Here is a 144,179-nt window from a genome sequence, read left to right as displayed (position 1 = left end):
TTAAATTGTGAGTTTGAAGACCCCAAACTCCAGATTTCCATCTGCTCTCAAAGGGAAACTGCACTTAAAGGATATTTAAAGGCAGCCCCCATGTTAACCTATGAGAGAGATAGGCCTTGCAAAACTGAAAAATGAATTTGGCAGTATTTCACTGTTAGGACATGTAAAACACATCAGTACATGTCCCACCTTTAACGTACACTGCACCCTGCCCATGGGGCTACCTAGGGCCTACCTTAGGGGTGCCTCACAGGTATAAAAAGGGAAGGTTTGGGCCTGGAATGTGGGTACACTTGCCAGGTCGAATTGGCAGTTTAAAACTGCACACACAGACACTGCAGTGGCAGGACTGAGGCATGTACACAGGGCTACTTATGTGAGTGACACAATCAGTGCTGCAGGCCCACTAGTAGCATATGATTTAAAGGCCCTGGGCACCTCTGGGCACTTTACTAGGGACCAGTAAAGCAAATATGTCAAAAGTGAATAAACCAATCACCAATACAATTTACATACGAAACACTTGTACTTTAGAAGTGATGTGCAGTGGTAAAGTGCACAGAGACAATAAATCAGCAAAAACACATCTGAAAAAAATAGGAGGAAGAAGGCAAAATGTTTGGCGATGACCCTGCAAAAAGGGCCATTTCCAACAACCATGCACACTTTCATTTTAGAGTTGCCAAACCCTGTGCTAACCCAGCCCCACCTAGGAGGTATTAATTCTGCAGTAAATAGAAACAATTCTGCTCACCACAAGGCACCTGAACTACATCAAGCGAATACATCAGTTGTGTAACAGAAATATATATAAGACACCTGCCCTAACACACATGCGCACTTAGGTGCAATCTCTCCTCTCCCCCTCCTCCCATGGACAAGCCATCTGCTCCGTTCACATGGTGCTGGCTGAGCCAGCAGCTGAAAGATAAAACGATAAAGAAATATTGTTTTATTTTTCAGCTCCCGGCTTAGCCAGGAGGACAATGTTCGTTCGCCATTGCGAAGGAGCCTCCCCCTGCGGCCAAAGACAGTGCAAGTGCGGCGTTGGGTGCCTGCAGCCATGCACTGCTACTACATCAGTCCTGACTCTTCTATGACATCATTGATAATATCAATGTAACATTTGCAATAAAATTATTAATGAGAAAGCTATGCATGGCAGGGGCAAATATTCAATTGTATGCGGGGGGTCTGCACCCCCTTCCCAACAACTCCTCCTCCCTTGCCTGCAGCCCCAGGGACCACCACCTCTCTGGGGCAAAGTTGCAATTGTATATAAGCCTTGCCCTAAGGTAACTATAACTTGCCCCTTTGCCATGCACTGCTAATTACCCCACAAATTGCAGCACTCATGACATCTTTGATAACATCATTGATAAAATCACTGTAACATCTGCAGTAAAATTATTGATCAGACAACTGTGCATGACGGGGGAGCGAGTTATAGTTACCTTAGGGAGTAGGTTATAGTTTCTTTTAATAACTCTAACTATAACTGTTGAATTTCTCTGGTTTTGTGCACGTTAATTCAGAACCTAATTATAGCATCTCTGTAACCTTAATTTTTTTAAGTGAATTTTATATATATAATTATCTATGAAACTGATTTTAACCAGTCATGGTAATGCGATATCTACAGCCACAAAAACATATTGTGTGGAGACGTATGATCCTTTATGGGCCCATTTAGTGGCGGGTCCATGAGTATTCTGCAGTGAGCAGTGGACTTTTTTTTATATTTAAAAGGCACCTAGTGCCTGCAGGGAGGCGGTAGATACATCAGTTTGTAAGGACTGGGGCAAGGCAGTGTTTTCAGAGTGGCGCTGAATGTATAATGTAGTGTGATGTTGTGCCTGATGGATGATGTTATCTGTGGGTTCCTTATGTGAGGTTTGTTTATGGGTGATGTGATATGGTGTGATGATTTTCAGCAATTGTACAGAGCAATAAGGCATAGTGTGATGTAGAGTAGCATGGTGATATTGAGTATTAGCTGGTGTGTTGTCGGTTAGTTTGATGAGGTATGGTGATATTTTGTGGCATAAGTAATTTGGCATGGTGAGTTATTGTATGATACAGGGTGATGTGGTATGTTGTTATAATATTTGTGAAAGAGTGGTGTAATGTTTTTCTATGGAGTAACAGGCTATGCTGTTATATTATGTGTTCTAGTGTGCATTAGTTTGATGTGGCGAGGTGTGAGAGGTCTGGTGTGATTCAGTGTTGTATACAGTGAAATAGGATGTGTTATATCCTTCAGAAACAGAATCCCAGCAAACGCCAGTAAAGGCTTTCTTTCTGGATTAACTTGCTGCTGATTCACTTGACAAGGCAGATACTTACATGCGAAGTAAGTTATTTGCATAAGTTTCTGAAGAACTGAAATGCGAACCTTCATTTTCTAGATTTACATCTGCTCTAAAGCCCAACTCTTTGCTCAATGTGTTATTGGCCTGGTGTACTTTTTCTGAGCATGAACTTCCGTGGCTTGAGATGTTATTGAGGGTTATTCGTGCAATGCATAAAGGGCACGAATCCATTCATGCAGGCTGTGTTGAAACAGTGATATAGTGAGCTAGTTTTTGATGTTTATGTGGTTGGTATGACGGTGCTGTGTTTGGTTTGGTGTTATGTTGGGTTTGTTATGTTGGGTTTTGTGGTTTGATGGGGTTCTGTGAATGTGAAGATATGGCACATAGGCCCTCATTACGAGTGTGGCATTTTTAAGACCACCAAACTCGTGGTGGCGGTCGGACCGCCGCTATAGTGGCGTCTGACTGCCACATTACGACCGTGGCGGAGCCGCCATGGGCCAACCGCTGGCACTGCCAGGTTGCCGCCAGTCAACAGCCTGGCTGTCTCGGCTGTTGTAATCTGCCAGGGCAGTGCTGCAAGCAGCGCTCCCCTCCGGATTACGAGTCCCCTTTCCACCAGCCTTTGCATGGGGTCGGACTGTCATGCAAAGGCTGGCGGAAAGGGGCTATTGGGGGCCCCTGCATTGCCCATGTACTTGGCATGGGCAGTGCAGGGGCCCCCATGTACAGCCCCATCATGCTTTTCACTGCCTGAATTACGGGCCTTAAAAAGCGCGACGGGTGCTGTTGCACCCAATGCACTGCAACATTGCCGCCGGCTTGATTACGAGCCGGCGTCAATGTTGTGGTGAGTTGCCCGCTGGCCCAGCGGGAAACTCATAATAGGGCCCGCAGAGAGACAGCGGCATAGGCGGTCATCCTGGCGCAGGACTTTGGCGGGTGGCGGCAAGTCGTAATGAGCCACTGAGTGTGTCTGGTGTTGGGTGGTATGATGTGCAGATGCAGTGTGGTATTGAATGATTTGGGTATTCGACTGAATGGTGAACTATGGTGCATGTATTTAATTGGAGTGCAATCTGTTAGTAGTATGTGTGGTGTGGCGTGTTATGGTATGGAGAATTTCCCATCTTTATAGCCTCTAGATATGGGTCTAGATATGTAAAGCAACATAATTGCAGCACAAACATTGTTATAATTGCAACTTACAAACAGCAATTAGCAAACTTGTATATATGCATATAAGCTGATCCTGGTAAGTCTCTCAAACACAAAAGTGGTGCACTTAAATAGAAACTTGCAATTAGTGAATAAGTGAATTGCCAAAAGTCACAAATATTTAATTAATGTAGCAGAAATGTCCTCATCATACACATACTCAGTTGCATTTGTAGCACTTGAGAGAAACAGGCACTGGAATGTGGGCTCAGATAACCGAGGATAACAATCAACTGAGCAAAGAGAAGCCTGGCAAGGCAGCACAATCCAAAAGGAAACAGAGACTTAGCCGAAGAACAGGAAGTTCTCTGATCCAGGAGCTGGTCATCCTCGTAGGGGAATGTTCCTCTTGCGATACCTTAGGATGGCAATACAGAAGTAAGGTGACACACTTTTTTAGACCTACACATCGTCAGCATATGGATTCCCATGTTATATTTTGAGCCAATCCTCCAATTAGTGCATACAAAATACAGGACGTAGGCCCTCACCCACATTTAGATTAGCATGCTTCATAAACCAGCTATTCATGTACCACTATGCATCTGTGTAACATTCTGTTAATGGTCTCTTGTTATGTTACCCAGTTCTAGCACTCTAACAGATAGTTAATAAAGTTGAAATGTAAATTAAAAATATGTAATGGAGGACTAAACGAATCATAACATTTACCTCTAACTATTTGGTTAAAACTTGACAAGGAGCCGCATTTAGAGCCTTCGATTTACAACATGTTTCTGCACTTTTTGCTGCTACACATAGCCACAGACACTCATCAGCACATTGACTCACATGATCCTGTCAATGCCTTCTACTAATAAAGGGCCAATTGTACGGATCGGAGTCATGTGAATCCTTAAGGATGAGTTCTCTAGGCAAATTAAGGAAAATCCAAACAGGAAAACTCACTCAGGACAAGATTCAAAGTCCAAACAATGAATGCTTATTCAAATTTAAGAATCATTACAGAATACAAAGGGGCAAATGGTTAGTCAATTAAAATCAACATGAATATCATATCTGAAGAGATAAGTCTACATGATTTCTGCTTCTGAAGAGAGTAAGGAAAAGTCAGGCAAATATTCTAAATACAAAGTCAACGAGTCGTCTGTCATAGGGACATGCTTGATAAAAGTCTCACAAACATACGGCATACATCCCAAAAACAGCACACTATATAAGTTCACGGGAGTAAAGAATCATGCATGCCCTTTCCATTATGTGACGTTGCACCATCAATTGTACTAATAAAAATACATTGACAGAAACCAATCAACATTTCTGAAATTATGGTATGTAAAACAGGCTCACTCTAGAAACTCTTCCAGAGTTAATAGTCAATGTGTACCTCTAACCTACATACAATGGGAAACTGCATTGTTTACAAAATTAAAAAGTACTGGAAAAACAGGAATGGAGCACATTTTGAACAGCAAGCATCCCTAGCCTTGAACATTGAAAAGTTGTCTGAAGGCTTCCTCTAAAGCACATAATGCAAAGATTATTGTCTGCACAGTTTCCTTTAAAGTACAAGTTAAGTTTATTGTATAACCCCTTCGCTGCCAGGCCTTTTCCCCCTCCTGTGACGAGCCTTTTTTTTGGCTATTTGGGGCAGTTCGCTCTTAGGCCCTCATAACTTTTTGTTCACATAAGCTACCCACGCCAAATTTGCGTCCTTTTTTTCCAACATCCTAGGGATTCTAGAGGTACCCAGACTTTGTGGGTTCCCCAGAAGGAGGCCAAGAAATTAGCCAAAATACAGTGAAAATTTAGTTTTTTTCAAAACAAATGGGAAAAAGGGGCTGCAGAAGAAGGCATGTGTTTTTCCCCCTGAAAATGGCATCAACAACGGGTTTGTGGTGCTAAAATCACCAGCTTCCCAGCTTTCAAGAACAGGCAGACTTGAATCAGAAAACCCAATTTTTCAACACAATTTTGGCATTTTACTGAGACATGCCCCATTTTTACGATTTTTTGTGCTTTCAGCCTCCTTCCAGTCAGTGACAGAAATGGGCATGAAACCAAAGCTAGATCCCAGAAACCTAAACATTTCTGAAAAGTAGACAAAATTCTGAATTCAGCAAGGGGTAAGTTGTGTAGATCCTACAAGGGTTGACTACAGAAAATAACAACTGAATAAAAACAATATTGAAATTGAGGTGAAAAAAACAGCAATTTTTCTCTACGTTTTACCCTGTAACTTTTTCCTGCAATGTCAGATTTTTGAAAGCAATATACAGTTACGTCTGCTGGACTCTTCTGGTTGCGGGGAGATATAGGGCTTGTAGGTTCATCAATAACCCTAGGTACCAAGAGCCAATAAATGAGCTGCACCCTGCAGTGGGTTTTCATTATATACAGGGTATACAGCAATTCATTTGCTGAAATATAAAAAGTGAAAAATAGCTATCAAGAAAACATTTGTACTTCCAAAATGGGCACAAGATAAGGTGTTGAGGAGCAGTGGTTATTTGCACATCTCTGAATTCCGGGGTGCCCATACTAGCATGTGAATTACAGGGCATTTCTCAAATCGACGTCTTTTTTACACACTCTCTTATATTTGGAAGGACAAAATGTAGAGAAAGACAAGGGGCAATAACACTTGTTTTGCTATTCTATGTTCCCCTAAGTCTCCCAATAAAAATGATACCTCACTTGTGTGGGTAGGTCTAGCGCCTGTGACAGGAAATGCCCCGAAACACAACGTGGACACATCTCATTTTTTAACAGAAAACAGAGGTGTTTTTTGCAAAGTGCCTACCTGTAGATTTTGGCCTCTAGCTCAGCCTGCACCTAGAGAAACCTACCAAACCTGTGTATTTCTTAAAACTAGAGACCTAGGGGAATCCAAGATGGGGTGACTTGTGGGGCTCTGACCAGGTTCTGTTATCCAGAATCCTTTGCAAACCTGAAAATTTGGCTAAAAAAACACATTGTTCTCACATTTCGGTGACAGTAAGTTCTGGAATCTGAGAGGAGCCACAAATTTCCTTCCACCCAGCGTTTCCCCAAGTCTTCCGATAAAAATGATACCTCACTTGTGTGGGTAGGACTAGCGACCGTGACAGAAATGCCCCAAAACACAACGTGGACACATCCCATTTTTTGACAGAAAACAGAGGTGTTTTGTGCAAAGTGCCTACCTGTAGATTTTGGCCTCTAGCTCAGCCGGCACCTAGGGAAACCTACCAAACCTGTGCATTTGTTAAAACTAGAGACCTAGGGGAATCCAAGATGGGGTGACTTGTAGGGCTCTGACCAAGTTCTGTTACCCAGAATCCTTTGCAAACCTAAAAATTTGGCTAAAAAAACACATTTTCCTCACATTTCGGTGACAGGACGTTCTGGAATCTGAGAGGAGCCACAAAGTTCCTTCCACCCAGCGTTCCCCCAAGTCTTCCGATAAAAATGATACCTCACTTGTGTGGATAGGCCTAGCACCCGCGACAGGAAATGCCCCGAAACACAACGTGGACACATCTCATTTTTTAACAGAAAACAGAGGTGTTTTTTGCAAAGTGCCTACCTGTAGATTTTGGCCTCTAGCTCAGCCTGCACCTAGAGAAACCTACCAAACCTGTGTATTTCTTAAAACTAGAGACCTAGGGGAATCCATGATGGGGTGACTTGTGGGGCTCTGACCAGGTTCTGTTACCCAGAATCCTTTGCAAACCTCAAAATATGGCTAAAAAAACAAATTTTCCTCAAATTTCGGTGACAGAAAGTTCTGGAATCTGAGAGGAGCCACAAATTTCCTTCCACCCAGCGTTCCCCCAAGTCTCCCGATAAAAATGATACCTCACTTGTGTGAGTAGGCCTAGCGCCCGCGACAGAAATGCCCCAAAACACAACGTGGACACATCCCATTTTTTGACAGAAAACAGAAGTGTTTTTTGCAAAGTGCCTACCTGTAGATTTTGGCCTCTAGCTCAGCCGGCACCTAGGGAAACCTACCAAACCTGTGCATTTTTTAAAACTAGAGACCTAGGGGAATCCAAGATGGGGTGACTTGTGGGGCTCTGACCGGGTTCTGTTACCCAGAATCCTTTGCAAACCTGAAAATTTGGCTAAAAAAACACATTTTCCTCACATTTCGGTGACAGAAAGTTCTGGAATCTGAGGGAAGCCACAAATTTCCTTCCACCCAGCGTTCCCCCAAGTCTCCCGATAAAAATGATACCTCACTTGTGTGGGTAGGCCTAGCGCCCGCGACAGGAAATGCCCCAAAACACAACATGGACACATCCCTTTTTTTGACAGAAAACAGAGGTGCTTTTTGCAAAGTGCCTACCTGTAGATTTTGGCCTCTAGCTCAGGCGGCACCTAGGGAAACCTACCAAACCTGTGGATTTTTGAAAACTAGAGACCTTGGAGGAATCCATGATGGGGTGACTTGTGGGGCTCTGATCAGGTTCTGTTACCCAGAATCCTTTGCAAACCTCAAAATTTGGCTAAAAAAACACATTTTCCTCACATTTCGGTGACAGAAAGTTCTGGCATCTGAGAGGAGCCACAAATTTCCTTTCACCCAGCGTTCCCCCAAGTCTGCCGATAAAAATGATAACTCACTTGTGTGTGTGGGCCAGGTGCCTGCAACAGAATAAGGCCAAAAACTTGTAGAGGTAGCGGGGATAACACAGCGAGTTGAAAAGGACATATTCTTCTTTTATACATCTTTAGGCTGACTCTGCTCTGGGGACCCACACAAGTGAGGTGTCGTTTTACTTGGGAGACTGAGGGGAATGCTGGGGAGCAGGAATGTTGTGCTGGTGCGCTGATCGTACAAACGAAAGTCAGGAAAATATGCTTTTTTAAGCATATTTTGAGGTTTGTAGAGGAGTCTGGGTGAGAAAATGTTGGGGGATGCAGGCAAGCCACACCTCCCTGGACTCCTTGGGGTGTCTAGTTTTAAAAAATGTCTGGGTTTGGTAGGTTTCCCTAGATGAAGGCCGCACCCAGGACCAAAAACATAGGAGCCCCCTCCCCCCCAAACACAGGTAGTTTTGTAATATATCATTTTGATGTGTCCACATACGTCTGTGATGTGCCAAACACAAAAATTGTGAAAAGAAACGCACTTAGGTTATGTGAAAAAGATCCCTCACCCACCAACCAAGTTGGTGGCATGCTTCATCATCGGGGTCCCATCTGAGGCACCTAGCGTGTCACAGGTGTGCTGCGACGCCTGATTACAGCGGGGCAGGTTTTGTCATTTTTACCACACATACTGGTTGGATTTGGCACGAGGGTGAGTGATGGTTCAGTGGATCAAATTTTATTAACAAGAGATTTCACAAAAATGAAATGCACTGTTAATAACTGAAAGGCCAAAAAACTGAAACAATGACTCACAGCTCGTGAGCTGTAAAGCCACGGCAAGGCACCAACCGCTTTACAGTCCATTCACACAGCTTTCATACATGACATGCACAAGACCATTCACACCGCCAGCCACGGGCCCAGCAGATTACAACACTTGCATCGACAGACAGCGCCACTCAAAGGCCCATCACTTACATATGCCCACATGCCTGATACAACAATCACACCAGCTGATGGGAGTGTGTGGACTGGTGTTTGGCTGGCAGTGTGTTGCAGTAGCCAACAGCAAGTCAATATGTACACTATGTACACCCTCAGCCAAGCCCCACTCCACACACAATAGCATCACTTTTTTTTTTCAACAAAGAAACAAAACAGACATGAGTTTACACTCATGGTTGTTCCCAGTAATTCTTCTGGGTGTGGTAATCCTTAAAACAACCACCCACACACAGCCCAGGCTTTGAAGGACAATCTGGGCAGTTCATTTGAGTCTACCTCCGGATACCTCTTTGAAAACACACTCTACATTTCTTAGCTGGAAAACCTTTTTTGGGTGTGGGAGGAATGTGCTCAGCAAAGTGGCGATCTTTCAATTTAGCCACAAGCTCGACTACTGCTTCTCTAGGAACTCTGGCCTGTTCCACCACAATAAGCCTCTCTATCACTGACTCCTGAAATTTCACAAACGTCATCTTTGACTCTGGAGACCTATCCTTAAACACAATAAAAGCATTAAAAGTTGCTAAGTGGAAGAGGTGAATTGCTAACTTCTTATACCAAACGGAAGACTTACAAATAGCAGTATAAGGTTCCAACCTTTGATCAACTCTATCTACACCTCCCATGTGCTTATTATAATCTAAAATGCACACAGGTTTGCGCACTTCAGCAACCTGGCCCCAAACAGTCACAGAGGAAGTACTCTCATTATCGATGGTACTTAGCATGTAGACATCCCTCCTGTCTGAAAACTTCAAAGCTAGCAGCTCATCATTACGCAAGGCACTGCACTGTCCCCTCTGAAGTTTTTTACAGAAAAGCTCCCTTGGATAGCCTTTCCGGTTACAACGAATTGTGCCACAAGCAACAGTGTCCACTCTAAACGAATTCCTTGAACAACTGCATTCCAGTGTAAAAGTTATCTACATAAAAATGGTGATCTTTGTTGAACAGTCATCTACCAAGTTCCCACACAATTTTCTCAGTAACTTCAAAAGTGGGATGACAACCAGGGGGGTCAATACTGGAATCCCTACCAGTGTAGACACAGAATTTATACACATATCCTGTACTACTTTCAGACAGCATATACAATTTAATTCCACATCGTGCCCTCTTGCTAGGAATGTACTGCCTAAAACCCAAACGACCATTGAAGGGGACCAAAGACTCGTCCACAGCTATTTCTTTGCCTGGAACATAGACCTCTGAAAAACGATCTACAAAATGATAAAGGACAGGCCTAATCTTAAAAAGACGGTCAGAATCAGGGTGATCTTGTGGCAAGGCTAGTGCATTGTCAATAAAATGCAGCATCCTAAGAAGAAGCAAATACCGATTACGACTCATTGTTGCAGGAAATATAGCTGTTGCCATCAAGGGACTAGTAGACCAATAAGAAGCCAGTGATGGATTCCTTATCAACCCCATCAAAAGAGTCAAACCTAAAAACCTTTTCATCTCCTCCAAATTTGTGGGAATCCACTGGGCAGCTCTAGAGTGCAGCCTAAGTCTAGCAGCGTTGTCCCTCAAATACTGCTCCGCATACAAATTAGTCTGCTCAACAAACTCTTCCAAAAACACATCATCCACAAATAACTCAAAGAAATTGACAGGCAAAAAGTTCTTAGTATTGACTCTACACCCCGGGAGACCAGTAAAGGCAGGCAACTCTGGCTGCTCCATGTTTGGGGCAACCCAGAGTTCAGGTCTTCTAACGGGAAACCTTTCAGCCCCAGGTTGCTGCACTAATGGCACATCAGTGTCCTCCTCTGAAACAGGCCCTTCATCTGCACTGAGTGTGGCTTCCTCATCAAAAGATTCCTCTCCGACAGAAACTTCACTGCCAGAATCTCTCACTTCCTCCTCTGCCTCAGATGCAGAGTCCGTCTCATAATCATGATCAGACAATGACTCAAAAAGCATACCAACCACCTGCTGAGCGGTCATCCTGGGGCTAGCCATGATCTTTCCTACGAAAATTAACTGGACAAATGCACCACCAACAACCAGCACTGTGTAAGATAAGTAATAAAGTGTAGCTTTATTAGTAAGAGTTATAAACTCAAAAACTATACCGCTCACTTGCCTGAAAAAGCTTGAATCACCAGCAACTACTCTTCACAGACACAGCAATCACCAATGATATCCCACTAAAAAGAAAGAAAGAAAAGCAAATTAGAAATAAGACAACACAAATATCATTGTGCACAAATCTAAGGACAATTTCACACAAACCTGCATTTAGTACACCACCTACAAACATGTCATTCATGCATGGAAACAATACTCCTTTGGAGTAAATTGTTTTTACTTACCTAAAACATGCAACTATGCAAACCGCAGGTCAACCACCGCCAAAACTGCAAGGAGCCACAGCAAAGAAAGCAAAAGCTTTGAACTAGAATAAAAAGGAGGAAAGAAATTATCACAAATGCAAATACTTCGTCAGTTAACAAACATCCCACCATCAAGCATTTAGAAATTGGTGCCTAAGTGGATTCTGCCATAGGGGCAGATGGGCCTACTAAAAAATAGGCCTATCTGCCCCAAGGAGGGCAGAAAATACCTTTAGTAGTGTGTCCCCAGGGGGAGCGACCCTTGCCCATGGGCCCACCCCCAAACAAAAAACAAACCACACACACACTATCCCTGGTGCCTATGTGACTTTTGCCCCCCCCCCTTGGGGACAGATGGGCCTAAAAAAAAACGGCCCATCTGCCCCCAAGGGAGGCAGAAATGCCAACAGTTCAATGCCCCCCTTGGGGGGGGGGTGCCCCTTGCCCAAGGGGACCCCTCCCCCACATAAATAAATATATTTAAAAAAAATCCCTGGCATATCAGCCTAAAAATAATAGGCTGATCTGTCCCCAAGGGGGGCAGAAATGGCCTTGGTACACGTGCCCCCAAAGGGGGGGCGACCCTTGCCCAAGGGGTTGCCCCCCTCCACTAACACACACACGCACACTATCCCTGGTGTCTAAGTGTCTTCTGCCCCCAAGAGGGGAAGCAATGGCCAACAGTTCAATGCCCCCCTTGGGAGGGGTGCCCCTTGCCCAAGGGGACACCCCCCACATAAATAAACATATAAAAAAAATCCCTGGCGTTCTAGTGGTTTCTTCCCCCCTTGGGGCAGATGAGCCTAAAAATAATAGGCCGATCTGTCCCCAAGGGGGCAGAAATGGCCTTGGTACACGTGCCCCCCCGCCACTAACACACACCCTGGTGTCTAAGTGGCTTCTGGCCCCCTTGGGGGCAGATGGGCCTAAAACAAATAGGCCCATCTGCCCCCTAGGGGGGCAGAAATGCCCAACAAAAATAAATATGTTAAAAAATCCCTGGCGTTCTAGTGGTTTCTGCCCCCCTTGGGGGGGGGGCAGAAATGGCCACAACAAACATGCCCCAAATGGGAGCGACCCTTTCCCAAGGGGCCGTTCCCCAATGCAAAACATTACAAACATCAAAAAAATAAAAATCCCTGGCGTCTAGTGGAAAATATTAGGCCGATCTGCCCCCAAGGGGGGCAGAAATGGCCACACAAACATGCCCCCCAAATGGGAGCGACCCTTGCCCAAGGGGCCGCTCCCAAACATGAAAACATTTTACAGCAAATACAAATAAAAAATCCCTGGTGCCTAGTGGGCATTCCTGCTGCCTGATCGCAATGTGATCGGGCAGCAGGAATGCTCAAAGAGACACCGGGGGGAAAGGAAAAGCCTTTCCTTTCCCCCGGTGCCTCTTTGTCCCAAACCCCCCACCCGCCGGAGGAGAAACTCACCTGTTCTCCTGTGATCGCACTGGAAGAAAATGGCTTCCAGTGCGACCGGCAGTGGGTAATGATGGCAGCGTGAGATTGCGCGCTGACGTCATTACGGAGGGGTGGGCGGGTGGAAGGGGAAGGCTTCCCCTTCCATCCCCGCCTTGGGGGGGTGGGTGGGAACCCCACGGAGGGAGAGCTAGTGCTCCCTCCGGGCTCCGGACCGAGGACGTAATGGTTACGTCCTCAGCACAGGAGCACTGTGCCGCAGGACTTAACCACTACGTCAGCTGCACAGAAGGGGTTAATATGACCCTGACCCAAAACCTCTGGAGAATAGCCACAAATATATCCTATCCCGAAGGCTTCACCAGCATTCACCCTCAACATTCCTGAATCCTCATCCCACCAGATTCCATCTTACCAGAATGTTGACATCACGGTATGGCGCCCATAGGGAGACACCTCTAGTAGGTGACAACTTCTAGTAGGTGACATCACAACACACCTCCCTCCTTTTAATACACTTTTAATACACAAAATTTAAATTAAACTTTGGCCAGCTGTAGCCTAAATAATCAATACATAAACATGTATAAAACATACGAAAAACTATATTGTAAAATATAAACATGCTGCATAATTAGTACTAATGTCTTATTATTCATAACTCCTGCAATTAGCGTGTGCACCATGCAGTAGATATAACTAGATAGAACTAAAATATCACTACTATTCAAATGTACATATTCATGAACAACATGTAAATTACATTCCACTTTATACCACAAGTAGTAGCACACTGTAGATGTTAAATATTCCTACTAATCACAAATATAATCATGCATTTTTTCGGTCTAAAAACAACTTGACCAAACTTGCTCAATGTATTGTCCAGTCCTAAGCTAACTACTTGTAATTGTTCTTCCCTGCCTGGGGACCCATCTGAGTCTGACCCACCTGCTGATGTTTCTTCATCTATTTCAAGCCCAGCCGGGTTGCACAGCAGGGTGCACATCTATTCACACTCATCACCCTCAGATACCCAATCACATGTTTTCCATGAAAGAACAGGCATGTCAACCGGTTATGGTGGTTTGTTGTGTGTTCTCCTGTTGATTACACAACCTGTCCTCCCCTTTACACAAAGAGAAAGAAGAAAGATGCCAACCTTTTCTATGATTCAACAGTACAGAGTTACAAGGGACTTTTTCAACAATTAATGGTTGTGAAAGGCGACTTTGCCCTTCTTTCAACATTCTACTTGTTTTTACTCTTACTTGGTCACCTACTGCAACGTGCACAGACTTGCATTTATGTTTAGTGTCATAATACTTTTTCAACTTTTGCTTAACATCCTCTGGTGACCAGTTGATTTTTTAGTTGTCAACATCCAACCCACATTGTCCTTGGTAACAGGTGTCCTTCCTCTCATCAAATTAAAACGGCTTCACCTCGTAGAGTCACACCGAGTGATTCTGTAAGCCGAGATTGTGCAAAGCAACTCCTTCCGCCACCCCAACTCATTGTTTTTGGCCAGTTGGATAATCCCTTTAATTACACAGTTAAATCTTTCTACCGCGCCATTTCCAGCAGGATGGTACAGTAAAGTAGTTTTATGTGCGATACCTTACCTGATAACATTTTGTTAACATTTTCTGACATAAACTAGATACCATTGTCACTTAGGATGCATTTGGGCAACCTTCTTTCAGAAATACTTTGTCTAAAGACAAAACATTATTAGTCACATCAGCTTTGTGCATGATCTCTATCTCAGGCCACTTAGTGAAATGATCTACCACCACTATCAGGTATTTCTGTTTACCATTTCCCTACACAGGACCAGTGACATCAATTCCTACTCTCTGGTGGTCTTAGTGTGGTATGGGACTTATCAGAATTCTCATATTGAATGGAATTCCTTACTTTCCTTTAAATTTCTAAAGCTAGCCCTGGTCACCAGTAAACTCTTCACTCAGCTCTTAGGGCCTCATTTATGAGGTTTTGGCGCAGGGCAACATCACAAGGAATCTTTCTGCACTGCCCTGAATCCAAAGAAAAGGGCAGGAATGCACCGTATCTATAAGATACTGCATATTCCCGTCCTTTTCCCCAGCACTGGTGCACAAAGGGCGCAATGCGCCAATGCAGGCACTTTTGCACCATGATGCAAGGATTGCTGCATTGCAGGGATGGTTGTTTTTGTGCAGGAAGGGACACATTCTGCACAAAAACAATCATGAGAGGCATTTTCCTTTTTCTATGTGTGCAGCAGAATGTAGCACACATAGGCAAAGGAAAAAACAAAGAGAAATAAGAGTAGTTCAATGCATTCCCAGGTTTACAAAACCTTGTAAATCTGGGAATGTGTCAAATGCCATGGGTGGTACATGGGAACACCCACCATAACACCTATGGGACACCACCCTGTCGCAGGGTGAGGCCGGGTGAGGCAAAGCAGTGACTTTTTTTTTTAAAAAATCTGTTCATTAAAGTTTTTGATTATTCTCAACGTACATTTTATGTTGTCATTCTATTTTGCAAGTTACATCACTTGGAAGGTACAATGCTTTAGTTGTTTAGTTTAATACTTACACATTTGTGGATGTTTATAACACACGTTGCGCGTCATAGCTCAGTAAAGGAAGAATAAACAATTGTTATAGAGAAGAAGAGACTGGGGAAATACTGGGGAGATGGGGCTTGAGAGGGATATCAGAAAGGAATATAGTAACAGGAGGAAGATGCTCAATTAGAACTTGTGGGTGCACTTTTTTTTTTTTTTTCCTTCAGTGATTGAGGGTGTGAATGTGCGCGCGCGGTTGTCAGCAGTGGGGGGGAGGGAGGAGGACATGTATTATTCGCTGGGGGGTGAGATATGAGAAGTGGGGAAACACTCAGGCTGGACGTCGTATGATTATATCTTTTCTATGAATATTATGTTAACATGCTAAAGTGGTCGGGTGTCATCTTTTTCTTGTATCTGGTCAAGGAAGGTGTACCATGTGTCCGCGTGCTTGACCTCGATTCCAAGGTCGCGGAGTGTATGTAGTACTTGTATCTCTGCTTTGGTCCAGTGTATCAATTCTGCAGTCCACTTACATGTCCCTGGTGCTCCAGGGGATTTCCATTGTGTCGCTACAAGTCGTTTAAGTACAATAAACGCTAAGTCTGCACATCTATGCTTTTGTTTGTCTTTATTACGCCTAGGACGTATTCCTAATATACATGATTCAGGTGTGGGGTTTAGGGGTAGTCCCAGCCACGTGGCTATTTGTTGCATAACTGCGTGCCACACGTGAAGTAGCGGTGGGCAGCTCCAAGTCATGTGGTGGAAGTCCGCATCCAAGTTTCCGCACCTTGGGCATTCGGATGTTGCCTGTGGAAACATGCGTTTTATGCGAGTCGGGGTTAAGTATGTCTAGTGTAAATAGTTAAGTTGGGGATATCTAAAGCGGGCATTGCGTGATATTTCGCGTGTTGTTAAAAGGGCCATAGTCCAGTCTTCTGGTGTTTGTAGGGACCTGTCCCATCTGGATTTAGCTTGTGTTTGTGTTTCTACTGGAGAGGATTGTAACGTATGGTATATCCAGGAGATGCTTGATAGTGTACCGGCGCCTGTTAAAAATTCATGGAGAGTAGGTGAAGTTGGTGGCTCTGAGTCTCCGCAGCCCCATGTCGTGCGTATTAGGTGTTTAAGTGCTCCGTGTATAATTAATCCACCGGGTCCTAACGAATGCATTTCTGCTAATTCCAGGTAGGAGATGAACTGCTCGTTTGCGAATAAGTCGCTGACCAGTTGTACACCCTTGGTGACCCATGGGATGAGGCCTAGTCTACCTTGTAATTTATCTATCCCTGGTATAGCTAATAGCGGGATCTTGGGTGAGTATAATGGTGTGTGAACGCCTCGTATTACAAATCGATTCCATATCCGATCAGCCATTATTATCAGCACATTATTATGGGGAGAAGGGGATTCACGTCCAATGAGCCAACCCAGAATGTCGGTGTATCCCAAATATGACCTTACTTTACGGGCCTCCGGGTTTGAGGGGTCTTGTAGCCAAATCATAATCCAGTGCAACTGTGCTGCTGCATAATATAGTTCAAACTGTGGTACGCCCATGCCGCCTTTTTCTATTGGTTGGCAAATCTTGGTCATAGCTACTCTCCTGCGTCCTTTGGCCCATATCAACTCAGTCAGTAACTTGGTTAATTGTGAAAATAATATTTTAGGGAGTATGAGTGGCAGTGCAGCAAAGTAGTAGAGCAATCGGGGGAGCACGATCATTTTGATCAATGCCACTCTGCCCTTAGGAGAGAGGGGCAGAGAGCACCAGAAGGGCATAGTCCCTTTTACTGATCTGATCGCTCTGTCTAAGTTGCCCTCTTTTAGATCAGAGGCACTGTGGTATATTTGGACCCCCAGGTATTTAAAGGTAGTGTGTTCCCATTTTAAGTCATTGTCAACTGTAATGTTGGCGTGTGGTTCTGGTAGTGGTTGCATAGGGAATATGCATGACTTAGCCCAGTTAACTCGTAGGCCAGACAGGGACCCGTATTTGTTAAGCAGTTGCAATATATGTGGCAATGATTCAGTGTTATTGCGTAAGTATATTAATGCGTCGTCTGCATACAAGGAGACGATGCGGAAGTCTTCTCCATCTGGGATGCCCCATTTCGCTGCCTCCCCCCGCAGTCTTACTGCTAGTGGTTCTATTGCTAATGCAAACAGGAGTGGCAACAGTGGGCATCCCTGGCATGTGCCTCTGTCTATGTCATATTTCTCTGATATGATGGCCCCGATTTTGACCCTTGCTTTGGGACTGGTGTATATTATAGATATCCAGCGCATGAAGCCAGCACCGAATCCCATTTTACCTAAGGTTACCATCAAGAAGGGCCAGCCCAGTGTATCAAAGGCCTTCTCGATGTTCAGTGACACTGCCACGCAGGAGTGATCTGCTTCAGGAGTCTCGGCCATTATTCGTAGCAGGTTCCTAATATTAATGAAAGTGTTATGCCCAGGTATGAAGCCGGACAGGTCTGGGTGTATCAGAGTGGTCAGCAATGGTAGGAGTCGGTTAGCTAATACCTTACCTAGTATTTTATAGTCTGTGTTTAGAAGTGACAGGGGTCGGTAGGAGCGGACATCCAGGGCGTCACAGCCTTTTTTTATGTAGGACAACTATTGTTGCTTCGCGTTGTGATCCTGGAAGCCGCCCTGTTTCATATGTTTCTTGTAGCATTGTTTGGTATGATGAGATTATTTATGGGGTAAAGGTCTGATAGTATTCGATGGATAACCCATCTGTCCCCGGGGTTTTATTGTGGGCAAGTTGCTGTATTGCCTGCTGGATCTCCTCCTTTTCTATGGGTTTATCTAGGTCTGTTACTTGTATCGCATTTAGGGGGTTATTACAACTTTGGAGGAGGTGTTAATCCGTCCCAAAAGTGACGGTAAAGTGACCATTATATCCTATGGAACTCGTAATACGGCTTTTGGTATATCCGTCACTTTACTGTTACTTTTGGGACAGATTAACACCTCCTCCAAAGTTGTAATAACCCCCTTAGTTGTTTTAATGGGATGCTGTTGAGAAACTCTGATAATTGTGATGGGTGTGGGGGAGGTTCAGCTCTGTATAGTGTGCTATAATACTGTTTGAAAGCGTCATTAATTTCTAATTGCGTATTTATTACCATACCCGTGTCTAGTCTAATGTCATTTATAGGGGATGTTCTTTGTGTGCCTTTTGCTAGCCATGTTAGCATCCTGCTAGAGCGATCACCCTCAGCATGCAGTCGTGCTGTATAGTGTCTATAGTCGAATTTGCGTAGGCAAATTTCTGTTGCGTTCCATTGCTTTTGGAGATTGGTTAATTCGATGGTGTTGCTTTTGCCACTAGCCAAATCACGCTCCTTGTCGCGTATTACTCCTTCTATATTGTGTAGCTCTGCTGTTAACATACGACGAACCCCACCTGTCATTGACATACAGATACCCCTTATGACTACCTTGTGTCCATCCCATTCCGTCGCTCGTGTCATCGTTGACTTTGTGTTGATTGTAAAGTAGGATTTTATTTCTTCCGCTTGTTTATCTCAGAAGGGGGGATCACATAGTAGGGTAGGTTGTAGGCGCCATGTGGAGATGCGTGTAAGTTGTGTGCCCCATTTAAGATTTGCGATTAGGGGGTTATGGTCTGATGAGGTTCTGGCCATGTAGGATGCGCTGTGTATCTTGTGGGTTACCGGGTTGAGCATAGTAACAGGTCTATTCTCATATGGAGTTGGTGTAATGGGGAGTAGAAGGAATATTCTGTATCTGTGGGGTGTATACAATGCCATACATCGTGTAGTTCCCTCTCTCGTATCCATTGTCCCAATACTCAAGACAAATTCCTGCTTTGGGCACCTTTTAGTGGGGGATGGGATCTGTCCATTGTCACATCAATCATGCTATTAAAGTCTCCCACCCAGATAGTTGGTATGTGCGGGTCGTATGGGATTTGTGTAGTTGTTATACGAAGAAGCTCTCCTTGTCCCGTGTTTGGTGCGTATATCCCTGTTATTGTTAGCTGTTTCCCATCTAGTTCTCCAACCAGGCAGACGTGTCTACCATTATTATCTATGTGGGTTTCTTGTGTTGTGTAAGGGACACCGGGGGCAATCCAAATCAAGACGCCCTTCGCGAATGTTGATGTTTTAGTTCTGTATACTGTGCCCAGCCAGCTCTTGCCAATTTCACACAATTCGTGTGCTGTTTCATGTGTTTCTTGCAGTATGGCGATATGTATTTTATGGCGTTTAAGGTAGGCATGTATTCTTCGTCTTTTAGTTATATTCGCTAGGCCCCTGACATTCCAGGTTATTAAATTATTTGTCGTCATATTTTCCGTGAGTCGGTGTGTGGCGTGGTATCCGCTCTAGAGGTATTCTCGGACCATCCCGGGATCCTATCTGCCTCGCCTCGAGCCCACCGCCCTCTGAGTGCGTGTTTGGGTGTTGAGCATATTAGAGAAAGGGGGAAAGAAGAAAAAAGAATACAACTTACAGTTATTAATCTAATTGTGAACTGCCAGGCACAACTGGTGCCACAGCGAACTTTGGTTTCTTTTAGGTCCATTCGGCAATCCATTAGGTTTAGGGGGGTGTTGGTGGGTAATCCAGAAGATTGCTCTTGCGTTGTGGCCCTTGCGAGTATTAACGTTTCCCGGTATAGCTTCTTTGTGGAGCTTTAGTGAGTGTCTTGCACATGTTGTTGCAGGTTGTTACTAGGTGTGACTATTATCTGCACATCCTAAGAGGACGTGAGTGGGTCAGACGATCCATCTTTAATTCTTGAGGGAGTTGGGACTGCTTTACTCTTACTGTGTCTTTGGTTTAGTGCAAAAGCTTGGGTTTATATGATTTTAGCTTAAATGTGTCATCTCAGAGGTCATCTGCCGAGCGTGGAGTAAATGCTGGGCCAGAGGTCAGCGGCGATGATAGCGGACCGCGGTGACTGCTTGCCGAATCAGAGCCCAAGTCGTTGTTGTCTTGATTGGGTCGTGATCGTATGCACGAGAATCTGTTTACAGTTCTTAAGACCCGGGCTTGTTCGACTGCTGCTTGTGGTTTGGTTGGGGATGATTCAGCTCTTGGTTTTTGTCTTTTATTGCGGCATGGTTGTTTGGATAGCCATTCTTTTTGTACTTGGGGTTCTGTTGTTGGATCTGCAAGTCCCTTCATGTGAATCCAAGTCCATGCGTCCTCTGAGCTTGGGAATATATGGGATCTGTCTCCGTCTACCATGCGCAGTCTTGCCCGATACATTAGGGAATATGAATAGTTTTTCTCTCGCAGTATTTGCTTTGCTGAGTAGTAAGTGGGGTGCTTGCGTTGAACATCAGCTGTATAGTCTTGGTATGCTGTAATTTTGGCATTTTTGATATCTATTGGGCCTGTCGTGCGGAAGCCTCTCAACACCTGGTCTCTATCCCAGTAGTTTAAAAATCTTGCAATCAGAGGGCGCGGTGGGGCACCCGGGCGGGGAGGGCCTCCTGGCACTCGATGTGCGCGTTCTACTACCAGAAATGGTGAAGTGTCTTGTGTTAATAAAGTTTCTAATAGCCAACTTTCTAAAATTGACTCCGCGTTGGGCAACTCAATCTTCTCTGGGAAACATAGGAATCTCACCTTGTTGCGGCAAGATCGTCCCTCTGCTTCGTCTACGCATTTGTGTAGTCGCTGTATCTCGGATTCCTGATGTTGGAGACGGAGTTTAATTTCTTCGATGTCTGGTTGTGCCGTTTCAAGGGATGTTTTGACTGTGGTGACCCTGCCAGTTTCCGATGTTCCATGCGGATGATGTTAACTTCTGCCACCACTGTGTCTATTTTGCTTTCTAGTGAAGTTCTGGTGTCAAGTACAGCTTGCAGTACTTTCTCGCTTCGGTTTCACCATGTTTGCATCGAGTTGGGGCACGTTGTACATTAATTGCAAGTTGAAATTTATATTTGGATTAGTGTTTTATATGACCCACAGTTCAAATGTATAGCGGCGAGTAAGCGCCCGTCAGTTCTCTGAGTCATATCATTGTTTGTGGTTTGAACATTGCTTGATTGATCTCGGAGAGCCCCGTAGCAAGGAGATCACAGTCACTCACCCCCGCTGGAGCTGGAATAGCTTCGCCATGGTGCCGTTGCGCTAGTTCGTGGTGAGGGCCCAGATTTTTACACAGTTAAGTGTGTTGGAGAGCAACTGGTTGTATTTGCCCTGGATATGTGAACTCACTTAAGTTTTAAGTTTTGTGCCAATAATTTCTGGTGGGGGGTTCACCCTAGGCCGTCAATCACTCTCAGCGGGGTGTGCTGAAAAGGCCCTCCTGCGGCACCCCGCTGGATCAGGTCCAGTTGCTGCTCCCCAATCCTCGATGTCCCCAGAGCGAACTCCCGTTCGCGGGTCGTCACCTCGTTGCCCATGTTCCTCCACTATGCCTTCCGGTGACGGGTGCGTCACGCCTCGCATCCACGAGGCCTCAGTTCCACCCGGTGCAGCACCCACCCGCAAAGTTCTATGTTATTCACGCACCACCGGACACAGTTAGTAGCCCCCAAGCGTAGGCAGTTCTCAAAAATAAGTCAAGGAAGCATCAACTCACACTAGCACCTCTCAGTCTCCACGCAAACACTGCGCATTATCCAAAGTCATAATCCGCTCTGAAATTCACGGTCGATGATCCACTGCGATGATTTTGGCAGTGGAAGCGACAGAGAAAAGCGTCTTTCGTTTCGCCCTACTTACCTTGTCCGATCTTTTTTGGAATTCCCTTGTACCTCTGATCTTGATTTTGTTTAGTTAGCGCTTGTGACGTCCGTTCGTTTTAATATCATCGGGGCTCCACTCACTCCCGTGCCCCCGGGATAGCGGCAGCGCCAGCTCGAGGTAGGGGCTGGTCACCTGCTGTGCCCTCCCGGCACCGATGTTTTATTTTCGCAGGCGCGTCGGCCTCGGCTCATGCGAATGGCCAGCGCCAGGCCCCAGCCGGATTCGGCGAAGGCCCTCTCAGTCCGGCTCCCGCAAGTCAGTGCGCGACACCGTTCGCAGCCTCCAGGAGCAGCGGGATCCCCGGTGCAACTGCCACTGTTTGGCTGCGTCCGGGAGACCAGGAATCAGGTGTTTTCAGGATATTTGTAGAGGGCCACGAGCGGAGCTCTCAGCCGAGCGACTTCTCACGTCACCATCTTGGACACGCCCCTAACGCAGTGACTTAACTGCGTTGCCTCAGTCCATATTTACAAGGCCATGAAAAGCTACGCAGGGTGCCTTCACGTGAACTTGTAAGTATAGCCCTGCAGAGTGGGACAGCAGACCGTTACTAAAAGTGGCATTACAGCAGCGTACTGGGGGTTGTAAATAAGACACTTAGGCCCTCATTCGGACCTTGGCGGGCGGCGGAGGCCGCCCGCCAAAGTCCCGCCGTCAAAATACCGTACCGCGGTCGCAAGACCGCGGTGGGTATTTTGACTTTTCCCCTGGGCTGGCGGGTGGCCGCCGAAAGGCCGCCCGCCAGCCCAGGGGAAAACGACCTTCCCACCATGAAGCCGGCTCGTAATCGAGCCGGCGGAGTGGGAAGGTGCGACGGGTGCTACTGCACCCGTCGCGTATTTCACTGTCTGCTATGCGGACAGTGAAATACTAGCGGGGCCCTCTTACGGGGGCCCCTGCAGTGCCCATGCCATTGGCATGGGCACTGCAGGGGCCCCCAGGGGCCCCGCGACACCCCCTACCGCCATCCTGTTCCTGGCGGGCGAACCGCCCGGAACAGGATGGCGGTAGGAAGTGTCAGAATCCCCAAGGCGGCGCAGCATGCTGCGCCGCCTTGGAGGATTCATTTGGGCAGCGGGAAACTGGCAGGAGACCGCCAGTTGTCCCGGTCCGACCGCGGCATTACCGCCGCGGTCGGAATGCCCAAGGGAGCACCGCCGGCCTGTCGGCGGTACTCCCGCCCCCGTTGACCCTGGCGGTTCTGTACCGCCAGGGTCATAATGAGGACCTTAGTTTCTCCAATGCCTAAATGCCCTCTCTGGCAAATTTCCAAATGTTTAGAATTTCCAAAAGTTTAGGTCTTAGGCTTTGAGCAGTGACTACTCTCTCTTTTCTCATAACTAACGCTCCTTCAAAGGACAACTCCCAAAATGCCACTTAATTTTTCTGTACATGTTTTTTTCCAACCACCCTTCGGTAATACTCTTGTTAACCTCTACAAGATTTTTGTCCAGGTTTTGAGCATTCACCCAATCTTTCTCAGTAATACCTGTAATTTCATCCAAAATGTTAGCAACACAAAATGCATCCAACTCATTCTCACTCACCCCTTTTAAGGGTAATGGCATGCAGCTTAAGAAATCTGCCACCACATTCGGCAAACCAGGCGTATATTGCACACCATAATTGTAATCAAGTAAGTGCACAGGCATGCATTACATAAACCTTCAGTGGTTAAAACCTTTGTGAGTGGTTTATGATGGCTGTGTCATGTGATCTTCTTCTCCCAAATATAGTGCCTGAAATGTTTGAAGCCCCAAACACATGCAAGTGCCTCTCACTCTATCACAGAAAATTGCTCCTGTATCTCGGTTACTAAATTAGAAGCAAATGCAGTGCTTTTTTCCCCTTTGGGTGTATCTTTGTGTGATAGGACAGCCCCAATGCCTCAACCACTAGCATCCATAGTAACTAAAACTGCGTAAAGCCAGATCAAAACCCTGCAAAGGCATGTCATTGCAAATGCCGGGCTTAATGGACAGGAATGCCTTCACACACTGATCGGACCACTCAAATTTGATTCTCAACTTAAGTAATTGTCTTAACTCATCTGTTTTTGTAGAGAAATCCATCGCAAGATTAGAAAACAATTCCACCAGCCCCAAAAATGCTCATACATCATCTTTATTCTTTGATGTCGGTGCTTCCCTGATTGCTTCTAACAAATCATTTTTAGATTTGATTCCTTTCCAGTGATCTCTTGAACAAGATACATGACTTGTTCCTTCACAAACCTACACTCACTGAATTCTGCTGACAAACCCTTTTGTTCAAGGATTCTCAGTACTTGCATGAGTTTACGAACATGTTTTTCTCTGGTTTTACCCATTACTACAATATCATCTTGAAAAAATAACAGGTTTTTGACAGTGTTGAACGTTTTATGCATACGTCTCTGGAACATGGCTGGCACAGAGGCTAGATCAAAAGGTACTCTGTTGAACCTAAAAAAACAAATGGGGTCACGAAAGTAGGGAGGCTTTTGCTATTGAGGTGCAAGGGAACATGATGGTATGCAGCAGTCAAATTCATCAAAGAAAACCATTTCACACCCTAGGCATCTCACTGATCCTAGGGAAAGGGATCTGGATGACCAAAATGTTTTAATAGAAATCTCTGAGGTCTATGCATAATCTCAATTTGCCAATAGCACCTTTAGCCACCACCAAGGGTGACACCCACTCTGAGGATTTGACTTGTTCTATAATACCAACTCCTTATAATTTTTTTTGTTCTTTCTCTACATCATCTTTCACTGAAAATTGAATATTCCTAACCTTATGTATGTATGTGTGATACTGCCTCAGGCTTCAACTATATTTCGTATTGGAAACCCTTGAGTTTCCATATTTTCCCCAAAAAATACCTTAGGAAATTTCTTTGAAATAATCAGACTAAATTTATCCTCCAGTTGTAGTAGCAAAACCGATCCAGGACTGATGGCCCAGTGAAAGAAATGTACAATTTGACATTTGTTTTTCTGTCCTTAAACTTAAATGACAGCTTCCTATACCCAACCATGTCAATGGGCTCACCCATGAATGTCCTAGGTGCAATGCTGGGTTGTTCTAAATTTTCTCCCAGTGTTGAAACAAACCTATCATACCACACTTTCATATTCACTATAGCGTATGGTGAGCCCGAGTTCACCAAGAAGGAAATGTCCACAACCCCAATAGATATTTCACACATAGGTTTCTTTTTCTTTCCATCCACGCACAGAATATCCATATCTATGTTCAAGACACACATACTTAGCTCTAAATCATCAGAAGAACTGGAGTGAAACTCAATATCAGGAACTTCAATCTTAACAGAGCTCCCTACTTTCCTCTGGCAACATTTTTAAAAATGACCCATAATCCCACATGTAGAGCATTTCTGCTTGTTTGCCGGACCTTTTTTATCATTATGTTTGCTACTCCCACATCTATTGCATTTTCTACTAGTTGCAGGTGGGATAGATTATCCTGCATTCTGGAATTAGCCGCATGCATTGCAATTTGGTCACAGGTGGGTTTATTGTGAAAATTACCAAAAATGGCATTGCCAGATTTTTTAAGGAAGACACAAAATCCTCTATGGTCTCCTCCTTTCCTTGATTCCTGTGAAAGAATTCATAACGGCCTACTGCAATGAACACAGTGAGTTTAAAGTAAGTATCTAAACCTTCTGCATTGGAAAATACATCTCTTTGGCCTTCAGGTCTTTCTTTTTTCCCAATGTGATTATAAATCTTTAAACCTCCACGACCCAAACAGTGCAAGAGTATTTTATTTTTATTTTCTGCCGTAAGAGCCTCATCATCCTCAAAAGTAGAGATATAATTCATATTATATCTCTATTTATCCATTTTAATGTTGATTCTCCAGAAGTGGGTAGAAATGGTTGAGGAGGGGAAAGATTCCAAATATTTCTTGAAGCTGGTATATCTGTCAGTACAGTATGGTATAAAAAAGGAAAACTGTGATCTATTGTGCTTTGCACAAGTGGGTTTGGATGCCATCCTCATCGTCAATTTTGTAAAAATTATTGTTTGGATGATGTCCATTAAACCACCAGTTAAGTTTATTGTATTATATGACCCTGACACAAAACATCTGGGGAACAGCCGCAAATACGTCCTAAACCAAAGGCTTCGCTAGCATTTAAACCCAACATTCCAGAATCCTCATACCCCAGATTCCATCTTAACAGGGCACTGACATTACAGTATGGTGCCCCTAGAGGGGCACCTCTAGTAGGTGGCATCTTCTAATAGGTTACATCACAACACATTCTTGTTACAAAAAAATTAACAGTACCATTGAAAGAGGACCATTTTGTTTATTTATGACAAAAAGTAAATCACAGAATGAAAGAGGGAAATCATGCACACTGCACAACTGTTTATTTTTTGTGTGTCATCATTCTTTATTAGATATAACATCTAAACATGAGGTGGGATACATCATAATGAGGAGGAAACAGTCATGATTACATGTAATAACAAGAAACCGTGAGGCCTGTTGAAATTGTAATCCCGGTTTGGGTTTATGCAGGAAATAGCGCAGATGTCGAATGAACCTGGAGGGGCGTATGTAGAATTATCCCCAACGCAATGCAGTATAAAGCATGATCAGAAGAAGAGGGTCCTTGTATGTCCTACAGATGACAAAGTACAGGGTATTTTGGGCCCTTTGGTAGTGTCATGGGCCTATGTAAGGGGGGATATTGGGTAAGGACTAGACCGTTCCTGGTGATTGTTGCAGACTCTCAAGTAATGGGGGAGTGGGTGGAGGGGAAACTAAGAGGGGGGTGTAATAGTGCTGCGCATTAAAGAGTTCCAGCCGTTGGGTATTCAGTCAGACGGCTAACAGAGCAAGAACTTACTGAAACAATGGGGTGAGAGGGTTACTGGGTTGTGAAGTTACTCTGCGGTTGTGTGTCCCAGGGTTGAGGATTAAGCAGGGTATGCAGTGGGGTGAAAGGTGGGGAGATATGTACCTCGTTACAGATGGTGGGAGGGGGTAGAATGTAGATGGGAGTATGCGTGGGCAAGTGTGTGGAGTGTGGATGGTAAAATATGGTCGGGGACATAGTGCAGGGTAGGATGTGTCGGGGTGTGTGGCGGAGTGGGTATGGGAATAAGGGAGGGAAGTGAGGAAGAACGTTAAGGAAGCAGCGGGGGAGGGAGGGAGACGGAAGGTGACCGAGAAAAGGAAGGGAGGCGGTAGGGGATGTGGAGTGGGTGGGGAGTAGGTTGAGGTGGTTATTCCTCCTCTGCCTGGAGGAAGGGGGTTCAAGTTTGTAGAAAAACATCAGTCCCGTCTTTCATAGGTCGCTGTCTGGTACATGGCCGTGAGCCGTGCATCAGGTAGAGGGGGTGGGGGGTGGAGAGTGCCAGGGCCAAAGAATCCAGAGTTTGGCTGTGGTGAGCACTGTGTGAAAGAGTCAAGACTGCAGACTAGTCAGGTCAGAGGAGCCCTTGCAAGAGAATCACCGGGCGGGATAGTGGAACATGAAGGGTTATAGACTCACATAATGTTCTCCCCACCGCTTCCCAATAGGGTGTAATAGAAGACCAGTCCAATATGATGTGCATTAGGTCACAGGGAGTGTGAGGACAGTGCCAGCAGTTGGTGTGGGGCAAGAGGCCCGCTTCTCGCAGTTTAACTGGCATCCAGTACCAATAGAGAAGTGTTTTAAAGAGACAAAATGTCATCTATGCTTCCTGTGTGCCACGGTCTCGGGCTTCTATGAGCTCTGCCTAGTCTTCCATGGTGAATTCCTTTTGCAGTTTCAGTTGCCATGAGGTACGGAGATTTTTCAAAAGGGGGAGAGAGAAGAAGGGATGAATCAAGAAGGCATGGAGTCCAGACATTAGCCCTCGGAATTGGCCCCAGGTTCGCAGATAGGAGTCTATCTGGGAGCAATGTAAGGACCATTGGTGGGGCCTCGTGCATTGATGGAGGCAGTGCTGTAATTGTACGTGTCTCCAGGCTTGCTGTAGGGGGAGGTCGTATTCCTCACACAGTGAGGCGAAAGTTTTGAGGGAGCCATAGGCAATGATCTGGACCAGGTAGGTGACGCCTGCAGCGTGCCATTCCCTCCAGTCCAAAATTCATCCACCGATTCAGAGTCTGGCATTGCTCCATATGGGAGCTTGTTTGTCGAGGTGTGCATCAACTCCCAGCAGGCGGTGAACCCAACGCCAGGACTTCACTATAGCTTGCACCATTGGGTTACGGGGTCATAGCGTAGAGTTCCCAGTGACACAGATTGGACTCAATCCCTGTGAGCTATGCAAAAGTGTGCATTCTCCATGAACCCACCATGGCGGATCTTTCATCCTAGGGAGCATGCATGCCTGCAGTGCTAGATGGAGGGGCAGGACATAGTGCTGTGTGGAGGGGATGCCCAAGCCATCGCATGAGCAATATGTCATCAATTTGGGACTTGTCATGGGGTCGAGGTGATCCCCATATGACGACTCGTATGTTCTTGTTTATGGAATATAATATAGGGAGAGGAGTCAGCAAGGGCAGCATGCCTAGGACATAGGTGAAACAAGGTAACATCACCATGCACAAGGTTTGAACCCTTCCCCATAGGGGAAGGCATAATTGCAAATACTTGGCAAAGTCCTGCTGCGTTCTTGCAAGCAGGGGATCTAAGTTGTCCATTATGATGCGTTCAATACCTTTGTTAATGTAGATATCTAAGTACTTAAGGTGGGATGGCATCCAGCTGACTGGGAGGTTCATTATAGCTGTTTTGGTGGTCATTCGGGAGAGGGGTAATCCCTTACTCTTGACCAGTTTACATTGTAGCCTGTCAGTGTTGCAAAACCAGTGAGTATGTCCCTGAGTTTTGGGAGCGAGAACGGTAGGTCCGTTAGGGTAAGCAGGATGTCATCTGCATACAGATAGTTGGTGGATTTGCCTCCTGGTAGGGTATGCCTGACATGAGTGGTTCATGTCGAATGGTGGCCGCCAGTGGTTCCATGGCAAGGAAGAATAGAAGAGGGGAGAGTGGGCAACCCTGGTGGGTTCCATGTCTGTTAAAAAACCACCACAGTTCACCTGTGCTGTGGATGAATCATATAGCCAGCGAACCTAGGCAATTAAATCTTCAGCTAGGCTGAAGTCTCATGGGACTTCAGAGAGGTACCACCACTTAATCCTGTGAAATGTGTTTTCTACCTCCAGAGACAGGGCAATGGCTTCAATGTCCAGGTCTTTTGCCGACCACAAAGTGTGTGCCAGGGAAGAGAGGTGTTTTCGGGAAGATCAGCCTGGTACAAATCCCACCTGTGTATGATGTATGAGAGATGGAATAACTTTCTATGGGTGGGCTGCAAGCACTCACACCAGTATTTTGATATCGCCATTCAGGAGGGATATTGGCCTATAGGTACCATAAAACAGTGGATTCTTTCCCTTTTTGGGGAGGACTGCAATGGTTGCCTTGTTAGAGATGGGGACAAGAGAGGCAGCTTTCTCTGTGTCCCAAAAGGCCTCTTATAAAGTGTCCAACACGTCCGCTCCAGCCCATTTGTAGAATTCTGCTGGGAATCTCACCTTCCAGTAGGTGCCTGCCTTCATTGTTGAGTTTGGGTAAGTGTATGCCCTTCAAAAATGCAGAGAGTCATACCGGGTCCTCTGTAGTTTCAGGGGTATATAGGGACCTATAGAAATCTGCAAATGCACGTACTATGTCGTGAGGACAAGTGACAATGTCTTCTTTTGGGGAGTGGATGGCTGGTATGGCTAGAGCTGCTTCCTGTTGCCGCAACTGTGCTGCCAGGAAGAGGCTCACCTTTTTCCCATGTTCTTAGTGGTGTTCCTTCATTCTTAGGAGGGCGAACTCTGCTTTGGAGGTTGAAAAGAGCATTTAGATCCATTTTGGCCTGCTCCAGTCTACGGCGGGTGGTGGGGGAGGGATCTGCAGTAAAGAGGCACATAAGGTTTGCTATAATTTCTTCCAGTTCTTTCTGTTGGGAGCGCCTGTGGGTGTTGGCAATGGCTTCATCCCTCATCATTTGGCTGAGAATTTTTCTTTTGCGGCAGCCCACAGGGTACTACGTGATGAAACCGAGCCTCTGTTCTCGTCGAGAAATGTGGAGATGTGGGAACGCACTTGGGCTTTGCCTTGGGGCGTGCAGTAGTGCGAGATATTCAATCACCATGGTTTGCAGCCCGGGGAGGTGAGGCCCTGTTCTATGGCACGGAGGATGGGAGAGTGGTTAGACAGTGCTGCTGCAAGGATTTGAGAGGCCCAGATCAGGGCGACAGTTTTCTGAGAGACCAGGACATAGAATGTTGTGGATTGAGTACCATGGACCAGGGAAATGAATGTGTATTCCTTATCCGTTGGGTGGGCTAGGTGGCAGTGGTCCACTGGGCCATGGTCTGACTTGACATCACTCAGGAGAACCCGGTCGGCCTGGTTACAAAGGCCTAATGGGCCAGTGCAGTCAAGTACGGAGTCCGGGGCTTGGTTCTAGTCCCCTCCCAGGAGGAAGTGTGTTGCCCTGATTTCTGTCAATAGGCAGTTGAGTTAGAGGAGGAAAGAGTGTTTGGTTCCTGTAGGGGTGTAAACTGAGCCAGTGCATAGTATATGTTTGCCCACCTTCAGTTTGGCAAGAGCGTATCTGCTGTGGTGGTCCATATTTTTAGGACAGTGAAGGGCAGCGTCCTTCATAGAAGGATAGCAATGCCGCATTTCCTGTTCAAGCCTGTTTCCTGTGCATAGGCTATTAGGTAGCTACTATATGTTGTCTGGCTCACCCAGTTGCGGCAGAGTTTCTCGGATTCCTGTTGGGAGAAGTGGGTTTCTTATAACAGGACAATTTCTACCCGTTGGAATTGTATACAGGCCAATATTTTTTTTCATTTGATATAGTGTGCAAGGCCATGAACGTTCCAAGAGATTATGTTCAGAGTGGGGAGTGGTGCAGGATTTGTGCAGGACATCGGGACAACAGAAGAAGCAGGCCAGCAGGGAGGGGGTCTTGAGCAAAAGGCAAGGGTATGGGGTGGGGGTTGGTGCAGTGGGGAGAGGGCACACACATGGAATCCCTCGGTCATCTAGGGGGCAGAGGTGTCCACTGCTTCTGGCAGTGTGGGAAAGGGTGTGAGGTACAGTGAAGATGGGGGGTGATATAATAGGCTAAGTGGTTGGGAAGAGGGGAAAGCAGAGGAGGTAGAAAAGCAGTAAAGTGGCTCTGGGGCAAGGAGCTCACCCTGGCTCGGGCCGAGGAACTTTTAACTGCAGGCCTAAACTTGTGCAGCTCACGTGCCAAAGGTCTCCAGCTAGCGGGCAGAGGGAAGGTAGCACAATAAGAAGGGTATATCTAATCTAAAAAGTGACAGTAGAGCTGGTGGGAGTCGGATTTGCCTGGGAATGAGAGAGGTCAGTAGGAATGACAGGTCCCCTGATGGGTGTGTGTTGGGCAGATGCAGGCATTCCACGGTATGGGTGTGGGACAGTGTGTCAGCCGGAGGTGAAGTGTAGGGCTTGCGGGGCATTAGCCAATGAGGTCAGGTGAAGTGCTGCACCGGTGTACACTGGGTGCCTGGTGGTGGGTAGTGATCGGCATTACAGTTGTGTGGAGGTATTAGGACCATAGGTCGGGTGTTGGTCCCCCGGTGGTGGGTATAGGAGCAGGGGTCAAAATATGTCCTCTTGGGGAGGAGGTCATGGGCTGACATGTGCAGTTGCAGCCAGCCATAGAGGGAAGAAGCATGGGGCAAGGGAGGAGGCATGAAGCAAGGGGGGGCAGAGATAAGTTGGATGCCTGCAGTCATGGATGCAGTAGCCCACGGGTATGCAGAGGGTAAGGCCTGACCTCCTGGCTGGGCCCAGAGCATACAGAGCTGGGTCATGAAGGCTGTGCCCCTTAAGACTTTGTTAATAGAGTCAACTGTATAAAAATGTTATTGACATATGCAACCAAACTATATGAACGCCAAAAATCCATGCCCAGTAATGGTACGCCAACAGCTGCCTGAAACAGTGCTTTGGAATGCAGAAACATTGCACACAGAATCAAGTTTACAGTAAAACTTACAGAAAATACAAAACTAGAGCCCAATAGTGAGTCCAAGAGAGGTATCGTGGGTGTCTGTGACCTACCCTATCACACCGTGTGAGGAGGTAAGTATGGGGAGAGGACACGTAGGGCCGTACAGTCAACGGTTTTATGCATGCAGTGATCTTGAACTTAGCTGACCAATAGTGGGAGTCGATAAGGGGGAGGCACCGCCTCATCAACAGTGTGACTCCCATGGTGGTCCGCTCTCAGTCTCCTGCAGACGTGGGCTTCGATGGGGATCTGGATTTGTCCCTACTTTGGTCTTGGGTGAGGGCTGCTACTGCCTGGAGAGCTGCGTCTCTGCCATCTTGCGACCTAGGAGGTCGTTCCATGGGTCTGTCACGCTTGTGGTTGGGTGTCCAACATGTGAGTGGGGAGTGGAAGGGTGTGTCCTGTGAGGGTGGGGTAGTCTGGGCGTCATAAGGTGAGATATCCATGATATCCATCAGGCGGGTTATTAGGTCATCCAGAAGTAGGCATAGTGACTGCAGGTCATAAAAGTCTTTAGATTTACCATCTTTCGTGATCCAGAGGCGTACAGGTTCAAATGGGCCAAATTTGATATTCAACTATCGCAGCTGCGGTCTAAGAGCCAGGAATGATGTCCGTATGTCATTGGTGTCACGGAAGAAGTCGGGAGAAATACATAGTTTGTGGTCCTTATAATCATATGGCCCATGAGTGAGAGCAGCAGTCAGTAGCTGCTGCATTTGTTCATGGCATGGAAAGCAGGCAATAATGGGGCGCTGTCTCTCATCATGGTCTTTGCGATGGGAACACATCCTATGTGCTGGCTGAAGCTCCAGGGGAGGAGAGAACGTGAGGCCAGTGAGGGTAGGGAGAGCATCTCTGAGGAAGGCCCTGATGTCGGTACCTTCCGCTAATTCTGGGAATCCAAAGAAACAGACATTTTCCCTGAGACTCTTGTCTTCAAGGTCCGTTAGCTCATTGCAGAGATATTACAGCTCTTGATCTGTGTCTGGAACCAAATTAAGTTTGTCTTCCATGAGTGTGAGGTGGTGTTCCATTACCACCATCTTGTCATGAAATCCAGCAATATCGTAACAGATGGAACTGGATTCCGTGGCTAACTCAGAGATCATGGTGTCCATGCCCTCTAGTCTACTGCTGACCGATGTGATCTCCTGGAGAATGTGTTCCATTAAGACTACCGATTTGGATGCTGCAGAGGCGCCCGGTGCATCCGAGATAGGAGGTGTGGACTGGGTAGGCGTAGGCCGTTGATGGGAGAGGGCCTCAGATAAGGGCCATTGGTGGGCAGGTTTGTCCCCGGGCTTTGTTTTCCTATGTCTTCGCTACCGCGGAGGGCATACCTTTGAGTGGGGCAGAGAGGGTGGCAGGGACTTGACTCACCACGTTTTATCAGGCGATGTGGCGTGCTGTGTAGGTACTGAGGTCTGAATCCATGAAGTGTCCCATATACTTAGTTGCCCTCAGGTAGAGCCACTAGATAGGTCTTGCAGTTCTTAGGCTTGAGGCTGCACATGGCAGAAGCAGGCAGCATGGTTGGGTGGCCAAATGGGTCCTGCCTGGTAGAAAGTGTGGTCCCGGAGCTGGTAAGGCAGATAAGGGTGAGCTGGGCTTCACCTTTGGCAGAGAGATAGGGAGTTGGTTCGGTATGGGAAGGGAGACTCGGTTAGGTGTATCCCTGAGTTATTACTGCGGCAGGGTGGGGGTGGCTGCAACAATTATAGACCCATTACCTAGCAGGGAGTAATGGTGAGGGTGCTGGTCTCCCTTCTCCCATTTGGTAGAGTTCCAGACGTTGCCATTGGGAGTGGGTGTGGTGCCAGTGGGTTGCGAGAGCAGGCTGCGGCCCGTGCCAGACGGACACGGTTGTCGCTGAGAAAGACTGGAGGCACCCAGTTGTGGCGACGGAGGAAATGGTAATAAAGCAGGCTTCAATTATAATGGGGGATCCTACATGGTCTTCCCCGTTTGATGCATTGTGATCATTGTGGTCATTGAGCTTATTCACTTCATGGATATGGTCAGCCAAGGAGGGTGACCGGTTGTCTACTGTGTCCCTCTATGGCCCTGGACACCGTTACTCCAGGCCCGCTTGGGCGGGTGGATCCCCTTCATCTTCTCCAGGTATTGGTGTCTGGGGGTGAGTGGGGCCTGCGGGGAGACAATATCATGGAGTTTGAGGTGATGCTATGACCTGGGTGCCCCCTTATGCAAATCGTATTGTGTTCGTGAGGATGGAGGTCATGAGGTCAAGTGTTCAAGGCCCTCCCCTTTCCTGACTTTCTCACATGCAGCCACAGGGGGCCGGGTAGGTTGGGGCTCACCTGTCTGGCCTGGTGTTAGGAACCAAGCCGGTGAGGGCTGTCGCTGATCCGGGTCTATCCGGAAGTGCCCTGCGGTCTGTGATGTGATGGCTCAGATGTTCAGGGCACACTGGCGGTGTTCAAGCATGAGAGGAGTGCTTTTCCCGTCCACTGAGTAGTTGATGCCCCTGGATATTCCTCCGGTCCGGGGGTGGGTTTGTCAGTTTGTGCTGACATCGGGCGCCGGCCTTGCCTGGTTCGGCTGCACTCCAAAATTGAGCTAGCAGCTCCGCGCATGGCTCTAGGCCGGGTCCCAGGATGGAGGGCGGCAGGTCTCGGTGAGGGTGCCAGGAGTGCTGCGGGCAAGGGTTTTTTTTAGCCCTTGATGCTGCTGCTGTTTGCAGAGAGTATGGAAGGACCACTTTCTGGACAACATCATTTGATGTTCTTTGCAGGATTAGTGCCAAAAATGCTGGCGCTAATCCTGCAAAGTACATAGAGGCCTATAAAAAATAATTGTGTGCCTCCTTTTAATGCCTGCTCTGTGCAGGCTTTAAAAATGCTGCTATAAATGGCACAGTGAATTAACTTCCACTGCACCATTTTTTGCAGGCCCCCTAATGAGGGAACGCCCCCCTTGCATACATTATGCCTGAAGCAGGCATAGTGTTAAGTGTTTACAAAGTGGCAACGCTGGCCCTATATTTACTGCAGCGGGTGCTCTGGGTAGCATCCCAGCCTAGTCCCTGCCCTACTTCTGCAGCAGTACAAGGGTTGGGAGCAATTCTCCCCCACAAAGGAATAGGCCTGTCTTGACCCCAGAAACCTGACTCCTACCCCTAGCACCTATCCAGGCCCCTCAGAGCAGGCAGAAAATGCCTGTTATTTCTTGCTGAACTTGGTGAAAACCATATGGATGACAATGAGTTATCTTCTTCTTGAGTATTTCTAACAGTTAGCATCAGTGTTGGACTGGGACAAAATAAGGACCTGGCATCTAAATAAAAGTGGCAACCATTAGCAAACTAGATAGCTAAAATGTGGCCCATATTTACAAATCAGGGCACTTTTGAACTTGCAAAGTCATTCTGGATATTTTGCAAGGCATTGGGAAACTGCAAGCACTTGTGTTTGCTGCAGGCATTGTTTCTGGTAATTTCAGGGAAATCAACAGCAAAAATCGGTCTACTTGGCCATAGAACAATCCCACAAACTGCTAAAAGGTGGTCCACACACTCATCTGATCAAACTGTGGGAACCCCCTTAGATGTCTCAACGAATAAAATAGTGTGAATTTCACATCACTTCCTGTCAGGGGTAGTGAGCGTTATAACACTATTTGAGCAGCTTGCAATCTGTGACAGCCTCAGTTTTATTCTTCTTGTGAACGTTAGCACTCTAGACCATCTCTGCCATATTTGATTGTAACATATGTACCACAATGTGCCTCGCCCTGCGGCTTAATTCAATCTACCCTGCTGTATTACTGCATACTACATTTCAACTTAGTCCCAGGGCTCTTGCCATCAATATTAAGTACAGATCATTTTAATTCTTGGACCTATGGTTTTATCAATTTTAAATAATACAAAAGGTTTAAAAGTATAAAAAGGCCAGCAAAAAAATTGAACTGTTACTTACCTACAACACAGTTATCTGACGTATTCTCAATGCTTATTTGCATGTAGTAAAATATACATGCAATATCTAAAATGGTTTTGCTTGAGCGGTAAATAGCAGGTAATTCTAAAATTGCATAATGGGTTAAACTTTTCTAACAAAAATGAAACCAAAACCAAATATGCTATACACTCATGTATGAAGTAATTGAACACTCATTTTCAAGTAATCCTGAAATCATCAGGAACAATCACATCTTGTGAAGTCATTTAATAGTTATTTTCAAGTCATTCTCAAATTTTCATGGAAAGTTTCCAAATCTTGCTGGTGACTTCTGTGAGCACGTCTGGCCTTTTTTGATCTCTAGTAATTTATAAGGGGACGCGTTAAAATTTCGATGGACCTTTTGCCTACACTTAAAGTGATTCCACCATGTACGCAATCTTTACTCAGAAGCTAACCAGCAACAATATAACATGTTCAAGAAATCAATTATCAGGTACCTTGAGTCAGTAAGTTTTACGCACTATGACCCACGGGCTATGAATAACCACACCTTTTTAGTAAAATTAGAACGTTTATTTTCCTATATTAACAATGCTAATATCACTTAAATTAATCTCAGAACCAAGTGGTAAGCATATACAAACAACACAGGCTGACCAAAGCGGCAAAAGAATCTCAATCTAAGCAATGCATTTATCATTAGACATTCTAGACCTATTGCGCAGATTAATAGCAACAATAACTGAACAATAGAGATGGCATACATCTTGATTCAACAGGTGAAAAAAATAAATTATTTGTTCATAACATTTATAAACACGTGACACATTAACAAATCCTCCAATTCGAATGGCATGTTGGGCTTCATGCAAAAATAATTGTAGTCAAAAGTTAATTTGGAAAACATCTAACCAGGACTCTAACAAAATAGCGGTTTGTGCCTAAAAGAGAAGAACCAAAATCTACAACAGAAATATTAGCATTTCGTATACCCCTCCTGAATGGCTCGGCAAGCTGTGATTTCTTCGTCAGTTGGAAATCCGTCTGGTCAGCTTCAGCAAACAACAGTGAAAGGGATTGGTTCAGCCACGGTTGGGCTCTAAGTTAACTGAACCAAATAAGAAAGGGCATTGAGCTAAGAAACAACATCCAAAGCACTTACAATTGAGCTTTAAGGCTAAAGTTAAGAAAAAGAGACGTCAGGAACTGCTGTGCTCCTCACACAGGACTGGAACAAGACAGAATAGAAAACAGACTAACTCTTGTCTGCCAAGTGTAGTCAGGATAAACTAAAATCCAAGAAGTACTTTCTCACTTCACTTTGGTCAGAATATCGTGTGTTCACACCAGAACCAATAAAGATTAATTTCTAAATCTAAGAAATAACTGGACAGTCTTTCACACGTGGATGACTGGCTCCTCTTCTCCCGTTCCCATCACCAGTTTCGTCAGGTAACTTTTTAGTTGCAATCATAATTCCAGTCAGAGCGGCCATTGTCCAGGCCTGGGAACATTCCCATCTCAGGCATCAAGGTAACTTTAATATCAATTCGTAGTACAGTACATTTCAGCCATTTACAAATCGCCTGGTCAGCTCTGTGTGAACAATGGACAATGTTAATTCTCTGCTTTCACAGAATATTTTCAAAAATGTATTTATGCCATGAAACTTAACATGAGGTTCTGTCGACTAGGCCAAAAATCTCACAGTTGAACAATGCTTTTATATATTTAAGCAAATACATAACAATAGTACATTAGTATGATCCACTAATACATTTCATTCTACATGTGCACTTTATTTAATTATAAATGTGAATTCTTTATTAATTGTTGTGCACGTTATGGTGGCCTCTTAGGTGGGCACATTTTCCAAGACACACTATTTTCTCTACATTAACATAATTCATGTAAATTCTTAGCTATTAATCAATGCAAATTTATTAGTAATTCATTCAGCTTTCACATTTTAAGAGCTTGATGATGTCGGATGATCAGAAAAAAACTTCTAGTGTAGTTGGATGATCATCCAATGACCCTGGGATGGTTTCTAAAGTAATCCTGTTTGGCCTGGGTAAACTCTATTCGAGCAGTTTCCAAATTGCAACAGCGTCAATTTTATTCCTCTTTAAAAGTTAGTACTCTAATACTTTACACGATCTCTGTAATAAACAGGAGAGAAATGCATCTGCTTATGCAAATAAAAGATGGACAATTGCTGTAAATCTCCCTTACTATTTAAAAACAAGCATTGGCAAAGCCAATAGGTCTCGCCTATACGAGAGCTATTGGCATCCACAATGTGTTTTGCCATGTTGTACACCAGTGTGGCTGCTGTTCAGCATGGCTAGAAGTTAGTGGCATGGAGTGTCACAGTGGAGTGGGGGAGTAATGTGCTGTGGAGTTGAGTAGAGGGAGTAGAGTTCAATGGTTCAGTTGCAGAGAGTGTTGTGGAGTGGGCTGACATAGGAGGGAGTGGGTTGGAGTGGATTGAGGTAGTGGAGTGGATTGGACTAGAGTAGAGTGGGGTGGATTGGACTGGGGTAGAGTGGGGTGGATTGGTGAGGGGTTAGATGGATTGGATTGAGTGGATTAAAGTGAGGTGGATTAGACTAGATTGCGGGTGGTTTGGTTCGGAGTGATAAGGCTGGGGTGGGGTGGATTGGACTGGATTGGAGTGGGGTGGATTAGATTAGAATGGGTGGGTTGGATTGGAGTGGAAGGGTTGGATCCACTGGATTGGAACGGGGTGGATTGGACTGGAGTTGGGTGGATTTGACTGGAGTGGGGTGGATTGTATTGGAGTGGAGTGGGCTGAATGGCTTGGATTGGAATGGGATTAAATAAACTGGTATGGGGTGGGGTAGATTGGATTGGGATAGAATGGGTTGGTTTGGACCAGAGTGCGGTGGATTGGAGAAAGTGGGGTGGGTTGGAGTGGGGTGTGGCAGGTTAAAGTGGGATGGATTGGATTGGAGTAGGATGGATTGGATTTGGAGTGGAGTGTGGTGTGGTGGATTGGATTGGGTTGGAGTGTGGCATGGGTTGGAAGGATGGATTGGATTGGAGTGGGGTGAACTGAACTGGGATGGGGTGGATTGGATTGGGGTTGGTGGGATGGATTGGAGTGGATTAGATTGGATTGGTGTGGGGTGAATTGGACTGCGGTGCATTGCTTGGAATGGGGTAGCATGGATGGATTGGATTTGAATGCAGTGGTGTGAATGGGATGGAGTGGGGTGGGTTAGATTGGGATCCAGTGGGGTGGATTGGGCTGAAGTGGGGTGGACTGGAGTGAGGTGGGGCAGATTGGAATGGAGAGGGGTGGATTGGAGTTGGGTGGAGTGGATTGAAATGGGGTGCAGTGAATTGAAGTGGGGTGGAGTGGATTGGGGTTGGATTGGGGTGGTTGAGTTGGGTGGATCAGGTTAGGGTGGATCGAATTGGGGTGAGGTACACTGGAGTGGATTGGAGTGGGTTGGATTGGATTGAGGTGAGGTGGATTGGTTTGGCATGGGATTAATTGGATTGGAGTGGGGTGGGGTGAATTGGATTGGAGGGGGTGGATTGGAGTGGGGTGGACTGGATTGGGGTGGGATGGACTGGAGTGGAGTAGCTTGGATTGAGTGGGGTGACTTGGATTGAGTGAGGTAGATTGGATTGAGTGGGGTGGATTAGGGTGGGCTGGAGTGGATTGGATTGAGTGTGGTGGATTGGATTGGGATGGATTGTACTGGAGTGGGTGGGGTGAGGGGGGGTGGATTGGAGTGAGTTTTGGAGTGGGGTATACTGGATTGGTGTGGAGTGGATCGGATTGTGTTGGGTGGATTGATTGGAGAGGACTGGATTGGAATGCGGTAGATTAATGTGGTTTGGAGTGGGGTGGATTGGACTGGAGTAGGGTGGATTAATGTGGACTGGAGTGGGGTGGAGTAAAGTGGATTGTATTGGAGTGGGATGGATTGGGGTTGTGTGGGTTGATCAGATTGGAGTGAAGTGGATTGGGTGGCAGTGGATGTGATTGAAGCGGGGTGGATTACAGTGGGTGGGCTGGACTGCAGTGGGATGGGTTGGAGTGGTGTGGAATGGATAAAAGTGAGGTGGGTTGGATTTGAGTGGGGTGAATTGAACTGGGGTGGGGTTGATTGGAGTGAGGTGGATTGGACTGGAGTGAGGTGGATTGGACTGGAGAGGGGTGGATTGGACTGGAGTGAGGTGGATTGGACTGGAGTGAGGTGGATTGCACTGGAGTGGGACAGATTGGACTACAGTGGATTGGGGTGGGGTGGGGTGAATTTGATTGGGGTGAGGTGTATTGGATTGGAGTGGGGTAGATTGACTGGGGTAGATTGGATTAGTATGGGGTGGATTGTGGCAAATTGGAGTGGGATGAATTTGGATGGAGTAGGGTGGATTGGGGCAGGGTGGACTGGATTGGAGTGGAGTGGGGTGAATTGGAGTGGGCGGATTATTTTGGATTGGAGTGAATTGTTTGGGATTGGAGTAGAGCAGGATGGAGTGGGGCTGGTTGGAGTGGGCCAGATTGGTTTGGATTAAAGTGGGGCAGATTGTTTTGGATTGAATGGCGCAGATTAAAGTGGGACAGTTTGTTGTGGATTGGAGTGGGGTAGACTTGAGCACTGATTGTTCTGGATTAGAATTGAGCAGACTGGAGTTTGAAAGACTAGAGTGGGGCAGATTGCATTAGGGTGGATTGGAGTGGAGTGGGTTAGATCGGGTGGGTTGGATTGGAGTGGGATGAACTGGGTTGGTGTGGGGTGGTCTGGATGAGAGTGGAGTGGATTGGAGTAGGGTGAATTAGGATCGAGTGGGGTGGATTGGATTGGGGTGAGGTGGATTGGATTTGAGTGGGGCATATTGTTTTGGAATGGAGTAGGGCACATTGGAGTGGGGCGGATTAGAGTGGGACAAATTGTTTTGGATTGGAGTGGGGAAGACTGGAGCGGGACAGATTGTTTTGTATTGGAGTGGGGCAGATTGTTTTGGATTGGGGTGGGGCAGATTCGAGTGGGACAGATTGTTTTGAATTGAAGTGGGGCAGGTTGGGGTGAGGCGGATTGGAGTGGGGTGGATTGTTTTCGATTGGAGTGGGATAGATTGCACTGGGGTGGATTGTGGTGGACTGGAGTTGGGTGAATTGAGCTGGAGTGGGGTGGATTGGATTGGGGTGAGGTGGACTGGATTGGAGTGGGGCAGCATATTTTTGATTGGAGTGAATTGTTTGGGATTGGAGTGGGGCAGGGTGGAGTGGGGACAGATTGAAGTGGGGCAGATTATTTTGGATTAAAGTGGGGCAGATTGTTTTGGATTAGAGTTGGGCAGATTGTTTTTGATTGGAGTGGTGCAGATTGGAGAGATACAGATTACTTTGGATTGAAGTTGGGCAGATTGTGTTAGGCTGTATTGGAGTGGGGTGGATTGGATTGGAGTGGGGTGGATTGGGTTGGTATGGGGTGGTTTAGAATAGAGTGGGATGGATTGGAGTAGGGTGAATTGGGATGAAATGGGTTGGATTGGATTGGGGTGAGGTGAGGTGGATTGGGTTGGAGTGGGGTGTATTGTTTTGGACTAGAGTGGGGCAGATTGGAGTGGGACAAATTGTTTTGGATTGGAGATAGGAGGACGGGAGTGGGCCAGATTGTTTTGGACTGGAGCGGGCCACACTGGAGTGGGGCAGATTGTTTTGGATTGGAGTGGGGCAGATTGGAGTGGGACAGATTGTTTGGGTTTGGAGTAGTGGCAGGTTGTTTTGGATTAAAGTGGGGCAGATTGGGGTGAGGTGGATTGGAGTGGTGTAGATTGTTTTGGATGGGAGTGGAGTAGATTGTTTTAGTTTCAGTGGGGCAGATTGGAGTGGGGCAGATGGTTTTGGATTGGAGTGGGGCAGATCTTTTGGGATTGGAGTGGGGTAGATGGGAGTGGGGCATATTGTTTTGGATGGGAGCATATTGTTTTTGATTGGAGCAGGGCAGATTGGAGTGGGGCAGGTTGTTTTGGATTAGGGTGGGTTGAATTGGAGTGGGGCAGATATGATTGAGGTGGGTTGGAAAGATTAGAGTGGGGTGAGTTGCAGTGGATTGGATAGGGGTGAGGGGTCTGGAGAGCGGTGGATTGGTGTGGGGTGGATTGGAGTGGGGCGGGTTGGAGTAGGGTAGATTGGGGTGTACTGCACGATTATGTGTTAAAGTATTGTCTCAGAAATTACACATAATAAAGAAACAATGGGGGTCATTACAACCTCGGCGGTCTTTTCACAAGACCGCCGAGAGACCGCCGTGCTGAAGACCGCCAGTGGCGGCGGTTTTCCGCTCGGCGTATTATGACTGTTGGCAGCTCTACGTCGTTTTTCCGACGGAGAGCCACCAACAGCCATAGTGACGGGCGGCGGGGATGTGGAGGTTGCTCCACCGCCACGCCAACAGAACACCGCCCAGCGAATCACATCCTGTGATTCGCCACAGCGGTGTTCTGTTGGCAGTGTGGTGTCGGCGGAGCTGCCCCCATGGCTCCCGTCCCCTCCCGGAGGATCGACGGAACAGGTAAGTCGATCGTCCGTTAGGGGAGGGGGGTGGGGGGATGCTGTGTGTTGTGTGGGTGCATGGGGGGGTGCGTGGGTGTATGTGGCGGGGGTGTGTGAGTGCGAGTATTCTTGCAGGGGTGTTGTGTGATTGGGAATGAGTGCGTGTATGTCTGTGGGTATGTCTATATGGATGTGTGCGTGTCTGTTTGAATGTGGGTGTGCGTGTCTGACTGTGTGTGTGGATGTAGGCATGTATGTCAGCGTGTGGGCGTGTAAGTGTGTAGGTGGTGCCTGCGTGCGTGTCGTGTGGGTATGGGTGATGTGATGTTGGGGGTCGGGGTGCGGAGGGGGGCCCTGCCACCTTTGGGGGTGGCAGGGGTGGTGGGGGGTGTAGGTGAGGGAGTCAGGGTGGGAGTAGGGGTGGGGGAGACCCCTATCAGTGCCAGGGAAGGAGTTCCCTGGCACTGATAGTGCTTACCGCCATGGATTTCATGGCGGTTCCTAGTGCTGGAAATCCACTGCGGTAAGCTGGGTCAAAATACCGGCGGGGGTATTGTCACGGCCGCCGGACTGGAGACCCAGGTCTCCAGCCCAGCTGTCGTCTCCGCTCTGGCGGGCGGAACGGAGAAGCGGCGGATGACCATGGCGGTCACAATCCCCCAAAAAAAGACCGCCAGCCTATTGGCGGTCTGACCGCCACTTTAACAGCGTCCGCCGGGGTTGTAATGACCCCCAATGTCCCTTTGCAATATTTAGAACAAGATAATCAGCATCTTTTGAGTGCAGCGCCCACGAGCAAACACAAAAGAAAACATGAGTGCAAAATGAGAAAACACGACTTGGCAAAATAAAAGAAAGTTTGCTATAAAAAATAAATCCTTGCAATTTTGTTTGTCCTGTTGGGCATGTTTTTGCCAGTCACAAGCTTTCTGTTTGCAGGGCACTAGAATTTAAAAAGAACAAAATAGTACTTCAATCACATCTGGAGCAGTGGACGGGCACTGATTAAGTTGAATCAATAAGTGCTTGTTCCCTGCTCCACACAGAGGAACAGTCGGCCTGCAGCAATGATTTACGAGGCTGCAAAGAAGAGTCCCACGCAAGCCAACAAATGGGGAGTGACAGTTGGGCTTCAAGCCCTTTAGTGCACACAACAGAGTCTTGCAAGCAAGACGCATGCGCCAGTGCATGCACTCCAGTCCTTTATTTGCAGAATAATATGTGGCAGTGCCCAAAGCCCTGCTCCGACATCCACGGCTGGCACTATAAATGGTTAGAGAGAGAATGGCAAGGGTGCGCAACCCCAAATCCACCTCAGGCCTCTTTAATTTACTGCCAGGAGCTTCCTGCCCTGTTAACTCAGTTTTACAGGTGTCTGTTTTCTCCCTAGTGAACAGATATTCTGTATTTGTTTTTCTCTGTCTTTTTGTTTTGTTTGCTTTTTCCCTCTATTGGCCTCAGGAAATGTCTCATGTGGAGATATAAGTGCTGGTCCCTTTAGAAAGGGCCGCGGTACGCTCTGTAATAATTACACGTGCAAGGTGGTTGGTATCACAGGGGAGAACTGCATCAGCGCAGCCCCGTCTTTATTATATAGCCTCTGTTCCGCTCTCCGCCCGGACGCGCGGAACAGGATACAAAGTAGGGGAGAGTCCGGATGGCTCTCTACATCCCTCACATGTTTTACTTCACACAGAAAAGGAAGTGAATGCACACCTAGGATATAACCAACTAAAAAGATCCAATACCGGAGTGCTTGAGACTTAGACAAACAAATAAAAGAGAAGTATAAACACAGAGGAGAAAGAAACAAGTTGAGAACAGAACAGAAAATTGTCAATGAATACAAGGGCACGTGTATCACACTCCTGGCCAGCTCACAACGATCAACTGGTCACCCTGGACCCTGAAGTAATTCTTCAGCCTCTAACGTGGGCTCCTCCGCGGTCTGGCGGGCAGGCAGCGATGCCAAGACATCATTCCTTAACAGCCCAGGGTACAGACAAAGGGGGTCATTACAACCCTGGCAGACGGTGTTAAAGCAGCGGTAATACCGCAAACAGGCCGGGGGAACAAAAAAGGGAATTATGACCGTGGCGGAAACCGCCAACATAGACAGCCACTTTAACACTCTGACCGCCACGGCGGTACAGACAAGCAGCGCGGCGGTCACCGCCAACAGACAGGCGGAAGACAAAGTACCGCCCACAGTATTACAACAGGCCAATCCGCCACCTTTTCCGGGGCGGATTCACCGTGGATAAAAACACGGCGGAAACAGCTTTTGAAATGGGAAAACACTCACCTTAACACACTCCACGAGGAAAGAGGGCACCATGGAGCCGGAACTCCAAATACTCCCTGCGCTTGTCTTCCTGCCCCTCTGTGAATATCAGCAACGGCGGCGCCGAAGACAACGGTGAGTACTGCACCTACGACATAGGGGAGGGGGGAGGCAAAAGTCAGGGACACACACACGCAACACCCCCACCCCGACCCTCGCACACTACAACACACACACCAATGCATTTCCAAACATCACAGTAACAACCCACATCCCCCCCCGGAAGAATGCAAAGACAAAAAGGAAGTCAGTACAACCATTGTAATGTATCAAAATACAGTAAGCTCATATATACATAAATATATACACATTCCAAATATATACATCACAATTAGTAGTGCAGGTATGCACATTTCAATGTCCGTGGACCACTGGGCCCAAAATACATGGGCGAGGCCCACACACAATACCTGTCCAGAAACGGAGAGAACACTGCAGGGGCATCAGATAGAAATACAACAGGCACCTCAGGGGGAAGGGAAGGGGGGGCACCTCAGCCGGATGACAGCACCACGCCAGATCCACGACGGGGCTCCATGCCCATTGATGTATCCTGGGGAGTGCAAAGCCACGGTCTCACAAGTCTTTTCAGTGGGTGGTTTGCCCACTGGACCATCCTGGGGAGTGCAAATCCACAGTCTCACAAGTCTTTTCAGTGGGTGGTTTGCCCACTGGACCATCCTGGGGAGTGCAAAGCCACAGTCTCACAAGTCTTGTCAGGGGGTGGTTTGCCCACTGTACCATCCTGGGGAGTGCAAAGCCACAGTCTCACAAGTCTTGTCAGTGGTTGGTTTGCCCACTGTACCATCCTGGGGAGTGCAAAGCCACAGTCTCACAAGTCTTTTCAGTGGGTGGTTTGCCCACTGGACCATCCTGGGGAGTGCAAAGCCACAGTCTCACAAGTCTTGTCAGTGGGTGGTTTGCCCACTGTACCATCCTGGGGAGTGCAAAGCCACAGACTCACAAGGCTTTTCATTGGGTGGTTTGCCCACTGGACCATCCTGAGGTAGTGGATGTATCTCTCCACTGGTTCTGGAGGGGGACTGGTGCCCAGAGTGCATCACCCTTCCCGTGATGGTCCCAGTTCCGTCACTGCCCCTGCCGCTCATGGGCAAACGATGCTTGAGTTGGCGGTGCTTGCCCTGTTCAGCGGTGCTTGCCCTGTTCAGCGGTGTTTTCCATGGCAGTGCTTGCCCTGTTCAGCAGTCTTTGCCCTGTTCAGCGGTGCTTTCCATGGCGGTCTTTGCCCTGTTCAGCGGTGCTTGCCCTGTTCAGCGGGACTTGCCATGGCGGTATTTGCCCTGTTTAGTGGTGCTTGCCCTGTTCAGCGGTGCTTTCCATGGCGGTGCTTGCCCTGTTCAGCAGTCTTTGCCCTGTTCAGCGGTGCTTTCCATGGCGGTCTTTGCCCTGTTCAGCGGTGCTTGCCCTGTTCAGCGGGACTTGCCATGGCGGTATTTGCCCTGTTTAGTGGTGCTTGCCCTGTTCAGCGGTGCTTTCCATGGCGGTGCTTGCCCTGTTCAGCGGTCTTTGCCCTGTTCAGCAGTGCTTTCCATGGCGGTCTTTGCCCTGTTCAGCGGTGCTTGCCCTGTTCGGCGGTGCTTGCCCTGTTCAGCGGTGCTTGCCATGGCGGTCTTTGCCCTGTTCAGCGGTGCTTTCCATGGCGGTCTTTGCCCTGTTCAGCAGTCCTTGCCCTGTTCAGCGGTGCTTGACTTTGCTGTCTCTGACCTGTGCAGCGGTGTGTGCCATGGCGGTCCCTCATTGTCCAGCGGGGCTGTGGCTGCCGGGGCCCTCCTGGGCACTGACTCTGGCGGTGGTCTCCGGACCAGTGACGATTTTGTGCTGCCCTCCTGGGCACTGACTCTGGCGGTGGTCTCCGGACCAGTGACGATTGTGCTGCCCTCCTGGGCACTGACTCTGGCGGTGGTCTCCTGACCAGTGGCAAATGTTCTGCCCTCCTGGGCACTGACTCTGGCGGTGGTCTCCAGACCAGTGACGATTGTGCTGCCCTCCTGGGCACTGACTCTGGCGGTGGTCTCCGGACCAGTGACGATGGGGCTGGCGGTGGCGTCCTGGGCAGCGGGGAGGATGGTGGCCTTCTCCGCCGTGCTGCTCTTCCCAGACTTTGGAGACTTCTTCTGCCCCTTCACCACCTTGGGAGGAGTCACAGCTGACTCAACACTCCCCCGGGACCCCTGTGAGCGGCTTTGCCGGCAGGAGTCTTCCCCCTCTCCCGTCAGGCACTGTCCACTGTGCTGTCCAAATTCTGGTACTTCACAGGGGATGGACTGACAGTGCTTTGGCTCTGTGTCACACTGGCTGCCCTGGTGCCCGGTGCACTCCACATACCTCTAACAGGCACCACTGGTATCGGAATCTTTTTGGCTGAGGTGTTAGTACGGGACCTATGAATTGGAGGGGGGGGTGATGGGACAGAGGTCAAGGTTGCTCAGGAAAGGTTTCTGACGAACACTGGGACGGGTAGCTGGAGGGGGTCTGGGAGTGGAGGAAGAGGAGGTGGTTGTAGGAGGTGTAACTTTTGATGCTTTGGGTGCAGGTGCATGTTCTGGAGGCTGTTGTGAGGTGGATGGATGTTGGGTGTGTGTGTGCCCGCATTTGTGTACTTTGGGAGGGGGCGTCACAGACATACTGGGAGAGGACACAGGGGACGTGTAAATGGTGGTGGGGGTGGTGAGTGCAGGTGAGTGGGGTGTGGTGCTGAGTGTTCTGGTGCGAGTCCTAGTAGCTGTAGTGGTAGTGCATGCAGGTGAGAGTGTAGACGACACTGGGAGGAAGGAGGGAGACGACGAGGAGGGGGACACAGTGGAGGCAGTGGATGTTGCTGTGTCTGTATGTGGGTGATGCTTGTGTGAGTGCCTGTGGGATGTGTGGTGCCTATGTTTGCCTGAGCTGCCCTTGTGTGTTGACGTGTTTGCAGGCTGGTCTGACGGTGTGCTTGGGATAGGCAGAGGTACAGGGGATTGGGCCTGGGTGGAGGAAGTTGGAGGGGGAGGCTAGACACAGGGACAATGGCTGCCATCAGTGCTGAGGCCAGAGATTTCAGGGTTCGATGATGGGCAGCCTGACCAGAATGAATGCCCTCCAGGAATGCATTAATGTGTTGCAACTCCCTTTCTACACCCTGGATGGCATTCACAATAGTAGACTGCCCAACAGTGAGTGACCTGTGGAAGTCAATGGCCTCCTCACTGAGGGCAGCAGGGGGAACAGGGGCTGAGGTGCCTGGGGCGAAGGTGATGCCCACCATCCTGGATGAGTGGGCACGGGGCGAAGGCTGAGGGGCTGCTGGGAGGGCGGTGCTGGTAGGGGGGGTGGCGGCTGTACCTGTAGAAGTGGGGGGCACAGATGGTGCCGCCACCACAAGGGAGCTCCCATCGGAGGGAACTCCCATCGGAGGACGAGTCCGTGTCGCTGGTTGCTGATCCGGTGACCACCGTGAAGCTCCCCTCGCCCTCCGTCCCACTGGTGTATTCTGAGACCGTGGTGTGGCCCTCCATGGCCATGTGGGATGCAGCCCCCTCGTGCTCCGGTGCCCCTGTACCTCCGCCTGATGATGCTGATGCACAAAAGAACAGGGAGAGCACAAAAAGGGGTGGGGAAACAGAAGAAAGACAGGTTGAGTGCATGGTTAACCGTTACCGTTGGCGGACAATACAGACACAGCAGCCCCCTGCACTACGCCGTGCTCTTGGCCTCTACAGATGCAGTTCCTGGGATATGGCCTACATGGCTATGAGTGTCATCTACCCACATAGATGACACAGGGGCATCTATACCTGTACTTGGCACTCTACAGAGGTGGGTGGAGTGGCACATGGCCTGCATTACGGAGGGGCCTAGCCTACGGAACTCGCCCTGGTCTAGGGAAACCCACAGCCCCCCTCCCCCACCCAGACCCCTCCACTGCGCGCAAAGTCATGAGAATGTGAGTGTACTCACCCCCTTGTGTCTGCTGTGATGCCCTCATGCGCCCATCCAACTCAGGGTAGGCCACCGCCAGGATCCGGAACATCAGGGGGGTCATGGTGCGATGGGCACCCCTCCCACATTGGGAGGCCATCCCCAGCTGAGCCTCCGCCGTCTTCTTGCTCCAGTGGCGAATGTCCTCCCATCTTTTACGCCAGTGGGTGCTCCGTCTCTGGTGGACCCCCCAGGGTCCGGATGTCATTGGCGATGGCACGTCAAATATCCTTCTTCTGGTGGGCGCTGACCTACATGACATGTACAGGGGAAGAAGAGAAGTCATTACCAAATGCACCGTCGTAGTGAGTGGCCCACATCCCTGCCCTTGCCATGTGGCACATGCATTCACACTCCTTCATGCTCGCAGAACTCTGCCCCCTTCCTACTTACATCCAGCCCTCTCTACCCAGGCATAGCCCATACAACTTGCACCCTATGTACTCATCTGTTGGTCTGGAGGACCGTAGAGTAGCGTGTACTGGGGGAGGACCCCATCCACGAGCTTCTCCAACTCCTGTGCAGTGAAGGCAGGGGCCCTTTCCCCAGACGCACGTGCCATTGTCTCTTCCAGACCGAGGTCACAGCAGCACTTGCAGTGTAGGTCCTCTCCTGTCGAAGATCAAGTATCGAGTGATTGAACAGATAGAAAATGGCGGTCACGTCCGCGGTGGTTACGTCTGCTGCGGTGCGTATCATCACTGCCGGCGCACTTCGTCATTGGCTCCTGGGACCCATAGGGTCCAATGTTAACCAATGCAGCATTGCGCCGCGGTCTACGACCGCCTACCACGACGGTGTACGCCAGCGCAGTTACCTCACATCCCATTGTCCCACTTTAGAGGTCAGGCATCCGCCATTTCAGGGGCCCACATGGCTTCATTTACAACTGCGTCACACATACCTAGGCCTGGACTCAACACACATACAGGAAGATTTTTGTATTTTGTGTCATGTTCTGTGTAGCTGTGGGTACATACCTCAGAATTGGTTGACTCTGTGGTCGCTGTTGTCCTTCTTAGGCACCGTCAGCTGGGACATGTGAGGTGATGGCGGAATCCTCTGGTGTACCGATCCCTGGTGGACCTGTTGACAATGGAGGAGCGACATTTAATCATCACCTACAGGTTTGACCGTGCCACAATCCAGGAACTGTGTACCCAGTTGGAGCCAGACCTGATGTCACCAATCCGCCATCTCACAGAAATCCCCCCTCAAGTGCAGGTGCTATCAGTGCTCCATTTCCTAGCAAGTGGGTCATTTCAAACAACAGTGGCCATGGCATCAGGGATGTCCCAGCCTATGTTTTCCAACGTGCTGTCCAGAGTGTTGTCTGCCCTGCTGAAACACGTGAGGAGCTACATCGTTTTCCCTCAGGTGGAAGATTTGGCTACAGTTAAAGGTGACTTCTATGCTCTGGGACATATCCCTAACATCATAGGTGCCATTGATGGGACCCATGTGGCTTTGGTCCCCCCCCCACAGGAGTGAACAGGTGTACAGGAACCGGAAGAGTTATCATTCCATGAATGTACAGATGGTATGTTTGGCAGACCAGTACATCTCGCAGGTAAATGCTATGTTCCCTGGCTCAGTGCATGACGCCTACATCCTGCGGAATAGCAGCATCCCTTATGTGATGGGTCAACTCCAGAGGCACCGTGTGTGGCTATTAGGGGACTCTGGTTACCCCAACCTGTCATGGCTATTGACCCCAGTGAGGAATCCCAGGACTAGGGCAGAGGAGCGCTACAATGAGGCCCATGGGCGGACTAGGAGGGTGATAGAACGCACCTTCGGCCTCCTGAAGGCCAGGTTTAGGTGCCTCCATATGACAGGTGGTTCCCTATTCTACTCACCAAGGAAGGTGTGCCAGATCATCATCGCCTGCTCTATGCTTCACAATCTTGCTTTGCGACGCCAGGTGCCTTTTCTGCAGGAGGATGGTCCAGATGACGGTGTTGTGGCAGCTGTGGAGCCTGTGGACAGTGATGAGGAGGAAGCAGAGGAAGAAGACATTGACAACAGGGACTCTGTCATACAGCAATATTTCCAGTGACACACAGGTGAGAACAATTTTTTTACTATTACATTTACTTTCACACTTCTACCTCTTTCCTGTCTGTCAATTTGAAGCAGTATTTGCTAACTGAGTGGTACATTTCCATTACGGTTTAACAGGTGTGGTTACCAATGTGTGTCATCTGCTTGCATCCTTCATGGGCTTGTGATGTGTGACATAGGTATGTTGACATTACATTTTCAAACAGATTTTGTCATTGTCATAGATAATACACATTTTCAAAATCACAGACTGACTCCAGATTGATTTGTGGTTCAAGGGTGTTTATTGAAGTGCTAATTATTGGAGGGGGTGGCAAAATGGTGATGGGTGATGGTGGAGGAATGTCCATGGTAGAGTCCAGTCTATTAGTCTCACAGGTGCATTGCCAAATATGGGCATAGGAAGTGGAGATGGGGCAGTTCCAATCTGGACAGGGTAACAAAGTGGGACAGTGGGATGACAATCAGGGTAGTCTCATTTCCTGGCGGGGGTCTTGCCATCTTGCTCTGTCCTGTTCCTGTATCTCAGGGACTGCTTGTGGGGTGGTTCTCCGTCTGCAGGGGGTGGGGTGCTGGTGTGGTGATCCTGTGGCGGGGCATCCTGTCCACTAGCGCCGGTGGAGGTGGTGGGAAGTTCATCGTCCAGGCTAGTGTCAGGGGCCCTTTGGAGTGCCACGGTGTCCCTCATGGTGTTCTATATGTCCTTCAGCACCCCTACGATGGTGCCCAGGGCGGAGCTGATGGTTCTGAGCTCCTCCCTGAACCCCAAATACTGTTCCTTCTGCATGCGCTGGGTCTCCTGAAACTTGTCCAGTACCGTAACCATTGTCTCCTGGGAGTGGTGGTATGCTCCCATGATAGAGGAGAGGGCCTCGTGGAGATTGGGTTCCCTTGGCCTGTCCGCCCCCTGTCGCACAGCAGCCCTCCCAGTTCCCCTGTGTTCCTGTGCCTCCGTCCCCTGGACCGTGTGCCCCCTACCACTGCCCCCAGGTCCCTGTTGTTGTTGGGGTGGTGGGTTATCCTGGGTTCCCTGTAGTGGTGGACACACAGCTGATTGACGTGTCCTGGGTACGGAGGTATGGGCCCGCTGGGTGGGTGCTGTGCTGGTGTTACCAGAGGGTGGAAGGTCAGTGTTGGGCTGTGCCTGTGCGAGGGGAACCGACTGTCCCGAGGCCCACAATGGTCCAGGCTGGTCATCTGGATCCAGTTGGCCAGAGCTGCTGTCATCACTGTGGGCCTCTTCTGTGGGTGGGGTAGAGATATCTGGACCCTCCTGTCTGGTGTTGTTACGTAGTGGTCCTGCAGGGGTATAAAAGCATGATTATTGTATCTGTGTGTGTCATGGTGTGCAATGGGTGGGTGAGCGTGTACCCCAGTGCTAGCATTCCTGTGTGGTGGCTTGTGTGATGATGGTTAGGGGTTGTTATGGGTATGTGCAGTGGGCATGCTTTAGTGATGGGTGTCCATGCTTTGTTGTGTCATGCAGGCCTTGGTGTTGGGATGGGTGGTTTGTGTTATTAGTACATTAGTGAGGAGTTGGAGTGATAGGGGAGGGGGTGAGGGTGGGGTTGTGTGATAGCATGCAGGTAGGGTGGGGGATATGATAGTTAAGATTTGATTTACCAGTGTCCATTCCTCCACCAACTCCTCCGAGGCCCTCTGGATGCATAATGGTCAAGACCTGCTCCTCCCATGTTGTTAGTTGTGGGGGAGGAGGTGGGGGTCTGCCGGCAGTCCGCTGAATCGCGATGTTGTGCCTGAAGACCACGGAACGCACCTTCCCCCGTAGGTCGTTCCACCTCCTCCTGATGTCCTCCCGATTTCTTGGGTGCTGTCCCACTGCGTTGACCCTGTCGACTATTCTTCGCCATAGCTCCATCTTCCTAGCTATAGAGGTGTGCTGCACCTGTGATCCAAATAGCTGTGGCTCTACCTGTACGATTTCCTCCACCATAACCCTGAGCTCCTCCTCCAAAAACCTGGGGTGTCTTTGGCGTGCCATGGGGTGGTGTAGGTGATGTGTGGGGTGGTGTATATGGTGATGAGTGTGGTGATGTGTAGTGATGTGGGGTGTTTTGTGCGTGGATGTTGTGTGGGTGATGGTGTTGTGTGCCTCTGTGTGGTGGGGTTGTCTATTGCTGTGCTCTCTCTCTGTCACCTTCGTCTCTAATTTTTGGTCATAGGGGTTTGTGGGTGATGTGGGTGGGTGTTTTATATTGTGTTGGGTGTGTGGGAGTGGTGTTTGTATATGTATCAGGTGTGTGTATTTGGAATTGTCCAATGTGGCGGTGTTTTGGAGATGTGTGTGTATTTTGAGCGCGGCGGTGTGTACCGCCAACGGAATACCGCGGTTGAAAGACCGCTGCGTAGATTCATGGGTCGTAATAGAATGGGCGTGTTTCTGTTGGCGTGACAGTGGAAGATTTGTTTTCGCCAGTTTATCACTGACCTTTGGTGTGGCGTACTTGTGTGGGTGTCTGAATTTCGGCGGATTCCGAGATGTGGGTCATAATAGCTGTGGCGGAATTCCGCAGCCGCGGCGGTGTATTGGCGGTCTTCTGCACGGCGGTAAGCAGCTTTTACCACCAATGTTGTAATGACCCCCAAAATCTTTGAGCTGGCTGTTCGGCACGGGGTTGGGGCGCAGATGATACCGTTCTCCTCTGGCGAGTGATTCTTCCTGGCCAGCATTTTCAACCAGCGGGTGACGTGCACTGCGCACCGCTACCTGAGTATCCTCTGTCCCTCCATCCTCAACCGAAGATGCAGCCATCGATTCATCGACCTCTGCTTCCTCTCCAGATGGGATCGAAGCCCCTGCTTTCCTGAAGTGTGATACGTTTCTGGTAACCCTCTGCCTGCCTTGGGCTGCTGTTATCATGGCGCCTCTCACATTGATGATCTGCCAGGGTTCAGGCTCAAAAGGTGTTTGGAATTTCCCTCCTGGTCGGCGACTCTTCACTACCACCATATCTCCTTCCTGAAAGTCTCTGAATCGACTTCGCCACTTTTCAGTGGCTTGTCAGTTCGTGAGCTCTCGGCGAGGCTAGGTGGCTTCAACATCTAGCTCTGGTGATACCCAATGAGGACCAGACGGGATACAGTCCTGAGGCGGGACTTTGAACATCAGCGCGTCAGGTGCACACCCTGTAGTACTGTGAGGTGTCTGGCGATAGGCACTCTGAAATTGCTGCAGACATTGTTCACTGTCTTCTCTTTGTTCGACACCTATTCTGAGGGCTCGGTTTAGAGTTCGCATAAATCTCTCAACGTCCCCATTAGCCTGAGGCCAGTAGGGCATGACCTTGTGATGATGTATGGCTAGCCAATCCAAGTAAGACCGAAATTCTTGTCCATGAAATAGGGGCCCATTATCTGACCTGACCTCATCAGGGAGCCCAAACATGGCAAATGCCTTTTGAAGTACATTCTCAAATGCCATGGATGACACGACGTCAACAACAGAAAAGTTTGTACATGAGTCGATAAGGACGACTGTCAGCCGCCCATCCGGGAAACTCCCAAAATCCATGTTCACTTTTGCCCATGGCTTCTGACTAGCCGGTTCAGTGATGACTGGGCATGGTTCCCCTGATGTGATGACGCATGAATGACATTTCCCCACCAATTTGTCCACCTGACTGTCCATGTCAGGGAACCACACCTTTGCTCGCAATCTCGCCTTGGTTTTCACATCACCTTGATTACCCTGAAGTGCTAGCTCCACCACTCAAGCCCACAAACTCTGAGGCAGTACAATTCTCCTTCCCCGAAGAACCAGTCCTTGACTATCCGTGGATAGCTCATCTCGCACCCTCCACATCCCCTGCATCGCTACCTTGTACTCATGGTTGGCCACTTTCGTCTTTTCCAGGAAATGCTTCCACTTTCTGTGATCCAATGCTTCCTTGACCTGGTTCAGTACCATATCTACCTTGGTGGCATTCACGATGTCTATTACACCAAGGGCATTGGGACATGCCGATTGTACAACCATGTTGACAAACTCTTCGGTGCTCTCCTCATCTTTCTCTTGAGAATTATCGGTCATTATTGGGGATGGGTGGTGATGACGCAGAAAAAGAAGGTCCAACATATATTCATATAAATTGTGTAATCAATACGTGTAATGTAGTGTGATTTTAGTAAAAGAAATAATGTACGAGGGAAATTGTGCCCTCAGGGTAGTTCGCCATCATTATAAACGAGCTTTATTAATCACGAAGTATTAAAATTGTAGTAATCCGTCATAATCGCAAATGTATGCCATGATTTCTTGTTTGAAAACTGTTTTGCTTAGCTTAAATTTAGTACAGGCTTTGGCCTAGTTGCTTGGTTTCAAATTCTAACTGCGTGATTTTTTTCCTTGAACTAATGAAACATATATTCTTGCTTGAAGTTGTATTTTTCCAGTAGAAACTGGCTGGTACACTTATCTCCAAGGTTTCGTGCTAGGCCGGTTACATCCCCTTTGATACAAGGTCAGTCTCTGCAGGTGCGGACAATGAAGGTACAGATAGTAAAATAATTGGCAAACCATAATACAATTTGTGTTCCAAGGCTCCAAGGACAGTGTATGCATAAATGGGCGCTAGTAAAAGACAATTTTTGATTGGACAATTTGAAGCCAACCTATGAACCCTCCAATGGAAGACCCTACAGAATTTGGAATGTTTCTTACTTAAACCCACCGGACAAAGAGAAGTCAGCCATTTTCCTCGATGCCAGTTTGAAGCCTGATGCCAGACTCCATTTTAGACGACACCCTGATGCCCTTTTCTCTATCTGAGAGAAAGAGACTTTAAGAATTCTCACCCTAGAGACTTTAACTTTGATTTACCCCCGTCTTGCCCATGCAGTAACTTTGCCCCATTCTCCTTGCCGCTGCAAGGAAACTTGCCCTTAACTTTGCCCCTTTGAAATTTGCCCCATGCTGATCAACCGGTACCTGAAGGACGAAGACTTTTCTTGAATGCTGATTGTATTTGGTAAATATGAAAGGATAAATGTATTATGCATTGTGTTTTTCCTTTTAGGTACCAACTGCTATTTTGATAGGGTCCTAGCTAGAAGTTTTCCAAATTTGTGTTGACTAAATTCGTTTTGCATGAAGTCCCACATGCCAATGCTAATTAGAGGTTAGTCGAGGTATTCGTTCAATGTATCATGAAGAATTGAAATCTTGTTATGCTGACCGAATGTATGCAATTAGTCAAATACAGTTAGTCACATTGGTGATTTGCATTGCTATAACAGAGTGTATCATTATCCAGATTTTACGTAGATTGCGTTTCTTACGCCGTTATGGACAGCTAGTAATGTTCATATACATATATCAATTGGTTTTGAGACATATATACATTGTGCTAGCTTTGTTAATATAGGGAAATAAATTCACTAACTTCTAATAAACTGGTGTGGTTATTCATGACTGAAAGGTCATGGTGCGCCGAAATACCAACTGTTATTGATTTCTAATGTGTTATATTGATCTATTAAATGAGTACTGATTACCGATTACAACAGTTATTGATTATTGATCTGAGTGACTCGACTATTGAGGATGAGGAGAGCCCGACTCGGTTAAAAGATTCACCGACCTCCAACGTGTTCAGGTACAGGTAATTTATAAGGGCTGGACGCGTTATCAGTGGCGAAATAGGTAGTCAGCTGGGTTATTCACCCCCGGTCGATAGACAACGGTAAACCGGTAGGGTTGAAGCAGAACAGTCCACCTCTCTATTCGTGGGGGCGCCAGACGAGGGCAAATAGTGCGACTAAAGGCTTGTGATCAGTCACCACTTGAAATTCTTGCCCATATAGATACAGATGAAAATGCTTGCACGCCCAACGAATCGCCAAGGCTTCCTGCTCTATCTGGGCGTATCGTGTTTCAACTGAAGACAACGCTCTGCTTGCATACGCAACCGGAACCCACTCCTGCTGGTTCTGTTCCTGGAGAAGAACAGCGCCAAGGCCTACCGGACATGCATCAACTACACCTCTGTACGTCTGTAAGGGTTAAAGTAAACCATAGTTGACTTGTCCAGAAACGCTGTTTTAATGTCGGTAAATGCCTTGTCAGCTGCTGGGCTCCATTCCCACCGGTGCCCTCCTTTTGTGAGCTGTCTGAGAGGTTCGGCCATTGTCGCAAGTTGTGGAATGAACCTTCCACAATATGTTGCCATGCCTAGGAAACTTTTTACCTCTGTGGGATTTTTGGGAACCGGGAATCGGTGCTTGACGAATGGCATCAGCTTTACGCAGGTCCACTTGTAGACCCTCTTTTGAGAAGACATAGCCAAAGAACTCCACCGACGTTTGATAAAATGCACATTTCTTCTTGTGGAGTGTTAGCCCTGCCTCTGCTAACCTCTGCAGCATGGCCCTGAGATGTCAATGATGTTCCTCTCTAGTTTTGGAGTGTATGAGGATGTCATCACTCAAGTTGATCACCCCCGGCAGCCCTGACAGCGTCTCTCTAATCGCATTTTGGAATACTTCCTCTGCCGAAGATACCCCAAAGCTCAGTCTCTTATATCGCCAGAGCCCCACGTGCGTTGAGAATGTGGTAATGTTCCTGGTATCGGGATCTAGCTCCAGCTGATGATACCTGGCATTAAGGTCCAATTTCGAGAACCACTGCGCCCCATTCAGTTCTATTATGATGTCCTCCATTGTAGGTGTTATGTGTCTCTCTCTCCGGATGGCCTTGTTAGGAATGCGCATATCAACACAAAGATGGATGGCTCCTGGTTGCTTGGGCTTTGGCGCTATCATCAATGGCGAAACCACGGTGTTGGTCCTTCCACCTTCTCAATTACTCCTTGCTTTTCAAGCAGCTGCAACTCTTTTTCCACTGCAGGTCACGAATGGAACGGTACACGTCGGTGTCTTAGGGCAACTGGCGTAACACTTGGGTCTATGTGCAGTTTGATCCTTTTATCTTTGAGTCGTCCCAACCCTTCAAAGAGCTGCGGAAACTCACTGATAAGGTGCTCAGTGTGGGAGTCATATACTTGTTGCGCAAAGAATACTAATTCCAGCTCTTCTGCGGTGTGACACCCCAACAGGGTGCCTCGGTCTCCGGTCACCACGTAGAACTTTGCCTGTGTCGATACATGCCCACTGGATACTGCCACTTCCACCGTACCCTTTAGAGGAAGCAGCTCTCGGCCCCCTTAGTTATATATCTTGGTGGTGGTTGGGGCAAGCGATGGTGTAGGGGCCAACTGTCTGAACAGACATTATATTGACGGACGCTCCTGTATCTATGAGCACTGTCGCCAATGTGCTGTTGATCTGAATGTTGCTCATGGGTGGCGGTCGCTTCTTCTGTTGTCTCCCGCCAGTGAATGAGATCACAAAGATGTCTTCGTCCTTGTCTTCTTCAAAGACTGGAGTTCTTTGGGCTGTGGTTTCTCTGGATTCGTCAGTTTCTTTGGTTACACTCTTAACCTTAGCGTCCTTTCTTTTCTGGTCTCCTTGCCTGCCTCTCCCTGACTTGCACACTTTCGCAAAGTGGTTGCCTTTGCCACACCGATCACATGTTTTACCTTTCACCGAGCACCCCATCGTTGTTTTGTGTCCGTACCCACAGCTTCCCCAGGTGCGTGCACCCTGTCTGAAAAAATGTGTCTGCATCCTGGCAATTGGCGGGTTTGGATGGCATCTATCTGCTCTTCTTTCACCGGGACTGGACGTGTGGTTGAAGCAGCTGCCAACGATTGTCCTCTCACAGCCGCCATGGCATCCGCCCAGACTGCTGATAGTTTGTGTGAACGTGCCAGAACCAGGATGTCATCAGGGAGATGCCTTGCTGATCAGTGCATTTGACCGGCATCCCTAATTAATCTGTGCCCTAATCTCCTCTTGTTGATTGAGGCCTGCGCATGAGCTTGCTAACTTCCTCGGTCGTGCATAAAACATGTCCATTGACTCGACATCCATTTGTTGAGCCTGTCGGAGTTTGAAACGTTCAAAATCTAAGTTCAGCTGTGGGTCAAAATGTTTATTTAGGGCGTCAACTGCTGCGTTAAAGTCTGACTTATCCCCTGTCTCTGGGAGTGAATCAAATAATTCTTGCAGCTCGTCTCCTCCCATCAGCAGCATGAGGGATCTGCGCACTGCCCCATCTGTTTCTCTTGTGGCGCAGAAATAGTTTTCTAATCGATTTAACCATAGACGCCATTTGGCGCTGCTGTGGCCAGGTCTATCAGTTGGCTGAATGGGGGCAGCGCAGTGATTGAGGAGTGAGCACTGGCGCCCACTTGCGCGGGCTGCTGGGGGTTTTCCTGTGGTGGCGGGCTCATTGTGTCTCTCATTGTGTAGGCACTTTGCTGCTATACTGTATGTTTCCTTCTTGCTGTCCCTTTTAATAATAATATATATATATTTTTTTTAAATATTATCTTCTCTTTGGTGTGCTAAATAATGCTGATCACCAGCTGCTTGTGTGCCTGTGTCCCAAAAGTTGTATTATATATTTTTTTTCTCTCTCTGGGGCTTCATTTAAATTCTATTTGCTCTTTGTTTGTCTCTTTATTTTTTCCTTTTGGGGCTCCACCCCCTTGACTTTGTGTCTTACTTGTACGGGGCTCCTGCCCCTCTGGCTCCATGTGTCGCGTTTCGCTCGCCAGGGAACACAGCCTGAGCTCCCCATCGTCTTTGCCAAGCGACGGGGTGTGTGTGTGTGCTTTCAATCGCACACCTACCCCACGTGGAGTTGCAGGACCTCCGAGGTGAGCGATGTGCTGGATCCAGCGCCGGAGGTAGGACAGCCTTCATTTTCTTTCCGGGCCGCGGCGATGACCCACGAGGCACCGAGCGCTTGGCCGGCTCGACCAAGACAGCGACGACAATTACCGGGCAGCTCGCACTGAAGAGGAGGCGGGGCTCACCTCACGAGGTAAGACACGCGGCGTGCTTCCTCTTAGGACCTTCGTATTTCAACCAGGTCGTTTTTTTTCTTTTCCGGTGGTCCCCTCAGCACGGCACGAGAGCCTTGTGTCGTTTGCATTTCTTCCGCTCTGCACCACCTGTCTGTTTCTATATGCGTTCCGCGACGCGGGAGTTCTGAGACCCGCTCGTCGCCAATGTAGAAAGGGCCGCGGTACGCGCTGTAATAATTACACGTGCAAGGTGGTTGGTGTCACAGGGGAGAACTGCGTCAGCGCAGCCCCGTCTTTATTATATAGCCCCTGTTCCGTGCTCCGCCCAGATGCGCGGAACAGGATACAAAGTAGGGGAAAGTCTGGATGGCTCTCTACAGTCCCCAAAATAAGTACTGGTGACCCCTACAAGCAACCACTGGCTCAAAGTAAGCACTGAAGAACTCACAGCTTCAACCATAAAAATGACAACAAGTAATGAAGCAGTATGCGAAATGGTCAACATTAAAAACGTATTCAACGTAAGTTATTAAGCAAATCCTTACCTTTAGGTGAACTTTAAATATAGTTATCCTTTTAAGACAACTTACGAACATATTTGTAAAATAAATATATGGTTAAAATGACATAACAAATAATCACCATAATAATATAAAGCTGTATTTCAACGTCACTGCACTTTATTATGTGAAAATATAAAATAAAATAGGTGGTTGAAATAATACAATAGTTTCTTCCAAGATGGCCGCTAGATTGCACGCTCTAACTTTGTTTAATGCGCACAACTACGTTATGTCAGATGCTGCGCATGCTCATTGAGCGCCAACAACGCTTTTGCTTCCGGAGCGTGCTGTCAACACAACCTGGTCCTGAGGTCGCTTCTTATTACTCAGTGGATCCAGGAGCAGGAGCGATCCCTTCACCTTACCTTCAGCAGTCACTATTCGGGAGAGAGCGGAGGCGCCATGTCGAGGCAGGCGAACCGCGGAACTGAGAGCAAAAAAATGGTAATTTTGGAGGGTAGCAGGGAGGAGATGATAATACCAGTGTATTATGAAAAGCAAAGCACCCGGAAGCACCAGCCTCTGGAGGATGCGCATAGTGGTGCCCATAGTGGGTAAAGGAAGCATAATGCGTGCTCAAGAGAAGCAAAGTAACTCTAAGGATGGGGCAATAAGCGAATAACGGAACGGCAGGAATAGCTTCAACGAAACATCGGAGGGATGGATTACAGATAAACACGAAGGCAGAGTAGTATTCGAATAACAGGGGCGGGACAGCGCTTTGAGTGGGTCGTGTCCTGGTGGATCTCAGAGCCGACAGTACATAACAAGCATTTGCAGTGCAACGGGTCTCGCTTTTGCTCGCGTTAGAGCTATTAGCTTTGTAAACCGCTAACCGGACTTTTCTTGCACATTAATTAATAATTAGTAGTAAAACAGTTTCACATATGCGAGCTGATGGTCGCCATGAGGGTGAAGGAGACAGAAAAGGAAATGGAATTTTGTTCGCAGTGAAACTTATCGGCAAAACTGCAATTATCCATGTTACTGGCAAAAGTGCAATTATCAGTAACCGGCAAAAGTGAAATTATCCGTAACCAGCAAAAGTGCAATTATCTATGTAACAGGGTAGATGTCATGCAAAGCGTTCAACTTCTGCCCAGCGACATCGTGCTGCGTACGAAATGAAAACATAAAGTATCCCAGAAACCACCTGAAAAAACGGAGCCTCGTATGTTTTCAGTAGTTTACCGGCGCGTTTGAAGAGGGCTAAACACTGGAAAAGGCATGACATATGCAAGCCTTTCACAAATGGAATCAATCAATTTTTAAAAGGCAAGCTCACGAACTAATGAAAGTGTGGGGTGTGACATGGGCATGGTTAGAAGCCCACAAAGAGATTACAACAGGGTCCAGAGCGCTTGCGCGCGCTCAACCCTAAAAACTGACTTGGAAATGGGGTCCTATTGTGCTAGTTATTTCTCACCAATGATTGCACAAAACACTTAAGGTAATTAATGTCATCGATGCAGTCCCTGTTTACATTTAATGGTTTACCTGATCTTCCATTCCATAAGAGTAGTTTTTCCAGATGATGATTCTCTAGCTTTTCATGCAACAGGTGGCTTTTGACTTGTGCACCCAGTGAACTGAGTCATCTCCAGGTGTCTGAATGAGTTCACCCCCTAAGGGTGGGTGTCTATGACGGTGCACAATTGAGAGCTCAGGATCTGATGGTAAAGGCAGCGTGAGTTTCTTTCAGTACCTGTCAGTGAGTGATAAAGGTACTCATAAAATATGTACATCCAATCCTTTGGGTATCTAACGAGTGCAAAGAGCAATAGTCAAATATGTGCCATTTGTAATTGCGCTCCTACTGGGTAGTGTTTTAAAGAAGTAAAGACTGATTAAATATTGACAGCTCCAAAGGAAAAGAAAATGCGGTACTTAGAGAAGAGTTGGTGGGTTGTGTGGGTGCTGGGACGGTGACGCAGAGTAGATGAAAGGAAGTAAACATAGAGAGAGTGAAAAGATGATGCTGAAGAGGCAAGTGATGACGTGAGATGCAAATGGAGGGCATTCAGAAAGGTATGGACAGAAAAAGACTGTATGTTATTGTATTGTTTCACATTATTATTAATGTCGATACACTAATCAATTTGGTGGTCTGTTTCTTTTTTTATTGACTTCTCAGAAGCCTGTAGTTGTCTTTTAACCAGCTTCATTGTCACTTCAGCTGTTAGGAGATCGTAATAGTGCTTGGTGTATCATTTCTTCCCTGTCTCTATGTAGGTTTTTCGTCACAGCTTTCTTCTTTTCTTATGGGCTTGCCTTGTGAAACCAGTTTTCTTATTTTGATCTTGATGTGTGGCATATTCACCCAGATATCTCTATAAATTTAGAAGGGTTCTGTTATAACTGCATGGTAAAGACATTGTAAATTCACTATCTCTGCAGATTGTATGAATGTAGGATTTCTCTTGCACTTGACAAATCTGAGACCTTGACATCAGAACAAACTCACTACTGTGGATATTCAGCTGTCATAATTATATCACAAAGCATGGCTAGGGGAAATTAAAGACTTGCAGGGGTTACTTCCCTATCGATCACTATTAACCACTAGGAAACCCCGGTTCGAAAAAAGAAAGAAAACAGAGAGAAAGAGAGGAGCAAAAAAGAAGAAAGGGTGGCGCCGAGTTACAAAAAAAGGCCCGCAACCCTTTTCTTTCTCTTTTGTCCTCTGCCTCTGTGTTTTCTTTCTTGATAGACCTGGGGGTTTCTTAGTGATTAATATTCAGCTGTCATAGTATCACAGGTCAAAACAAAAAGCATCCTTGAGCCCTGTGCACTAGAATCTTTGTCTACCAGTGCTTCCAGTACATACTATGTAGGGTGCTTTAAGTTTCCCTGCTTATTATTATAGGGCTATGTGTGGAATGTCTATAAGCGGTGTGCTTACTATAAGACATCATGTCGTACTGTACAATGTAAATAAATATAGTTTGAAGTCAAACCCATTTAAAGCTTAACTAACGTGTAAAAAAAAGAAGAAGCAACGTTATTAAACTTATTTTTAGACAAAGACTATTTCATATTAAACACTTCAATCAACTTGCAAATCTCTGTTGTAATCCACTTAAAATTCTGTGTTTTGGCAGTGTTTTCAGTACTGTATTAGTAAAATGTCACATTTACCATTCTAAGACAACTATGTACAACTTTTGGATTTTAGGATCCAAATTAATCTAAAATAAAATCCAACCAATTCCTGACACACATTTCTTTCTCATTAAAGCTGAGCAGGGGAGTATAACTTAGTTCAGTCATAAGCGGGTCTACTATTATCAGTGAAACCAAGCTACTTGAAAGCTTAGAATGATACCTAAATTATGCAAAGGAGAAAAAAAAGAGCTCTATGTGCACTCACATTTTGGGCAGAGTGTATTTAAGGTGACATTCCTCAATAAACCAGTGGCAGTCTATTGAATTCTGCTTCTATTTTATACTCTTGCAAATCCTTTTAGCACTGACATGCTCTCAACCAAAAAATGGACATTACCCCCAGGTCCACCAGTCCTCGTTCCCTTCATTACATATGGAGAGAACTCTCTCCATTACTGAAAAAAGCACACGAGGAATACCCTACATCCCCAGCCCCTTCCCCCCGGGAGTACATAACACGTACCTACCCAGCATTCCTCCTGTTCTTTTTTTTTTTTCTGTACGTGACAAGGGATGCGAGGACTGGTGTGCTGCTCCTGCTGGGCTTGGGCGGCTTCGATTCAGCATGCCGTTCTCATCCTCCAGCTGGGTGGTGAGAATGTTTTTATTTTCCTGGCACCCGTTCCCGCCTGCTAGGCTTGCGGGCAGTGCGCATGGTTTCCAGGGGATCCAGAAGGTCTCTGGGTGGACCATTGTTTCCGTCTCCGTGTGTAATCCTTCCGGGGCCTTTCTCCTCACGTGTGTTCACTGGTGTCTTCACGGCAGTCTTATTCTGCTGAGAGAAGAAACGCTTTGGCTTTTTGTTCCTAAGTCACAGTGGTGATATTCGAGGATGGAAACTTGATATTAATTAATGCCGGTGTTGCGATTCATCAGGCCTCTGCGGTACGGGGCTGTTGACTGCTTCTTCCACATTTTTTTCTGGATCTAGCTGGCATTTTATTTACAGGGATGGTCCCTGGTTAGCACCGCAGAGCGGATTTCCTTTCTTTTTGGCAACAGTTTATGGTTCTGGTGCGTTTGCCTGTACAGGGAGTGCAGAATTATTAGGCAAATGAGTATTTTGACCACATCATCCTCTTTATGCATGTTGTCTTACTCCAAGCTGTATAGGCTCGAAAGCCTACTACCAATTAAGCATATTAGGTGATGTGCATCTCTGTAATGAGAAGGGGTGTGGTCTAATGACATCAACACCCTATATCAGGTGTGCATAATTATTAGGCAACTTCCTTTCCTTTGGCAAAATGGGTCAAAAGAAGGACTTGACAGGCTCAGAAAAGTCAAAAATAGTGAGATATCTTGCAGAGGGATGCAGCACTCTTAAAATTGCAAAGCTTCTGAAGCGTGATCATCGAACAATCAAGCGTTTCATTCAAAATAGTCAACAGGGTCGCAAGAAGCGTGTGGAAAAACCAAGGCGCAAAATAACTGCCCATGAACTGAGAAAAGTCAAGCGTGCAGCTGCCACGATGCCACTTGCCACCAGTTTGGCCATATTTCAGAGCTGCAACATCACTGGAGTGCCCAAAAGCACAAGGTGTGCAATACTCAGAGACATGGCCAAGGTAAGAAAGACGACCACCACTGAACAAGACACACAAGCTGAAACGTCAAGACTGGGCCAAGAAATATCTCAAGACTGATTTTTCTAAGGTTTTATGGACTGCTGAAATGAGAGTGAGTCTTGATGGGCCAGATGGATGGGCCCGTGGCTGGATTGGTAAAGGGCAGAGAGCTCCAGTCCGACTCAGACGCCAGCAAGGTGGAGGTGGAGTACTGGTTTGGGCTGGTATCATCAAAGATGAGCTTGTGGGGCCTTTTCGGGTTGAGGATGGAGTCAAGCTCAACTCCCAGTCCTACTGCCAGTTCCTGGAAGACACCTTCTTCAAGCAGTGGTACAGGAAGAAGTCTGCATCCTTCAAGAAAAACATGGTTTTCAGGCAGGACAATGCTCCATCACACGCGTCCAAGTACTCCACAGCGTGGCTGGCAAGAAAGGGTATAAAAGAAGGAAATCTAATGACATGGCCTCCTTGTTCACCTGATCTGAACCCCATTGAGAACCTGTGGTCCATCATCAAATGTGAGATTTACAAGGAGGGAAAACAGTACACCTCTCTGAACAGTGTCTGGGAGGCTGTGGTTGCTGCTGCACGCAATGTTGATGGTGAACAGATCAAAACACTGACAGAATCCATGGATGGCAGGCTTTTGAGTGTCCTTGCAAAGAAAGGTGGCTATATTGGTCACTGATTTGTTTTTGTTTTGTTTTTGAATGTCAGAAATGTATATTTGTGAATGTTGAGATGTTATATTGGTTTCACTGGTAATAATAAATAATTGAAATGGGTATATATTTTTTTTTGTTAAGTTGCCTAATAATTATGCACAGTAATAGTCACCTGCACACACAGATATCCCCCTAACATAGCTAAAACTAAAAACAAACTAAAAACTACTTCCAAAAATATTCAGCTTTGATATTAATGAGTTTTTTGGGCTCATTGAGAACATGGTTGTTGTTCAATAATAATATTAATCCTCAAAAATACAACTTGCCTAATAATTCTGCACTCCCTGTATTTGTGGGTTGCGATGGGGAAGCACACCCATAAGTAGAAACATGTTGAGTTTTTTCCTTTTCATCTACGTCCTCTTCGGCTTCTTCTTCCCCTCCTGCTCGTCCACAAAAGTTAAGGAGGGATGATAAGGAGCGTCTGCGGCAGCTGATTTAGAGAGAGCTTGTTGGACATGAGTGAGTCCCTCAAATCAAAGGTTCCTTTTCCTGAAGGGGTTTCCCATTCCTCTGGTTCAGAGGAGGTGGAACCTTGTCCAGAGGAACAGAAGGGTAAATGTATTTTTAGAGATTTGTTGTCTGACTTGGTAAAGCATGTTTAAGTCAATATGGGATTTCCTGATGGTGAGATACCTGATACCTCTTCTGGGTACTTGCTCAGGCAGTTTTAAAGTACTGTTCCTGTTTGTGTTCTGATTCATCTTTGCATTCAGGAGGTGATTAAATGGGAATGGCGTGATCCTGATAAAATTATCCTTCCACGCTTCATGCCCAAGTTGTACCCCTTACAGGATTTGCACCAGGTTCTGCCAGACTCTATTCCTATTTACTCTTTTGAGGCCAGCTTGGTGGGACAGGCTTAGTTGGCTGAAGATGCAGTAGTTAAAAATGCATGGAATAGAGGGTGGATGGCTCTCTTATAAATGTTTATTCTGGTCCTCATCTTGCATTGAGGGCTGGCATCTGTGGCACATATGTGGCTCAATCCTTGATTGCTGATCTCAGATTCTTAGGTTGAGCTTTGGATGAGTCTACACTCTGCGCAAGATTGCTTGAACTTATTGAAGGACAAGTGGAGTTCCTGTCTGATGTTTCTTTTAAAGTTGTGCAGGCATCTGCTCTGGCTGGGTGGTGCCTGTGTGTCAGCCCGTAGGAATCTGGTGTTGAGAGACTGGAAGTCATCTGCTCTTTGTCTGCCTTTTCAGGGCAATGTGTTCTTTGGGGCTGAGCTGGAAGAAAAATCCAGTCAGTCTTGGGAGATAAGCAGTCTTTTTGGCATAGGTCCCCCTTTTGAACCCCACCCCCTGTGCACAATTTGTCTGTTCTCAAGGACGATTTCCTGCTGGCAGGAGTAGAGATAAGAAGCCCAAATTTCCCCCTCCCCATCCTAAGGCGTGTTCTTGACTATATGATGGTACAGCAGGTAGCTGTGGTAGGTCGCCTGCAGCATTTTCTTCAGACTTGGCTAGTATCCACTTCGGACGCTTGGGTTCTGAACATCATACAACACAGCTGCAGGATAGAGTTTGGAGTGATCCCACTTTGTCCAGGGGTGCGTTCTACTCCGTGGCCTATCAGCTCCAACAAAAGGTTGGTCTTGGAAATGGGTATCCGCTCTCTGCATCAGTAGAGGGCAGTTTTGGAGGTTCCTCTTTTGGAGAGGGGCAAGGGATTCTATTCCATCATTTTTTTGGTGCCAAAATGTACCGGAGGCTTCCGTCTGGTTTTGGATTTAAAAGCCCTCAACAAATACATCCTTCACATCCCCTTCAAGATGGAGAACTTGCAGCGGATTATTCCGTTGGTACTTCAGGGTCATTTCACGTGCACCTTGGACTTGCAGGATGCCTATCACAATGTCCCAGTCCATCCTGACTTCCAGCAGTTTCTCAGGTTTTGTGTGCAGGGGACTCATTACCAGTTCAAGGTGCTCCCACTCAGCCTTCGCTCAGCCCGAGGGTCTTCACCAAAGTGGTAGCCCATCTGGTTGCCTCTCTTCACCTAAGGGGGATACATCTTTACCCTTATCTGGACGACTGGTTGGTACATGCTTCATTGGAGACTCTTCTTCTTATGGGATCTTCAGGTGGTCTGTTCAACGCTCCAGCATCAAGGGTTTCTTCTGAACTGGGGGACAAGTGCCAGCTGTCTCCATCACAAGATCTGACACTTATTGGGACCAGGTTTCACACAGATCTCAACAGGGTGTTCCTCCCTTGCATCAGGGATCAGGCTTTTAAATCTCTGGCTCTGGAGGTGATGTCCCTGCTGTCAGCTCCAGTGCACAGGTGGCTTCAGTTGATGGGTTTCATGGCTGGTGCTGTCTTTACAGATCATTGGGCCCATTTTCATCTCAGGCCTTTGTGGGTGCACCTACTGTTATGTTTGGATCCTTGTTTGGGCTTACAATCAAATGTCTGTCTCCCCTGGTGTTCATCAGGATCTGCAATAGTGAACTTTGGAAGCCAATCTTACCAGAGGGGTTCTGTTGCCGCCAGATTCTCCTTTAGTCTTGACTATGGATGCAGTGCTTTTGGTTGGGGGGTGACTCGGGGTGGCCAGGTATCTGCAGGCCCTTTGGTCACTTCAGGAGGGAAGACGGTCTTCCAACTGGAGGGAACTCATGGCAGTATTCAGGGCGTTCGTGGGTTTTCGTCATTGCTGGTGAGGCACAACTTGGTGGTTCATTTGGACAACCAGCTCACAGTTGCATATCTCAACAGCCAGTGGGGATTTGTACACAGGCTCTCAATGAAGTGGCTCAGTTGTTGTTCCGCTGGGGAGAATGACATCTTCAATCTCTAGTTGCAATTCATGTGAGGGGGTGAACAATGGGGTGGCAGATGCTCTCAGCTGGTGCTTCCCTACATTACAAGGACTTTCTCTCACTCGAGCTGTGTTTTTCAGAGTGTTTGGTGTACCATACCTCAACCTCTTTGCTTCCCGGCTCCATGCGCAGGTTCCCCGTTTCTGTGCTCGCAGACAGCAGGTGGGGGCCTTGGGGTGGATGCCCTGTTCATTCCCTGGCCGACCCATCTGTTTTTTGCTTTCCCTACAATTGCGTAATTTCCATGTTTCTGGCAAGGTGAATGAGGGAGGACAGTGTGGTGATTCTGGTGGTTACTTTTTGGCCCCAACAGTCCTGGTTTCCGGTTATTGGCTGTACAGGGTCCTTGGTTCCTTCCTTGCTCCCCTCTCCTCTTCGGTCGGTCTCTTTCATGGCCCTTCAGAAACTTCGCCTATCAGTTTGGAAGTTGAGAGGTGGGGCTTACAGCTCAAGGGGATTTCTAGGCACTTAGCGGTGCCATTCAGCAGTCCTGTAAACTTTCCACCATAAAGTCATATTTCAGGCATTGGGGTAATTTCGCACATTGGTGTGTCCCTCTTCACTTGTCCCCTTTGGACTGACGACAGTGCTTCAGTTTTTGTGGGAAGGGTTTAAGAAGTGTCTATCTGTCTCCACTTTGAGGGCCCAGTGGGCTGTTATTAAGGCTTTTCATTCTCCTTGGGGCAATCTGGCTGATGTTGATGATCTGGTTTCCCAATTATTGCATGGTTTTTCCCTGGCCCGTTCTTCGGTAAAGCTTCTGTTTCCATTTTGGGATTTGCCGTTAGTGTTGCAGTCTTTGTTGTCTGCCCCTTTTGAGCCTTTAGAAGTGGCGGATATTACATTTTTGACTTTCAAGGTGTTTTCTTTTTTGGTAGCCATCACCTCCGCCAGATGCATTGGTGAGTTAGGAGCCCTGATTGCTCGGGAACCCTTTTTAGCATTTTCTGCTGATGGAGTGGTGTTATGTTTGGATTCTTCTTTTGTTCCCAAAGTTGATTCTCAGTTTCATTGTTCTCAGGAATTGGTGTTACCTTCCTTAGGGTGTTGCTCCTGAAGGTGAGTGAGACATGGAGTGGTCCTTACTGGATGTCGAGAGGGCATTGCTGGTGTACTTAGATAGGACCAAGCCTTTCAGGAAGTCTAACTCCTTGTTTCTTTCCTTTCGTACTTCTTCCACGGGTGAGAAGACTTCTGCTTTGTCTATCAGTAAGTGGATCAAGCAACTTATAGAATTGGCATATTCTCTGGCTGGTGTTCCTCCTCCAGCAGGGGTGCAAGGATGGTCGACCAGGGGTATGGCGGCTTCTTGGACAGAATCTAAGGGGGTATCCATTGCTGTGAGCTGTAAGGCAGCTACATGGGCTGTTTCCAATACATTTCTCTGCCATTACCGCCTCCAAAATGTGTTGGGGGATTAAACCAATTTTGGACTAGGGATTTTGCGGGCAGTTTGCTCCTAAATTTCTGTTTTTTGTATTCTTTAATAAATCACTGAGGGTATTGCTTCTATTGTTGTTGTGTCCCTGTGTGATTCTTAGTTTTTTGGGTCTGTTTCCTGACTCTGACCAGTCTGGTTTCTTGTCTTGGGTATTCTCCATATATAATGAATGGGACGAGAACTTCAGGACCAGGAGTAATGAAGATTACTGGTAAGTAATTGAACATTATTCTTCTGTTTTTAAATAGTTTTTGTGTGTCAGACTACTTAGCTCACCAACTTATGAGGGTTTCCTAGGTCTGACTTGGAAGAATAGACTTTCAGTTTATTCACCACATACTCCAGAAAAATCTGACTCGTAAAGTTGCCAGTGAATGATCTTTTCAGCAATCTTTTCTTTTATTGATGACTATAAGACAGTCCCATCATTTGTTGGGGCTGTCTAAGGAGAGCACCTGAGTTTCTCTTTCCAATCCTCTGAAATCTGTTGCTGCAGACTTTGTAATCTGCAAGGAATAGGATATTGCCAGACCTGGTTAAGGGAGCCAAGAGAGCAAGCAGGGGCTACTCTGCATCAACCATAGTGGTTAATGTAATTTGCCTTTGATTTCCCAAAGCCCGTTCTACTATGGCTCTTCAAACTGGACTATGCACATCCCCTTCACTGCTTCTCTGTCAGTGAAAGCACCGGGGAGCAGTCACACACTTCTTAGGAAGGTAGTGTGGGTCCTCCTACAAGTGTCCTTTCCAGGCTGTTTTCTAGACAAAGCCTTTTTGTAGAATAACGTTTGCTTAGCAGGGTGTCTCCAGGCTGGAGCCCCCACAGTAGGGGCACACAAAGGTGTGAGGTTTCTAAATCTGGCTATCATCAACCAAACTGAAGCATGTAATCGGAGAAAGAGAAAATGCTGGGCCTCACTTAGAGTCCCCTTCACCTTGCATAACAGAGTCTATAGTCCCACCTTCCAAGCCCACCACCTACGAAATGGCAGTGTTTTAGGAATACTAATCAGCTGCTCCTTACTCAGCAAAAGGCCAAATTGATTTTTTTAAAGGAGTCTTGTCTCTTTGTTGTCTGCGTCTCTCCCTTCCAGGATCATGAATGGCAGCAGCACTCTTTCACGGTCTAGAAAACAATCTCACTTTCATGTTGTCCAGCAATTCAGTGTTAGGGCATGAAAATAGATATTGCAGGCCTCCATTACTATGGCTCCCTCAGACATGCCAGGCATTTACCATGCAGGCCACATGCACAAAACACGTATGCATACACTTTGTTAGCACTAGGGTCTGGGAAATCAGGTAGAACCAGAGCTTTACATTAGTGGGCCAGTAGGCCTCCATTCGAGTGACAGATAAAAAGGCTGGCCACAACTATGGATTCACCAAATGCTGTACACTGCGACCATGGCTGTATGCCCTAATCCTATGACAGGGACAGTAAGTCACTGCCTGTACAATGAGAGGAGGTGCTCCCCACCTGGTAACAGCACAGGTCCAAGACATCACATAACGTCAAGGGACAGACTTGGGTACACACATTTGGGCACTCAGGACAGGAGAATGCAACTGTATGTACATCAGTTAGGGAGGGACATTCTCACCCGAGCAGATATCATCGGAGTTATATTATTCGTGCCCATATAAATATCACTTCAATATTTCTGAGTACTTAACCTGACTCAGTTCTCATTAAACTCTGAGAATTGTTGAGATCCCCAGTTTCACCATGGGTGATCCTGACAGCGGCAAATTGCCTCTATTGGTTCAGTTTGACGTCACTTGATGCAAGGCACTGACGACGGGCACTGGATTTTCACTTTGTTTATCTTGTATCTTCTGTAACTCCACAGACACATTACAGTTTTTATAAGCCCTATTCTATAAATTTAATAAATTATGTACAGTTTCAGGCAGCTTACAACAATAACTAATATTAATGGGTGCTTATATAGTGTTCAGCACAAAATGAAATCTGAGACTTTTCCTTGGCTCTGTTGTTGAAGGTACATAGGGGTGAAGCTATCCCTCAAGTTACTTTAGGACAGAGATCGTCACTCTGGGGGTCAGGACCCCCGGGGGGCGTGGAGACCTGGAAAGGGGGTCTCACATTCCCCAAGCCGATACTTAAAATGCCTCAGCTGAACTTTAATTTGAGTCTCATGTGCTGTGAAAGCTGCACAGACAGCTAAGGAGACTTTCATCCCAGGGCATCTGCTTCCTGAATGAAATGCAAATGTGCTCTATGAGCTGATCTGCAATTGTAAAGGGTGCTTGGGAGCAGCTTTAAATGATCGAATCACTCAAAGCTTTGTGAGGACAAACATTTATTCTTTTTGAGAGGTAGTGCGAAGAGTTAACAACTGCGCTGTGTAGTGCATGCTTTTAATTGTAATTGTATTTACACAGCGCTTACTCCATCTGGAGGTGTTGAAGGGACAGCTATTAAAAAAGAAAGGTATTGCATATGCTCTTATATTACTTAAATCCACATTTTGGAAGCACACTTTTACAATAAACCTTTTTGTAGTGGCCTATCTTATACTGTGTGCAATGCAAGTATAAAAATAATGCATTAGATATTCACAGTATTATTTTATATGTAGCTACCTGACGGTGAACGACTTAAAAGAAATTAGAGAATATTTTGGGGTTTATTTATGAGAGGCTTGCGCTGCTGGAACATCACTTTTTTGACGCTCCAGCAGCACAAGCCTCTCAATCATATCTATGAGGTGACGCAAGGCCACCCTGAGTGGCTTTGAATGGCCTTGTGGATATGGAGAAAGGCAAAGCAGTGCAAGCCGCTGCATTGCCTTACTTTGCGTCAAGCAGGCATTCCATGGGCATAGTGGTAGGTGTTCCCATGCATCACAGATGGATTTTGACGCTGACGCTGTCCCAGATTTACAAAATCACGTAAACTGGAGCAGTGGCAAAACCTTACGCCTCCCCAGAGCAGGCATAAGGAGGGGAAATGTTTTAATTTCTCCTTTATTTTTCCTCTTCCCATGTGTGTTGCTCTCTGCCGCACATGTAGAAAGAGGTACAATGTCTTTCTGGATTGTTTTTGTGCAGGAAGGTGCCCCTTCCTGTACAAAAACAATCCTGCCTACATTGACGCTAGGCAGCCATAAATATGGTCCATTCCTGCCCTTTTGTTTTGGAGTGTGGCAGTGCAGCAAGAAGACTTGCAGCGCTTCCCCATGTCAATTCCTAATACATGCGGACCTTTATTTTTAGCCACACCCTTGACCACGCCCCCACACTCACTGATCTTTGATTTGCTAAACACTGTTTAATATTATTTCCTCACAGTAAAAATGATTTGCTGTGTGAAATGGGGATAATTGATATCATTGTTGATGATGAGGAGTACCAGGTTTTAGAATTATTTATCAGGAGGGGGTCCTTACACCTAAAATTGTTTAAGACTGGGTCCCGGCATCAAAAAGTTTGAAGACCTCTGCTTTAGGAGCTGACATTTGGGAAGTGAATTGCAGCGGAATTCTAATTGCTACAGAGGGTTAAAGGTTGAGAAGATAACTGAGTTTGACCGAACATTCCACTACATGCTAAATTAAGGGAAATTGTGTTATTAACCTTTTTTACTTTTCTGTAAACAAAATGGTGATCATTTATAAAAAATGCTATTTGAATGTACTGGGACCTTTGCATTGATTGATTTCTTAGAACAGCAGAACGTTTATGGTAACTGTATCGATATATGACGGTATACTAAGGTATTTGAGTTTTTTTCAAAGCAAATTAAAGGAGATGTTTTATTCAGGTATACCTTTAGCTTTGTTGAGCTGAAGAGCCTTTTGAGAGTTAAAGAAATGAGATATTAATAGTATGCCTTCAGTTTCCCATTATTTTCAATTAAATAAATGGATGGGCCCCCTCCATATTTAATCAAGATACCAGATACTGACTCAAATAAATGACTCCTCAACTTAAAAATGCAGGAGTATTAAAATCCTTTTTTATATTTGGAAAAGAAAAAATCCTTGATACGATGATGCATATTTCTCGTTATTGTTCATTGTTTTTAGTCTGGTGAATTAAATGTATAGAACAGCAATAATGAAGGATTACGGAGTTAAAAAAATCTCCTTTTTTTTTTGTTATCGAGGACATCAATAGTAAAAATACTGTCCGTGTTTTTTAGAAATGTAGTTTGATGATTTATTCTCTGTTATGTTGAAGAGCAGTGTCTTATAAAACTGAAGATTTTTGTTAGTAAACTACACAATTATATAAATAGTGTGTGGTCACTCAGACAGCAGGTGTTATCCAACTCGGTGATACTTATTTGCTCAACCTCTGAATGATGAAAGTTTGAGTAAGCTTTTGCAGGTCTCTGAACTATCTTATTAGAATCCACTCAGATGGCCAGAAGGGAATCGAGGGAATCAGTGTAGTTATCTACCTGAAATATGAATGACATCGTGCTTCAGATAACTCTAGTGGTCAAGCACTCGCTGCTGTAAACAGTGTAAAGCCTGTAATTGCAGCTTCATTCTCCATGGTTCTGTTTAGCCTTACATCCTTGTGAGATCAGGGCACAGAATACCATTGATGTGGGTCGTTGTAACACATGTCCATTTCCTCGGCGCTGTAGTCTATTCTGTGCCATAGAATAGTCTGGCTTCACATAGCAGCAGTCTGCAAGACATACTGTGTACGTATAGTGGGTGCTTTGGCTCCACCCAGAGGAGTTTTACTTCCTTTATTGGTTATTTGGCGTATCATTCCACCGTCCACAACTTGCTTCCCTTAAATGCACGAGGGACTAATTTACATGTCAGAGGCATAATAAATCATCACACTGTCTAATCCGTTTTACATCTTCTACGTACATTCTAGAGAATTTATTTGATTTGTGCTACATCTCTCCCAGCACTAGTGAATCCAATTAGTAGGCTTTACTGTAGTAAACACAATTTGTACTTGTAACCAGCATTCGTGAACGTTTAGAGGTGTTTGCACATTAAAACTAGACATATTGGCTTTGTCAGTGCTTATTTATTTCAGTTTGATCACGACAAAATGTCACCGTCTGACCCATATCCCTTTTGCCCATCATTTTCATTATTAGATATGTAAAAGGTCTCTTAAGTGATCAGTTTGTCTTCCGTGTCTGGGTTTCCAAAATCTGACCCTAAACAGCCACTGAATTACTCTGGATATTTCCTTTTCGTGCACTAAAAATGATAACAGAAAATACATCCATAAAACTGACCAATGTGCTTCACTTGCGCTACAAGATCAGCTTGTTTTTATCTTCTAGACAGGGGGATTGCCTATGTTTCGGTCAAGATCCGCATTTATGGGGCTCAACAGAGCCATTAGCCAAGTGTGTCCTCCTGCACAGTACCCCCCAAGCATCAAAATGTAATGTCATTGGAGCACTCCTAAGAATTTATGGTCCAGCTCACAATGTTTATTTTAGAATTATGCCTATCATTTCCGTAGTTTTCCTCATTTTTGATCATTGTAACAATCTTTTAAAATTACTCAAATCGTAGATTTCCAGACATGCTCGTAATCCCCTGTTTACTAAAGGGGATTGTTCACATGGAGGACAATCCATCAGCACGTATGCCAGAAAAGTTCAAAAGCACTTCATCTTTTTTTAACTCTAATTTGCTCTCTACTCGAAAAAAAAAATCTTACAGGAAAAAAACACATGTCCTAATCTCCGTTTAATTATCAAGGCACACATGTTTCTTTCCTACCTCGCTTCCCCCACAAATGTACCAACTAGGGGAAGTTCACAGGCTTCTTTAAAAACATTAACAATCACTTCCTGGTAAATCTTTGAAGGTTAATTTCACAACCACCTACACAACTGTCCCTTTCTATTTATTTATTTACATTCATATTGTTACTAGGCGCACTCTCATGGGGTATCACAGCGCCGGACATCAAACATTGAAAGTTAGAGCTTCGAATTATAGAGGACATCGTGAAAGACATGAAAACGAGGGAGTCAACCACGATTTCAAAGTAAAATAGGTGTTTACGTTGTTCACATAAGTACGTCTGATCTGTGTGCAGAAATATCTGCTGACTTTAAATGAGGAATCGAGAATTTCAAGAACACAGACTTTCTGCCTACTGTTCACTTTTTGAAGCTTAAGTAGTGAGTGCAAACACGTTTATGAACCCAGCTCTCGGTACATTGTCTGCCTTGCCTGCCTGAATTGTTCCACAGGAGTAAGCGTCTTGCACTATCAGAGCGTGTGAAAAGGTATTCAAACTCCCTGCCTATTCACCCCTTTCCCTCTCTATCGAGGCTGCCATCTAGGCTTGCCAACCACGACACGTATTTTCTAACAAAAGGAGGCTCTTTCTGTCAAAAATCACAAATCTCACATCAAAGTGGATTGTTCTAGACCTTCTTTACCCGGCTATAGGAGAACACAACGGTGCAGTGTACAAGCAGAAAAAGTTATGGGAAAGGAGGGAGGGAAGTTTGTATCTGACTGAATGAGCATGAAGATTAAAGTGGCACTGACTGCATATGTTGAAACAAACGTCTCAAGCTCGTTTTATTTCAAGGGCAGCATACGAGCGCCACCGAGTGGATCAGTGTTGTAAGTGCTGGGCTTAAGGGCCTCCAGAGCAGAGCTGTCATACAGCATTCTTTGTTAGACTTTCTTCTAGTATATCTTCATAGTATCGTTTTTCATTTTCTTCTTTATTGTTTCACGGGTTTGGAATTTTATAAAATATCTACTTGTCCATGGGACAGGTTGCGTTATAAATCTTACTTGTCATGTAAAAAAATCCACTTGCCCCTTTGGTGCCATGCAGTGCAGCGACAAATTATTACAGCAGTCTCATAATGCATGAGCTCCGATAATAGCCTCTTCGATTATGCCAGGGCTCATGGTATTGTAGAATATGAAAACTGGTAATTCCCTTATTTTGCTAACTTTCAGTGGATATAAAGACTGGGGCTGGAGATAGGGGCAAGCCATAATTACAGGTTTGTAAAGCACTTTTGAGTCTGCGCAAACTCACTAACTTGAATATTTTAGGGGTTTTCATCAACTGTTCTCTAATCTTTACACATACTGGGAAAAGTTGGAAATTTACTCCTGACATGGACAGAAGTAAAAATGCTTCCAGGGTTGCGAAAAAGTGGCTGGAAGGTAACTGAAACTGTAGACGGTCAACAGATTTACACATGCATATTTTCTCGTGCTAAAATGACGTTTACAAATCTTTATTAGAAGTATGATTTTCTGGTCTACTTCTGTAAATTCTTGTGAATTAATGAAAGCCGTAAATCTGCACTAATGCAAGGACATATAGCATGGGTGCACTTTGCGATTTTCTTTAAGAATTGTGCTCCTAATTGGTTATCCAAGACCTTTTGTTTTTATTAAAATTCTAGTTCTTTATTTATCAGCTGGCATTCTTCTCTTCCACAAGTAGCATATTGGCACAAAGTAGTTTTGTTCGTGTTAGGAAGTACTGTGGCAATTTGTGCTTTTTGAGGACAAAAAATATTTTTGCGTTTTGCCAGTGTTTATTATGATGGTCCCACAGCACTACACGTCATAACAAGATATGCATTGACAAAACCAAAAGGCTGACCACCAATGTCAGACCTATTGGCTTTGTCAATGCTTGTTTATTTTCATGTTTCCCATAACTTTGCTAAAATGTTTTTTTTTTTTTTTTTTTTTCCCCATTATGAATATAAATTTTGAAACAAACACGCATTAACACATTCTACTAAATGATGCTTCAAAGAAATGGCACCGGAAATTTCACAGTAATTTAGCAAAACATTTTTTCCTAGTTGCGTTTTTTTGTGAACACTTTTTTATTTTGAAACCAAAAAATCATAAATCTTGCTTTCAAGCTTCTGCAAATATTTGCATCAAATCAGAGAACATTCTGGGAGCCTTATAAGTTAATGTATATTGTAAACATATATTGTTAAACTTTGCAAATATGTATACACATTTTATATTGGGAGCACTGTCAGCAGTCCAGACAGCGCTTACAACATTTTCTTAGAGTGCTTACCCTAATAATAAAGACAGCATTAATGAACCATAAATACAAGTTCAAATAACATTAACATATGAACACAAACATTACCTTAACTGCAGTCAACGTCCTTTCCTGATCCATAATGTGGTACTGCAAACTGGCAGCCAAAGGGTTTTGGCTGCGGGGGTTGGGCCTACTTGCCCCAAGGACAAAATAAGCATGAAAACTAGCTTTCCTTGAATCCCAAACAATATGTCCTGGGTGTCGAGCAATAGGAATTCCACACCCCTGTGTTTACACACGGACCCCACTCATCACGGTTTCAAAGCACCTTGCAAGGCATCTGCAATAACAGTCATAAAAGGAGGCATCTAGTGAAATAGTGCCATACCACTGTACAAAACCTTTACACTTGCTAGAATAAAATAAGTATAGAACAGTGAACACTTTGGAGAATACCATTAACATAAACGAAGCAAACACAAGTTAAAAAAAAGTGCACTATATGCTTTACAATAACAGGAGTAGAGGTAAAAGAGCCAATCGGAGCAATCACCAGATTCTGATTAAAGCGTGATTCCACTGGGTTTGACACCCATGTGGCTTAGAGCAGAAATGGTTCAGTGCACAGAAGGGCAAAGCCACAGCTTACTCAAGGGCATTCGAGCTGCACGCCATACCCAAGTATGCCCCTTGCCAGGTCGGGTGTGTCTTCGCAGTTGTCAGCAGGCTCCTGGTATTAACCCACCAAGTGGGTAATTACTATAGTCACCAGTGCTTGGGAATCACGTGAGATCTGGCTTTCTCTGCGGCAGTTTATGCCATTGGGAGCGAATGAATATTTTGAGACTAAAGGCTTCCATTACAATGTAATGCTAACTGTTATAATGCCAAATAGTATATTTCAGTTATGACACTAGTACGCTCCAGACTGCTTGTTCCCCCTTCCCTTTATCTTGTTGGTTCATTCTTACAGTTGGAGTATACAGCCTTCCTTAGAATGTTGAGCACCTGGATGTTCTAGTTTGTCAAGCAAGCGACAGAACTGTGGCAGTTGTGGAGAGAGGAGACGCATAATAAAGATCTCGATTTGCTGTTCGAGTGCAGTGTAATCTTTATAACCCTGGTGACGAGCTATTTGCATTAAGGGGGAGACGCTGCCTGTTCCTCTTCTGAGTGATCTCTTCACATCCTTGCTTATGATCCTACAAGAATCCTGTTGCAATCTTTTCCATGTTGGCATACATAGCATAAGGCACTGTAAACAATTATTTAAAGATCTTTAATTACTAATCATCCTTTTGGAAGCTGGTCTTACCATCCCTGTCTCATCAGGGCTAAGCTATTCTGTACCCCAAGTTTACAGAGCTCCATACCTGGGTGTCCATTTCCACAGTTGATGGTCCTTACCTTGGCTGATTACTTCGGTCCGTTTCTGGGATCATCTGTACTCTGGAGAGCCACTGGAACCGTGCACTACTCCTCTCAGTAGGATTCCTTATCGTAAAAGCTGTCAGGCTCTATGCTCCCTTCCTCATCTTCCCAGCAGGAATTCCGGCCGTTGGCTCAAAGGACAGCCCTTTCCTGGACGTGTTTGTCGAAAGCGTTGTACCTTCTGCTTCCTTTCTTGTCAGCCATCTCCTGCTGAGGGTTTATAAGAAGAGTCTTCATCGGGTCGGTTCAATTTAAAGACGTGCCTCCCAGGCGGGACTGTTGCCTTCATCAACATGACTGAGAAGGGGTCTTCTACTGCATTTCGACTAGTAGCACACACTGATAGAAACTTTAAGCGTGTCCTGAATCTTCATTAATGTGATGACATGCACACCTTTAAACTATAAAGTTTTGGAAAAGCAAGTTGTGCAACAATATCTCTTGACACATTGGAGTTCAAATCAGCGGTGATAAGCACACTATTATAAAGCGTATCAGCATGTCTGAATCTTGACAACCAGAGGGAAGAACTCCAGCAATCATTTGAGAAGCTCAAGGAAGCGATACTGACAGCCCCATACTTATGTAATTTCAAATCCAGTAGAAAAACCATACTTACTACATATGCCAATAATAAAGGGCTAGGCACCATGCTATCACAAATCATCAATGGGAAAGAAAGGATTGTCGCTTTTGCATCACGTACTCTCACTAAGCCAGAAACAAATTACTCTGTAATCGAAAAAGAAGCCCTTGCATGCTTCTGGGCTGTCAAGAGTTTAACATTTTGTTTTATGGGGCCTTCAATTCAGTATACGCACTGATCGCAAACCACTTACATATATATTTACTTCCAAGGGTTCTTCTAATAGAACTTCCCGCATAGCTATATAGGTGTTAAGTTCAGAAAGCTTTTGCTTCAAAGTGGAATACGTTCCAGAAATGCAAGCATAGCTGCTGATTTTTGTTTTGTCTCAAGCCTCTTTGAACAAAGAAGAATACAAGACTTTAGAGTACCCCAAACTAGAAATTAATTCTGAGGCCGTCACCACCATAGAGTGGGAAGAAGGCATAGCATAGGATAAATCCTTACAACAGTTGAAAATATTACAGGGTTGGCCTAGCTTTTGCAAAGAATTTGGTGAAGAATCCAGGAAATTTTGGGAAGTACGACATTAAATAAACGTTAATAAGAATTTTATACTAAGAAATGACAAAATAATTCCCCCCAAAAACATACAAGACAAAGTAGTTGATCTTGTTCATGAAGGCTTCTTAGGGAGGAGTTTAACCAAATCTAGACTTAGAGAACAATATTGGTTTCCCAACATGGACTATAGGGTTGAGACTAAAGTAAAAAATTGTACCACATGATCCAACTTTGAAAATCCAAGTTTGTTCGCAGTGGCTTAATAATCCCCCATATTGGTTCCTGACAAGCCATGGGATAAACTGGCACTAGATATAATTGGCACCATAGACCCGCAAAAGCTTAAACAAACAGTTTGCATTTGTTCTAATTGATTACCACTCTCATTGGGTCGTCACCAGGATGATACATCAAATCACTACAGAATCTCTAATACATTTTTTAAGAGATAGTTTTATTAATGAAGGCATACCACCCTCACTGACAATGGAGTATAATTTACTTCATTAGCTATGACATACTTCCTATCGAAGTTAGCTATCACATCATAAGACTGCATTGTACTGTCCCAGGGCCAATAACCTTGTAAAAAGGATTAATAGAATGGTGAAAGATTGCATTCAACTGGCCTGTGCTAATCACCTTCAAGTAGGCAGAGCTATTCAGGACATGCTTTGGGCTTACCACACCACTCCCAGGCAAGTTACAGGTACATCACCATTTTCATCCCTGAGAAGAAGAAAACCTAGCACAAAATTCTTTCCAAGTTGGTTAGGGGTGGTAAAAGACACAACACAACACATCTGATGTAAAGAACAAAATTGCATAACCCCAAGCTAAGTACAAAAAATACTATGATAACAAACATGGGGCTAAACAGCAAAAATGGGAGGTGGTTAGATTGAGTTTATGTCAAAAGACCTGTGGGAAGAAATGTTAGTGACTCCAAATACTTTGAACCAATGTGCATTGTAGATATTAAACACAATGTTGCTGTAATGGAAAATGGCCCGAGATGGAGTATGGACAGACTTCCCTAGAGCACACTGCTGAATGACTGCTCCAATACGGATAACATCTCCCAATCAAACCACGAAAGGTTGAGCATAAGCATCCATAAAATCAAAACACCCAAAAATCTGCCAGGATGGCTAAAGATTATGACATGAGAAAATTACCCCTTTTCCTTTCCCCCCTGTTTTTGTTGTTTCAGTAAACACTTTTTCCTTATTCTTTTGGGGGAAGATGTGTTATAATGCCAAATAGTTTATTCCAGTTATCACACTACTGAACTCCAGACTCCTTGTCCCCCCTTCCCTTTATCTTGTTGGTGCATTCATACAGCTGGGGTATGCTGGCCTGCCTTAGAATGTTGAGCACCTGGAGGTTCTAGTCTGTCAAGCAGGCAACAGAATTGTGGCACTGGTGGAGAGAGAAGCATAATAAAGATCTCAATTTACTGTTCGAGTACAGTATCATTTTTATAACGCTAAGTAATTGTAGATTGAAGGTGGGCAGAGAGGATTCTAAATATGAATTGTATTAAAAAAAAAACATATGATGCAGAACACACTCTAGTTAAAGAAACTACAAAAAACACAGTTTAACAGTTATATTGTTCAAGACAATTGGGAGGTCGTTTACTTAATGGCTTAGGAACAGTGCCGTACAAGGTGTTCAAAGACTAAACAACTTTGCATGCACCTTTATGATATGCACATTTAATGGGGCACACATCTCATTCTATTATCATTATTAGAATTTTGAACGGTTCACTAGTTGGCAACACTTAAAACATGGTGTTAATGGGATGATTAATTTGCCCTTACCCAGATTTCCAGCTTAGACAGATATTGTGTCACTACAAGAACATTGAAAGTGGTTACCCTTGGGTGAAACAATTAATCTCCTGGAATGAGGGCGTTAAGAATTTGCAATCACAAATTTCCAACAATATCTTCATACTTCTTCTTTTTCCTCCTTGCATTACTGGAGTGGCTTTGGGGAGTTCTGGTAATACAGAATGTGCATGGCTGCAAAGTTGTTCAGAGGTGGACAGCAGTAGTGAAATATCCTGTGTGTTCCCATTCCTTCTATGAGCTGGTGTCTGGAATGCTATGTCAGTGGTGTGATAGGATGTTGGTGTGTGGTTTGGAGTGGAAGATGAGAGATGGGGACAACTGATGGGAGGATCTGACAGGGTCTTCCTACTGTTAATGTAACCTAAGGGCCTATCATGAAATAAAGAAATTACCTCCTACCTGAGTGTCTTCAAGCTCTTTTTTTTTGGAGAACCTATCCTTCGACTACAATAAGAATCTTTAGACCTTTTGTGAATAGTAGAACCCAACTTTTGTTGTAATGTCATCAAGTACTGAGTCCTTTGGCCTGTTAAATTGTATTTGAGAGCACTGATTCTGGAACTTGATGTTATGGAAATGCCTCGAACTTACTTGGAAATATAGATACATCTTTTTCTCTTGTTAGTATTTAATCTAAAAACGTTTATCAACACCTGCACAGCATTTATTCTTGCATTTTAGGATAGTTTATTGGAGTTGGTAGGATCTAAACCACATTTGAATTTTACATTGTTATTAGCCAGTGACGTCTAGGGCTTAACTTAATTTGAGTTTCTGTAGGCAGCTAATTTAGGATTTTCATGCTAGACACTACACTGTCTTCTTTTTCATGTCTCCTGCAAGCCTAATTGTCATGGTCGTTAGCCTTGTAACTTGTCTTTCAGCTCCATCATTGTGTCTAGGCAGAGAGTACTGCCATAATTTAGCAGGATAAAATAGCAGTCTGTTTAACTGCATTTTTTTTTAAAGGTCTGTAACATAAATCTCTTAACTCCCATTGAAATGACATGATCAGTGATTGAAATCCTTCATAGGTCAATTCATCCTTCCATCTGCTTAAAGTGGTAGGAAGTAGGTGGGTAAATTTCTAGTTCATGCCCCGGTAAAAAATCCCTTTTATAAGTGTTCAGTACTTAATGATTAAGGAATATCAATTAATAAAAAATAATTTTAGGTCCATGGCTGATATCCTTTCTGTTGTTTGGTGGAATACATTAGTGATCTATTATACCAATATGCAGCCAACATCCAGTTTGAGGTTCTACCTCTGAGTTGGACTGGACCCTGAGCTACCCTAAATGTATGAGCTTTACCTCTCCTCACTCATTGCCAATCCCTTGCTAACAGCCCTTGGCCGCACTTCAACACTGCATCCATACCAATACCAAAGCAACAAGGCAGGGTTCCTACAGATGCTTACCATGGCTCAAATATACAACTACACTCTATCATGTGGCAATGGTCACATCTGTAACCAAACATTTTAAAATGACAGGAAAGAGAATTATCATCACTCTACCAACAGCATTGATTTATAAATAAATCAGGGACTGTCGAGAACGAATGTAAAACAACAGTACTAAAGTTATGGTCATTAAAAGCACATTATGGTCCTGATTACAATTTCACGGAGGTTGCCACCAATGTGGCTACCTCCCCTCCAGGCCCATTATGAGTTTCCCGCTGGGTTGGCGGGCGGAAACCTGAGTTTCTGCCTGCCGGCCTACTGGGTAACACCCTACAGCATTGCCTCCTGGTTGTAATCGAGCTGGCGACAGTGCTGTAGGATGCAGGGTGCACGAGCCCCCTTGCAAAGTTCACTGTCTGCATGGGTGCACGAACACCCTCGCATGGCAGACGGTGAACATTGCGACGGTGCTGGCCAGGAGGGGCCCTGCACTGCCCATGTCAAGGGCATGGGTAGTGCAGGGGCCCCCTGCACCTGTTCTCCGCCAGTCTTTTCATGGCGGTGCTACCGTGGCGGAGAATGAAGTTGTAATATCCAGGGCAGATTAAGACCGTCAGATCGCCGGGATCTCTGATCCTGGCAGTGCTGGTGGTCCGACCGCGGCACGACTGCCGCAATCGTAATATGGTGCTATGGCCACCACATTGGTGGCGGTCCAACCGCCATCCGCGAATCTGACGGTCATGAGGCCTCCAGGTTTGTAGTGGGGACCTAAATAAATGAACTCCAGCTCAGACCCTTAGTAAGTCCAGCACCATACATGGCCAACCACTGGTACTGCAACATACTACCATTGGAAATAATGGAGGTATCCCAAGGGAAACAGTGTTATATTCATTTATTTTGTTTTCTTACAAATATATATACAAGTAATTAAATTTTAAAAACAACTTAAATACAAAATAGTTCTTTTATTGTAATGATCGTTTTACATTTAAATGTAAATATGACTTTACTTTTTTTTAAATATATTAATTTATTTCCCTACATAATTTTTAATATTTTTAATACATAATAAATATAAATATTTCACTTAAGGTGTTTTAAATAAAGTGTTAACCATCATTTTATTGTAACATATTTAGATTAATTAAATATTTTATTCAAAATTAAGTTAATATTACCGTAGCATTTTCTATTAATTTAAAATAAATGTTTTACATTTATTTACATTAATATTTCTTATAACATATTTTAACTATTTATTTTGAAAGTTTAGTAAACTTTTTTTTTTAATTTTTTTTTTTTACTTTTTTCCCTATGCTTTACCATAGGGAGATCACCTACATGTCAAAAATTCTAGTAGTAGTAATTTCGAACTCCAAAATTATGCCCCCACCGTGAATTCAGGGGGTGTGGACATGAACAACGTCACTTTATAGTAAATTTGCACTTGTAAACGTACTACAACATGTAAGAGTACATTTACTTGTGTAGGTTCACTTTTGTATGTTTATCCTTGTGAATAGGCCCCACAGTGTTTATAAAGCAGGCTTTCTATTGCTTCCTTGTCTCATCACCCCATGTCCTCTTTTCCAGGCTCACTGTTTGAATTGTGTAAGAAGTTCCAAGTTTACATTTCACTAATGATTACTGAGTTGTTGCTGGACTAGCTGTACAACTGATTATTGTAGTCAGGCTATAGTCCGATGCTTTTAGGCTTTGCTGCATTAATAATCTAAGCTTCTTTTGTGGATGAATACGTTTCTAGGTCTTTAAAGTGCCCACTGCCTCTTTTTACTCTATCAAGCTTTAGTTAATATTTCAAATGCCTAACAAGAGGTTTTTCCTTGCATCCAGTTGTGAACATTGGTAGAGCCCGGACTCGAACTCATAAAATGTGTGAAAGGATGCCATGAAGAGGAGACGCTTTCTCCCGAGGACTATATTTATATTAAAATGTATTATTTCAGCAGGCTATATTGTCATCCTTAACTTTTGGAAAATACTATATTTTCACTGCCTTTTGTGTGGTCTCTCTGCAGATATTGCCGGTCTCCTATCAGGAGGCAGCATTGTATACAGCACTCAACAGAGCCAGTCGTTTCTCAAGATCATATATATATATATATATGAATTTTATGTCCCTCTCAGTTGCCTTGCTTCTACTTGTTGCTTTCTTTCTTTCTGTGCTTGTTGCTTTCTTTCTTTTCTGTGCTTTACCTTCCCACTGGAACGTTTTGGTTTCAACTTCAGTAGATTTGCCATTCGTCATGCTCCAAACAGAGCATTTTAAACAGAGCTATGTTTATACAACACTAGTTTGTTACCTTACTGCGCCTCCGTGTGGCCATTAAAAACACTACAGCAGACACACTGATTTTGACAAACAGGACTACTTCAAAAAAGCTTTGGCATGTAAGCGAGACTGGTTGGCATTGCTAGTTTAATAACTTCTCCAAATGAGGAAGTTATGCTCCTCTTTGGTGAGTGCCATTTTGATGTTGCTGGGACTCTTGGCTAATCAGACTCTACTCACTTGAGGACTGTAGTCCTCGGAATTGCATCCTGTTGCATAATGCTGTTTTTGCCATTTAGCTGTCTTCTTACAATTCTGCTTTACTGGCCAGTGGAGAATTTTTCAGGAATGCGCCTCTTGTGCAGAACTTCTGCCTGTACAGAAAAATAGAGTATCCTATCATTTTACTAAAATAAATCCAGCCTCCATGTACGTGTGACCGAAAGTTGTGCTTTTTTTTTATGTCCTAAACCTTGGTGCACTATTTTTATGTAGAGTTGTTTTATTTAGTTATTTAATTATGTGTATAAAAAAAAGCAAACACTTGAAAGCGCCTAGCTCTTTTAAAGTCAACTGAAGTATTGCATACAAATTGAAATAATACACTGATGAGGAATTCAATATGGCACCAGACTAGACTTCTTCTAATTTCTCTTTCAGAGCTTGATCATATTCTTCCATGACTGCATTGCAGTATATGCCTCTCTCTACTACTTATGTAATACATGGAAGAAGAGAATCCCAGCCAAATGTAATGAGTGTGTGGCAAGAGCTAGAAGATTTTTGTGACCATATAGACCTGGTCCCTAACCTTTACTGCAGTAAGAGCTACTTGTGTTCAATAAAAATCATCCCAAGCTACTAATATTGTAGTGTTGCGATAGTGACCACATCAGGCGGGATCAATTTTGTGACCACCCCATGCAAGATCACTAGGAGTGATCACCTCTGTGCATCAAGCAGGGTTGCAAGCAGTACTGCAAGAACAGCTTTGTTAAATCTGAAGGCCCTCCACATGGGTAATACAGCAAAGCCATGGATTGCCTCTGGCACACGGTAAAATTAATGATAGTTCTCCCCATTGCCACATCATTGATTACGTAAATATTAGCTGTTAATATATTTTGGAAATTCAGCCATTTTTTTCCAAATATCAGCTGCTTGTGATTTCTGAAAATACACACCATTTTTTCTTGAATGCATACTCTTAACTTTGTTATACATACATGATTTCAACCGAGCAAAAACTTTTAATTTAGTAGACAGGGCTGCACACAGGAGAGTTACTTATAAGTAGATGGAGAGCTACTTGCTGGAGAAGCCTGATATAGATGCATGGCATTGTTTCTCTTTCTATACTGATTTTACTCGGTGGTCTCCTGCCATTGCCTCGTTGCCCATATTTGAATGTTCTTTGTACATGTATGCTACATGGTTCCTTGCACCTAATCACAACAAGTACACTGTTTTCCTTACAAACCACAGTGACATTTGAAGTGTAGCTCAATGATTGTCTTCAGGCCTATTTTGTAATAAGAGTATAATTTACAAGTGCATATACATACATCGTGGGCTCCTTGTGTGGTGTGTTTTCTGTGATGACAGTGTTGTGTATGTTTCCATGTCTGTTCGTGTTTTCAGTGCTGATGTATATTTACATGCGCCCACACCCTGTGCTTTATGCCCATCAGTGTCTCACTTAACTTTCATGTTGTCTCTTTCCCTTCTGCTTGCCTGCCGTGCCCATTGTCTAGTACTGGTACATGCCATTCATTTCACCTTCTGCATCTGTGCATCTAATGGTAGGTGAGCGGTTTCCTTCTCTAATCCTTTGAACTACCCGCCATTCTGTCTCTGCAAATGTCGTCTGCATTTCCAAGTGTTTCCTGTCTTAATGTGTGGTTTTTCGCCTTGTGGGTTCTACAGGACACGTGCTTCAGTCGTAGTTAGTTGATGGCACATGAACGAGAAAACTTGCAGAATTCTGTTCAATTGTAAATAGGCCAATGTTCTCGGCACTAGCTTTAGCTACTTCATCAGAACGAGACTGCCTGGGGTTACTGGTGTGTTACAGCCAATCAATTTAAAATGAGTTTTATTGGACATTTGGTTAATATAAAGAAGCACAACCACAATAAAAATACATTTTACAACACTGAATTTACAGATGATTCAAATAATCCATAATTCTTAAAAAACGTTTGGCAACCACTGCAACTGAAGGATAGTCTCCTAAACATAATAGATATTTAAACGCTTCCAAAGCGCGAATTCCTTAAATTATTGCATTCTGCAACCAAAATAATCTGTTGGACTCGATCACCAGAGGATGTATCATCAACATGTGCTTCGGAATATCCTTTGTAAAACATGCTACCACTACAAAGACTTCCATTCACCACTTGGTCGCTCCATTTCTCGTGATTCTTTCTACTTGGCAAACCAAGGCACATGTTCAGTATAGTCATCTTGATTCAAAATCATAACTTGGAGCAACAAATGTACTCGGTCTCCGAATAAACAGTTTATCGCAGATTGGTCCTTTGAAGCTCTTTCCATGGACAAGTACTCTTTTTATGTGTCAGCACACCGCTGTTGCCAGTCCTCTTGTGCTCTCTGTGATGCTTCTGATTTCCATTGCCAGGGATAGGAGACTCCCGTCATACACAGTAGATTCCAGAACCTCATGTAGTTTTCCAGTTCAAATCCAACCCACAGTAACCATAAGTATTTTCTGTCTTCTGCGAGCCTGCAATGTGTTCTTGTGCCAGAGCTCAGCATCAACATTTGACAAACAGTAAATTGGCGTCAGCTTTTGGCAGTATTTGAATGTCCCCTTTGGCTCACTCAAAGTTTGGCACATTCTAGTAGAAGATATAATTGAATAGAGACCACATTAGACTGTTTTGCCCATTTAGGCGGGGGAAACAGCATGTAACTTACTCTATCCACCCAGCAACCCCAAATATTGAAAACATTTGCAAATAGGATACATGTAAGAACATTGGTTGCATTAGCACATAAAGACTGCCAAACCATTTAATCCTATCAAGTTTGAGGCCAAAGAATGCACTGTAGAAGATATTTAATGTCTGGTTTCAGAAGTGTGCATGTGCCAATCCATGGTAGACTTAAACAGGTCATCTTGTGATAGAATATGAGTTGGAGCTATCTTAGTAATGTTAGATATTTGTTTTGGGGAGTGTCACAAATCTGTCAAATTCCAGAGCATATTTACCTTGACTTCCTGACAATCTGTGTTCCTCTGACATTTTATGGGTGTGTTAGGAAGATATTGCGCTGAGTTGCCTGCTTCAGATTCATACACAGTGCAAACTATGACAAACAGTGGTGTTCTCTAGGGCTAGTAGGAGTGCTGATAGGGAGTGCCCTAATAGTGACTCTTACTGGTACTCTGGAGTGCCATTCCTCTATGTAGAGGTCTTGCATGTTTATAGATTGTTCTAAAATGACCTTGCTACTGGTCGGGAAGGGGGTCATTTAAAATTCCCTGCTTACGCAAAATTTGCCTTTTATAATATCTTAAATTGCTCTTTAGTTTAGTATCTGCCGTAAAGCACTTCATACGCTTCATTCTGACTTGTGGAACTGTTTCCAGGATTGGGAGTAGCATAATGTAATGTTCCACCGCTGAAGTTTGTCTTTTTCAAAGACTGGTGGAGAGTTCATGTATGTTGTTTTTTTTTAATTAGGGGCCCGAGAGGAGATATCTTCACAAAAGTTGCGGAATGCAGAGCTGGAGGCCTCTGTTTTACTCAGTAGAGAGTCTTGGTGGTGTGTTTTTTTTTATTTTTTATTTTTACGTATTTATTGGGCATAGTCTGCCAAACCAACTCTCAAACGTGTGAATCAGAACCTACAGGTAAACCATATCGTAACTCGTTGATAGCATTAAAAGACTCGAGGGAATGGTCTGGTATTTGAGCTCCTTTGAAATGCAGTTAGTTGGTTTGAGCATGTTGGGACAGCAGCAGCTTGCACCATAAGAGAGTGCCCTTGAAGAAGTCAGTCATCCCTCTCTCTATTTGAGTTTGGCAGCTTGTGTATTCAAACGCTAGTGGTGGCCAATACATGTGTATGATATCTACAAGATAGTCTCATGCTGAATTGTGTGTTGTATGGGTTAGGCAGAGGTCCATGACAGCTACCTGATTACTAACTTGTAGTCAACAAGGAGTCTTTCAGACCGGAGAGAGACACTTCTGCAGCTTAAGCCAAAATTAGGACTGCTTGGTTCGGGATGTTCTCCTGTTTTCTGTTAAGGTCCTGGGATAGGAAGAACTGCTGTTTTTTTAAAGTTTAACTGTAATATGACAAAGGTGAACATTGGGACCATCTGAAGAGGATCATGAGAAGTGGGAAACGTTTCTGAATGTATTGCAGATGTTGGTGGAAATGCTTTTAACCTATTTTAGAAGTTTTATCACCAAATGTATTCAGTAAGATAAAGTTACAGGTAGAATGTATGCTATCCATTTTCAGTGCCTCTTCTTTATATTGTGCACTTTTGTTTTGCACGATTCAATGCTCTGCTATTAGGCTAAGACTGTTTTCCGCACATAGTGTTGATAGTCCTACCCATCTTCTCACCCCACGTAGGTGGCACTAGCTATTGTTCCAAGTTGGAGGAGAGTCTTTCTGTGGGACAAGCAACATATACATGGGCTGGCAGGGAACCAAAAAGCCGCCATCACAAATGCCCAAGATTTGGGCAGGACTGAGCAGAATTATATTTTTTGTCATGATCTCTTAATTCACATCCATAATACTGTGATTTAGAGTGAGCGAGAATTCTTAACAAGTGTGTTTATCTGAGGTTGAAAGTGGCGTTTTGGTGTGGTAGATGAGACTGTGTTTTTTGTTTAATTTTGCTTGATTGAAACAAATGTCTAGATTGGTTGAGGCTGTAGACCACGTCAGCAATATCTCTTCCAGGTTTTCATTCAGGTGAAGCAATTCTTCACTCCTCCATTCATGTACTCATTCAAGGAGTGAAGACCACCAGATTGTCATCCAACTGGAAGTAGAAATGAGTAGTTAGTTTGTATATGGCAGTTCAACTCTGACACATGACGTCAGAGAGAGGTCTGCTCTGTGTTCTAGAGGCCAGATGATGAGGGGAGTTCCAGTCCAGAGCACTTCTAGTTACCCTGTTGAATGCAGAGAGCTGAGAGGCAACTTCATTTTGTAGGACTGTGAGCAGAAATAATACCCAGGCAGCGCAGTTTGACGTTCAGGGCAACCTTTGTCTTCTAACACGTTGTGTGCATATTCTACTAGTAATTGCAGGTTTCTGATTTAATGAATACATGACAGAAAAGGAAACGGTTATGAAATTGCTAGATTTTTAAAAATAAAATATCATGAGATTGTTGCCAAGGTCTTGGAAGGAAACATGAGCATTATTCGTGAGAGGTCAGTCACTTCAATTACTTGTAATCCACAAGGACCCCTTGCTGGAATTAACAGCTTTGGAAATGCAGGGATCTATATGCAAAATATTGGCTCTAAACTGCTCTTGATATACCTCAGTTGGGATGAGGCCTTAGGTTTTGTTTTCTAAGAGTTTAGAATAATGTTTCTTTCACTGTGGTTCCCTGTCTCTACCCTCTCGTTTTAAGGCATAGATAGCTTTTGAGAAACGCTTGTTGGAAGTGGGGAGTATGTTTGGGTTTGCCTATGTAGCACAATACAAAGGTGTTCATTATGGCGATACTATCCAGTAATAGGATGTATACAATATTACTGGAAGTAAAAAAGAATAGGCCTAGGAGGGCTGCAAAACAAGGTTATGGCTCGATAGCTTGTTTATTTGCTTAATGGTATACTCTTGGGCATGTGCCTGATGAAAAGGGACTGTTAGTGTATTTTGTGACCTGTTGTAAGGTATCTTTGGTGTGACTCTCAAATTCTTTGCATTGGAGGACGCCACTGCCATATTCCCCGCTATCCATTTTGTCTGACACTTCTGTTTCGTCATAGGGTGATGTAAATTGTTTGGTGGGACAGGGAGTGATTCTGAATGAGAGGGACAATGTGATGTCTTTGCCTTGGTGAACCAGGTTACTCATCGGTGTTAAAGTTTGACACAAAAGTCCACATATCATCTAATAAATGCTAGTCTCCTGCCTTATCACTGACCTCACATCGAGAGTGGCCCTGTTAAAGGTGGTGAACATTTGACCCTAACTCAAATGTTCAGACGTTGATTAGTGAAATGAAGGAGGAAAGTTTGGCTTGATGATGCAACATTATCAACTAAAGGTTGGTATGGGATTGTAGTACTAAAGGAGCAATGTCAGGAATGTGTACATGAGACCACTGCTGTTTAATGCCTGCATATACCATGTGTGGCTACATTGCAGAAAACTGAATTGGCTCAGACTGGTCATGGTGTTTCACGATGGGCTCTCACAGATGTGAAATTACTTCCCCCCTGCACTCCTTTCCATTTTTGTCTCCATCCAGCACTTATGCGATGCTACCAGTCTTTGACCTGTGGTGCCCTAATTCTGTTTTAGTCCCTGGTCAGGTCTGCTGTGCCAGCAAAAGACCATGACAGAAGAAATGACATCTGATGTTCTGAGGCGTTGCCCAATCCTAGTACTGTGGGACTATGGAGGGTATTAACATTAATTTCTCCATTTGGCCCTTTAGCAGGTTGCAGAAGTTTTTAATGTGCTTCTGGAACTGTTATGTTTATCCTGTGACCATAATGGCAAAGCCATTTACCTGTCCTGCTGGGTCATGACATGATAGAGATTGGGTTTGGGGCCTTGTGAAATGTAGGGACAAAATAAGACTTGGTTGGATTGCTGGACTTTTGACTTGGCAGTGTGGATTCCCAGAACCTACTTTTGATTTTACATGTAATTTGGTGGAATGGCTGATTTGTGCAAATGTGTGTGCCAACATTGTACATTCTCCACACTGGTAGTGCTGCTTCATAAAGAGAAGTTGTGCAAAAAAAAGTACAAAAAGAAAACCAAGGTAACAGGCCTCGCTCAAGATATAGAACAACATCCTAAAATCAGTCAGGACCACCCCAAATCCTGCCTCAATTTAAGAAACCTCTGAAAATACACTTCTTTATAGAGATGAAGTAACATTCCCTTCTGCCCTCAGAACCAGCTACCTCTCATATCAACCTTGACTGTATCGTTGCTTATGACCCAGGGTAGCACTCTGATACCTTTCTGCTAGGTTTCTGCTATACCTTTGCCTGATGCATACATACATATATAAGCGTGATACTCTGTATTGTGCCCAGTTCTCTTTTAAGACATTTTATTGTGAATTATCTAGGCCACAATCCCCTATAAATAGCTTTGGGACTTTGTATCGAAAAATTACACACTAATCCTATTTTAAGAGTGTAATTACTTCTCTAGCGCAGAGTATATACAAAAATCGCTTGCACAAAGTCAAAATGTTACTACCAACTCTAGGACTAGCTGTACATCCTCAAATAAATGTCTTAGGCAAAGAAGATGCTCAATTCTTCTTAATATTAAGGCAAATCTACCTCACTTGCCCATCACAATGCAGGCTGATCTTTCATGGCCATGGACATAACGTTTTGACTACATGAGCTCCCTGAGAGCTCATTCCTGATTGGCTGATTGTGCTCTAGATCCACGATAGTCCATTTTCAGCATGAACCCATTCACTGCGTTCTTAGAATTACAGAATGCTAGGTTGTGATACTAACTTTTTATTCTTTGCAGCTATATGTAAAATAGGCACATCCAGTTGACTTTAGTTTGTATATATGCAGTATTTTCTTTGTTTCAGAACTATTTAGACCATATATTTAATATTATTAAGTACTATTTTCTGTATAATTAAATCACAAAACGGCAGTTAATGCAGAGCTTGTAGAAGTTTAACCAAATACTCTTCATTCAATAATCCACATGTTTAAGAACATTTGTATTTTACATGCTTATGTTTGCAGGAGTCCAGGTAAATATACTTGAAGTGCTTCCATTCCAAGAGTATTTTAATGTTGGAAATTTCCAGAAGTACACCTCAATAACTTTAAGGATTCTCAAGGCGAATACAGCTTAGGAACAGAGAGATGTGGACTTTTTAAATTTTAGTGATAGCTTGGTACAAGCCATGCTACACGGTCAAGGGCTCTGTTTTCTGGATACAGAATTCCTATACTCTTTGGTGGGAGAGGGGATAATTCTGAATGAAAGCTCGATAGTGCACGTCTTTGGTACCTTAAAAGTTGTTGAAGGCACCTTGCCTCTGGAAAACACTATGTTGAAATGTGTGGCTGGTACATTTCACAGTGAAGTCGTAAAGGCCTGACTATAGAGCTGTGTCACCAAATATTTTCACACGACCTGCCTCTGCTCAACATTTATTCCCATCAAGCCCACAACCTAACCTATCTAAAGTGTAGGCCAACAGAGGTAACATTTAAAGATGTTAGTATATTTGAGTTCTACCTAATGCAGGTCTGCTTTGCTTTTCAGCACATTGTACCTGAAAAGGGGACTCTTGGTCTATGACCAAAATATGGAAGCACTTTTGGGGCTATTATACAAATTGTGCTTACTATAACAAAACAGAGGCAGTTGGCCTTCTGTGTTGAAGTGCTATAACAAAGCTTACTCTAAGTTTTATTCTTTGTCCCTTTTATTGATATATTTTGATGTTTGAAGTGTGGGGATTGTCCCTGATTATTGAAAGTTTGGAAAACTTTGTAATGCATTGTCTTCCTGTGTTTGCTGATCGTGTTTCTCTGTTTCTTCCCAGAATTCAGAGCTCTTCACATTGACATATGGAGCTCTGGTCACCCAACTGTGTAAAGATTATGAAAATGATGAAGACGTCAACAAGCAGCTGGACAAAATGCAAGTTTGTTTTTCCTTCAGTTTGAGTGTCAGGTCTTTAGTATGAAATCCAAGTTCAGGCCAGTTTCTCACCATTGATGAGTAGTTGTCATCCAGCCAAATGTTGTTTGCTGTTGTAGACCCGTGAGGGGAAAAAAAATCAACACCTGTGTGGGGGATTGGTGAGAATCAGCATTGTTACTTGATAGCCATAGTGAGTAGCTTCCATCATCCACTGTACTCATAGTAACTTCCTGCGGTGTTTGGTGGGTTTCCTTTCCTTGGCCCAGGTCTACTTATTTGCAGCTCTAACTTCCATGCCAAACCTTGAATTATTCATTTCATGCGAAGGCTCTCAAGGTGGACAGTACTCCCTTGGCCAAAAATGTATCCAGTAGGAATGGCAGTGGATGTTAGCCTTTCTGCTAGAAGTATGTGGCAGCACATATTTCACTTGGAGTGTATTCATGGTTCGTGGGGAAACCCACTTTTTTGTTTGACTATGTTGTTAATGTTTTTCTTCTAAATGTACATTCTTATTTCCTTATTTTCGACATTTGTGTAGTGTTAATGAACCCAGAAAAATGGATTAAATTGAAACACAATATTTCTGATGGATACAACTACCTGTGGATTCCTCACCTCATGAATACTCCCATGGCGCCAGCATTCGACGGAAATCTTCTTACTAGTCTCTGCACGTCGACGAGGACGTCACTGTCTCGCACGCGACGCCGTCTGACGTCATACAGGCAATAAGAGGTCCTCGACGACGTGCAGACGTCAGTTCCCTTTTTTCCGTGCATTCGAAACGGTTATCTTCGAGGGAGCAACTGTTACTCTTGCGGTTACAGTGTATATCTTGCTGCGTACTCTTTCTCTGTGGAAATAATGTCGCAGAGAAAGTCTGGATTTAAGCCTTGTCGTGAGTGTGGAGGCAAGATGTCGGTGACGGATCCTCATTCCGATTGCCTTTGGTGTTTGAGCTCCGACCACGACGTCTCGACTTGTGATTCATGTCAGCACATGAATCCGAAGGCCCTTAAAGAACGCGAGGCGAAGCTGTTTATGGCCAAGTCAAAGGAGAAGCATCACAAGAAAAAGTCTTCTCCAAGACATCGGCGTCATCGAGACTCCCGGCGCCGTAGAGAATCTCGGCGTCATTCAAGGGAGGCTCGTTCCAGGTCTCCGGATCGGCGCCGAAGGACATGGGAGGTCAGCCCCACGGTGACGCCGCATCCTTCGACGCCGTTGCCCTCTCCGGCGTCTCCAACTTCGCCTGGACAGGCGTCGGTGATTGAGGTATTGGAGCCTCAAGTGTTTTCTCCGGCGCAGACGCCGAGGCCGGCGTCGGGGTCGCCTCCGAGTCAGGCACCCCAGTATCCGGCTTTTCCCACCCCTGGAGCCGATAGTTCCGCATTCTTGAATGCGATGTATGCCATCTTCCAACAGATGGCTCCAGGGGGTGCTCCGGCTGGGCCTTTGGCCTTTTCTTTGGGTGATCCTGCACCTCTTCGGCCAGCACCCTTTATGCCCTTTCTCCCGTTTGGGAACGTGGGCTCGGCGCCAGTGTCGGCGCCGGTGGCCGCTCCGGTGGCTTCGGAAGGATTGGCCCCAGGGATTTCCATCCCGTCGACGTCGAGATTTCGGCCTGTGACTCCGGTGGGTCCATCCGTTTCAACTGCTCTTCAGTCGGCGCCGAAGTTACCTGTGGCGCCGGATGCGGCGTCGGTGGCTTCGGAAGATCGGCGCCGATCTCCGACTTCGGCGGAGGTATTGTCGACTCCGCGGATTGAGCAATGACTGCATTCAAGGAGGCGTGCTCTCCGGGTACTAGAAGAGCAGGAGTACCAACGAGCCCTAGAGGAAGGAGAGCTAGAGGACTCGGGTGATGGGCTGCGTGGACTGGAGTCGGCCAGTGGGCTGGACACTTCCCCTGAGTGGGACCTTTCGTCCCCGGGGGAATATACCGAGGAAGCTGCTTCCTTTCATACAGTGGTACGGAAGGCAGCTAGTTTTTTGGACCTGCCTTTGCCGGTGGTGGAGGCGAAACAAAACCTTTTGACAGAGGTGTTGCATCCGGCCTCAGCCGCGGCGGAGCCTCTATTACCTTTTAATGACGCTCTACTGGATCCGGTTTTAGAGGTGTGGAAGAAGCCGGCATCTTCCCCAGCAGTTCACAGAGCCGTGGCCAGGAGGTATCGGACGGCTCCAACTGATCCTGGTTTCCTATCTAGGCACCCTACGCCGGAGAGCTTGGTTGTGCAGGCCTCCTGTTCGTCCAAGTCAGCGCCTGGTTCTTTTCCGACGGTGCCTGGGGACAGAGATTCAAAAAAGCTGGAGGCGCAGTCGAAGAAGATTTTTTCGTCCTGCAGTCTGGCATTAAAAGCCACCAATGCAACCTGTATCCTGGGGAGGTATATTCATGCTCTGATGGATGACATCTCCTCTTCGTTTACAGAGCTTCCCCAGGGTCTTTTGGATCTTGTCTCTGATGCCCAGGCTGCTGCGACCCAAATTATCCAGACGGGACTGGATACCACCGACTCGGTAGCCAGAGCAATGGGCACAACTGTGGTGGAAAGGAGACAGGCCTGGCTCCGTAACTCGGGCTTTTCGGCAGATGTACAGTCCACATTGTTGGATCTCCCGTTTGATGGGGACAAACTGTTTGGGGCTAAGGCTGATTCGGCCTTGGAACGGTTTAAGGAGAGCAGGGCCACGGCTAAGTCGTTGGGACTCCAAGCTCCTTCTTCCACGGCCTCTTCCAGATTCTTCAGGAGGTTTCGTGGATTTGGGCGTGGCTCTTCCTCCTCTTCCTTTCGGGGAAGATATCAGCAACCTGCCTCTTCCCATCCCTATAGATCTTTTAGGGGGAGGGGTAGGGTCCGCACCAGGGGAGCTTCTCAGCAGCACTCTGCCTCTTCCTCATCCTCTGGCGGGGTGCAGCAGGGGAAGCAGCCTTAGGCTTCCACCATTTCCCACTCACTCCTCTCCTCTAGGGGGAAGATTACAGCATTTTCTCACCAAATGGGAGACTGTTACGTCGGACACTTGGGTTCTCAGTGTTGTGGGAAAAGGCTACACCCTTCCCTTTCGGGAGTTTCCGCCCCTCATCCCGCCCCGCCCTTCGTATTGTTCACAAGAACATCTCCTGTTGCTAGAACAGGAGGTAGAAGTCCTCCTTTTAAAGGGCGCGGTGGAGTTGGTCCCGGAGCAGGAAAGGGGTCAAGGAGTTTACTCAAGGTATTTCCTGATTCCCAAGAAGGATGGTCGTTTGAGACCAATTCTGGACGTGAGGATCTTGAATTGGTTCCTCAAGCAGGAAAAGTTCAAGATGCTGACCCTAGCACAGGTGCTTTTGGCGTTGAACATGGAAGACTGGATGGTGTCTGTCGACTTGCAGGATGCTTACTTTCATATCCCGATACTCAAGTCACACAGGAAGTATCTCCGGTTTGTGGTGGGATCGCAACACTACCAGTTTGCGGTCCTTCCGTTTGGTCTTACTTCAGCACCTCGAGTCTTCACGAAGGTGATGTCGGTGGTTGCGGCAGAGCTCAGAAGGAAGGGGATAGCAGTATTCCCTTACTTGGACGATTGGTTGATCAAAGCCAAGTCCCCGGAGCTTGTGTTGCGTCATCTGCAGTCAACAACCCAGTTGTTGTTCGACCTGGGCTTTTCGGTGAACGAGCCCAAATCTCACCTAGAGCCCTCTCAGCGCCTCCTGTTCATAGGGGCAGTACTGGATACAACATTGGGTCGGGCCTTTCCTCCGCCTCAGCGGATTCAAGATATTCAGGATTTGGTTCCAATGTTTCGAAATGGAGCGGTAGTTCCAGTCCTCAAGGTCCTTCGTCTGCTCGGTCTTTTTGCCTCCTGCATTCTGTTGGTCACGCATGCTCGCTGGCACATGAGGGCTCTTCAGTGGTGCCTCCGAAGGCAGTGGTCTCAACACAGAGGGGATCTAGAGCGTACTGTCAAGATCTCCAGAGATGCTGCTGTGGATTTGAAGTGGTGGATTGCAAGCAACAATCTTTCACAAGGAAAGCCGTTCCAGCAGTCGCCACCAGTGGCCACAGTCATAACGGATGCTTCCACTCTAGGGTGGGGAGCTCATCTGGGGGATCTGGAGATCAAAGGTCTTTGGTCTCCAGAGGAACAGATTTTTCACATCAATCTGTTAGAGTTACGGGCTGTACGTCTGGCTCTCAAGGCCTTCCTCCCTTCCCTTCGTGGTCAGTCGGTACAGGTCCTAACGGACAATACTACCACGATGTGGTACATAAACAAGCAGGGAGGAGTGGGGTCGTACCTTCTCTGCAGAGAAGCTCTTCGACTATGGTCCTGGGCAAAGGACCATCGGATTTGCTTGATAGCAAACCATCTGGCCGGAGTTTTGAACGTGCGTGCGGACAGTCTCAGTCGCCACTTCTCGGCAGACCACGAGTGGCGTCTCCATCCAGATCAAGTCCGTTTAATCTTCCAGAAGTGGGGGTTTCCTCGGGTAGATCTGTTCGCCACTCGAGAGAACGCGCATTGTCCGTTGTTCTGCAGCCTTCAGTATCCGATGCAGGAAGCGTTGGGGGACGCGTTTCAAATGACCTGGTGCGGCCAGTTGCTTTACGCGTTTCCTCCCATACCCTTGATTCCTCGAGTATTGAGGAAGATTCGCCAAGACCGGGCTCTAGTAATCTTAATAGCTCCGGATTGGCCAAGGAGGGTGTGGTACTCCGACCTTCTCCAACTCTCAACGTGCCCGCCGCTCCGTCTCCCTTTCAGGGCAGACCTCCTCTCACAGTCGCAGGGGCAGGTTCTACACCCCAACCTCCAGAGTCTGCACCTACATGCCTGGAGATTGAACGGGGCAACCTGAGTTCCTTCTCTCTCCCGCCTGAGGTAGTGGATGTTATATTAGCGGCCAGGCGACACTCCACTAAATCTATCTACGCTAATAGGTGGTCTAAATTTGTTGTGTGGTGTGGAGAGAGGCAGATTGATCCTTTACATGCTCATCTATCGGACGTTTTGTCTTTTGCTCTATCTCTGGCGCAGAAAGGTTGTGCAGTGGCTACCATTAAAGGTTATTTATCGGCCTTGTCAGCCTTCATATGTCTTCCAGACCAACCATCTTTATTTAAATCCCCTATTGTTATCAGATTCTTGAAAGGTCTTCTAAATCAATATCCTCCAAAGCCATTCGTTATGCCGCAATGGGATTTGTCCTTAGTCCTGACTTTCCTTATGGGGTCCCCTTTTGAACCTATGCATTCTTGCCCCTTGAGGTTTTTGGTTTTAAAAACAGTCTTCCTGATAGCTATAACATCAGCAAGGAGAGTGAGTGAGTTGCAGGCCTTATCAGTAAAACCCCCTTATACAACTTTTTATGGGGATAAGGTGGTGTTGAGGACCAAGGCTGCTTTCCTCCCGAAGGTTGTTTCACCCTTCCATTTGGCTCAGGCAATTACTTTGTCCACGTTCTATCCTCCGCCTCATCCTTCCAAAGAGGAAGAAAGACTGCACCGTCTGGACCCAAAGAGAGCGTTGAGCTTCTTTATCGATAGAACAAGGGATTTCAGGCTGGAGGATCAGCTGTTTATTGGATACGTGGGCAAGAGGAGAGGAAAGGCAGTCCACAAGAGAACACTATCCAGGTGGGTTGTTCTTTGCATTAAAATATGTTACTCTTTGGCAAAGAAGGATCCTCCTGAGGGCATTAGAGCTCATTCCACCAGAGCTAAGTCGGCCACTTCGGCCTTAGCCAGAGGTGTTCCTGTGGTCGACATCTGCAAGGCCGCAACTTGGTCGTCCCTTCACACTTTTGCAAAACATTACTGTTTAGATTCTGAGGTTAGAAGGGACGGTCATTTTGCACGGTCAGTGCTGCAGGATTTCTTGGTTTGACCATTTAGGCACCCACCGCCGGGCGTGGTACTGCTTTGGGACTCTATTCATGAGGTGAGGAATCCACAGGTAGTTGTATCCATCAGAAGAACGAGTTACTTACCTTCGGTAACAACTTTTCTGGTGGATACATTAGCTACCTGTGGATTCCTCACGGTCCCACCCGCCTCCCCGTTGCCTTTATGGTCTTGCCAAGTAATCCTTGAGTGCGCTCCTCTTGGTCTTTGAGGGTGCAATAGATGTATATATAATATATTTATATATATATATATATGTATATGTGTATATATTTTTATGTATATACTTGGTGTGTGTATATATTTTGAAAAGAGAGAGTTTTATACATATATATATATATGTACATAAAAAGATTTACAGTTATTCGTACAATGTGGTGTATTTTTACAATATAATGGATGTTGCCTTGCTCTTTCATTGCATTGCCTGGTTGTTCTCATGCACGTAAAAAATTATTGGTACTGACGTCTGCACGTCGTCGAGGACCTCTTATTGCCTGTATGACGTCAGACGGCGTCGCGTGCGAGACAGTGACGTCCTCGTCGACGTGCAGAGACTAGTAAGAAGATTTCCGTCGAATGCTGGCGCCATGGGAGTATTCATGAGGTGAGGAATCCACAGGTAGCTAATGTATCCACCAGAAAAGTCGTTACCGAAGGTAAGTAACTCGTTCATTTGGTTCATGAATATTATGATGTGCTTCTTCAAGTTCTCTGCCCCTTCTACTAAAAGCTGCAAAACTTAAAACAAATCGTAGAACATGTTATTCCTATCAGTAGTCTGTTCACTTCTTGATCTACTATTGCTGGGACACGTTTTAGAGTGATGTCGTGTCACTATTCACAAATGACACTACAATAAGCACTGGCATATGCTTTTATTCGCCTTCAGGTACTAAGTGGTTTTGTGGTCATTGCACCTGTTTTGTAGTGGGATGGTAGATTTCAGGTATCACATATTTGGTCCCAAGCAAAGAATTCACCAAAATTGTTGTCTCTGACCATTTACGGGCCATCTGCACTTTATAAGCAAGGCCACCTTTTTCTGTGCCCAATCTTTATTGTTGCTCTGCTCGAAAGAACTTGACTTTTTTGCCTCATATTTTTATGAAAGCAAGCGTTTAGTCTACAACTTGAAAGTAAATGTGTGTGTATGTAAAGCTTCGGTTTACGGTCCAGTACAGTCTAGAATTACCAAATGTTGCCTGTTATCCTAACTTCACTCATCTTTGAGATCATTCACTAGCTAGCTGTGTGGCTCAATGAGTTAAGTGCTGTTGTGACTTAAAGGTCACAAGTTTGAATACCGCAAAGGTGTTCCTTTATCCTTCTGAGGGAGGTGAACTGGTGACAACTGTCATTTACAGCATCTAGAAATTATACTACTAATGCAGCGAAGCGTCATGGAAAAAATCAAGCTATTATGTTTAACTTGAAACACTCCTTTGCACGGTTATTGGTTTGAAAACCAGCAATACGCATATTTTCGATTTTGTTTTGGATCACGTGTATTCCCAGGACCTCACAGCCATGGACACACAAACATAGTATGTGCTACTCTGTCCAATATAACGACTTTTTAATTTTCTGTGTAAGTCTCTAACCTGGGCCATTTTGGATCTAGCTTTTTATTCCACAATACATGCCTTGTTTGATACCCCCGCGTTAGCCTTGAGTAAGTCTACTGAGACAAAACACACGTTGGAGGTATGGATAATTTGTTCTCTTCACTTCTTTCGTTGCATTAATACAGCCACGTTTCAAATAAGAAGACCACGTGAATGTTGGATTTTGTTGAACACAAGGTGACCGAGTCCTCCATTGCTATAATTGCTTATATTGTGAGGAGCTCAGACCATATGCCTATCAGCATAGATGGCATCCTTAGGCAGCAGAGTGTTTTGAGCATCGTGGCACCATTTCATTCTTGATTCAGCTGGTAAAACTAACGCATACCCATACTGTGGTAGTTGGATGTGCAGCATTCCTTTCCACAGCTACTGTACTTGTAATGGTTATGGATGCCTTTAATAAATGGCCACCAGTAATGACATGTCAAATGTTATCACCTGTGAAGTATTATCTGACATTACTGGCCTTTCATACAGAACATGTGGCTTAGAGCATATATCTCACCTGTAGCACTGACCTGTATTTGTTGCTTACATGCTATATGTGGGGACAAAATCCCTTGGTTTGCCAAGGAAAACTCTGGCAAGACCAGATATTGTTTTTCCCTAGTGCACTTGGCAGTCTATGATTCCACTGAATATACACTACAGTCTTGCTGCCATTCACCAGCAGAGCACCAGATGCTGCTGCTCCTGAGAAGCATCCAAAGAGAACTCTCAAAGCAGAGAGTGGCTAATGCCTCTTCACAGGAGGCTGTGGGAGACTGACGGTTGGTGGCAGCTGATTTTAGTTAGAGGGTGCACTCTTTCTTACCTGTTCCATTGATGGGAATGTGGCATACCCTATTGAATTAGATCAGCTACCAAAACTGGGATTTTTAGTGACTTCCAGTAAGTGAATATTAGTGTGTTATATTGCAACATTTACATAACACTTACTACCACTATGTGGAGCGTTGAAACACTTGCTTACCCGAGAAGCATGTAACATCATGTAGGGTGTGTTGGAAGTGAGTTGTCTTTGTTTTGATCCTGTGTTGGGAAACTGTTTCAATGTTGAGCATCAGGACCACCAAGGTGTGATTACCGTACATGTCTGTCGTATGACTGGGAGGTTGTGGGCAAGTGAATGTTATACCTCCCCGCTCCCAGTTTATCATTATCCTTTTAGTGGGAGCATGGCAGTCTACTCTGTGCCTTGAATCCGTGTTCACATAGCTGTATGGTTAGCCTAGCAAATATACCTCCTTTACATTGCTTGTCTTGACACATGCCTGCTTTGGTACTTCAGCATTAATTCCCCTCTGTTTTGTTGCCGTTTTTCTTACAAATGGAGGGATCTGGTCTGTAGTATATAGCAACCCTTTCCCTGGAGTATACATACTGATTGTTTGGTGTGTGTTTCCTTGTCCTACCTTCAGACATCAAGAAAGAAAGCTGGTGAATCGGCAGTCTGCTGATAGTGGCTACAGTTTCAGTACTTCCATAATGTTTAAGCCCTCATTACATTTTTGTTGAATAGGGTGAGGTATTTAATAAATGCAGTAAATACGATTAGCCCAGGTTGAGGTATTTATCACATGTGCTAAATACCTTCGATTTGGCGTTTTGTACAGGAAAACAAGGTGTAATATGTGGAATCGGTTTTAACACACCAAATTCTGCATGTTTTGGCTTTGTTCTAGATCTTTCACCCTGAATTTCAGCAAACTTCACCTGCTGGGATATATCAGGGAAAAACAGTGAGGGTCCCATAATTATCACACAGCACTTTGCATGGACAGTGCGGGGATCCCCCTGGCCAGCCCCGTCACACAAGTTACAGTGATTAGCTAGACAGGTGCTAGTGCACTGGACGCACAACAGCATTGCCGCCAGCTCTGTTATGAGCCAGCGTCAATGTTGTTGTGCGTTTCACACTGGGCCAGCGGGCGCAAACTGTGTTTCTGCCTGCTGCCCCAGTGGGAAACTCATAATAGGGCCAGTGGGAAGAAGACCGCACTGGCGGTCTCCTGAACGTGGGAGTTTTGCGGGCGAACTTTTCACCCGCCAAACTCGTAATTAGGGCCTAAATCTCTGTTCCCTTCTCCACCTCGTGATCCATTGGACTATGTTTGTGCCCCTGGTCTAGAGGTTGTCTGCTAACCACAAATGTTGGCTGCTGCCGGCCTTACTAATGGGACAAGCAGAGAGTAATGCCAGAGGACGGGTGATAGGAGGGAGATGATATGAGGAAGTGAGGACACAGGAGCGAGAAATAGCAAGGGTCCGGGATCCTCTGCCTTGCACAAGTAGCAAAAAAAGCAGAGGATGAAAGGTGCAAGCTTGCACACCGAGGGGGAAGGCTCAGTAAGCTCCAGAACTGGTTGTTCTCGAGATGGCAGGCAAAAAAAAGGGACGAATTTGAAACTCCCAAGATAATGATTTGGAGATAAAAGAGAATGATGACTGCAAGCCAGAATTAAAACATTCTTGAATCATTTTGTGAAAGTCATTTGCCTGGTTGAATTAATCAGCCAGGAAAATGCCATTAATTCTGAAATTAGGCTGACTAGAAACTCTCGTCATGTTGTGTTACTGTATCCATATTTAGGTTGACTGAATTCTTCTAATGGTATGGCTGTGCAGCACCACTGGTTCCTTCCCAGCCAGATTTTGGGAACTACAAACCCAGGAGCCAATAAGTTGTAGAAGGTAGTTGTCCAGTGATGCTTCAAACAATGAAATGTGTGACAAATGTTCATCAAAGTTCACAGGTGCATGCTCATTCGCCTTTAACAGTTGCAGTCTATTCGGAATTTGCAGCCCAAGTTGTTTAAAGGTAAAGAAGTTTCAAATAAAATCAAAAGTATCACTAAGCAAAGGGCCTTAGGGGTACTATGTAGCAGTTACCTGAACTGGTGCGTGCTCGCACTTGTGCCCGAGTCCACGTTCGTGAAGTTGGAGCTCTCTTTCAGGGCTAGCTTGCTCCTTTCAAGTACAATACCGATACCTTTGGTGAGTCGATACGCCAATAATGGTTTGCGACTGCAGTGGCGATTGCAGGTCTTCAATAAATTACATTTTGATTTTTGAGAGAAAAACCCCTTTCTGAATTGCAAGGAGTTGCAGTGCGATTAACAAAAATATTTGCAACTTGTAATGTATATTGTGTCTTAGGGTTTTCCAGTTGTAAAGCCTAAAATGTTCTACATCTACATCTTTACAACAGCAAAGTGCTTTGATACACCTCCTTCATGTATTTGATGAACAGCTGGGTTGTCCATGCTAGGATTCAAACTTACAAGCAGCCAGTCACACCGTAGGTTAGGAGTGAATGCTTACATCTGTAAGCATCCTTCCTAGCTATCACACCATGATCTGCCCTGAATCTTTTTGAAATCGTAATCTGTTACTCGCAGATCTGTGCAGCAGGTGACCCACACGTTGACTCGCTGTACCAGCAGTTATGTATTTGTATTGATGCCTTCTCAATAGTGTATGTAAGAGCATTAGGCAAATACGTTGGCTTTTATTGGTGGCAAAGCTCAGATTGCTGTCCTTTTTGCACAGTAATCTCTATTTTTGAAGTTGTATGAAGAATATCCCTATCTCTTAAACTGATCATTTGCGCCTTCGTGTTATTTTACTTTTTTATTGGAGGGGCAGCATTCAGCTGTATATGATGTCATCACTCATCCTTGTTTTTTTCCATATAACAGGGGCTACAACATAGGGGTGCGGCTAATAGAAGATTTCCTAGCTCGGTCTAGCGTTGGTCGATGTCATGATTTCCGGGAAACTGCTGATGTCATCGCCAAGGTAATAATGGACCCACCACCAGAAATGTGCTTTTGCCTGAGAGATCAACCAGTGCGGATGTCCAGTGCTTTGAAATATGTTTTAAAAAATCGATTTGTTTTTCCTAGACAGTTGGCAGTCATACCTACATTTATGTTCTGTAGTCATGTGATACCCAACTTTGTGATCCAGTACTGATAGTTAAATTATGGCTACAACTATTTTGTCAAAATGCCAGTCTGGCAGCTTTTTGACCCTGTGATGCTCCAGTTAGTTATCTGAAGTAGACAAGGATTGTTTATGATCCCCTAAGAGATTAAAATATGAGCTTTCATGGGAACTGGATGGATGCGTACAGTCAGCTTCGTATACTGAAACACTTTCCACATCAATTCCACCTTCATCCCTATCATACCTATATATACTTATGTAATACATATTTATTTTCACTGAAAAAACAGAGGTTAAAGTAATGTTTTAATAAGGCTTGGTAAAAAGAGCTTAACATGTTAAAAAATAATCTTAACCCGCCTTCTCTCCAAAAAAACATATACCAAAAAAACCCAAGGTGGTGATGTAGTTAGGTGTTGAAATGGGATTTGAACTTATTTTTAAAATGCAAAAAAGCACTGAAATTTGCCAGTTCGGTAAACTATAACTTGTGCCCCGTCATGCACTGCTTGAGACCTAATATATTAACTACATCAGTTATGACTTATTACTGGCCTTGGGGCCAGGGTGTGCTCACCCCCCCCCCCCCCCCCCCCCCACCACCACCCCTCACCCAATCGGCCCTTTTGAAAGGTTTTTTGTTTCTTTTTTCTTTTTAACTCGAGTTCCTTATAATGGCAGCTGCAACATTTTCTTCCAGTGTTTGTGGACAACCAAACAGATAGTTTTGGTACCGGTGCTGAAATGACTGACTATAGTAAGAGACACATCAATCGCTCTGAAGTACCTGTTTTTTTACATTTTTGTTGCAGGAGTACTGTGGGACCCAATGGCTCAGATATCTCTTAACTTTTGCTGAGAGTTAACCCCTTCATCCCCCACCCAAACCCCTCGTTACACTGTAATTTCTCGAAAATGGCTGAACGTATTCACACCAACTCACAAAAAAAACACTTTTTGAGTGGAGGTCTAACTTTGTGCCAAGTTTGGTGGAATTCTGCTCAGGTGTTTTTACTGTATCTGAGAGCAAGCCTTTCTATGGGAGTGAAAATGGGAAATTCCACTTTTGTGACCCCCTGCCCTCTCTTTCTTTGCCCCCGCTTGAAGGATCAACTCTAAATGTTCCATGAGGGAGCCAAAGTGGATGAACTTTGGTTTTTTCTAATGTTTCATGCAGATTCGCCAAATGGCGCCAAAGTCATTAAGAAAACAAAAAAGTCTGACCTAACCATAACTACACATTAGGATTGTATTATTCTCATTTTCATTTTTTTTTGGGGTGTTTCACTGCCCACCTTGGCCACCCAGATTTTATTTTGTGGTGGGAGTCTCTGGGGAAGCAATTATTAGGCAGGAGCATATGAAGCTTCCCTCCTCAAGCCTTTGCAGGCCCCAGGGACACCAGGCCCCAGGGCTGTAATCATTATTTTAAGGGCAAGGGGTCTGCAGGCCCTCTAACTGAGCTTTACAGGCCCAGGGGAAACCCCTTCCCCCAGGGCCATATTCTTTTTTGAGAGGAGGGGCGGTGCTCCCCTGAGACTGAACCCGGGGCCTTTTGAGGAATACTGGCCCTGGGAAATCCATTTCCCACGGGTCTTTGGTGGATTCCCTTGTACCTCACACAACACAGAACATTGGAGGCAGCAGGGGGAGCCCCAGGTATCCCGTTGTCCTCTGGCTCCCTGACTGCACGGAGCCAGTCTTGCTCTTGCCTGGCAGGAGCAAATTGTTTTCTGTGCTCCCACTGGGCAGGAACAATCTCCGTATCCCTGCCCACAAGAGCAGGAGAAAAAATGTGTGCTCCCACCTAGCAGGTGCATTTTTGCAACTCCCACCGGGTGCGAGCCCACTTTTTTTCCTGGCCTGTGCTCCCTAGGACACAGCAATGGACCCGGCCCCAGGGGTTGAGATTCCTGGGGCCTTTTCAGGCTTGGGAAGGAGATGCACTCCCCTCTTGCTTTTGAAAATAATGTTTTCAGGGGATGGTCTCCCCAGGGCCCTTGGAGGCTCGGCTGCGTGCACCCTGCCCTTCAATTTTCAATCATCCTCAGAGGATGGGGTCCCTAGAGTCTGAGGGAGGCTCTAGGAGGGGGGGCACACGCCCTCTCCCAAAAATTTACACATGTGCCGCTCCCTGGGTCCAGACCTACCCCGGGGTGGAGTGGGGCAGGTTTCAAGCAATTGTTTCTTTTCCAATTTTGGGGCTGAATTCAAAGATGCGCAGCAAATTTGTTTAAAAACATTTTTTGGACCCTCACTGGGAGTGTGAGGGGGCATCTCTCTGGGACCTCTATCACCAGACCTAGGGAGACAGGGCGTCCCTATCTTTTTTAATTTTGTTTTTATAGAATTCAGGACACAATCCTGTGTCCCAATATGACTGCTGCCACATCGTTCTTGATGTGGTGGCAGCCAGTCAGATCTCATCTTGAGATCTGTTGGCTCTGCAGATCCTCTGCAGTGTGATATATACACATAGTTTGAAGGTGAATTTCTCAAGAACTACTAAATGGACTTAAACCAAATCACAAAAAGCACACATTCTGAACCAAGATCTAACTCTGACAAATTTGGTGTTAATCCATTCAACCATTTGGGCTGTAGCTGTGTCTAAATTTCCTACGGAAAAATGAATGGGGAGAACACATTTTGGGACCCACCTTTTTCTGTCCCTGCTTGACCAATCACCCCGAAACATTCCAGGAAGGAGCTGAGGTGGATGTGACTTTGTTTTTAAGAGTTTTGTGAATATTCATCCAATGGCACCAAAGTTATGAGCAAGCCAAATCCTCTTCTCATGGAACATGGTCCTAACTATAACCTATAACTGCCACTGGTAAATATATATGTGTGTGTGTGTGTGTGTGTGTGTGTGTGTGCGCGTGTGCGCGTGTGTGTGTGTGTGTGTGTGTGTTTCTGTTACCACTGTCTCTGATATATTCCATAATAAATGTACTGTTACTCTATTGTGATGAGAGAACAGAGCACACAGCAGTTGGTAAAGGTTTTTTTTTACAGCACACCACGTCTTTCCTTGTCTTGCTCCTCGCCTCCACTGTCCCAACTCCCTCAAATCGAATCCACAGTCCTAGGCAGCCTTTCAACATTCCAACCCATGTTCTCCTCCACCCTCACTCACCAGAACATAACTCGTCTCCATCCTCCACAAACAAACCTAAAAAAGGAACAAAACAAATTTATGTAATATAATTAATGACAAGAGACATTATATGGCCGACATTACCTGAAACAGAAGAATAAGGTTAAGGAGTAATCTAATTAGAAAGCATGAAAAAGAACGACATGGCATAATTCAACAAAAATCAGCCCAAAATATAGTCCTTCAAATGCTTAGTTTTGGCAACTTCTCTTCTAGGTTTGTGTACAACAACCTTATTGGACTCAACCCCAGTCCTCTGTGACCCAGATGAACCACACAGTACTTTCATTCCTGCATCGTCCATAGACATGCTTAACTTCTCAGGTGTGTTGATTGAAATATCATAACTCCAACCTTATGTACTTCCAGTGTCTGCCCCCCCTTGCCCCTTACTTTGGCCACATCTCTTTTGTGTCACCTTTTACCTCCCTCAGCCTTAATCGAGTGTTTGGAGACTTCCACCACTGTGGTTCTAGGAAAATATTTTGAGAAATCACTTGCCACCTCACAGTTTCCTCACTCTTACATGACCCCCCCAACTTGAAAATCCACTTCCTTCACATTTTTTAAATGATCATATCCTTCCTTACTCCTCATTTGTTGTTCTCTCACCTTGGATTTGACCTCTTCCAGTTTTGGCGAAGACACTGTTCTTTCTACCACCCACTTTGGAAATCCACAAAAGGGTGAATACCTGTAGTAGCATATGGAGTATTGTGGTAGCTCCAAATCCTTTCTGCTACTTTTTTTTCAGTATTCAACTCAGAGGAAACTGCCAACTGTATAGTCTCCTTCACCATATGGTTAACCCTTTCAACCATGTTGTTCCCCTGTCGGCTGTACAAGGCTGTGGTGAGATGTTTAATTCCTTGATCTTTCAAAAAAATCTGCTTTTGACTGGACTTAAACTACACCCCATTGTCTGTGATCAAAACTGAGAACACCCCTCCACAGTAAAACAAACCTCTTAAAAAGTGCATGACATTACTTGCGTTAGGTTCCCTAAAAAAAATTTATGCAGCCCACTTGGAGCGGTAATCCACCACCACCAGAACAACCCTCAAATTTTAACCCAAGCTGTTCATGGGACCAATGAAGGCAATTCCCAATTCCTCCCAGGGGGATTCAGGGAACTCAATCAGAGATAAAAAAAAAAAAACTTGTGTCTTATTAGATGATACTCAAATCATCCTTAAAATGTTTCTCAAGTCTTATTATTGCTTCCGTGTACACGTCCCATTTCAGTGCCAGTTGGTGATCTCACTTCGGGCTGGTAATTTAAAATTATTTGACTCTCTGATCCTAGACAACTGTACAAAATAGTTTTTATCCTGACAGCAGGAAAATTAACCCCATCAATGGCCAATAAATAGGTTTCAAACATGCTGAACCATTGTTTCCACTTAAGTCTGGGTGCACCTGGTTCTGGCAAAACTGAAATTGCTAAATGTCAGACTGCATGTTAAAACTTTGGATATGCTAAAACTTAAAACAACTTCTGTTTGCTTACAGCAGTAGGTGCAACAATAGCAGTTTTCTAAGGAGCCTATGTTGAACTGAAAATAACTGAAAAGAAGGAAGTTAAATTCCATAAATTATAACTGTGCAGAGAAAGTGTATAATAAAAGGCCCAATTTGACCATTGCTATTACAATTTCGTAAATGGAAGACTAATGACAAAAGAGATGGCTGGGCCAATTGAGAGGCTTCTTTTAATGAACTGCCAATCAGTGAAGAGCGCCCACGATGCACCACTGCACTGGAGAGATACAAGGAACTCAATATGATTCGGTCCGCTAGACATTAAAAGGATGGAGATGCTTGTAATGTTGAAAAAGGCTCTCAGTCAGCAGACTCCCCTCTGCCACACTACACTTAGAGCCAAGGTAAGGCTTGAGTTTCCATCAAGCGATCTCAGTCAGTCGAACAAATCAGCCACATGCTGCGCGCGCCGCACCTCTGCTGGGAATACTGTACATTGAGATAATTGCGCTCATCGCTCATATTTGTAGAATGAGAAAGCAGATGGACGCTGTAACTGAAACTCTCGTGGCACTAAGCCTCACGCAAGACATGCACTCGGGTCGTGTCCGCTGGCAAATTACGAATAACAATAATATTAAGAATGCCACTTTCATGTCCAATTAAAGGTTACTTCACAATGCAGAGTGTGGCGCTCATTGTCGAAACACTACCTAAAGGCCGTAATTAAGTTTACACATTCCGCAAGACTCCGGCTAAATACCCCTGCCTGCAGCCTATAAATGCGCCAGTGGTTAAATGCCCACTAAAAGTCAGTCTCGCTTGACACCTTTGCCTCTCTCGCACCTTAACCCCTGAACGAAAAGATTGCTTACTGGAGGTTGACGTCCTTCGTCCAAGTTACATCCTCTTCAGTTTCTCAAGAATGTACATACTGAAGTGAATATTAGGCAGCAGTTTCATTCAGTGTGATGTGCTTCTCCAATCCTCATCGCTAATTTGTGATGAGGGGACAGAGCACACAGCAGTCGGTAAAGGTTTCTTTTAGGTTTATTCGTGGTCACAGCATACCACATCCTCCCTTCTGCTCCTCACCTCCGCTGTCCCAGCCGCCTCATATCAAATCCACAGTGCAAGGCAACCATTCATCATTCCAACCCACGTTCTCCACCCCCTCTTCTCTCACCAATACATAACATCTATTCTGTGTAAAGCGCTCATTTGTCTTTTTGGCTAAGTCTCTGACAGGAGCGGCTCCTTCATTATAGTGGAGGACCGTCGCACTGCTAATAAATGCCCAAGAAAAGCCCCCAGAGATGAAAAATAAAATGGCAATAAAGTTAATTTATTACCACGTTGTTTTTCACCTACCCATCCCAAACAGGACGGGGTGGGGCAATTTCTTCTGAGTGGCAGCAGGAAGCCGTTCACTTAAGTTTTAAGTGTGCATGTCCTTGTGGCTGGCTGACTTTTGACAGCCAGTTAGACATGCACATTTTAAATTTTTAAGACAGCTGGGTTAGAGAAAGGAAAAGCCCCCAGTGCTCTTAAGAGCACTGAGAGAGGCCGCTCCCTCCAGTCCAAGTGCTTCTCTCATGCTGGTTAACAGCATGAGAGCAGCACCAGGATTGGTTAGGGGAGAGAAGACTGGAACCCTGGAGCGAGGAGGACCTTGTTCAGCAAGCCAGGAAGGTAAGTGGCTTTTTCTTTTATTCATTTTACCAACCCCCCCACCCTCATTTGCCCGCCCCACCACTCTCTTACATGCCAGCCGCCACTGGCCTCTGCTTTATAAATAGTATAAATAAATACATTTCCATTCCCACTTTGACTACACCAACTGTAAAGACACGAGTGATGAAGGATGGGTCTTGTTGTTTGATGAATTACAAGAGTGGTGACTGCCAATTATTGACATTGGAGAGTCTTGCTGGCCCGGTCTACTAAAAAGATACTTCATATTTTTACCGTGAAGTTTTAGTGCTTTTTAGCTCAAGCATAGCAGTGCGCAAGTGCTGCTCTTCTCAACATGTTGTAATCTATTATGAGGGCTTTAACCCCACCCATCACTTTCATTTGATCCTGGCCGTGCCTTTCAAAAATCCCTTGATGTCGTTGGTAAGTGCTTTATGTGAATGACTGCACAACTGGGAAGGTACCTTAGTGTGGCGCACTATTTTTTCTTTTGCCTCGCTGCTTCACTCATGGCGGTATGTTGTCTCTTCATCTTCCTTGGTTTCGGGCATCTTACTGTTTCTTTGCGATGTCTGCAGGGGCTTTTTTTTTTTTGTAGTTTTATGTAGGGCAAACTTGACACAAAGGTATGGGAGGGATTTATTTATTTATTGCAGGTTTATATAGCGCAAACGCGATACAAAGGCATTACAGAGCTTTACGTGTGCACTGGTTACATTTGTTTTTGGTTGCAATTGGAGATTAAGTGATTTGCCTAGAATCACAGGCTGTTGAGCCGGCGCCTAGACTCGAACCGTGTTTCCCAACTCCACAGTTGGCAGCTCTGGCCCTTTCGCCACATCCTGTCCCCTAGGGTTCTTTGTCTGGTGCATGTTGGGGCAGTCTGGGAATAACTTTTTTTAAAAAAATATATAGCGCTTGGTAATACAGGTTCTGCTTTTTCATAGCGCTGTAAAGCAGGTGCTATTCGTAACAAAATCACTATAATTCAATCATTCATTTGAAAACGACCTTGCAGAGATGATGAGGTGAAAAAGCTATGTCAAGGTTTTAATCTGTGACATTCTCGTTCTGTCAAGACCTCTGCAGTGGCTGCCATAACCAACTGACTTGAGTAGAGCTTACCATTGGGTGATAGCACGGGCTCTGGATAACCTCCGCAGGTTCACCGACCAAGCACATAGGGTTAGTTCTAGGCAAGAAGATGGCGAAAGGTGTTGTCTCCAAAATAGTGCAAAAGGAGTCGTGACTCCAGACCCAAGAACTTCACGGCCTCAAGCTTGATAGCAAAAAACATCTAACCTTTGGATGGGCCTCTTCAAATAGAGTTCAGTTAGCGCAAACTTGATACAAAGGTATTACAGCGCTTTACCTAAGTTACGTTACACAAGAACACATTCGTTCTTGGTAGCACTGGGAGATTAAGTGATTTGCCGAGAATCACAGGATGTTGAGCCGGCGCCGAGACTCGAACTGTGTTCCCCAACTCCAAGGTCGGCAGCACTGGCCCTTACGCCACATCTTCTCTCCTATGGTTCTTTGTCTGGTGCGTGTTGGGGCAGTCTGGGAATAACTAGTTTTTAAAATATTGGGCTTGGTAATACAGGTTCTGCCATTTCATAGCACTGTGAAGCAGATGCCATTCTTAACAAAATCGCTGTAATTAATTTGCAGTTAAACTGCTTCTTATGTTATTCTCTTTGTATACAGTCATTGTAAGGCTGGTATTGCCAAGGTAGAGGAATAATTCCTTTACAAGTTTAACACAGAAATATATGGCTGCCCCCTTTTCTTTGCTCCTAACTCTTTTGACCCCCTTGTTCTCTGGGTTAATTGCCACAAAGGTGCCTCTTTGTGGCTTGTTTGGTGTTATAAAAGTTTAGGTAAACACCCTGGAAAGGGTTGCATCTCTACGGTATCATAGCCAGTCTATAGGAATGAGGCAAAAACACTGCTAAGACGGCAGCTTTGTTGTGTCCTCTCTTCTGCAGCGACAGACCTGGGAGGGTTGCTGGCATACCATCGACAGACCTGGGAGGGTTGCTGGCATACCATCGACAGACCTGGGAGGGTTCCTGGCACCTGGCATACATCCACTACACTCCAAACCAAAACACATGGGTAAAAGACATTGTCATTTACAACACCAATAGCTCTAACTCGCAGAAATGCGAGTACCTGTTGCACTGCAAATGCTTGTTTATTTTAGCATTTTTTCTAAAGAACAGACCACATCAAGGTAAAATGAGTGCCATTCATTCCCGTGCATATAACACAACTTAATTAAAAGTTTAAATAATTTAAATTCTAGAAATGATTTTAACCACAAAACTAAGCCAAGCTTCCCAAGGCATGAACCAATTGCAACTTAAGCATTATTTGATTGCTGCAGTTCATTCCAAGTGTGGAAATTGTAAGCCTGTGAGTACTTTCTAAAACCTATAGAGCAGAGTGCTATAAAGCAGGTATCGTATTCAAATTGGTGAAATTCATGTTATGCAAAATTTCCAAGATTTTCCAAAAAATGTCATTGAGGTTTTGCTTAATTTGGCCTGCGAAAGGCAGTTTTCTATGAAATTTTTTTAGACATTTTATCCCAAACCAGTCTTCTACCAGTATCTTGTTTGCCTTTTTTGTGTGAAGTTTGCCCTTGTGTGAAAAGACAATTGTTTTACTCATAAATTTTGTTCTAAAAGCACAGTTTAGCTTAATTTCATGCAATGTCTTGGAAAAAGTTCCGAAAAATTAGCTCCACTTTTCACACTCCGCTTTCCCCCCTTGCAGAAACGTGCTGTCGGTCGTGGGATTGTTTTATTATTCAATTCAGATGCACTGAAGCCAGTGCAAGAAAACAATATTTTTCATATAATCACTGCACTGTAGACAGCTGGAGCTTAAAAGTGATGGCATTTTCTTAATATCTGATTTGTAAAATTGTTTCCTGGGTTGTCATCGATATTTGGAATGTAATTAAGAATATGCAGGTCCCCCTTCAAAAGACAACTGACACTGTAATAACACAGTATACTACAACATTCCATCAAATACTATATAAACAAATATTTGTATACTTATGTTCTAAATGTAATCTTGTTTTGTTTTATTTTTCTTCCAATTGATTTTATTAAAGATGCTTGGTTGTTTACTTTCAGTTCCTGAGTGCTGTTCCTTTGAGCTGTGCTGTGATGGTCCATGTGTGAGTGGTGCACGCTGGGCTCAGCTGAATCTCATGCAGTTGCATTTGTGATATACTTTCCAACATTTCAGGGATAACGTTTAATATCAACCACAGCGGGATTCAAACATCTCCCAAGTAATACCAGCTGAGTGCAGGCACTGGCCACTATACTTGTGCAAAGCCGTCCAATCCACAGCATATGGTGTTTCTGGCTTTGCTTCTTTCAGGATCATCTGGTCTGCAGCCTGTTGGTGCTTTGCTGAGTTACTGAGTGTCCATGTGTTTGTGTCCTGTGAATTTTATATCAGAAGCTAGAGCAGATCGATTGCCAACTTGTACACTCAGTCTTTCTCAGCATAGTTTTACACTCCATCTCAGACCTGTTACTGCTAACCTCTTTGATCCAAAACTAGGTTGGATCGCTCATGAAATGGTATGTTATTGGTACAATTGTTTCTCTATCCAATCAACAACGCTAAATTAGAAGCTGATGGATTTAGAGGAAGCCAGAGAAGGGTCGGCATTGAACTAGGGGGTGGGCTGAGAGGGGTTGGCATCATGCAGTGTTTCTCCATATCATTAGACAGTGCCAAAGTTGCTGCCAATTGCGCTTATTGGAACAAATAATACTCTGTCCTACACTATAAGATAAACATTCCCACTGATCTACACACCACACAACCTTCCATGCTTCATTCAGTTTTTCCTACAAATTCCTCCCTAGAGTCCTTGGAATAACTTTATTAGAGTATGTTTAGGTGAACAGTGGGAATACAGCAGCTGAAAGTTGCACAAGTCTGTTGATGGTTTCCCCTGAACCCTTAACAGCTGTACACAGTTTTTCAGATGGGCTTCTTGATATTCTAAAGGTGTCTTGATTATTGTAACTGTTCAAGAAAGATTTCTGTAAAAGTTATTGACACCTTTTTTAATTTTTTTTATTGAAACATCAACATGAAGAAGCTATATGCCTTAGCATTCAAAGATGCTTAGACTCTTTCAGAGTCTTAAGCAGCAGGTTTGCAAAGATATGGTGTAGTAACCCAATATGGCTTCTTTTGTTCACATAGTTTTTTGTACATTTTAAAACACTGCAGGTTGATAGTTTGTCGTGTGTAGAGTGTAAGTAAACTGATGTTCAAGCATCAGAACAAATTGCTGACCTATAGAGTGGAGATACATTTCTGATGTCAAGGAGGTTTTAAATGAATCTATGCACAGGATGTTATCAAATTAATGCTTTCTCTTGCATGTGTAGTTTTCTATAGTAGAATGGATTGTAATGTACAGGCTGGCTATTCTCAATGGACTGTCATGGTATCTGTTGAAGTACTAGTGTTTTGTGGAAGACCATTGCATTCACAGTACCTTCAGTTTTTCCTGTTTGCTGGCCCTTCTGTCTCTCCTGTTATCAGCTTCGCCTCATTACAATTTAGCTCTACATTTTTTGACTGTTATCCCTTTTAGACATAACATTTCTCAGGAATTAGATCTTTCATAGATTCAGATGCTTAAATTATCCCTGTCAACGAGATGGGAGTTCAGTGAAAACATCTAAACACTAGTACTATGTAAAACATAGTCCTGCTGAGCTGCAACAAAGGCTCATTAGACGCCCTTCACATCATTGAAAAATAACTAAACTTAAACTAATCAGAGACACACTCTGTGAGGCCACTATCCTTCAGATTTCAATTGTGATTTGTTTGTGAAGGGAGTATTCTGGGCTTTGCTCAGTTTCTTACAGAAAAGTGACATTTACAACCTTACCTGTTGCAATTTAGTGAATATTTCCACCTGTCAATGATTCAAACAATGTCTGATACATCTAAAAATATATGTCCTTTTGGGCCTTGTCGGACATGTGGCAAAAAGAGGCTTCACTTTGAGGACCTTCACAAAGAGTGTATTTATTGCCTTTATCCTAACTATAAAGCTGCACTTCTTCAACTAAAACTCTCATAAAGAAAGAGGGAGAGCTTTTAATCTGGCTACATAAGGCAAATTCCAAGGAAGCACCTTCTGAAGAAGAATCAGATGGCTCCTCAAAAGGACGTAAAAAACACCACATATGGACGCATTGTGATGATAGACTCCTTGAATCTTCAAGGTCTGACAAATTTCGATCTACTTCCAAGGAACTTCCAAAAAACAGTTCACAAGAATCACGAATGCAAGGGATGTCAGTACTTTATCTGAGGAGATAGTTCCAATTGGCAGACTCGGATCCAAGCCAATGTCAGCGATACTGACACCAAAGATAAAAACTACCTCAGGTGTGGAATAAAGGTACTTAGTTGTTTAAACCTTAGTCTTCAGGACTATCAAAGGCAAAGATGTCCTCTACGGGATTATCATCAGTCAAGAAACATGACACATTGCTCAAGAAAGCGTCTACTGTGGTGTCATGAGCGCCAACAAAGGCAACATCGACTATATCGGCGACTGCAGTGTCGAATAAACTATCTACATTTGAATACCTCATCAATTACTATCTCATCGATGATATGAACACACCGTGAATGACACCACCACAGAGCAAACATATTCTCTTAACCCCTTTAGAGCAGGTGTCGGTCAATGGCTGACACCCACACTACTTCCCCAGTGTGTTTGTCGGCCATTCGCCAACACTGGGAGGCATATAAAGGCCCCTCTGGTGCAGAGCACCAGTGGGATTCCCTTATTATATTTTGAACTCGAGCTGCTCGGGAAGCGCTTCCCTTAGCATCCCAAGTCGTTTTTTTTTACGCTGACGCCATTACACTAAAGTAAAAGTAAAACAAGCCCATGGGCTCGTTTTACTTTCACTGCATCAGTTCTCGGCATATCTAGCACCCCAGGCATTAATTGGGGTGGGAGAGATATCATTGAAAAGTGAAAAATCTCCCCTTTCCAATGATATCTCTGCCCAGTGGATCCCTGCTTGGGGATCGCCATAGGCGAGTAAGCCCCAAGCAGAGATCCACCCACTAAACACCAGCGATTTTGGGAGAGCGGCCCCTTGGACAAGGGCTTGTGCTTGCCCCACCCCCATACTAGATCAGACATTCTGCCCTCCCCGAGGGGCAGAAAGCCCACTAGACACCAGGGTCTATTTTTAAATTAAAATAAATGGAGGGCAGATGGGGGTAATTACCCCTTGTCTGCTCCCCAGGATGGCAGAAAGCCCACCAGACGGCAGGGAATATTTATATATTAAAACATATGCCTACCATGGGTATGGACACATCCCCAACCCAAAAAGAAGAGAGACAGTCTTTATGCCTCCCCGGAGGCAGATGGGGCTAGTTACCCACAATCAGGCCTGGGTGGGGGGATGCACGCTAGGCACCAAGATTTTTTGTTTTTAAAAGTGTAGATGAGGGGGCTGCCCACAATAGAGATGGCCATGCCCCACCCCAATAAGAAGCCAGACATTCTTTCTAGCCACTTTGGGATGGATTGGGGCAGTTAACCCAGTATTCTCCCCCCCCCCCACCCCCCCAAACTACATACCAGGGACCACATTTATGCAGAATTTGTTTTGGCGGGGGTAGCCTGCCTGGGCATTGGCCCATGCTCTTCCGCACCTCCTAGCCAAGTAGAATTTCTCCCCCTCAATAGAGTAGATAGAGGTATTCACACCCAGCCCCTCCCAAGGGAGCGGGAAGGCACAGCAGACGGCCACTATGTAGCAGGAATATATTTTTTCTGTGTGTCTGGCCCATCCTAACATCCGCCCCACTCTCATCCCTAAAGCCTCATATGTGTTTCTGCTCCCCTGCAGACTAAGAAATCTCATCCCATTGGCAAACAAGAAGATATTTTATTCCCCTGGGCGTTGTTTTTACATATGGGAGAGGAGAGTGTGGCTAGCTCCCACTTGTGATGGTGAATGGCTGCACTTATTAGGCTTGGGTAGGCTGCTACATGGGTAAACCTACCAGACCCGGACAGATATGAAAACTAGACACCTGGGGGAGTCCTGGGTGGTGTGCTTCGTGAGGATCCCACAACATTTTCTTACCTACAATGCCCTGCATACATGCAACTTTGAAAATCGTCTGGAATCTGCAGGGATCCACAAATTTCGTACCACCCAGCATTCCCTGAAGTCTTCCGATAGTGGTGGTACCTCAGGCCCTAAAGCGCTACATGGGAGATCAGCATTATGGGTAGCTGCGGGACATGGGACTGTGCTCGACCGCAACCCATGGAAACATGCGAACCTCAGAAAACCAGACAACCAGGGGAATCCAGGGTGGTCTGCCTTGCATGGCTTCCAGGGGGGTTCTTACCCAGAATGCCCTACAGACTTCAAACTATGCATGAAATCACACATTTTCCTTACATTTCTGTCATGGAAACTTCCAGAATCCTCATGAATCCACAAAAATCCGACCACCCACTGTTACCCCACTTGTGCCGATAAAAACCTTGTGTCACTTGTGTGGCTGGGACTAGTGCTTGTGACAGGAACGTATCAAACCGAGGTCAGTGGGTGTCAGGCTCCACAGCACAGCCCAGCCCAAATACTGCAGCTACCCCGATTGCTTATCTGTTATTGTAGCGCTTTAGGTGCTTTTTATGTTGTGGTCTCATTGCCCACCCACAAAAGTGGTGTACTGTTCTTATTGGGGAGGACAAGTGGGAACACATAGTGGTAGGAAATATGGGGCTCCCTACAGATTCTAGAACGTTCACAGAAATGTGAAGACAATTTTTTTTTTTTTTTTTACCAAAGTTTGACAAGTCACCCAACCATGGATTTCCCCCAGATGTCTAGTTTTAAAAAATGTAACAGTTTGCTAGGTTTCCATAGGTTCCAAAATCCACAACTACCCAATTTGCAAAAAAAACAAAAAACGAAAGGGTCAGCTTTGAGTGGAAAAAAGGTGATGTAGCCATGTTGCATTTTGTGCCTTTTTCTGTTGTAGCTTTAGGCCTACCCACACAATTGAGGTACAGTTTTTATCTGGAGACTTGAAGGAACTGGGTGGAAGGGTTTGTGGCTCACTGCAGATTCCAGGATCATCACAGGAATTTGAGGAAAATGTGTGTGTGTTTTTAGTCAAAGTTTGAGCTTTGCAAGGGATTTTGGGTAAGAAAAAGAAAACTTGGTGAGAGACACACAAATCACCCCACCCTGGTTTCTTCCAGGTGTCTAATTTTTTTTAAAATTTCAAGTTTGCTTGGCTTCCTTAGGTGCCGGATGATCTAGGGCCCAAAATCCACAGCTTCCCATTTTTAAAAAAGAGTCCGTTTTGAGTGGAAAAATGTGTTGTATCCATGTTGGTTTTGGGCAGATTCCTGTCAAGGGCAGTAGGCTTACCCACAGAAGTGAGGTACCATTTTTATCCAGAGAGTTGGGAGAATGCTGGCTAGAAGGAACTTAATGGCTTCCCCCAGATTCCAGAACTTTCCCTCACAGAAATGTAAGGAAAATGTGTTCTTTTTTGTCAAAGTGTAATGTTTGAAAGGGATTCTGGGCAAAAAAATCCTGGTGAAAGTCACACAAGTCACCCTGCCCTGGATTCCCCTCCTTGCCTAGTTTTAACAAATGTGCAAGTTTGCTAGGTTTCCCTAGGTGTTGGCTGAGCTAGGGCCCAAAATAAACAGCTTCCCACTTTGCAAGAAAATGGCCAGTTTTCAGGGGAAAAATATGATGCATTCATATGTTTTGGTCTGTTTCCTGTTGCGGGCACTAGGTCTTACCCACACAAATGACATACAGTTTTTATCGGCAGACATGTGGGACTGTAGAATAGTAGAACATGTGTTATTACCAATTGGATTTTGCTGTATTTGTACCTTCCAAATGTAAGCCAGTGTGTAAGAAAGACATTTTGAAAAATACCCTGTAAATCATATGCTATTACAGGTACCCACAATTTCGGAGATGTACAAATAACCACTGCTCCTAAATTCCATGTTGTGTGCTCATTTCAGAAATACAGAGGTTTCCTTGATACCCATTTTTCACTCCACATAGTTCACCATATGAATTTGGTCCATACTCTGTACACAATGAAAAAACAGGTCAGTTGTTGGCGCTGGGTACCTTGGGTTCTTGGAGAACCTACAAACCCTATATATCTCCACAACCATAAGGGTCTAGTGGCCGTAATGGTATATTTCTTTTGTAAATCGACCATTCTGACAAAAAGCTACAGATGAAAACGTCACAAATGGCTGTTTTTTCCTACTCATTTTCAAAATTTCTTTATTTCCACAGTTAGTTTCTTTTGAAAAACCTTGAGGGAACTACACATATGACCCCTTGCACAAACAATAGGAACTGTGGGCTACCTCTTTGAAAAATGCCAAAAGTGTAGTAAAAAATTAGGTTGTTTTATTCAGCTATGCATGTTCCTGAAAGCTGGGAAGATGATGACTTTATCACTGCAAATCGTTCATTAATGCAAGTTGTAGGGGGAAAAAACAGACACTTTTATACAAAGCTCTTTTTTCCTATTTTTCCTCAAAAACACAAAATGTAGCTATATTTTGCTTATTTTCTCAGTCACTTCCCGGGGAATCCACAAGCCTTGGGTATTTTTAGAATCCCCAGGATGTTGGGGAAAAAAAGGAGACACATTTGGCATGGATACCTTATGTGAAACACACATTATAGAGCCCAAAGCGCGAACTATCCCAAGTAGCCAAAAAAGGGCTTTGCACTGGGGGGAGATGGAGGGGTAGTGGGAGGAGCCTTAGCATTTACGGGTTAAGCCATCCTAATTTCAGTAAGAGGTACCCCATCTCATTTAATAGTGGTGTATACTCTTCAGATTAAGATGTAGCCAAATTCTCCCCAGCACATTTTTGATTCTAAAGACTGATAAGGATGAATTATTTGGGCCAGCATATAGCTGCACCCAATCAAATGTCAAATACCAGAACCCTGATGACTATTGCGATGAAGAGGCTCAGCTGGCATATTTCTATGAAAATGAGTCTAAACTTCCTACTTTCAGAGATCCTATTTGGTAACTCCAGGAACAGCAGGAGCAAGAATGAAATACAGTAACAACCCATAGAAGATGGCTCTCACACCTCACCCATCCTACCATGCAGGTACAGCTAAACCTAGTTAAAGACTGTAGTTGATGTTAGCAGATTTTTTCAAATCCTTTCCTGAACTTGTGCCCCAACACAAAAGAAAGAAATTCCTCCTACACTTTCACCTTCAGCTGTGACCCCTCTATTTAAACCCACCACTCCTCACACATTTTCGGGTGTCCCACTCAGATTAGTTACACCGATGTAGTCTCCAGCGACACCTCATATATTGCCATCAGGACATCCTGACAACTATGCCACCTATAACAACGACAAATAAGAAGGAGAACTTTTCTCCAGTTGAAATGTCTTATATCAGACAAACGCATAGCTCCAGCTGAAGGAGATACAGGTCCAACTCCATCAGACTCTCCTCTGAAAAATATAGATGGTTCCCATAGCCTGATTAAAAGAGCATCTAAAAGATCTCTTGTTACTTCATCCAGTAACAAATTATAACAATAGATTGACAGGTCTTGAAACTCACATGTCTGGGGCAAACATTGGAAGTCATACAGAGCCTCTTCCAAAACTATCATCCAAATACGGCTTTAACATCTACGGTTGTAGCAAGCAGAGATCTCCACAATGATATGGAAAGGGGCCATACACATAATACCCTTAATCACAGTGAAATAGAGGCTTCTATTCACGCTTTTTTCTGATGAGAAAAAATAATCAGGTGAAAGGAGGCCTATGTTAGATCTTCATCAGTTGAATACATTTCTCATGAAGCAGATATTTTGCATGGCGAAACTGCAAGAAATTCTCCAATTATTGCAGAAAGAAGGCTTTAAGTCTGCTTTAGACCTACAGGATACCTACTTTCATATTACCATCGGTCCCAGGAACAAGAACATTTCTCCGATTCAAAATGGCCAGCTGCCAATATCAACTCAAACTTCAGCACCATGTCATTGGATTGCTGTCCACACCTCCTCACACAGAGAATTCTGACAAGCGTTTCATCTGCGTCAGCTTGCAACCAGTTAATGCAGGTCATTCTGTCTCCGGGGTAAGTAATTTCTCAAGGGGAGATGTATTCGTTGTTTCTGCTCCATAAACAATATATTACAGTCTATTAACGGTGTGTATAATTCAAATTCACAGATAATGAATTATAACTGTCATTATAATTGTGTGTTTCATCTAGGTGAGCACTGCAATGTGTAACCTTATTGACATTAGGCCCAGTCATGCTGATTCACATACAAGATACTAGCCATTCTGTTAATTATATGACCACAAACGAGCTTCCCTCATATTGACTATGCCTGGGCGAATTTTAATTACACCAGAGTAATTTTGGTAAATTTGCGTTACTCTTTTGACACACGAAAACTATATGAATATGCCTGTTCGGGTAATTTATATTAGCTTGCGGTAAAAATGCCTACCACAAGAGTGTTACTTCTTATTTCTTTTGCATTTAGCGTTACTTTCTTAGCGAAAAATGCATCCTGAGGTCCATTTTGGGCGCGAGGGTGGATTTTGCACTTTAAAAAAAAACGCATAATGCAGGGTTACACTTCTCGTATAATTCCTAGGAAATGTGCATAATTCTGTGTAAACCCACTTCATTTTGCTGTAATTACACTACAACAAATTACATGAGTTGCGCACACCCCTATTATTTACCACTCACCTGTATCTAAATCAACTACATTACTTTTGCTGAAGTCCTTACATCTTTAAAGTCCTGATGAGACCCTCATACTTGGAAATAGGGTTGAAATGCTGCTGACAATAATGAGTAACAAACAAACTACATGATAATTATGGACAATAGACTATTATAACTTATGAAGTTGTTTGTTCCAAATACAACTTTTTTTCAATATCTATTTGTTATTCTCTCTTTTTTGTGTTTTTCTTCATCTGCGTCACATTACAGTTTCTCTTATTTTTGTGACAAATATTATTTCATATCTATTGTAGATAAATATTGTTTTTATTAAGGAACAAGTATGATGGTCATTAATACTTGGTTAATGTTTCATTGATTGCACAAGCTGATTTCACTTTCTATTGAAAAAATTGTCTAAATCTAGTCTCTGCACATCTGAAAAAAGAGACATTAAATGTTCCCTATCTTGATGACTGGCTAGTGAAGCGAAACGTATCCAAGGTAACAGAGCACAACATGAAGGCTACACTGCAATATTTTCAACAAGTAGGCCTTGTATTAAACAAGGACAAATCTATATTAGTACCCCACAAAAAGATTTAGTTTTTCGGAGCAATTTTGGAGACTGATATAGATAAGGTATTCCCATCCAAAGACAAGTGAAATGATTAACCAATTTAATACAGCAATTGTAGAAGGAAAATACGATCACTGTTAGACTGTACAAGTCTCTTTTACGAATTATGCATCCCACGTTCATTTAATCCCAGATTGCCTCCTGCATATGCAACTGTTCTAAGTGGACTTAAAGCAATGGTTTCAAAGCCAAGGTTTGTTTGACAACATTATCTCCATATATGCAATGCTTACCATGGTGGTCCAGGCAGGAAAATACAACACTAGGATTAACTTTCCTTAAAAAAAAAAAATTCAGCTTCGTTCTGACAACCGATCCTTATCTACATAGCTGGGTAGTATACCTACACGATTTGGTGGTATGCGGTCCATGGCCAGTTAACAAAGGTCACCTTCACATCAGTCTTTTGGAGACAAGGGTCACCATTTTAGGTTTGTAATTCTTCCTTCCAGAAATAGAGGAAGTTCACAGACTTCTTAAAACAGCTTAAGTGTACTGTATAAGCAAACATCTCTTCCCCGATTCAGGCAGGTCACAAAATATGGGATAGGCTATCAAACACCTTATTCAGTTAACGGCCGAGCGTGAACCTATAATAGATTTGCAGACACAAGCTAATATAAATGAAAATCCGATGGTACTTTACATATGGAGCGTGGATTAGTCCTTAATCCTAAAAACGACACACCTAAAGTACCATCAGATTTTCATTTCAGTGAGCTTGTAATGCTTAAGACGTTCTTCAAAAAAATCCCAGAACTGCCGCAGAAAAAGCATGTTATATACTGGATGTCAGCCAATGCCTGAAATTACATAGACCGAATGTAGCAAAATGCTCCTTTTTGCATGATTACATTGTTTGGACTGGTGCTGCTACTGTTTTGACTCTGTGCACTGGGGCTGGGCCCCAGTGCATGTGCTGTGACCCCCTAAAATGTGCTGAAATAGACTATAATCCTAATTGGCATATTTAACTTGCCTATAAGTTCCTAGTATATGGTCCAAAGTGTACCCAGGGCCTGTAAGATAATGTCACTAGTGGGCTGCAGCACACATTGTGCCACCACTAGAGTGACAGTGCACAGCATCACTACCGGTCTGCCACCAGCAACCTTGCTGTGCTGGTTTAATCTGAAAATGTTACCTTCCAAAATAAACTACTTTGGGTCTAAACCCTCCTTTTAAGTTTTAATAATTCACCCCTAAGTGTTCCGTAATGCTCAATAGTGCAAGGTGTGTGGTATTTAAAAGTAGGACACATAAATGTTAATGTAAAACGTGTCCTTATAGTGCAAGGCCACAAAAGCTATTTTCACTGTAGCAGGGTGAGCTGTTCCATAGGAAAGCACTGGGAGTTAATATTAACATTAAATAATGTTATTTCTGTGTCAGAACCAGCAAAAAGAGTTCATTCTTGGGATCAGTTAGGGAGAGACCAGGAGTTATACCACCCGCAGGCCAGTATCAGGCATATATGTGACTTGTGAGGTGAACCCTAAGGTTGTGAGGTGTGCCTACTCCTACTTCTACCCTGACAATCACAAGTACTCCAAGGGTCTGTTGGCTGACCTCCCGTTAAGCTACAGTGATGCAAAAGCTGCAAGAAACCCACCACTTTCCTGGAAGACTTGTTTCAGCTGGCCCTGCCCTGGACCCTGCCATTGGTTTCTGTTGGAGTAGGTCTTTAGTGTTCCGCCCTGCCCCGCCCATCACACCACCCTCCAAGCACACCCCTAAGTGCTAAACCTGAGGTCCCAGAGCACTTAATCCTAAATGTTCCGAAGTTTTACAGACTTTTTGCCTGGAGATCCATCAAGGGGATGGGACCAACCTGCCAGCTGAGCTGCTGAGGGTGCATTGTCGGTGAGCCTGACTTTGGCATAGCTCTTGCTACGTTCTTTGCTCATTGCTGAAATCTGTCAGTGCTGAGGCCTCTTTAGCTCCATCCCACAACCACCCTTGACACTGCCATCAATAAATATCAATGTTTATAAATGATTTTTCTTAAGTTAAGCCTGCCTGCTCTGTGTCATATCTATCACAGATTGAGATTGGGTTTAAATTACTAAAGCCTTTTGCTGGACCTAAGTGTCATATTTGGACTCTCGCTCCTATGTGGGACTGCTGGTTTAGGGATGACAGCACTTTTGTTTGTAGGTGACTGAGCCACTCCTACAACAAGTCAGACCTGTGGGCCCAACCCTCCCGGCTCACAAGCAGTACCTCACCAAAACTCACGACACAAAGGTGATTTCTGGCAGCCTTACACATGGACTCTGGATTTGACCTTTCAGGGAAGTTGTGGTGGAACACAAGTTACCCTTTTCTCTCGTTAACAAGTCTCATACACATATAGGCGATGAAGGATATGCAGGAGAGTTTTCAATAGATTTATTGAAAAGACTGCTATCTTCAATAAAATGCAGGTGATGCAATGATTAGGATAATAAATGATAGTAAAAGCAGAATCTTGAAGATGAGAGTTGTGAATATAAAACCCCCCACCATCTTACAATGAACATTAGATATAAAATTCCTAACCAAGAAAGCATAATTTTCTACCCCAGTGAGAGCTAGTTATGATATAGCTAATCTGCCAGTACCATGTCCATGAGAAGAGCCTCCCAACACAGGAATATGAATAAATACATGTGGTGCCGGTTAGCAGAATTTGCCAGAAGGTGGTAATTTAAAATAATATGACTCTGCATTTGTAGTGTCATTCGCAGAAAAATATGCAAATTTGTCTACATATGTGTTGTAGGTGCCCACAGGTGGAGTTGAACAATGTTTCCATTGTGTGTAATTAAATACTGCTGTATGTCTAGTTGTGCGGTGCAGAAAATAATGTGCCAAATGTTACCAGAATATTTCCCCATAATTTACTGTGTTTGTATACACATTTTCACTTTCACATACAGTGTAATCCTGCAGTTCACACAACATAGAATCAACTGTTTTAACATCCCTGTCATCAGAAACAACATCTGGTGTAATTACATCAGTCATTGAAATTTTGAGTACATATGGAATTTGGATAACCTCAGTAGGCCCCTATATATCGAATGGTACTTTATCCCAGACAGTTCCATCAGTAATTGATACTGCTGAAATGTTCACAAGGGACAAGTCTCCTCGGACCTTATCTGAGGAAAAGGTATGGTGTTAGAACTTCATCAACTGGCTTGACAGAAGAACATTCAGGACGATAATGACCATTTATCAAAAGAAAGATAACAGTCACAAACCAATCAGTAACAGATAGGCAAGCAATGTCAGTAGTGTCCACAGATAATGCCATGGATAAACCAAATAGTTTTTAAGCCATATGTACAGCTCGTGTGTCTTTGAAACAATTTCAGTTGCAGATGTAGATGAAGTTGTAGAAAAGTCATCTTGGTCAAGAAAGTAACCAGAAGCAGTCTGTGCAAACACAGGAGCTGGTGCTGAGTTGGTGGATGGATCCACTTCACGTGTAGGTTCATAGTAGACAATGTCATCAGTCTGTGTGGCATTGCAGTAAAAAACAGCCACATCTTTGACAGTTGTTGTCGGTGAAGTGGTAATACGAATTAACAGAAGCTCATTCTCTACCCCTACCCTCCCCCCATGCTTGAGGAGGTGTTTGTAGCATCTTTGTACATGCTGGTATATTCAGAGGTGTTGTTTCTTCTTTGAAGAGGTATTTCCTGTTGGGTAGTGAGAGGGGACTGGGAACTACCCAAGGGTCCTCCGGGTCTACTCTGCAGGATCGGCCACATGGTACAATTAGATGTTGTCAATGAAGACAAATCTGTTCTCTTTGAAACCTGGGAGCAGTGGTAGAATGACAGTTCTGGTGCCTTGAATCCCAAGGACTGCAATCAATGGTCTGTAGGATGGGCTGAATTCCTTCTTCACAGTAATCTTCTCACAAATCAAGATCCCTAACTTTAGGATTCCAGACTGTAGAATTTGTTGGCAAATCCATTATTCCTAAGGTGGCAGCACTGCCAGATAAATTATCCTCACTACATTTTTTAAGCTCCTGCGAGACTATCCCAAAGAGGACCTCATAAGGAGTGCAGCCCTCCCAAGGACCGTCTTGGCAGATTGGTCAGTGCTCTCTGGAATCCATATAGGTGATGAAGCAAACTGCGGCCTGAGCCTAGTACTCTTGCTGCTTAGGACTGCTTTAGGCCACAATTCCTCCTCTCCACAACACGACTACCTTTGGGATGATACAGGGAATACCAGTGGAGTTCAACACCCACCTCATGGTGTCCCTGAATGCCTTAGAGGCAAAAGCAGGGCCCTGGTCCGAGTGGAATGGTGCAACCGCATATGCACCGATAAAGACAGCCAAGTCTTTTATAACAGTTTGAGCGTCAGCCGACTGCTGTGGCCCTACCCACAGGAATAAACAAGGACTAAAATGTATTGGTATGCACCATCAAGTTGTAAAGGACCACAGTGGCCCAGGTACATACATTGTAATGGCCTTTTGGACACTAAGAGGGATGTCTGTGGTGGGTGTTTGATTTTTGAGCCCAGTATTTGCTAGCAAATGTCACAGCACAGTACCCATTGGTTGGTTTGATTGTATAGACCCGGCCACCAGAAGTGTTTCTGTAAGAGTGATATTGTGGCTGCCACACCAGCATGAGCAGATGCAATCTAATCTCTGGTCTTGGTTGGGGATCACTCGATTTGCCACCCTGGGAATTGTCGCAAAGGCAACATTCTGTGCACTGATATGGTAGGAATACTTTGTAGGGTATGCTTTTGGGAGAGGCTTGCCCTCAGCCTAAGCTTTCATGGCAGCCGGAATCTCATTATCCAATCTTGTGTGAGAATGAGTCACTGCAGCAACAGAAGCCGTAGCTATAGCGGATTTGGCAGCTTCATCAGCCAAACTGTTTCCTACAACTAAACAAGCACATTTAGAGAATCTGATCAATTACTAATAGTTTATGGTCCTCTCAGAAAAGGACAATCTCTTTTGAAATGGCGGGTAGCCCACTGGGTCTATACTGTCACAATAAAGCTGGCCTTCATTTTCAAGAAGGGTTTTATAGCACATTTGACAAGAAGTATCTGTGTCAATGGCTTTGTTTGCTGGAGTATCCATAGCCAACATCTACCAGGCTGCAACCTGGAAGAAAAAGCAGACATTTAGTCAGCACTATTACCTAGATTCTATAGTGCAGAGGGACGGAGCAGCATTTCAAGCTGTTCTACTTCACCTTTTTAAGTAAAGGTGAGCCTTTTCCATTATCCTCCTTCTGCAAATAAATAATATTAAATGACTGCTTGTTATTTTGATTCAAGCATAGGAATCTATGAAAGATCCAATTCTGGAGAATACAAAAAGGGCCTGATTTAGATGTTGGCGGTATCAGTCCAGCCATTGCTTTTTCAAAGGTTTTCCCATCCGCCTGCCTGACGGTCTGCTGACCCGATTTAGCTGGTGGTAGGACCACAGCCAACAGACTGCCGCAGTCTCGTCAACTCTACTAGGAATCTCAAACCATGTTGACAGCGCAATAGGAAACAGTTGCTGGAGGTAGGACTGCAGCCACTGTTACTGCAGTGCTGATTTAGATGTGCCTTCCTGCCAGCCCAACTGTGGCAGTAATACCACCAACTCAAGCCTGGTGGATTGGGGAATAAAGTGGGTGAAAACTCACCTCCTCCCCCCTTTTCTCTTACCCTTTCGACTGGAACACGACTGGAGGACTCCTGCCATTGCTGCTGATACTTTACCTCGAAGGACACCAACCTCATCGCCGGACATGAAGGTGGCCAATACATGGGACTTGTACACAGAGGGGTGAGCCTGTACCATCGAACGTGACCCGATTGTCAACATATATGTAAGTATGTTTTTTTTGTTTTTCTTATGGTTGGAATATGTGTTGACATAGGTAGTCGCATACATTGTATGCAACACATCTGTATCAGCACGTATATCCAAGGAGGCACTCTCCCTTTGTCGCCAACCTGCCTCCATCACACTGCCGGTACAGCGGGAACATCTAAATCATGTCAGCGGTATACCGTCAGGGTGGCATAGTCTAATCGGCCAGCAATGAAAAACCGCCACTGCGACAGTTTGTTTTCCAATGCTGACATTTAAATATGGCATGCGGTACTCCGTTATCTTGATGGAGTACATGGGACTGCGGGACAGCAGTAAGACTGCCAAGATCAAAATCAGGCCCCAAGTTACCTGTAACTGTAGCTCTCCAGAGTTTGTATCTTGTATGGATTCACCAGCAACCCACCTTGTTCCCAGATAGGAGCTCACCTACTTGTATTACTCCTTCACACAAGTGCTAAATAAAATCTGAAAGATGGTAGTCTCTTATGGTGTGGCCTTCAGGCTGATTGTCTCCGATTTGTTAATGTTTAGTTCTTTTTAAATGATATGAATAGGGTACTAGATGATCCTATTACAGCCTTAAGGCCATGTTGTGCATCGAACTTCTGTTTGATGTTACCGTGGAACTCACAATTCAATGACGGGGATGATTTAATCTTGCGACTCCATTAGAGATAGCAAATATGGAGAACAACCGCTACAGGTAAGTCATGTTTTTCTTCCTAACCATACAAGACAACAGTTCAGCCTGTGTGAAAGTCTGAAATCAGTGGGGATCAAAGAAAAGCAAGAGATATTCAAATTCAATGTTGTAGCTATTGCTGATCATACTTGTGCCAGTATTTTTAAAGCTAGTTACACCACGATTTTACAAACACTATTTCCAAGTTGGCACTGATAAATATGATCTAGTAAGATATTGTTGATTTTTTGTTTCTCTGTTTTGCTCTGCAAGGTTTCGTGCCCAAGACTAAGATTAACTGGTTCTGACATTTTCCAGTTCTTTGCTGTTCTTTAGGATATTTTGGCAAAGTGTGGGTCTCCCTAACATGTTGGTAACTACAACATTATCGTTTCCTTGAATGTACAGGTAGCCTTCAAAATGTACTTGGGAGTAACTCCAAGCATCACAAACTGGAGCCCAGCAGGGGATGAATTCTCCCTGATCCTAGAAAATAATCCCCTCGTAGACTTTGTGGAGCTACCTGATAACCATTCAGCACTTATTTACTCCAACCTTCTTTGTGGGGTGCTCCGAGGAGCGCTGGAAATGGTGAGTCTAAAGATGTTTTTACAAAATATTGTCTTTTTATATATCTATTTCTTTTTTTGTTTTTTTTTTACATTTTATGATGAGGCATTTCATAAAAATTTAATAAGAGTGATCATATAACACATGAACTCTATATATGGAATAACATACTTCTGTCATACATTATAAAACTATTGCAAGGCACTGAGGAGTTCTGTGACTTTATAAAGGAATGAGGCTGAAAGTAGAGTTTCTTTTTAAGGTCATAGACCTCTCAGTTGACTGGTGAATATCCTTTTCAAATAATACAGAGAGTAGTTTATTCCCTATAATGCTTAGCCACACAATCGCCACACACTGCTTCAGTCCTTGGTATTTAGCTGTTTCATGTGAAAGAGATAGAAAGAATGCAGACGTGAACAATAAAAGCAGCATGTACAGCATGAAGTTAAACACACGAAAAAGCACTTGGTAAATTGATGCAAAACAGAAGGCAGCCTCGGTGTGTGCCGTAGGACACGGGAAACTGATAAAAGGATGTGCACAGCACCCGCTTTGGGCAGCCCATACTCCGCCAGCACTACTTCCAGTACCACAAGCGCCGCTACCAGAAATGGGTAACCCGGTTTACCAGGACACAACTAATAATTGTAACCCCGATCTTCCTGATTCTGACATTTTGTACAGTGGCTGTATCAGTCAGGCTTCTTCTAAGAAAGTTTACGTCTTGAAACGTTGCCTTGCAGGCAGAAACAATCTCATTAAACACAGGGAGGGTGGGGCGGGGCGGTGTAATGAAACCCGCTAGTACACACCAGTCTGAGGGATTGGAAAGAGATGGGTTACATCTCAGCAGCAGGTAACACCAGACGAGAAATTAGCCAACCTAGAGGTTGAGCTCGTCAATGCAAGGCGTTAGCTGCATTAATTAAGTTAAATGAACGCTTTAAACGTACGCGCCAAGCAGGATGGCCTCTGAGCAGTCAACGGTCCGGCTCGATCCGTTCAGGCCCCGATAAGAGGCCCAAGGCCTGACTGGGTAACCATGGTGACTGCCCAAGCAAACACCAGTCACCCTCATGTGGAAACACACCCGCTCTGACAGACACACCAATACACACTCACGCTACACACAGAGGTATACGGAATGTGCATTGAGACTTGTGACCTTAGGCAGGCGCGCATGCAAATACACACTCAAACGTACACGCATATTACACACAGTAATGCGCTTGCACATAACGAGTAACACACATTCACTAACACGCACAGACACACCTACACACTGTAACTCTATCTCAGGCAGCAACTACACACAGAGCTATATGGAATGTGTGCAGAAACTTGTGACCTTAGACAGGGCCGGCTTTTGGGCGGTGCGAGGGATGCAACCGCACCGGGCGCCGACCTCAGGGGGGAGCTGTGTTTAGCAACAACTTCGGAAACTTGCGATTTAAAAGCACCTGCTGAAAAGTTTCTTGGGCTCCAGCCTTCAGGAAACAATTAAAATATCAAGATACCTCTTGTGATTAATGTTCCTGTAAGAGAGAGAGATGGGAGTTTTGCCTAATGGCAGTTTTGCCTCTACATAAAGTAGCATAGAGGGTTAATATGCCTGCTGCAAAAAACAGAACTATGGGACATATTTAAGAAAAGTGGCGCTGCACATAGTGCAGTTTCACTTTTCTTGCACCCCTTAGCGCCCTTCCCCCCTTCCCCTCCAACCCACCTCCCCATCCCCATCCCCACCCCCACGAACACCACCATGTGAGCGTCATATTTAAAACACGGCGCACAATGATGGTACTTAGGGGACTGGTGTCAGAATTATTTACGCTAGTCCGGTGCTTTGCAGGATTAGCATAAAAAATGTTGACTCTAATCTTGCAAAGCACCCAGAGGCCCATTGTAACCAATGGAAGCCTCCTTTTAATGCCTTCTCTAAGCAGGCGTTAAAAGTGCCGGAAAAAAATGACGCAAAGAAATCTGCCAGATTTCTTTGCGCTATTTTTTTGGCCCCCCCAAACGGGGGGGATGCCCCCTTTGCATACATTATGCCTGGCACAGGCATAATGTAGAGCAAAGAGTTACAAAGTGGCGCAATGCATGCATTGCATAACTTTATAAATATGGCACAGCAGTTTTGGCCTTCATTAGCTTTAAAAAAAATGACACTAATGTGGCATTAGAATGGCACTAGGGGCTCTTAAATATGCCTCTATGGGGCATATTTGAAAATAGTGGTGGTGCACAGTGCGGCGCCACTTTTCTTTGCCCTCTTAGCGCCCCTCTAATGCCACCATGTGTGTTCTGTATTTAAAATATGGCGCACCATGACGGTAGTTAGAGGACTAGTGCCAGAAATATTTATGCTAGTAAGGCACTTTGCACGATTAGTGTTGAAAACTTTGATGCTAATCCTGCAAAGCACCCAGAGGCTCATTGTAACCAACGAAGCCTCCTTTTAACGCCTGCTCTGAGCAGACATTAAAAGTGCCGGAAAAAAATGACGCATCGAAATATGGCATGGCGTTTTTTTGGCCTTCTAACGCCATATTAGCGTAAAAACAAATTACGCTAATGTGGCGTTAGAATGGCACTAGGGCTCTTAAATATGCCCCTATATTTTAATATTATATGTGGCTAGGTGAGTGGATTAGTGAAGCCAGGCTTTACAAGTGCTTTAAAACAAATGAATGTATGTTAGAGGAGGCTATGGAGAGATGTGGGGCACATTTGCCAGGTGGTAGTGACTGAAACCGAGGAGGAGGTCATGGGGTGGGGGGTGCCAAAATAAACTGTCGCACAGTGCGCCACCAGTTCTAAAGCCGGCCCTGACCTTAGGCAGGCATGCATGCAAATACTCACGCACATACTAACACACACAGTAACATGCACACGTGGGCACACACAAAGAGTAACACACACTCACTAAGATGCGCACACACAGACAGAAACATCTACACACACTGAGGCTATACTAGACAGTAGCTGCACAAAAAAAGTATACGGAATGTGCGCTGAGACGTGTGACCTTAGGCAGGCATACACGCAAATACACACAGACACATACTAACCTGCACATTTTAACACACACACATAGTAACAATAAGTAAAGTTTGTGATGTGTGCACTGCAAACACACTGCATGATCACCACTACTGGGACTGACTCAGCACTCACACCTTCCAATAGTGACACCTTCCGTCACAGTTTCCTCCACTCAAGACCTCTTTTCACTCGGCGATGTCTCCCTTCAAGGTGTGCACAGTAGTTGTACTGGGATAGCAGCATTTCCGAGCTGTGAGCAGGCCTTCCGACGAATGAGCTGCCTCCAGATGTCAGCACGCAGGCCCTACATGATGTCACAGCTCCTGACGTTCGAGCCGCTAATCAGTGAACTGGAACGAAGAGTGAATTAATGGCGCCAGCAGGCCTGCAATGTGACACGTCTCTCAGGACTACCTTCTAGAGAGGAGAAGCGGGAAGAACACTAGTGAATTTGAGCTGCCTCCGGGTGTTCATGGAAGTTGTAACCAACTCGCTACCCGTCTTGTCTCCCGAGATGATCTAAACGCTGCTCCCTTGCTGTTTATGCTAGTAAACCGCATGAGAGCAGCACGACGATTGGTTTGGTCGACTGCTGCCAGCGCGCCCTACGAGACTTGGGGGCTATGGCTTGATTCCCCCGGGCTCCTAACATTACGCTGGTAGGAGAAGGTTGAAGTGCGCATGTCAGGCTGGGCACAGCAAGGCAAGCGTCCAACCTAACGTGCACTTCACTACAAAGCCCAGCCCCATGCCGTAATAAAAACATTGTGCTGGCACTGCGGCTAAAAATGGAAACGCAACATTTAATATGGGGCCCAAGGGGCAATAAAACAAACGGGGCAATGCCCCAATAAAGGAACCCCCCTGCACATATTTATTCAGATTCTACAAATGACATGCTGCTTTTGTTAGGGGACTCCCAGTGCCGTAGCAATGGTCCTAAGCACCCCAGTGCAACCGGGGGAAAGGGTCACCCGCACCTACTGTTGGGTAGGAGAAGAAAGACATAGTTATGGTGCAGCAGGACCCTCACGCTACAGGGCACCCTACCTTTGTAAGGGCTACCCTACAATTGGCTATGTGGAGCCCAGTGCCACACATTTCCGGGAAGTAGAGAGAGGATCACTTACAATTGTGCAAATATTTTCCATCCCATCACACCCTAGGAGTTGTTACAGTGAAAGAAAACATGATTTCCATTCCACATTTGTACTTCTAATGTACTAAAAATCACTACTAGCTGGATTGGCAAATCTCAGCGTTAGTAAGGTACATTAGTAAGGTACATTAGTTTCACAACTGTTGGACCCATGCACTGTGCTGCCTTTACGGTTTATCAGAAAGTGAATCTTTGAAATAAAATTGTTGAGCTATAGCGAAAAAAAAAATTGTCTTGGTATTGGAAGTATTTTCTCATTGCATTTTATTCTGAATAAATGGTAGTGGGAGAGTTATTTTGACAGCTTTATATTTATTTTTCTAATGGCGAAATGTTACCTGTTTCTAAGTGTTCACAACTTTGACAGATGAGGATACTGGACACGTGGTTTGTCTAGGATCACAGTACAAGGGTGGGTATGACAACTGATTTTGAAGCCAGATCTTGCAACTAAAACGAGGACATATTTCCGCTGTATTGTGTGCAGTCATAACTACTTTTAATACAGCCTCTTTCACTTAACTTGATTTGCAAAGGTTGGTGTAAACTCATGAAAGGTGAACGTAGATAGCTAAATACTCAAGCCTAAAACTAAAACCTAATGTTTGGAGAGTAGGACAAAATGTAAGAAATAGATCTTGTGTGATGTTCTGAGTTTTTACTTATTGTAAGCGCCGAAGTTGTCAGAGAGCCTTTTATAACAAGGAAGGATAAAGAGCGGAGAGGCTCTTTCCGAGGGTTGTGGAGTATTTCTGAGGATACAGGCAGGTTCCCAGTGAATTGTGCTGTTAACTTTCTATCTCTTGTCTCTGCTCTTCTGTGGCAGGTCCAGATGGCTATTGATGTGAAGTTTGTCCAGGACACCCTCAAAGGTGATGGCGTCACAGAAATCCGCATGAAATTCATCCGAAGGATCGAAGACAATCTCCCAGCTGGCGAGGAATGACCACTCCAAATCCAGGACGAGAGTCGCACATACAAATCGCCTCAGAAACTGGAATTAGCCATGCCACGCGATTCCGGCAGGTTCAGGACACCTTCCACCCCCTTCCAGTTTGCAGTTTTTAGAACATGGAGGCCCTCTATTTATGATGTTTATATTCTTTCCACGTATTTCCTTTTTCCAACACAATAAAAATTTGAATTTGTACGGGAATTGAATGTGTGGAGGGAGCACCTGGCTACCTGGATGTTCTGTTTTAATAGATGTATGGTGCCTGTATATTTTTTTTCCGTGAGCAGTGGCCCTGTGGACTGTCTGTAAGCAGCACTTACCTACAGATTCTAATGTGTTGAGTGGGATCCCTTTCTAAACACCCACCAGTAGGGCATCAGGAGATGCAGTAGGAAGTCTTTTTCCTCTTTAAAAAAAAAGTTTCTTACCACCATTCACGCTCTCATTCCGCTGCTTTGTGAAGTACTGTTTTCATGTTCTATTTTTTTAAAAAAAAATATTCTTCAATATAAGTATAGTTTACATAAGATAACAGACTTTTTACAAATGTGTGGATTTCATTGGCTGTTTTACTAATGTACACATAAGTGTTGTGTAAACGGACAGTAGAACATCCCCATCCAGGGGTATCATTTCAAATATCTCACTGTGGTTCATAGTAGCCAATAACAATACAGTGCAAACAGTAATACATATTTAGTTCTTTCAGTTCAGCTAAGGAGACAGCATGGACATGAAACTTGCTTATCTTAAGTTTAGTGGTTAAGAACTCGGTCTATGCATCCTGGTGAGTGAGTCCCCAACTACCCCCCTTCTCTAGTTGTCTGGTAGCCCCCTGTTACATTTTCAGTGTGGTTTGACTGACTCTCAGTGTGACCTCTTGGATGAAGAATACTTCTGTCAGGAATCTTTGACCCCTATAGTAGATAGTTCAGGCCCTGTGAGGAAGAGTATATGGAAGTCACCATAATATATCTCTGTTGTAAAAAAAAAAAAAAAGTCTTTAGGCAGCTTTTCCTTCAGTACAAGACAAGTAGGTGTCAGCCTTCTCTTAATGGCGAGGGACGTCAAAAAGTGACTACTTTTGCCGAAGGTGGGACGGGGGAGCTTTGAGGGGAGAGGGGGTTTCACTGACCTCAGGAGTTGGTAATGGCTCTCGTTATGCATGCTGTCCTACTGTTGGCCTAGACTGGCTATGGAGTCTCACAAGACTTTATAAATATAGTGTGCGGCCACCTGTATATTTGTTTTTTGATACTTATGAGAGTGGCCCCATGAAGGGGGTGATGATTGACGCGGATGTACCCACTAATGGAGTCCTACAGGCTCAGCCTCCTGAGTTGCACTGGAATAATGCAGTATATGTGTTGGTAGGCACAGCTGAATGTATCCAAGTGTGAGGGGTTGGCAAGCTGTGTCACTTGAGTTCACGGGCATCCTTTTCCCCCTCTGGAAAAGCTGCTGTTTGCACTGAGAAGCCTTACAGTAGCTGAACTCCATCTCGGTCCCCGACCTAGACCACATTTCCATCCGTCAACGCATTGTGCTGTGTCTACATAGCCATGGTTACCTCTGTTGTGGAAGCTCCTATATATTACGAAGCAGCCACTTTGCTCCGTTGGTGGCTCCGATTTCCCCCCCCCCCCCCAGTGTTCTATGTTGAAGGTTTTTTGTTTTTAAGTAATAAGCAATTGAGTACCTTTTTATTTTCTTTTGACATCTGCATTGAAGGATCCCTCACTACGCCTCTTCTAGTTTATTTTTAGGTTTGTGTACTGGCTCCATACTGGCAAAACTGTAATAAGTTAATAGGAGCTACTTGGGATTGCCAGCATTGTCAATTTAAATACATAGTTCAGTTAGGAATTAAGTGGAGGGCTGAGAAATGTCAAGACTGGTCTATCCACTTACATGGGTGTTTGAAACTTATTTGGTTCTGTCCCAGTCCTAGAATTGTGATGTATTCTGTCTTAGAGTCCTGATCAAGGTTACACTGACGTCGGGTTATGATATTATTCTGAATTCTTGCTTGAAATGATAGAAGTATTTATTGCCTAGTTAAAGTAGTAGAACCTCCTCCTTCTTTCTTTGCCACATGCAAAAGGGTGGAGGTATTTGTCTAGGTGATGCAGCAAAAGGATTCTTTTGAACTATATATTTAATAAAGGGGAATACACGCTAAGTTTCTGAAATTCTTCTATCCTAGCCATCTCGCATCAGTGCCTCTTGGAGTGCTGTTTGGGCATGGCTAATTAAACCTTACACTGTGTTGGCATGGCAGCAAGGTGGAACACTCACCTGTTGGCATGGATGGAGAGATTTATTTTAAACCCCTGGGCCACTGATTTCTCTTGCCCAATATGTTCCCTGGGAGTAAAAGAGGTGCACTGTCTCACTTTCAAACAATTTGTTTTAAACAATAAATTGTTAAAAAATGAACTTTCTTGCAGTGCTTGTTTCAAACAGGATCATGTTTTATTTTCTAAAAAAGATAACACTTTTATGTTATATTTTGTATTTTCTTTGTGGTTGCAGGCTGTTTTTTCTGAACCTCACAGCATCTTGGTTACAGACTTGTTATTCGTCGCACTCCCAGTTGTCCTAAAAAATAACAGTAGGTGTGGTAATAGAATAATTTTAATTAAACACTGCACCTTTTAAATCCTGTCCTACGTGCCGTATAGCAGAATAACTTTATCCATTTATTTGCCTTGAACATCACTTCTCTCCTCGTTGGATTCTCAGATTGGCCTTCAAGCTTCTGTTTTGGCTGGGTCCTCAAGGAGAGTGGACCACAGGCCTTGGGTGTGAGGAAAGCGGGCAGTTTAGCAAGACGAGTGGGGAAGTGAAGTTGTCAGTGTGCATGGGTAGAGTGCACAGCAAAGATGGGTGCATAGTGAGGGGAGTGGGACAGAAGATCGGGATCTCAAACGAGATATCTCAGAGGTTCACCATCCTGTTGAGTACCCCGTTTAATTTTTCAAGAGCACCATTAAAGAAGGAATACAAAGTGTCTAGAGCCTGCCAAATGATTAAATCATTTTGAAAGTAATCCCTCCTGCCACATAATGGATGATAATTACGTGTTACAGTATTTGCTCCTAATAGTTTAAGAAGTCCGATGTTTTAGCGAAGACTGTTCTGCTCCTTTTTCCATTGGTTTTAAGCACAGTAAGCTTCCATTGAGCTACTGTGTAGAACTCTTGCCGCCATTCTTGTGTAGAATAGGACATTTCTTAGGTTGAAAGTGGGAACGAAGAGGATGCTTTGCAGACTCCATTTGCTATGTGTTTTTGCCTCAGTGATGGCTAAGCCTCTCCGCCCAAAATATTTGAATTTAGGTATTCCAAGAGAGTTATTACTGGAAGCCGGGGACCCAGGCCTAAACATTTTTGAAGATTTGAACCGCAAAACAATAAACAAAAAATACAGAAACAAGCATTCCAACAAACACATACACAAATTATAAAAAAATTGATTTAATTTGCAAAAAATTATTTGAAAAAAAATTAATAAGAAAGTTCAAGCTCTTCTAAATTCAATTGAAGCCACACATCGTGCATACTGTACTCTGTTTGAAGCACCTGCACTGCTCTTCCAAATCAATCTGAGGATACTAATTTAATTTTTAGCCTCAGATTTCGTTTTAAAATGTTCAATTGTACATTTAGCCTCTTTAATGTACATACACTTTATTAATCTGTTAATAGTATTTATTTTTCTAAGCAGTTGTGGACCCCCTGAGTAGGCTTCACAGACCTCCCCAGGGGTCCCTGGACCACAGGTTGGGAACCAAATCCAAAATGCAATAATCTGTGCCTAACATTTCTTAGGATGTGGGCGGAGTCAAAAGTCGAACGCAACCAAATAAACCCTTTTCTTGTAATTGTCAGTTTGTATAGATTTACAGTTTACTGAATTTACCAACAGAACGTTCTTTCCTAAAGAAGTAACACTTGCCAGCCTCTCAAGGAAGACCACAATTCGACCTATGTGCGCAGTACAAACATTTTACAGAGTGGGGATTATTTGTGTAGCTATACTGTTTTTGTCCAAAACGTCCAGTGAAGCAGCTTCTCCAAACGCCATGATTTAACTTCTAGAGGCCTTTATTTTCATAGTTCTCTATTTTCCGCTTAGTTTGACTTCTAGTGGCAAAGTTATCAATTGAATGGTATTCTCAATCCACACCTCCTGGAAACCCAAACAAGTAGCACAACAATATGGTCGCCGTTTGCCTTGACTTTGTTGATTTGAGCAGACCACCATTAGTATTAGCTGTTGTGCTTGCACGGCCCCATCTTTGATTGTAAACCTCTTCCCATTTGCTGACCGAACGTGAAACGGTTTATTGAAACTACAACGGGCTGTGCAGGGCTGGTAGTGCATATACGTCCCTTTCTGTTTAGCTTCACATTATGTGTATCTCCTACCCCCCTCACTCCCTCCTCCTCCAAACCACCTCGAGTTCCTCCTTTTCCAAAGATGGCGAGTCCCGAGTGTTAAGCCACTTCTGCAGCTTTCAGGATGAACTGAGGTATGTACATGATTATTTTGTGCAGTTTTGAATTTGGAGCATGTCTGTTGTGGCCGCCCCTGCCGCTCCTAACATTTCAGATAGGCGGGAACTGTTCTGCACATCTGAAATTTATCACAAAGTAATGTCACTCTCCCCAGAGGGGTGATAGTGTGCTATTTTACTTGGAGCCAGTTTGTCTCATTACCTGTGAAAAAAACAGAAAGGAGCAATGCAACCATCAATATGCAATTGTCAGTCATTATAATTTTATTCGGCCAAACTTGGCCACAAAAGAACATAAAATACATATAATTCTGTTAAAACTATAAACAATATCACCATATCCCGTCCATTAAAATCCCATAAGACATCTGTTCTTTTATCTGTTACTAAACATACCTTTGAAAATACAATAAAATTCAGTTTTAAAATGCATAAAATTGCCTTATTGACATAGCAGCAATTATGTAACTGAGTATAGAGGAACACATATCGGCAGATTGCAAGCTCAGCAGATAAAGTAATAGTTCCTTCTGTGACCTACAGGATTGATTCACTAGCAAAGGACATAAAAAAACACAGCCTTTGGTGACTTATAAAAAGTGCAAGGTGGACTAGGGTGTTTGTCCATCACTAGGACATGGGGACAAAGGTGAAAAGCACGTGCCTGTAACAGGAAAAGCTACCAAAAAGTGAACTGAGCTTAGCCCTAGTGTGGCGAAATAAAATGTGTATTTAGGCTTTGTAATCCATAATAAATAAGGTTCCAGCCCTTTAGCGGTGCCAATTTGAAATTACCATGTGACCGTTGACATGTCCAGGATATCCAGAAGTCTAGATTCCCCTCTATAGGAGTCATACCTCTGGTTTACTCTGTCAGAGGTAATCTGTTAAAATAATCACGACACCCCAGATTATAAAAAGTGGTCTTTATGTAGGATAAAGCACCACAGAGAGAGAGACAGAGAGAGAGAGAGAGATCGGGGGAGGCTATTAATGGAGAACCGCACCAGCCTCAAAGCCTATCACATACACGCAAGGGGTGCGATCCCCACTATGTATAGTGCTTGAAACATTATTTCAAGACCCATAGGAGGAGAAGAAATCACTCACAGTCTCTGTTATATCCACCTATTCATCCCTAGTCATGGATTTAGATAATTCCAAAAACTGGCCTCTTACGGGCTATGACGGGCCTGCCTTGGCCTGATCTTCGCCTGGGTGCGTACTATGCTGCGGTAAAGCGAGCGCGGTTTTACAGCATCAGCGCGTCAGTTCTTCTGAAGCCGTGCATGCTGGGAGACGAAGTCCCACCCAAGCCGCAAGAGTCCTCGTCCAACTCACAAACAGGGTCTCCTTTGCAAGCGCGTCCTAGGAGCGGTAAAGCGGACACAATTTTACAGCGTCAAGGCTTCTGAAGCAGTGCAGGCTGGGAGACAAAGTCCTACCCCAGCCACAAGAGTCCTGATCCCACTCACAAACAGCGGTCTCCTCCTTTGCAAGTGCATATGCAATTGTCAGTGATTGTCACTAAACACGATTTTGACGTAGGCATGTCACAGCCGGACCATAGCTAGATTTGAAAATCAGGCTTAGAACCTTTGATAAAATGACCCAGAAGGACCCATTTAAATTTTGCTTTCTCGACTGTGAGGTGTAGCTTGGACACAGGGATGTGTAGTTAAAATTTCATTTCAATCTTTAAAGAAAAGTCCATTTGCAAACATTATTGGGGTTGAAGTGAAATTCTTT

General features: G+C 44.9%; 1 protein-coding gene across 1 annotated transcript; it reads left to right on the top strand.

Moving 5' to 3' along the window:
* Positions 1–60,793: 60,793 nt before the first annotated feature.
* TRAPPC3 (trafficking protein particle complex subunit 3) lies at positions 60,794–138,109 on the top strand. The gene is made up of 5 exons (XM_069223840.1): positions 60,794–60,978; positions 95,226–95,323; positions 106,556–106,655; positions 132,582–132,764; positions 137,780–138,109. Exons 1-5 carry the CDS (start codon positions 60,937–60,939, stop codon positions 137,897–137,899), a joined length of 543 nt encoding a protein of 180 aa, XP_069079941.1. The 5' UTR covers positions 60,794–60,936; the 3' UTR covers positions 137,900–138,109.
* The last annotated feature ends 6,070 nt before the right edge of the window (positions 138,110–144,179 follow it).

The sequence above is a fragment of the Pleurodeles waltl genome, chromosome 3_1 (genome assembly GCF_031143425.1).
Source record: "Pleurodeles waltl isolate 20211129_DDA chromosome 3_1, aPleWal1.hap1.20221129, whole genome shotgun sequence".
Classification (NCBI taxonomy): domain Eukaryota; kingdom Metazoa; phylum Chordata; class Amphibia; order Caudata; family Salamandridae; genus Pleurodeles; species Pleurodeles waltl.
The sequence above is the reverse complement of the archived record's forward strand: the minus strand, read 5'-3'. Positions and strand labels throughout refer to the sequence as shown.

What these genes read in the sequence shown, in the direction of transcription:
- TRAPPC3 (XM_069223840.1), top strand. Translation starts at nt 60,937, where the DNA reads ATGTCGAGGCAGGCGAACCGCGGAACTGAGAGCAAAAAAATG. An exon ending in GAACTGAGAGCAAAAAAATG is followed by an intron (nt 60,979 to 95,225) that starts GTAATTTTGGAG and finishes GTTTCTTCCCAG; the next exon opens with AATTCAGAGCTCTTCACATT. An exon ending in AACAAGCAGCTGGACAAAAT is followed by an intron (nt 95,324 to 106,555) that starts GCAAGTTTGTTT and finishes TCCATATAACAG; the next exon opens with GGGCTACAACATAGGGGTGC.